The sequence below is a fragment of the Haliotis rubra genome, unplaced genomic scaffold, assembly GCF_003918875.1.
Source record: "Haliotis rubra isolate DU_JTF1 unplaced genomic scaffold, ASM391887v1 Scf232, whole genome shotgun sequence".
Classification (NCBI taxonomy): Eukaryota; Metazoa; Mollusca; class Gastropoda; order Lepetellida; family Haliotidae; genus Haliotis; species Haliotis rubra.
Window position 1 is genome coordinate 433,136 of NW_025766359.1, and position 144,179 is coordinate 577,314.

Consider the following 144,179-nt stretch of genomic DNA (forward strand, 5'->3'; position numbering starts at 1 on the left):
AAGCCACTAAATACTAAAGTCACTTGCCTCCGAGCCCATGAAATATATGTGTTAAATGGGCTGTAATACATGACCCTATCAATTAAAAAAATTCAGCAAAGTGTCAACTTTAACTTGGCAGGAAAATGTTACCAATAACATTAAAACACAACATCACACGTTCTTATATGTACAATGTATTTATTGTAGAATAGGACCATAGATCTATATGTACAATCATGTATTACTAAATTCAACCATTTAGATATTCTTTCATTAAAAACACAGTAAATGTGATTTCAACTGTTGCAAATAAACTCTAAACTGAATTTGAAATTAAAATTATGCAATAGTTGGTTGCCAATGCTCTTTCAAACAAGGTATATCTACTTAATCAAGATGGGAATATTGTACTTAATAGTAGGCTCTTTGAGTAGCCCTTCCGATGAAAACTTTCTTTTTCCTGGGCATCTACAAAACAAATGATAATTTTATGATATAAATATAATGTTGAATAATGAGTTCATTTTTCATTTTTGTTGTTGCATAAGACAGGCTGTTGGTACTGTCTAAGACCAGGTAAACTCATAATCAAACTTCATTAGGAAGAATAATGATAACAGAAAATATATTAATTGTAGTCATGATAAAATAAGGGAAGATAACTTATAAACTTCTTGCAACACAACCTGCATAGTTATGTTGTCCATTTAGGACTGATTGTGAATGTAAAACATAAAATCATACAAATCTGTACACAATCTTAATATAACTTCATTAACAGATATTTTAGATATCCATGAAGTGAACTGTACATTGGATTTTAATTTCCATAATTTCTACTCATGTACTTTATTACATGTTAAATTATTAGGCAGATATTGTTGAAATAGCTCCTTCACTTATGCCTGCACCAACTGGAATCAAGTCTGCAAATCTGTCTTCATAATTGCCGACGCAAACATGGTATGTAGTCAGTTTTGATAAAAGTTTCTTCATATCTCTTAGAGTGGAGAAAAATGCAGGTAAACCAATCCAGAATTCATGATTTGGGCCAAAGTCACGTCGATATGCATATATTGCTGATGTAAAGGATGGCTTGATGACTACTGAAAGCTGGACTGAGCCTACGTCAGTCATAAAACTGCACAATAGTAATGTTTTCACGCTTGTTTCTTGCAATTGTAAAATTGCCTAGCTCATCTACATGCTGAAACAGCTCCTTTTTTCGCAGGATGCCATCAACAAATTCATCTACATTGTTGTCCGGATGATACTGGTGAATTGTGTCAAATAAACCCAAAGAATTCATCAGCCGAACAACCATCAGAATCTGTCGCTTCTATCTGTGGGTTCATCGGTGAGGTCAATGAAGAATGACTTCCATGCTTTGTCCCACAGTGCATCTCTAGAACTGAAAATGGAGTTACACAATATTAATATTAAAAAAATAAATTTGAAGTGTTCTAAATAGTTGTTAAAATTATGCAATAGTTGGTTGCCAATGCTCTTTCAAACAAGGTCTAGTTATCCAAGATATTTTTTATGGATTAAACTTCTTTTTTAATTTCTCTCACAACGTTTCGAGACCATTCCAGGTCCCTTTATCAGGTGAAAGAATGAAGGTAAATGAGTTCACCTGATGAAGGGACCTGGAATGGTCTCGAAACGTTGTGAGAGAAATTAAAAAAGAAGTTTAATCCATAAAAAATATCTTGGTCTTCAATGTACAACTTCTAAATGCCACTGAAAGACATCAAGGTCTAGTTACTTACTCAAGATGGGAATATTGTATTTAATAATTTACACTATACCGTTGTTTTTACATAAGAAAAGAAACAATATTAATATTTGATTATACAATTGCTTTGATATTTTAAACTTATTTCTGCAGGTACCAGATATACAAGTACCAATAAAATAAATAAATACCAATAACTACAAAATATCAACACAAAATTACTCATTTTTTTTCAAAGACATCATTTGTGAATTTCTTACTTCCATTATTACTTACCTGCAATCGTCGAGAACAGATGATTGAACTGATGAATAAGAATGTCAGAGAGAGAGGAAGAACTGACACCTTGTTGTCTCGGACCCCACTTTGAGTAGCCCTTCCGGCGACTGCTGATGAAAACTTTCTTTTTCCTGGGCATCTGCCAAACAAATGATAATTTATTATATAAATAGTGTAATGATATAAATAAAATGTTGATTCATTGTTGCATAAAGTCAGGCTGCTAGTACTGTATAATAATATAATAATATATAGCAATAAAACTCTAACTTCAGTAGGAAGAATAATGATAACAGAAAAATATATGAATTGTTACATGATAAATAAGGACCTTTTCCACAAATATAATCATCCAAATGAACAATAATGGAAATATGTACTTTTTTTCAAACGATTAGGTGAATGAGACTTTTGTAGAATGATTTAAATATATATTCACGTTATATTAATGAACAAAATTAATGTTATGTCGTCTGCTACATGATAATTGAAATGTTCAGTATACGACGCAAATAAGGGTTTACGCCAAAAATCATAAAAAATAAAATACCGATCGTAGCCATATAAAAAGTGTACGACGCAAAAGAGGAAATCGCCGTGAATGTTCACATGTTTATTTTAAACATGCTAGTAATAAGCTGTTCTTGTGAAAGCGTGCGAAAATCAAGTGTTGTGGAGTAAAATATTTCGCAAAACATCATATTTCATCGCATTGCACGAGCCAAAATAAGGAATGACGCGAACGCCACAGACTTATAAATGCCCCTATACAAATCTTTATCTTATTTTCTTTCATTACACCCCGGTAACTAAGGATTTGCATTGAGAATTAGTATCCGTTATTGAAAATCAAAATCGGGACTTTTGCCGATTTTACACCTCCGCCATTGTTCTCACACAACGACGAGCACACATGACAGTATTCATCAAATACCAAGACAAATATATGCTTTAGCACCCCTAATACACCTCTAATGCACTGTTGCAAATGTAAGTATATGCATGAGAATACATGAAAAAAATCAAATCTTACCTTTGCAATGAAAATACGCAAAATCGATGACTGAAGTCAACACACGTTTTTGCCAGCTTCCGGATAGGCTGCGCAGTACAAGCCGTAGCGCTGATGGTTTTGCGCACTGGCTAGAGGGCCGTCCCTCTATTATATGGTCTCTGGTCTCTATCAGTCTCCATTTTTAAGGATTCAATTTTCTTTTGGGAGAATTGTGCGAAGTCCACTCTCACTTCAAAGTCAATATGTTTATTTTCGCAGCATGGTGAACGAGACAGTGCATCGGCCAGGAGCATGTCTTTACCTGGGCGATATTTGATAGACAAGTTGTATGGCTGAATTCTCAACAGCATTCGCTGCAGTCTCTGTGGTGCTACTGAGAGATGTTTCAGGTGGATCATCTCAAGGGGTTTTGTGATCCGATTCAACTACAAACTTCGTTTAATACAAGTAAGTATGGAACCTTTCGCATCCGAAGACAACGGCCAACATTTCTCGTTCAATGTTTGCGTATCTCATTTCGGTTTCGCTGAGCGACTTGGACGCAAATGCCACTGGCTGATCCCCCTGCAGGAGCACTGCACCCAAGCCTCTAGTGGATGCATCGACTCTCAAAACTGTGTCACGTTTTGGGTCGAAATAGTTCAGAGTCACCTTGTTGCATATGAGATTCTTGATTCTATCAAATGAATCTTTGTGAGATTCTGACCAAACATACTCACTGTCCTTCCTGATCAGATCTCGTAATGGAGCTGTCAGCTGTGACAGGTGTGGAATGAATGGACTCATATATGTTGCGATTCCAAGGAATTCTTGGAGCTTCTTTGCATCTTGGGGTGGCTGAATTTCTTGGATGGCCTTGACCTTCTCAGGGTCAGGATGCACTCCATTTTCATCAAACTCGAGACCAAAGAACTTGATCTTCTTTACCTTTATTTCACACTTTGTTGGGTTGAACACTTACCCGTTTTCACGTGCTACGGTCATCAGCCTGTGGAGATTTTCATCATGTTCTTTATCTGTCTTACCAAACACAGCAACATCGTCTGATATTCCTGTTGTTCCTGGGCATTTCTCCAATATTTGGTCCATCCTTTCTTGAAACACGTCTTGGCTAAGACTCAGACCGAAGGGGAGACGGCAAAATCTGTAACGTCCAAATGGACTGTTGAAAGTGGTTAAGAGACTTGACTCTTGGTCGAGCACAACAGACCAGTACCCATGGCGGGCATCCAACTTGGAGAATACAGTTGCACCAGCACATTCATGTGTTATCTCCTCAAGTGTGGGAGCTTTGTGGTGTGGCTTCTGTATGGCACGGTTGAGATCCTTGGGATCTAGACAGATGCGTAGTCTCCCATTGGACTTACGGCTGTACACAATGCTTGATACCCAACTTGTAGGTTCGGACACCTTGGCGATAACACCCATGCTCACCATTTCCTGCAGTTCATTTAGGATATCATCCTTTAGGTGTACTGGACATTTCCGCGGAGTGTGAATAACTGGTGCTACGGACGGGTCCAGAGTTATATGGAAATCCCCCTTGAACTTGCCAATGCCAGTGAAACGATCAGGGTATGTGTCAAGAAAGTCTTGTTTACTGCTGACTTTTGCAGGTGTGATAGGTTCTGTCACTTCACAGTGTATTATTAGAAGCCTTAAGTTTCTGGATGTTGGTAGGCCTACAATGATTGGTCCCTCTGCATCAGCTATGTGAAAGACTGCTTCTCTGGAGTGTCCGTTGTAACTGCAAGGAATTGTTATTTTGCCATGTTGGGGTATCTTACTGCCATTATATGCTCTCAGTAGTGTGTGTGACTGAGTGACACACGTTGCAAATGGCTTTCCATCCTTATCTATGTTCTCTGGGTACATCTTCTTGTACACTCTCAAGGGTATTAAATTACCTTGTGCTCCTGTATCAACCTTAGCCTTGAGCTTGGCAGGTTTTCCATTGACCTGAGTGTCAATGACTACGAATACTTCATCCCGATCATCAGTATCAGTGCTGTCAACTTGTATTGTCTCGAATGTCAGGGATTCGAAACTGCTTGTTGTGTTTAAGTTGTCAACTAACTCCTCATTTGTGGAATTGATAGACTGTTGCCGAGGTGCTTGCCTCATGTCATTCTGACGGAAACGTGATTTACTTCTGTGGTGACGATTTCTCGATTGTGATCGAGGTGTATAGTTGCGCCCTCTCTCTCTATTCTGGCGAGACGGTCTCTGGGATCTACATACAGACCTCCAATGGTTATATTTACCACAGTTGTCACACTTGGATCCCACCGCTGGACACTTTTGTCTTTTGCCGTGAGAGCCACCACATTTCTGACATGTGCCCTGATGTCTTATAGCATGAACATCTGCTTGTGGCAACTGTACATCCTTCAATTGGCTCATATGATGTATTGAAGCTTCTTCAGCACGTGCACAAGTCATGGCTTGTTCAACAGTTAAATTATCATCTTTACTCAGCAATTCCTTCTGCAGACTGGGAATATTTGTGCCAATAATTAATTGTTCTATTAGTCTTTCATTCAGTTCATTTGCACTGAATTTGCATTTAGCTGCCTGATTTTTACATCTACTCATGAAGTTGTCAATACTTTCACCTGAATTTTGTCTGAATTTCTGAAGATGAAATCTGTGTAATCTGTAGTTGACTGCTGGCTCTATTTGTGATTCGAATTTGTCAAAAATGACTTTTGGATCTTTTTGTCTCTTCTCCAGTCAATGTCCATGAATTAAACATTTTGATTCCTTCATCGCCAGAAAACAGCAAGATATGATCAACTTGTTTATCTTTCTTAGTGTCTTTCACAGAGAAATACAACTGACAACGTTGTTTGAATGAACGAAAAGCTTCCGCTAGATCGTCACTCTCCCAGTTTAATCTCGGACTGATATTTGCCTCTGACATCATGAATATCATATGCGAGTTGTTTTATCATGAATTATGTCAATATGTTTGATGAAATTTCCTTATCTTTACCAGATTTGAGGTTCTTCAGTGGTTCGAGAAACTTGTTTTGGAAACATGGGAGCCGCCATTTTGTTGATCACGTGATATCTCGTTCCCGCTGACAGACAGAGTTTATCACAGGAAAAAGTTGACATACATATTCATGTGATTTACACTTCAGAGAGTTATTTGGTGCACAGTATTATGATACCGTCAGTTTAGACCCAAGCTGACGCACAGGTTGACGAAATCCACTGGTACTTAACTGTCAGTGTGTTATACACATGTCGCCATCTCGATAACTAGCAGACGATCTGGCTGGCCCTCCGGTTTCTGATTTGGCATAGTCCTAAATACTGGTAAACCTGGTCGCTTATGACCAATGTCGCGTGGCGTTCGTCATCCGCCCGCTGCCACCATGTCATGTTTTATGTGTAGTTGTTGTATCGGGAGATAGACAACATCTTCCAAGGATCAGTTGACACTTTTATTCACCTCTGCATTCGGGCGCACATGTCTAGTGCGAAACATATACCTACGCCGTTGCATGCTATGCGGCTACAGAAAATAGTCCCTGCTTACAGCTTTACATAACTAGTCTAATTTGTCATAATGTTACAACATGTAGCTACCAGAATCAAATGAGGTGACTGAGCGAATGGTGTTTAAGCCGCATACTAGTATATATCACTACTGCAAGTAAATAGACAGGTTCTTGGTCAGTGGTTTGATAGCATGCTCCATATCTTATCCCGTGCAGTTACACATACACAGCCACAGTTACGACAGTCATGGGGTGCGGGGGCACTGTCTGCCCAAACATTCGAAACATGTCCTGACATATAACGGTATATCACACCACACCCTCCCAGTAGGGGGAGAAAGGATGCATGTGAAGGGTTTAGCCTCGTACGGGGAAGTTCTCATGTTTCAAAATCCTGGGAATAATCTTTTCAACCAATCTAGAAGAAATGATTACATTAAATTTCGAACCGCAGTTTTCAATAATTAGAAAAATATTATTCTCGTGGTTAAGCAGATCCCTAAAAGATAGGTAGAATAACGATAATTAAAACTCAAATTGTTCCCCTTTTCACACACACTGATCGTCCTCCCCAATCCATCTAAACACTTTTTCAAACGTTTGAATACTATACTATTTACGTTTATTTTGGGTGGGAAGCACGATAAAATCAAAAGAAAAATGTTGACAAAAGACTACTCTAAGGGTGGCTTAAAAATGATCGTTGTGATATCTTGTTGTTATATCCATTTGATATGAAGATTAAATGGATAAGGAGATTATTGACCTCCAAACAGCACCTACTATTATCACCTTTTGGTGACATTCAACTATTCAGCTTTCATATCCTGCTGGGAGACCCGGAGGCATCTGTTCTGATTATTTATTATCATTAAAAATATATTTACAAAACAAGATATGACTCTACTGAATTAAACATCAACCAACATATATATTCCATAAAATATCATTTCAAACTAGAAAAACATATTGTCGGCGAAAATGATGTAAAATTCCAAACAAACTGGTCCTCTCTCTTCCACTGAAGTGAAATTATTAAAACGAACATTATGTTGTTTGTGAGTAAATTCTTTCTGCACCCTGTGTCTATCCCGCTATCGTTCTCTTTTCAATCTATCTGTCTTTCTGCACGTTAATTTTTAATCCCATGTGAATGAAACCATGTTTGTAATCTGTCTGAAGAAAAAAAACATCTCATGTTTCTCAACCGAATTTGGTACAGGTCATTATGAAAAGTTCATCCCGTGCAGTTACACATACACAGACACTCATTGGGTCGGGGGCATTATCTGCCCAAACATTGGTTTGAAATCGATCGACGAACCTCATTGTAGTTTTAACTGCTAGACACAAGACAGGCCAACTATTACTGAGGGTTTGTTGGCTAAAAGATTCCAACTGACCTGACCGGGATTCAGGTGATTTCAGTTGCAAGTATATGTGTCAGATCCGGGCCACTCCATACCCTCTCAGATAACCGAGATAGTTGGGTGCTGCCTTGTGGACCAGAAAGGTAGGTTTTTATATTGACATCAACACTGAAGTGGAACTGTACTTCAAAGGTGCTGAATTTTAGACCGTGTATAGTTTATGGAGAGAGCGAGGTCGATTTGTATTCTCCAAAAACACTTAAAAGAAAGTAATTTTGTTAAATCAATATGGTGTTTCGAATGTCAACAGACATTTCGAACTGTACATTTAATCGGGTTCACATAAAGTCTCATGTTGCAGAACATATTTAGGAGAAGTGATTTACGGGCACACAAAAAAGCACATGACAGCAGGGCAATGTTGATATATATGTATGTTACTTCACATGGCAGCAGGGCAATGTTAATATATATGTATGTTACTGCACATGGCAGCAGGGCAATGTTAATATATATGTATGTTACTGCACATGGCAGCAGGGCAATGTTGATATATATGTATGTTACTGCACATGGCAGCAGGGCAATGTTAATATATATGTATATTACTGCACATGGCAGCAGGGCAATGTTAATATATATGTATATTACTGCACATGGCAGCAGGGCAATGTTAATATATATGTATGTTACTGCGCATGGCAGCAGGGCAATGTTAATATATATGTATGTTACTGCACATGGCAGCAGGGCAATGTTGATATATATGTATGTTACTGCACATGGCAGCAGGGCAATGTTGATATATATGTATGTTACTGCACAAGGGCAGCGGGGCAATGTTGATATATACGTATGTTACTGCACATGACAGCAGGGCAATGTTGATATACATGTATGTTACTGCACATGGCAGCAGGGCAATGTTAATATATACGTATGTTACTGCACAAGGGCAGCAGGGCAATGTTAATATATATGTATGTTACTGCACAAGGGCAGCAGGGCAATGTTAATATATATGTATGTTACTGCACATGGCAGCAGGGCAATGTTGCACAAGGGCAGCAGGGGCAATGTTGATATATATGTATGTTACTGCACATGGCAGCAGGGCAATGTTGATATATATGTATGTTACTGCACATGGCAGCAGGGCAATGTTGATATATATGTATGTTACTGCACATGGCAGCAGGGCAATGTTGAGATATATATGTATGTTACTGCACATGGCAGCAGGGCAATGTTGATATATATGTATGTTACTGTACATGGCAGCAGGGCAATGTTAATATATATGTATGTTACTGCACATGGCAGCAGGGCAATGTTAATATATGCGTATGTTACTGCACATGGCAGCAGGGCAATGTTGAGATATATATGTATGTTACTGCACATGGCAGCAGGGCAATGTTGATATATATGCACATGGCAGCAGGGTATGTTTATGTATGCTGCACATGGCAGCAGGGCAATGTTGATATATATGTATGTTACTGCACATGGCAGCAGGGCAATGTTGATATATACGTATGTTACTGCACAAGGGCAGCAGGGCAATGTTGATATATACGTATGTTACTGCACATGGCAGCAGGGCAATGTTGATATATATGTATGTTACTGCACATGGCAGCAGGGCAATGTTGATATATACGTATGTTACTGCACATGGCAGCAGGGCAATGTTGATATATACGTATGTTACTGCACATGGCAGCAGGGCAATGTTGATATATATGTATGTTACTGCACATGGCAGCAGGGCAATGTTGATATATATGTATGTTACTGCACATGGCAGCAGGGCAATGTTGATATATATGTATGTTACTGCACAAGGGCAGCAGGGCAATGTTGATATATATGTATGTTACTGCACAAGGGGCAGCAGGGCAATGGCAGCAGGGCAATGTTGATATATGTATGTTACTGCACAAGGGCAGCAGGGCAATGTTGATATATATGTATGTTACTGCACATGGCAGCAGGGCAATGTTGATATATACGTATGTTACTTCACATGGCAGCAGGGCAATGTTGATATATATGTATGTTACTGCACAAGGGCAGCAGGGCAATGTTGATATATATGTATGTTACTGCACAAGGGCAGCAGGGCAATGTTGATATATATTTGTACGTTACTGCACATGGCAGCAGGGCAATGTTGATATATACGTATGTTACTGCACAAGGGCAGCAGGGCAATGTTGATATATACGTATGTTACTGCACAACATGGCAGCAGGGACAATGTTAATATATACGTATGTTACTGCACATGGCAGCAGGGCAATGTTGATATATGTATGTTACTACATGTACTAATGTTGCATTGTATTTGCAGATGCTTGTTTTACAACTCTGCATCTATTCGATAATTCTCCACATGTCGTCTGCTGAACGATGCGCATGCGCCACCGGAAATGTTCATGTCCGTAGTGGTGCTGGTGTCAGCCACAGCGTTGTGGGCACGATGACGCCGGGTGAGTGTGCCAGCTACAAAGGTGACGAAATCCCTGTGGGCAGCATGCAGTGGGCTCACGTCGAATACAAAGGAAACGTACGTTTCACTAAACTTTTAAGGTGAATGGCATTGGGTACAGGTTCCCTACTTTAAGTTAGGACATCTTCTCCCCGATATTTACACAACTGAACTACAGTTTGTACAGTACATTAAGTAAACAGTTGAAAAGTAAAGAGTTGGAAAGCACGAGAACAGAGAGAGAGCAAAGTAGTTTGCTAAAGGTAATCTTGAATTATTAGAATCTATCCATTCTTTCATTGTACTGTCAGGCAGATTTGTGTTGTAATAGTAAAAACGAAATTGCACTTACTATTAAGTATTTTCCGACACTAATGGTTCTAACGTTAAAAGCGGCTATATTACAGTTTATGATTGTTACATTTCCAGAAAGCTATGTTTATCGTTTGTTAATATCATGCTTTTCTCCGCACGATTATTATATCTCTAATTTATCTGTATTCCGGAGCGGTATTCAGATAAGCACCATACTGCTTGTTTACCAATCCGGTTCCTCTTTTGGGAATAAATATGTTTAGTTATGAAAGTGATTATACATCATTAATTCTATTAAATGGTTTACGAACACAACAGATATGTGATGTTGGTCTATAGTTAGATACAACATTATGGTCACCTTTGTTGAACAATGTCATTATATTTGCCTTATTCCACTAACCAGAAAACACATTTTGCTCCAATTATAAAGACTTAGTGTTCAAGTGTTACCCATGAGTAAGCATTTAATTATATCCCAAATGGCATATTTAGCTATAACCAACTTGTAAAATGTACATTTTGTACGAAATATAAAAATCTTTAGAAATCATATCATTGTTCTTAACGCGTGTTATGGGCTCAAAATACACATCAAATGTTTCAGCTTTGTTGATAAGAGAAAATATAGTAGAAATTTTATTAGTGTCGTTTTCTTTCAAAGCTGTAATGCAATTTGATGTACCGGTGTAAGTTATTACTACGTGATATTTCCAATTTGGAAGGTTTGTTACCCGAGCGTAACTCCAATACTAATGCATCTATCTAAGAAATAACATTTGCTCTACCCCCATATATAGTGTAATAAAATACAGTTTTAAACTATTGTAGTTGAACACACCCCGGTCTGTTTCACCTTATTACCTGCGCCCCTATGTTAAGTGAAACAAAGTACCATATAAACGTAATATGACACCACTTAAATGGTTAGTTCTTGGTTACCTATCCATACTCAGACTAAGCAATAAAAAGGATTTAAATTTTATGTTTTCGTTTAAGTTTGCTTCAGTTGTTTCCCTGGACTGGGAAGCTGTAAATATAGCCGACATTCTCAGTCTGTTGTTATTGTGGTTCTACCAGACTGAAACAGCTGCAGGCCATTAAATGTATTGTATAGAGAGTATTATTGTACTACATGATATGGTAACTGACGTGAATCCTATGTCGCCGCTACACCAACACCGTCTGTCCTGGTTTGACTGCAGTATATTGCTAAGTGACATGTACGGGACAGTTCTAACGCCTGGACCAAATATCCAGGAACGCTTTGTGGCTATTGTGGTAGGACAGATGACTTGCCACATTCCTCCTCGGTTATAACATTCAATTCTCCATCATATAGTCACCGACAAATGAGCCCGCGCACTGGTTCTTTTAGCGAAGCATCTCAGTAAACACACCTTATATTCGCGTAATCTTTCAGATTGTTTAATTTATATATAAAAAGGTCATTTATGAGAGCATGAAGTCAACAATTCTCACCAATCTGTATGTTCCATAAGTAACATAAGTGTATCATGGGCGCCCTTGTCGTAACAGCGGGTGTCTCCCTTGTAAGATAATGTGGGGCATAGATGAGTGTCTATTACTACAGTTTGTGTTTCTTTATGATTACTTGTTTGTCAGCCTGGGTAATCTGGCCACTAACTATCACTGGGTCCAATAACGTACTTGATTTCTCAGTTACCCTGGTTCATTAGTAAAGACATCGTGCACACTGTTTGTGCATTTAACACATCTGGTATGTGCAGTTTTTCATCCGACATAAAGTTTTCATGTATATCCACCCAAAACGGTAAGTTCCCTCAAAATATCTTGTACTAATTCAATACTATTTAAGCTTGTTCAAACATTAGTTGGTTGGTTGACTGGTTAGTTGTTTACTTTAAACATATTTTATTCGAAAATGAAATGGATTGGGCAAAAGTTATCCAACTTAGGAACGCCCTTTCCCAGAAGTTACATATGTCATATTTACAATTTAAAAAACATTGACAACAGGGATTTGTGGAAGGAATTTACAAGGTATTTAAAGAGGATGTGTATAGTATATACAAGAATAAACCTACAAAAATCTTTCAGTGAGCTTAATATATCTATGTACATGTTCAAATAATAATTCATTTTCATATAGTGATAGTGTAACATGACCAAATAACAATACATCTAGATTAATGGGTATGCGATGTTTAACGAGTATTTATTTGCAAACAAATCTTTACGCTGCGTTGTGTACAAAGAACATTCTAACAGATAATGCCATGAATTTTCACATGAACACCACAAGTACAAGAAGCATCTGATCTAAAATTAATTCTGAATAAATCGTAATTAAGCGGACTTGTTTTGTACCTTAGTTTTGTGTGAATAATGTTCAGTTTCCTTGTACCAGACCAAAAGAAAGGTGGGGCTGCATTTATTTTATTTTGAATTTTCAATTTAAACCATGCTAAAGAATCTATATTTCTTATTTCTATGGGAACTTTGTTCCACATTCGTATAGTAGATGGAAAAAAAGATGATAAGGAAAGTTTCAATCTCGTAAATGGAAGGGAGAAGTTTAAAGAGTTGCGAAGGTTATAAGATGATTTTTGGCCAACATATGTAGGTAGTAATTCCTGAAGGTATGATGGTGCAATATTGTGAAGAATCTTATAAAATAAGCAAAGTTTTCTTTTTCTTCTACGTTCACTAAGGGTTTCCCAACCAGTTTCAAAAACAAATGATCATGAGAAGTATATTTTGGAAGTCCTGTCAATATACGAGCTACTTCCAACTGTAACTGTTCTAAGGAGTTACATGTAGTTTGATCAGCTGTACACCCATCCTATAATTCACACGCATATTCAAAATGAGGACGAATGAAAACAGTGTAGATCTTAATTAGCGTTGTTCTTTTTAACAAAAACTTAAATTTCTCATTGAATTTATCATTTTGGAGGTTTTCTTGTGATGGGACCAGCCTCCATTTCAAGATAATGTTACACCAAGATGTTTATGAAAAAGGTACAGATATAAATTGTCTATTTGTCACTATCTCTGGTAGAGAACAATACAGCCTCTGTCTTGTCTGGGTTGTATTTGAGTAACGAGTTCTTAGCCCAATCACTTAACGAGCTTAAATTTTCATTCATAGTTACTTGTAATGATTGCATGTTATTGGAAGGTGCACCGAGTGATGTGTCATCAGCAAACAATCTTGTTGAGCACTTTAATACATAGGCTATTTCGTTCACATACACAATGAAAAGAAAGGGACCCAAAACTGAACCCTGTGGGACTCCGGCTTGTAGTGTTCTCGAATGAGATAATGTGCCATTCACAAAAACTGATTGAGTACGTTTGCTTATGTAACTAGCAAGCCAAGTTAGTAAGTTACCTTTAACACCATACATATCCAATTTCAATAAAAGCCCTCTATGCCAGCCAAGATCAAAAGCTTTAGAAAGATCACAAAATACCATACAATAGTTTTCTTTGTTATCAAGCGATGTACATACATTGTGGTAGATTTCTATAAGTTGATGTACAGTAGAGTGGCCTCGCTGAAAACCAGCCTGATATTTGTACAACAATTTGTTATCAAGAAAGTAGTTATTAAGATGTTTAAAAACAACCCTTTTAAATATTTTACCGACACAACTGATTAGTGATATGAGTCTATAATTAGATACAGTTGAATTGTCACCTTTCTTAAATAGCGGCATAACATGGGCCTTTTTCCAAACATTTGGGAAAGTACTCGATCGAAGAGAAAGATTAAATAATAAACAAAGAACACTGCTTATAGAGTTAACAGTTTTCTTCAACAATTGATGACTAATTTTATCTGGTCCGGTTGCTTTCTTGGAAGGAATTGAATTAATGATATCAGAATTTTCTCTCACTGTTATAGTTATCATATCAATTGATGCATCAGTTCTTTGACAAAACTTAGGAAGTTGTATGTATTCATCATTAAGGTTTGAAATTGATTGAAAAAATTCATTTAGCTTGTCAGCTTTACCCAAATCAGAGAAAATAGATGGGCGCTCATCGTTACTGTTCTCTTTTAAACCTGGAATAGTTGAGCTGGAACCGGAAGATTTTACAATGTAACGTAAAGCTTTCCAATAAGAAGATTTGTTGTCTGCATACACTTCAAATAATAGTTCATTCAAGTTTGAGTAAAAATTGTCTTTAGCATACGCTTTCATGTTATTTACTTTGTTACGTTGCTTTCTATATTTTGTAAAGTCAACATCTTTCCGTGTTGGGATGCACTGCTTTGTGATAAAACTAAAATGTTCATAAAATAACTGACAAGCTTCATTGATATCATTACAATTATTAAACATGGAAAACCAGTCTTGTGAATCTATCAGTTGATTTAATTTTTTCAAAATCACCTTTCTTATAACACCATACGTCTCTAGTATAAGCCACTTGTGTAGATATATGAGCATTGATATTAACGTAGGTACCTTTATGATCACTGATGTTTTTACCGTAAGCTATCACTCCACAGTCTATGACTTCAACGTCATCGCTGACAATAACTGGATCTAATAAAGTACTGACATGTTCTGTAACTCTAGTCGGTTCACTAATAATGTTTCGCATATTTTTTCTATTCAGAATGTTATGGACAGCATGTGTATTGGAAGACAACATATTTACATTTATGTCACCAGTAACAATAACTGTACTAGATATGTCTAAAGCGGTTCCAAAACTGTTCTTTATTATATTCTGGTCTGTAGATTGCGCAGATAATTAATGGCTTTTTAGGAAGAAATACTTCAATCCAGACGGATTCGTCGTTTATATTTTCTAGTTCAACAAGTCTTTTAAAATTAACATTGTTTCTAACAAAAATCATAGCACCACCACAAAAAAGCATTTCTATCTTTCCTAATGGGGTCATGAAACTCATTCCATTTTAGATTTTCATCAGAAATAGATTCATCAAGGTGAGTTTCAGTCAAACATACAACATCATAATCTGACAACATTTCAGACAAATACCTTTGCTTGTGACGAAAACTTCTTACATTTAAGTGACATATAGAGAGTGATTGATCTGGGCTTACTTTGGGAGGCCCGGGATTTGACTCTATATCTCCGGCAAGCTGGAATAACAATAGGATAATCAACGCAGCGTTTACATTGTTGAAACTTGATTGAAGTAAGCACAGAACAAAAATGACATAACATGTTTTCCATTCAATAAGTAACAATTCGAAAGCTAGGTGAATTTCTTGTGAAAATATATATGTCAAGTTGTGACAAATCGTAAAAACTAGGTCAGGTCTGATTTGAAAGTGTTTCTGTTTGTAGTAACAACGCACACCTTGGTATACCCCGATCACCGCACGGTACTGTGTTATGTCATTACCCATATGGCTGATTGAGTTTACAGAGGAAAAGCAAGACAATGCGGATACGTGATAGGGTTTGGCTGATGTTACTCAAAATAGTTTTATAATTTCGTTTATCGAACAATTTGGATACTATGTGTGTTCTAAACTTGTGCTTTGGTATACTGTTGAACATGGACAAGTTTACAGTACAACAGTTTGATAGAACATTTATGTACAAGGTTTGGAGAATGGTGAGGGTATATACATGTACAGTGATTAGATACAACCAAAAACATGAATTAGCAGGTATTTTGTATACTATGAAAGCGTAGTGTATGTAATAAGATACGTATAACAATATCAGGCATATATACTCACTGAGTCGTGTAAATAAATCCAAACGATTAATAAGGACACATATTATATCTCAAGTCACAACACATTTTAGCGACTGTATTTGGCCAGATCCGACTCGGTATGAACAACTCGGATTCTGCCTTCACATTGTTCACATATATACACACGTCCATCACGAGTCCAGGTCGAGTAGATTCGTCCTTGACGTCTCAGATCTCTCGCCATCTTGAACAATCGGTTACGGTGTTGAGTTAGATCCCCGTTAATGAAAACTGATGTCCTCTTGTGTTGTAACTTTCTCCTGTTAGTAATCACTTTGTTACGATCCCAGTAACTGATAAACTTAACAATAATCGCCCTGTTTCTGCCTGAAGACGGTGAACCCACTCGATGACACCTATCGATATCTGTAGCTGATATGTCCGGGTGCACATCCTTCAGAACATCAATGACGATTTCTTCAACACCTTCTTTCTCTTCTCCCTGTTGTTCCTTGATTCCTGTGATCCTGACTGAATTTCGACGGCTATATTGTTCCAGTTCATCAGTCTTGAGCTCCAACTGGTTAGTTGTTGTTGACACATGTCATCGTATCCCAATTGCGTAGATCGATGCTCATGCTGTTCACACTGGATTGTCTGGTCCAGACTCTAATACTTACAGACCGTCGCCATATAGCTGGAATATTGCTGAGTGCGGCGTAAAACTAAACTCACTCACGCACTCACTCATTCCTGAGAGCTTCAACTTCGTCGGACGCGAGTGCGTTTATTGTCTTAGGCTAACGTTTGCTTGAATCAACGTATTGCTCAGCTTGTCAGCACGTCGTTTATAAAGTTAACTGACGGTTTGTAGGATTACGAGTTGGTGGACTGAGTTGTCTGTATCATTGGTCTGGGTGGGTTTTTTTTCCTATTTTAGCGGATGGGGGTCTTTAGGTGATCCCGAATGTTCCCCAGGTAGCTTAAACATCTGGCTCTGTGATTCGTTCTATCAGACAACAAAGTGGGAGACAACCTGAGTCACAGGCTTGTCTTCCTACTGGCACTCCATAAAGTCCTCACTCTCTACACTCGACTTCAAACGTTCAGGTAATCGTTGTGATACCAATGTCGCCATGTTGAGAACGAGAGCCTGTAGCTTCAGCAAGTGTATAACATTGTACATGACTTTATATCACACAAAGCAAAACTCTACAAGTCTAAATGGCCTCTGGTTAAAGGACATCGTACCTGATCCAATATAAATTTATTAGAAATACCTGATGTTCGTGACAATATCAAGTAACTTGTATTTCAGGATGGTTTTGTAGCTGCGAGCTGGCTCAAATTTCAAGATTGCACAAGTACGTTCATCGTTTACTCAGTCATATGTCCGTGTATGGCACTGCAAGTGTTAGCAGCAGGACGGCTGATGTCACCAATACTCCACACACTGTACTCGTGTGATGAATTAATCCTGTGCAGACTTTCCCACTTGGCTACCATTACTGCTCCTTCCCGTCTATCGTGGTTCAACGTTGGCCCGGTAAAAGATGATGTACATTTAATCAATTATTGTAGATACCAAATGTCTATGCGCAACACAGTTAAACCGTCAGTTGCTTGTGTTTGCATGTACATGTTCATAGTGTCCAGCACTGTTCTTTTCAGTTCAACATGTTTCAAGTCAGTGCGCATGCGCCACCGGAACTGTGCATGTGCGAAGTGGAGCCGGGGCAAGTCATGGTGTCATCGGGACCTTGACCCCGAACGCATGCCATACCTACAAAGGCACAACAGCGCATGCAGGTGGATTAGACTGGGCCAATATTGACTACAACGGGAAGGTTGGTGTTTTGGTCATCATGCTTGTTTATATATTTGCTATGATTCATAATTTGATTGGCATCTATTTAGTGTCAACGTGACACAAGGAGTTGTAAGTTTTACAACAGGTTATAGAACTTTGGCAACAAATCGTAAGAATCTCGACATGAATCAGTGTCTCGCTTTGACGTCCTCAATTCATTTTCTAAAATAAATGTTCACAAAGCAACTGGTCCGGATAATCTTTGTGGTAAAGTTTTTAAAAAATGTCGTGAACAATTATCCCACATTTTTGAAACAATTTTTCAAATTTCTATCAACAGTCATTCTATCCCAAGCATTTGGAAAACTTCAAATATTATCCCAGTACCTAAAATCCCCACACCCACCATTGATAATGACTTCCGCCAAGTTGTTTTGACGTCTATACCTATGAAGTGTTTGAAAAGAATTGTAAAGCGTTTGTCCTGAAAGAAACAGAGCACTTTCTCAACCCTCTTCAGTTTGCCTACAGGGCTGGGCGAGGTGTCGAGGACGCTACCATCACTTTATTAAACAATATTTACAAACATTTAGAACTTTCCCATTCCTATGTCGAATTCTGTTTGCTGACTTTTCTTCAGCTTTTAATATCACCCAGCCTAACATTAATTTCAATGCAAAAGCTCTGTGATATGTCAGTCAACCCATGAGTTATAAAATGGATAGAATCTTTTCTTGTAATTTTTATAGACCCCAGTTTGTAACTGTTAATAGCACCCAATCAGCAACAACATTCGTATCCACTGGTGCCCCGCAAGGTTGTGTTCTTTCCCCGCTTTTATTTATTTTATATAAAAATGACTGTATCAGTAGGTTTTCACAATGTTTAACTGTAAAGTTTGCCGATGACGCCGGACTCGCTGGATTTACAAGGCACTCGGGGAATGACTATTGCTCTGAAATCACAAAATTTCTTGATTGGTGTAAAATCAACTTCCTCAAATTACATGTACATGTTAAGAAAACAAAAGAGATGGTAATTGATTTCTGGAAAAGTAAAAGTGAGCCGTTGCCAATTGTCATTGATAACGAAACTATAGACAGAGTTGAGGAATATAAGTATCCAAAATTGTTAACACCGCAAGTACAAGTTCTGCACTTAAAATGCAAAATATCGGTACTACTAACAAGCAGCAACTTGAAAAAAGCACGTACAATTTTAAATGACAGCACTCGTGTCCTATTTCCTGAATTTCAACTTCTTCCTTCTGGCCGACGAGTGCGCACGCCGATATTCAGAACAAACAGGGCTCGAAATTCTTTCATTCCAGCAAGCATCAGTGTTTTCAAATGAATTATTATAATGTTTGTTTATCATTTCATAATACTCTATCAATTGTTTCAAACTGTTATATTGATATGTTTTTAGTGCTAATGTTCCTCAGCCAAATTTTAATGTTGCCACTACAGCTGTAAATCTTAAATATATTATAATTTATTCATCATTTATCTTTACCTCATATATTGGGCGTTGTTGCCAGCTATTTTAGTACATGTAATATATGACATATGTATGGGTGTTTTTGTTGTCTTATGTATATGTATCTATTGTTGTATTGTATGTGTTTTCAACGTTAACCGTGTAAAGCAAATCTCCTTCGGGATAATAAAGTCTTGTCTTGTCTTATCTTATCTTATCTTATCTTATCTTATCTTATCTTATCTTATCTTATCTTATCTTATCTTATCTTATCTTATCTTATCTTATCTTATCTTATCTTATCTTATCTTATCTTATCTTCCTCACAATATTTGACAATTCCAAGTTATTTTTTTTATTTTCCAGGATGGATGGGTGGCGGACAGCTGGCTGACAATAGGAACATGTGCAGGTACAGGCGCTCCTCATGTTGCAGTCTTGTTATTACCGACAATTGATACATACTGTTAATAGAACTGACGTCTTGAATGGAGGGTTTGTATTACACATGTATACACATGGACGATAAACACAGAGATTCATCATTAGTTCTACCTCCAATAATTCCAGTGGTCACCAATTATAGTCCAGGTATCACCTGCGATGATAATGTCGGTCATTACTTCGAGTTGATCATTGTTGTCTGATAGCTCTCACGGCTACAGTTACTCCCAGCATGTATAACGAGGTTTGTTATCTGTGTGAATTCAATATATTTGGAACCGTTTTGCGTAAAGTGTCATTAACAATATCTCTCCTTATTGAGGAAACCAAGGGACCACTTCGACCTCCACCCAGCAACTACCCGGATGTCCCCACATCGTATCACGTGCTGCGTGGGGCGCTAGAGCACCAAAGGTGCATATTAGCAATCTACCAGCCACGCCCCAGAACGTGTATATTCATCACGGGGCCTCTGCCAGTTGCCACGATGAGACGACCTGCAAGTCCATTATGAGGTCTTATCAAAACTATCACATGGATGGACACGGTGAGGTCACGTCTCCTGGTATATTGTGTTTGATAGTTTACAAGGTACAGTGATCCAGTCAAACCACTAAGGCCTCACTAAGGCGTGCCTATATCCTATGTTCGTGGATCGAAATCCGATATTCTACCTGATTATGATCTGTCACTAGCCCGCATCATACGTGTTTGTGGGTATCACCGAAGTGGTGGTCGTTGTCTGGGGCCTCTAATGCCCTCCATCATGTCAGGATGGCCTCTCACATTAATCCGCCTGCTGTGATAAGCAGCGTAAAACTCAACTCAGTCATTCACTCAGTCGTTGAAACACACTCTCTTGCTGAAATACCGTTCCCAGTGAGACCGGAAACGGAAACGGTAATATGTTGGATGGGTATGAATACAGACATCGACATGTCCCGACCCTGGCAATATTCCGCTTACAACCGGAGGTAGGCAGGTGTGTCTCAGTGTGGAATGGTGGGGTATTAAGTGAATAATATACGAAAAAACATTTGAAAACATAATCTAAGACTTCAACTATGAACAACGACAATATCTGTCTAAACAGGCTGGGACGATATTGGTTACACCTTCGTCATCGGGGAAGACGGAAACGTGTATGAATCTCGAGGCTGGGACAAGGTTGGAACCCACACCCTCAACCATAACTACGACGGGCTTGGTAAGGCCTTCTGAATTAAACATAGCTTGTCTTAGAATTACAACGGATTTTGTAAGGCCTTCTCCATTAAACATAGCTTGACTTAGAATTTCAACGGATTTGGTATGGCCTTCTCCATTAAACATAGCTTGACTTAGAATTTCAACGGATTTGGTAAGGCCTTCTCCATTGGCCCTTTGAGGCCCATGATGTACGGAATACGATATTAAAAAGGGTATGTGTTTTATTTTTAGAATTACGGTGGAACAAGAAAGGTTTTTCTCCATTAAGCATAACTTGCCTTTGAATCTGAACTTTTCCAATAATGGTCATGTAGATTGTACACGTGTCATAGTTGTGTTGTGACCTGAAGTTTGCAGTTTTTCGGAGACTGTCTGACCTGTGGTTACGTTCTGGACAAATCCAGTTTCCATGAGTATACTTTCCTCTGCCCGGTAGTTAATGCATTTCACACGATGTCGCATGAAACCACAATTTGCGGATCGTGTGCAGTGTTACATTGCTTTGAATTTCTGGAGCGGAAAAGAAATACAGAATGTAATACTTACAGAGCGTATACCTTACACAACGTTTAGTAAACTCGACGTCTCGCTTACGTTAACAAGATACAGTGGACGATAGCAGTCTATCTTATTATATGTAACGTTATTATGCTATTTTGCCCATCATTATCATCATCAGCAGCTGTTTTTCAGGGTTCTGTGTGATTGGGGATTTCACTGATCACGTTCCTAACATGGATGCGCTCAACGCTGTGAAGCAGCTGATCAAGTGTGGCGTAGACAATGGCAAAATCCGCACGGACTACGTCATCTACGGCCACCGTGACGTCAGACAAACAGCCTGTCCTGGTCAGAAGTTTTATGACCTTATTCAAACGTGGCCTCATTACAAGTCTCCCCACTGATGTATGTGCTAATAAACCTAGTGGTAAAACCTCAAAACGTGAAGCTTTTCCAGTGTTATTTTACTCACAATATAGGGAAACATTCTGAAAGTTTTCGAATTGTATTGAAGAGTTTAGGTACTATGTACTCCCCAAAAAATGACATTTATCAATATATGTGTTGTGGAGTAAAACTCTAGGTCTTGGTTGTGGATTGTGGACCAACGGGTTATACTGATCAACCTCCTTTGGAGGACTAGTCTGTCTCACAGTCCCTGAGACACATGAAGATCCGGGGTAGAATAGGTCTTCAGCAACCCATGCTTGCCACAAAAGGCGACTATTCTTGTCGTAAGAGACGACTAACGGGATCGGGTGGTCAGGCTCGCTGACTTGGTTGACACATGTCATCGGTTCCCAATTGCGCAGATCGATGCTCATGCTGTTGATCAATGGATTGTCTGGTCCAGACTCGATTATTTATAGACCACCGCCATATAGCTGGAATATTGCTGAGTGCGGCGTAAAACTAAACTCACTCACTCACAGTCCCTGAATCGACTAACTCACTGGGTCTCTTTATCAATTTAAATGGGTTTATTTGTAACTATGAAAATTATACATATTCAGAGACTAAGCTTTAGTCTGTTGGACGACATGTCTGGCTTCTGAACATAACCGGTGCGTACAGACGCGCCACATGTTTTCAATGAACCTGCTGCGCAATGGCAGATTGTGAAACTAAAACGAAACCTTGAAATTTTGCTTGATCGAAAGAATCATTATAATTTGTAGAATTTATACTTTCCTAATGAGTTCATTAGGGAAGACCCTCAGTGGAGCATAGATTCAGTCGATTCGTGGTGTCTTGGTCTCCTGTTATACTTGTAGAAACTTGGTAATACATTATGAAAGGATACATCAAGTAGGAAAGCATACGACTAATTTCTAATGTAATTAAATCGGAGAGTATTTCTGGAAGTGTTGGACAGGAAGTGGATGCTTTCTACTTCACACAGTTGAGAACTGAGGTTTTCACAAGTGTCAGTTAGTCAAAACACCGGCCAAAGGGAGAGTAAACATCTCTGCCAGACAGCTGGTAGTTAGGGGCGAAAGGCGAACCATTCTTTAAGAGCCACATCCGCGACACGCCTGTTTCAAGCCGGTGTGAGTGAACAGTTGATTTGTGAACAAACAGGCAAGTACTTAAACTATAATCGTCATACCTGTTTCCATGCAAGTAAACTACCGGCAAAAGAAGTTATCCCTTTTAAATTTATTTTGTGGAAAAAAATAAGGTTTGAACCCCAGCAAAAAACATTCGCCAAAACGCAACATGGTCCCGATAACAACGTGAATAACTTATTGTAGGACTTTGATCCAAATATACGTGCATGATTGTGTCATAAATACCGATGTTGGACAGAGCAAGCATGCATACAGTAACCAAAAAATCATCACGGATATGCCAAGACTTACGCACGCGCACAACGAGACAGGGCGATCGCTATGGCCAATGTGGGAGTTCACAACGTCGGCTGGCAGGAACCTTCAACTGCAGCCCGGCCACAATCAGCAAACTGATAAACTGCTACCAGCAAACAGGCCAGACCCAAGACTGCCCACGATCGGGAAGGCCAAGAGTCACGACACCGGCCAAAGACCGCTACATCTGGGGGAAGATCCACCTCTGGAAGAGATTCGTGACGGCGACGTCAACAGCGGCGACAGCATCTGGACACTCCATCAGCAGACGAACAGTCCTTGGACGACTTGGTATGGCTGGTATACGAGCCTACCGCCCCTTCCGTGGAATGGCATTGACCCGTCTACACCGTCAACGCAGACTGCAATGGGCACGAACTGTACGTCGGTGACAGCGACGTAACTGCTCTTTACAGATGAAAATAGGTTCAGTCGGTTCAGAAGCGATGGCAGAGTTCGAGTTTTCCGACGTAGAGGAGAGCGACTGGTCCCAGACTGCGTTCAAGAAGTTCATCCGTACGAGGGAGTAGGCGTCATGGTATGGGGCGACAATTGTGGCCAGAGAACAAGATTGGTTATCATCTAAGGAAATCTGAATGCCCAGCGAAACAGGGATGAAGTGTTAAGAGCTGGGACAGCGTGTGCCACCTGGCCGACACAATTCTGGGCAAAACGTTCATTTCAAAGTCGATAGACACGTACTCTTCCATCACGGCACTGAAGCAGAAAGCGTGATTCGTCACCGAACCAATACACGTCACCAGTTTTGTAGATTCCAGATTTGAGCCCCGTTCCTCAAAGCGATCGTAGCGCTGAGGGGATCATAACTCCCATACTTTAACATAGACTTACGACTGTCGTAGCGCTGGAAATGACTACGTGGATATAGTCGCAGTCCAGGGCCTAGATTTTCCAAGCTCTCTTATCGCTAAGATAGTCGTAAGTGCTATACATTAACATTACAGCTTGTTCAGCTTGACCTTATCAAGTGAATACTAATGCATTGCGCGACCGTGTCACAACTGGTTGGGTCTATTATTGTGAAGGGGTGCACCTTTGTCAGTTGATTGTCAACATGTCCGAACAGCCGAGACAAGGTGGCCGTTTGACATCTCAGTGACGAGAAATCGTCAGCAATGTCCTTACTTTCTTTAAATATAGCTGCGAGCAGCGATAGCGAGAGTATCGGGGCTGACGTCTTGGCTTTACTTCTTTGGAGCCTTTTGCATCTCTCACATATCTCATGAATGTAGTAATGGTATTAGTTAATATGCAATCATATCATGAATGTAGTAATGGTATTAGTTAATATGAATCATATCACTGCTAGTCGAATGCTCTTCGACTGGAAGTACTGGGAGGTCATTAAGTTTCGATAAACTCATCACAAAACCTATTTTCGTACATTAAATAATATCACTTAGGTATCATGAATATCAAAACAGAAGAACCCTTTGTTCAAACAGTCAGAGAAACAAAAAAAAATTTTGTGGCCTCAACTATATAATTTGAAAGGTTCACTGTGACTGACATTATGTGAATCTAAATGTACGTCACATGTAGCTGACAAGTCGTGATGACTCGATTATTTACAGACCGCGGACATACAGCTTGAATATTGCTGAGTGTGGCGTAAAACTAAACTCACTCACACTCACGCTCACGCAAGTGAACTTGTGATTACACAGCAGTTAAGGTACTTCAGTAGTTTTGCATCAGTATCCATTACACTGTTACACTCGATCTGTTGCAACTGAATTCGTGAATCGAGAGCAGGTATATATACTGGAAATACACCTAAACTCGATACAGGTCACCTATGAAGTTTTAAAATCCATGCAAACAGCACCGAATTGTTAGCAAAAGCGTATTACTCTTCGGGCATTGCAAAGTCGGCGCCTGGTCGTTGTTGAACGATTTTACTAGCGCTTACTTCAGCTAGACCAGAGTTTCCCCCCTTAGACCACAGCTACAACTTTTACCCTGACCCGGAACGCTCAATCATTGACAATCTTTAAATACTGCCTAAAGACATAACCCTTACAAAAGATTGAATTACAATGAAGGAATAGCACCTGTACTGCAGTGTATTTTAATTTTGTGTAGCGCTAGCTCTCGTCATTGTCAATTGAAATTTACATCGTCTCCCATATCTGCACGTGGACCACGCTTTGCAGTGGTAGTCTCTTTATAGGAGATATCGTCCTTGCGCCTTCCTTCAGACTGTCGCATGTTTTGCACGGGTAATCTGCCGTGCCGTAAATGTCGATGAAACTTATGACACATTCGGCAATGTATCCCTGGGCCGTCGGTGATATAAAGAAGTCCCTATTTCGTTAAATCTGCCCAAACTTTGGGTTTTGAATGTAAGCATTATTTATGATGACTGGTACGTTGTTGGAAGACTTTTTGCGTGACGTTTCGCGTGTTCTGCCTGGAGTTGAGGGTCAGTTTGTTTGGCACTCTTTTTTCTTTCATTTGGGGCACGTCTCAAACAGTTTTTTCCCTTTTAGCTCCCATACGTTTTATCCACATGGATAATGTTGAACAGATGTTTTGATCAGTAAATTTTATGGCGCTCTTCAAAGTTTGAAAGCCGTAGCGCTTGCAGGGTCTTTTGACATAGGACCAAGAACAGAAAATGTTCAACAACCAAAGGCAACTTCAGAACAAGCGTTTAAAGTGTTGTATGTGGTAAGTTTCGTTTGGCACAAAATAGCAAAGTAGCCCGTGAAAGTTTTTGAAGACAACTTTTGCCCAAAAGTAGCGTCCAATATGGCGGCCATCATATAAACATAGGCACATTTGACGATGCTACTGTGTAGAAACATGCATAGACACAAAGTATGCAACGTTTGAAAGCCGTAGCCCTTGTAGTTTTAGTGCAGCACATTTTGGGAGGTATGCAGTCAGGATTTTGCTGAAAAACATCAACAAAAACTTCAATCCCAAATAGCGTCCAAACGGTGCATTTTAGCGACTTGAGCCGTCCAGGCGAAATTGTAGGCATTTTGATTGCGCATCTGCTCAAGAACTTTGGCACACATTGGAGCATTAGTTTTGGAGATATTTGAATTTGAAATTGAAATTTTTGAATTAATTTTGAATTATCTGCCCTTTGCTATTGGGCCTACAGCCTAGAGATTTTAAAGCGCGATATCTACACCTCGGTGGGCATCTGGGTGATTTTTGTCAAGGCATTCTGTCCAGCGGTGCTCTCTGTAGCTCTGTTACAAAATACGGCGGAAGAATAAATAATAATAATAATAATAATAATAAAAACACGAACGATTACAATAGGTCTCCTGCCTAAAGGCAAAGGAGCCCTAAGATGTTCGTGGCCCATCCTCGATGATCTCCAGGGTATACTATATATATATGTATAGTGGAGAGTGATCGTAACGTATACCTTGGAGATTACGGAGGATGTTCGTGGCCCATCCTCGATGATCTCCAGGGTATACTATATATATATGTATAGTGGAGAGTGATCGTAACGTATACCTTGGAGATTACGGAGGATGTTCGTAGCCGATCTTGCGTAGAATTGGTTTGTTGATATCAGTCCCATAAACAACTGATGCTACTCTGGTGAACATTGAGGAGATTGAGACTCCCCAGCCTCCAGACGTCCAATGGCAATGTTTCGATTTATAGCAGTGAGTCGCGGCATAACGATATTCTTTCATTTAGCTAAAAAAACACAGACCGGCGTTATAATGGCGCAATTATAACAATAAAACACTAATTTTGATACATATAATGGGGGGCCGGGAGGGAGGGGGGTATAGAAACTTAGTCTGATTATTTCCATAGTCTTTCTGATGATAATGCAAAGGTAGTGCAAACAATAATCTTTTGTTTCCATGTTTAATAACATCACAGCTTAGCGTTGAGGGTGTATAAAAGGTGGTGAGGTGAAAATTTATGGGGTTAACGTCGCACTTAAGAATATTTCGTATGCGTGTGTATGTATACCTACTTGTACTAGCCCAGACTTCAGCTGTTTTTATATTGCTAGCTCACTGAGATACCATGCCGCAGTTAAGCATGAATACCCCACTCAGACACATTATAATGACTCCGAGCCGACCAGGGCCCCGTTCCGCAAAGCGATCGTAGCGCTAAGATTACCGTAACTCCCATACTTTTAACATAGACTTATGACTGTCGTAGCGCTGCGATGGCTTTGAGGAACGGGGCCAAGCTGCCCTTGTTGTACCCATTAATACCGAGCAGGGACAAACAAGTACCATATTTTAACGTCTTTTGGTATGACACGGCCGAGGATCGAACCCGCGACCTTCCACTCCCCGGGCGGACGCTCTAACCACCACACCACGGAGGCGGTAGTGTATAAAAGAGCTTCCGGAGATCAAAAGTGTGAAGAGAACCAAACAGATCGATGATCCCAACCTAACACCTTACCATCAGCTGAAAACATGGTGTGTGTTTCCTGTGATTGTCTTTCTCAATTTGGAATTATATTACTTTTCAAAACCGTAAGTGTTGGTATTCAAGGGGTTAATTGATTGCACATATACCATATATGTGCATAAGAAAGCAAAGCGGCTAATTACAATTGTATTTACAAGAACAGAATAACATGGGGTGGCCACAGAGTCTGTACAACCCTCTGGGCTAGGGCTACCTGTGTAGAGGAGTCCAAACCCTACTATTGCCAAGAATTTTCATCTTCTGACTATTTGTTAAAATTGAAATAATATAACAATAAAGGTTGGTTGATGATACAAAATTGGGGGTGCATTACAATACCTTACAATAATCGAACACACAGAGGAGAGCGCTTTATACTGCTAATCCTAATTAAACTGCCGATAGTCTTCTTGACACGTTTACTGGATGCTTCAATGATCTATGGTATTCCAACAGACGCGCTGAGCTAAATCCCAATGAGCCTAAAGTAATTGTTTAATGTCATTCTAATAAGGGTGGCGACATGTTTACTTTTCAAAACATATCCAGGCAATTTATTACGCAATGAGACATAACAGTTGCCTCGCTGAAAGGTGTGTCTAGGAGATGAGTGCGTGTTGCCTCGGGCTTGGATTTACCTGGAACATCTTTTAAACTATATCTGTTGTGTAACTTGTACCTTTCTGAATAGTATGTCTGTGAGGTGAGTTTTATTACCTTAGACTGTTGTGTTTCTCTAAGCTATTTCTGACCTTGGTGTAACTAATATTTTTTAAATATCTGAATAATAATGTATCACTTGTTGTTGTCATAAATAATAATGATTTTTTTTATAAAGTATTACTCCATGATAACTGTTCACGCTATGTATTTCACAGCAAGATAAGGAGCTTATAGTGAAATTTGTGGAACTGACAACATGTGCAAGCTTAATGCAAGAATTGGTAACACCGCTCATGTATTCTGATAATGTCTGTATCAGATGGTGGCGATCAATAGACCATTTCTATTTTGTATTGTCACAAAAAAGTTTTCTACTTTTAAAGATATATGCTAGCTAGTTTTAACTCATTTTATTATAATCTAGAACTTTTACTGTCCTTCCTTGACATGATTTTATATATGTGCATGTATTATGAATTTAGAACTAGTTTTAGTCACGATGTGGCTGAAATATTGCCGATGTGACTTTAAATCTTAACTCACTCACTGTATCAGATGGTATGTATGTCCACATGAACACGCCAGATTAGACAAAAGCAAGAAAGTGATTATGAAAGTTAAACCAAACAATTATGATTACAGGGCTTCACTTTGAGCAGGGGGCGGTGGGGTAGCCTAGTGGTTAAAGCGTTCGCTCGTCACGCTGAAGATCCGGGTTCGATTCCCCACATTTGTACAATGTGTGAAGCCCATTTCTGGCGTCCCCCGCCGTGATATTGCTGGAATATTGCTAAAAGCGGCGTAAAACCCAACTCACTCACTGACTCACTTTGAGTAACGTGTCTGTTTTAAATGCAACGTTTTAAAACGCTATAAATTGTATTATGAAAATGTTCTATAGATCTGAAAATATGGAATGATACATTTGTGGCTTTTAACAGCCATGACCAAGTCGGACCGAACATATGCCAAACGCAGATTGAGACTATTGTGGAAGTCCAGAAGGAAAGCAGGCCACTGTGAACAACGGACCACTTATATTTGCATGTGGTGTATTGTGTCGTAACAATATTGGAATGCACAACACTACAGATATAAAAACATTTGGGGATACACAGTTCAGTTGCTTTGGACAACTAAGACTGATCAACACTTTTGATTGAGGCTATGTTGGGAATGTAGAATGAGAAGGGTTTTAATGGGCCAACTATCTTAATTGTTATGCATTTGCCGTTACAGAAAGGTATTGTTTACTTTGTAGGTACATTTAGCACTATCTTATGGATTTAGACACACTTGGGAATCTATGTGTGACGTTTAGCTAGCCTTTTGACAGCAGGCGCAAATTAAGTCGGACCGAACATTGTGAAGTGGAGTCTATGTTGAGAATATACACTACACAAATTATGAACGGTCCCTTATCTCCACATGTGATGTATGTGACGTTACAGAATGGTAGATATAATATACTACATATCACAGAATACAGTGGTCCAATGGTCAAAAACCTGTGTCCACACTTTTTGTGCGTATCAATTGTAAACCTGAACTGGTGTGAAGTCTCTCTCGTGGAACGAAAATTAGAGGCATGTAGGTGCGCCAATTTGGAGTTATGTCCCTTGAGTGGGCACGGAAGTAAGGAACCTGAAAGGAGGCAAGGGAAAGAAACGGTGTTGGGAGCTATGTTGTGTACTGGCTACGGAATCTGAAAGTAACCAGTTGCACCAATAGGCGGCGATGATCAGTGTTTCAAAAGTGTTTTTATCGTGACAATTCTGCTTCTCGCTCACAGCTTCTCGCGTCTCGCTCGTCGGATATGTCCTCTGCCTGGACGATAGCCCTTGTGTTGGTATGCAGCTTTTTAAGCGTCAGTGGAGATGAACAAAGCGACGAAGCAAATACAACACTGTCTTTAGTGCAGCTTGTAAGTAGTAATATTATAGATAAATCGCCATTATTACACATATGATCTGTCCTCAAACAGAATCACCGAATACTAGACGTCCCATGAAGTTCATAATGAACAAATTTTACAGAAAAAAACCCTGTAATGGTGGGTATGGGGTCAGTAGCCATCATTTGTGTCAGATATCTCAGTTGGTATGGACTGTCCGGTTTCCGTATCACCTAGCCTACAATAACTGGACCACATATGGGTTAATGTAAGATATTTCGGTATTGGTGTCCCGATCACTCTAAAGACAAATTCCTTGATGTCTCGTACCACTTAGCATATTCCCATGTTTACTATTTATTTGTGATGTATTCAGAAATTAAGTTTGGCCATTCTGCAAACTTTGAGTGACTCATATGAGTTGCTGCATAGAGTTTTAGTCATTTTCTGTTACGAGAAAATGGTTCAGAAAATCAAAACAGTGGAAACAGAATTTTCCACCTGACTATCACGGTCGACTATCCCAACCAGTTAGCCTTCATACAAACATATCATGATCTACATCGATCACTACTGCTACCCTCAATTAAACAAATTAAGTTTGGGAAAGATTTCCTTCCATTCCCCCATTTCTTTCTTCCGCAGATTAACAACGGTAAAGCAAAGTGTATATATTGTACTTAGTTTGGGGTTTTTAGTTATTTTTATGAGTTTTCTGGTAATTGTTGTGTTAGTTTTTGTTAATAATTTTAGTATATATTAATTTACAAATATTATTTGGGATGGGGGAACGGGAGGAACTCTAACCCAAAAGTTTCAAATATTCTCTTGTAATACATTTTTTAATGTTCCCTAGTATCACTTTCAATTTATTTGCACATTTATTTGACATAACAATGAATGTTTATAACATATGTTATATTTACACTTGACCACTTTCTAAAATGGCATTGTGTATTTCACAATGAAAGTTCGCATCAATATATTGTCTGACAGTGGATGCAGGTAAATATGGAAGTAGATGATGTGATGATAGTAACATGACTTACAAAATATAAAACAGTTTAATGTACAACATGTTTACACTGTAATATGTACATCATGATATCTAAATTAGGCTTTTGTCTCAGGACACCTGGTAATGATTGCATACATCATGCTCCTTCAACAAGTCTACATATACAGATTTCTGCTTTCCTTGACAGTTGTTTCGCCATGGTGATAGAGCCCCCCAGAGCACCTACCCAACGGACCAGTACCAGCAAGACGCCTGGCTGATGGGGTGGGGAATGCTGACTGATGTAAGTATCAGGATATCAGGATAGTGCTAGGGGGTCACTATACACATGTGTTAATCAGGATGTATGTCATCAACAGATGCAAGGCAATACTGTGTTTCTGTGTTACTCATACTACATACAGTAGTCATTGTGAAATTGGCAGTTCTGTGTACAGGGAGCAAGTTTTCAAACTTCCCATTTCCTGCCTACTTTTCATGTCGCAATCATAACACCCCATAACGAACATGAGGGTGATAACCACATAAAACACTGTATGCACCCTGATGATAACCACGTAAAACACTGTATGCACCCTGATGATAACCACGTAAAACACTGTATGCACCCTGATGATAACCACATAAAACACTGTATGCACCCTGGTGATAACCACGTAAAACACTGTATGCACCCTGATGATAACCACCTTAAACACTGTATGCATCCTGGTGATAACCACATAAAACACCGTATCCACCCTGGTGATAACCACATAAAACACTGTATGCACCCTGGTGATAACCCTGTAAAACACTGTATGCACCCTGCTGATAACCACGTAAAACACTGTATGCACCCTGATGATAACCACATAAAACACTGTATGCACCCTGGTGATAACCATGTAAAACACTGTATGCACCCTGGTGATAACCACATAAAACACTGTATGCACCCTGGTGATAACCATGTAAAACACTGTATGCACCTTCTCTTTTCAGGTAGGAGCAGAGCAGTCTTTTGATTTGGGACGCTTCTTGAAGGACAACTATAAACAGCTGAATTTTGGATCTCTGACAGATTCTCAGGTGAAGCAGCTCACCTTGCTATTACCATACTCTTGAAGTCTTCAAAAACTGACTGTACAAATATCTGGTCTGACATTGTGGTAACTTTTGTTAACATTGTATTTTGTTCAAATCGATTTTTTGTTGTAAGTATTTTGAAGAAAATCAATGGTGCACAGCAACTTTAGTGGAGTATCTGTCATTCTGACACTTTACACTACACTACATGTCCAGGTGAGTTTCAGTGCTGTGGCACTAGTATATTTCATGACCAATGGTTTCAGGTGTATGTGCGTAGCACGTCCATTACGCGAGCGCGGATGACTGCGGAGTGTGTGATGGCAGGGATGCTGCTGACCAACGTCAGCCAGTGTGACATGAAGACAGTGTTGCAGCCAGTCAGAGTCCACTATCAAGACCAAAGCCAGGATCAGGTAATGTTTACTCTCATGCTTACTAAAAACGAGGGTTGTGGTCGTTTCTGGAGCTCTACAGCAATTCCTTGATGAAACTTGCTAGTCAAGCGGTAAACTTATGCCGTTTTGGTGTACTAGCTGAAACACAATTAATATTGTTTGTCCGTCTCAGATGTTGAAGAGAACAGTGATTAACACAGCAGGACAAGGTATAACTGAACTGTTAATTGTATGAGCAACCTTGATCATGGTCTTCAGGGCTGATTTATCTGATGATGGTCCAGTGAGTTGCTATCAAGGTCAGCTTCTCCATTAGGGTTGTCATCACCCTCAGTCTTAAACTGCTGAGTATGGAAAAATGGAAGCTGAAAGTTTGCAAGCATATTTCTACAGCGGCCAAAGATGAGATCAGCACAAGCTGTTTCCTGTCATTTTTTCATTCAAAGTGTGTAATTAAGTATTGATGAAATCAACTTCTTTGTTGCCTTCAAAGTTTGGAATAAAAAATATGTTGCTTTACATGTTCATAAACATATTTTCACTGATTCACTCCATATGGTTTACACTTGATCCGGTTCCTATTTTCACAGCTGTTGTCCATGGCTCCCTGCCCTCTTAAGGAGAGCCTAAAACAAGAATGGAGGAGCACATCCTCCGCATGGGGAGGTTTTCTCAACCACTGTAAGGTAACATAGCAGTGAAATGTTCCCTGGGGTAGTGCTGGAGGTTTTTAGCAATTAGCCAAAGTTGTACTTAAAAGTATTTTACTGAGTGAAACCATTTGCAATCTTTACTTCTAACTTTTCAGTGAAGTGCTGTAAATACTCCAACTGAAAGTGGAGTTTCTCCTTACCTGAAGTTTATCATTAAGTTATTGATGCCATTGAATTTGGAAAGTCATTTAATAACTTCTCATATCAAGCTATAACAACAGGGTAATGCCATTTCATTGTTAAGTGATAGAAGTAATAATATAAAGTTAGTTACAGATGGAATAGTGTAAAGTAAAGATGGAATAATGTAGAGTGATGGAGAGAATTATATAAAGTAATGTGAAGTAATAGATGGAATGATGTTAAGTAATAGATGGAATAATGTAAAGTGATTGATGGAATAATGTAAAGGGATAGATGGAATAATGTAAAGTGATAGATGGAATAATGTAAAGTAATAGATGGAATAATGTAAAGTGATTGATGGAATAATGTAAAGTGATAGATGGAATAATGTAAAGTAATAGATGGAATAATGTAAAGTAATAGATGGAATACTGTAAAGTGATTGATGTAAATGTAAAAATAATACGTCTAATAATGTAAAGTGACCATATACGTGTTTGGAGATACGTGACACATGAAGTTATGTATGTAAATGTTTAGTGTCTGTTTTGCTTCGTATGTACATGTAACTTGTAAATCTTACATTGCCCGATCCACATGTTAGCTAGAACTCTGTTGTTTTTCAAGAAAATGTTCAAGTACCTGAGCAGGTTCACTGGGTGGAAGGTTGACGAGACCAACATACTGAGGATAGCTGATGCATTGTACTGTGAGGTTAGTGTCAGCTGTCAGTAACACTGTAGTGTCAGTGACGCTGTGTAGTGTCAGTAACACTGTGTAGCGTCAGTAACACTGTGTAGTGTCAGTAACACTGTGTAGAGTCAGTAATACTGTGTAGTGTCAGTAACACTGTAGTGTCAGTAACATTGTGTAGTGTCAGTAACACTGTGTAGTGTCAGTAACATTGTGTAGTCTCAGTAACATTGTAGTGTTAGTAACACTGTAGTGTCAGTAACACTGTGTAGTGTCAGTAACACTGTGTAGTGTCAGTAACATTGTGTAGTGTCAGTAACACTGTGTAGTGTGCAGTATCAGTAACACTGTGTAGTGTCATTAACATTGTGTAGTGTCAGTAACACTGTGTAGTGTCAGTAACATTGTGTAGTGTCAGTAACACTGTAGTGTCAGTAGCATTGTGTAGTGTCAGTATCTTTGTGTAGTGTCAGTAACACTGTAGTGTCAGTATCATTGTGTAGTGTCAGTAACACTGTGTAATGTAAGTAACACAGTGTAGTGTCAGTAACACTGTGTAGTGTCAGTATCTTTGTGTAGTGTCAGTAACACTGTGTAGTGTCAGTAACTCTGTGTAGTGTCAGTAACACTGTGTAGTGTCAGTATCATTGTGTAGTGTCAGTAACATTGTAGTGTCAGTAACACTGTAGTGTCAGTAACACTGTGTAGTGTCAGTAACACTGTGTAGTGTCAGTAACATTGTGTAATGTCAGTAACACTGTCTAGTGACAGTAACACTGTGTAGTGTCAGTAACACTGTGTAGTGTCAGTAACATTGTGTATTGTCAGTAACACAGTGTAGTGTCAGTAACATTGTGTAGTGTCAGTAACACTGTGTAGTGTCAGTAACATTATGTAGTCTCAGTAACACTGTGTAGTGTCAGTAACATTATGTAGTCTTAGTTACACACTGTGGTGTAAGGCTTTAGTTACACAGTGTAGTGTAAGGCTTTAGTTACACACTGTGGTGTAAGGCTTTAGTTACACAGTGTGGTGTAAGGCTTTAGTTACACAGTGTAGTGTAAGGCTTTAGTTTACACACTGGTGTAAGGCTTTAGTTACACACTGGTGTAAGGCTTTAGTTACACAGTGTAGTGAAAGGCTTTAGTTACACACTGTGGTGTAAGGCTTTAGTTACACAGTGTAGTGAAGGCTGTAGTTACACACTGTGGTGTAAGGCTTTAGTTACACAGTGTAGTGTAAGGCTTTAGTTACACAGTGTAGTGAAAGGCTTTAGCTTACACACTGGTGTAAGGCTTTAGTTACACAGTGTAGTGAAGGCTGTAGTTACACAGTGTGGTGTAAGGCTTTAGTTACACAGTGTAGTGAAAGGCTGTGGTTACACAGTGTAGTGAAAGGCTTAAGTTACACAGTGTAGTGAAGGGCTTTAGTTACAAAGTGTGGTGTAAGGCTTTAGTTACACAGTGTAGTGAAAGGCTTAAGTTGCACACTGTGGTGTAAGGCTTTAGTTACACAGTGTAGTGAAAGGCTTTAGTTACACAGTGTGGTGTAAGGTTGTAGTTACACAGTGTGGTGTGATTCTTTAGTTACACAGTGTAGTGTGAGGCTTTAGCTACACAGTGTGGTGTGAGGCTTTAGTTACACAGTATTATCATGGAAGTTTATTATGTGTTTTACTGCACAGTTATGACAGGTGCGGAACAGCTTTTTCAAACAAACCTTAAAAATGTGTTTTGGGTCATTAGATGTACTTTGCTTGAGGAATAACGTAAACTTATTCATCTTATGTCAACTGTGCATAGGAATGTATTGAGATATTTTTATCACACTGTAAATTTGGAAACACAAATTTTAAGTTACTTTTCATTAGTGTTTTGTAAATGTACCTTTATTTGCATGTTGTAGTGTCTGTAGACTTACAGTATTCTGGATAAAGAAGATTGATGATGATAAAGATCATGTATTTGTGCATAGTGTAGAGTGTTTGATTAGAAACAAATGCTCTTCCACAATATGCTTGAGATGAGGTGGTTTCACTATTGGTAGTTGTTATGGTTACTGGTGAGTGGTGTTGCTGATGTCATTAATGGTGTTGTTTATTCAGATGCGCCATGATCTCAAACAGCCTTCTTGGATGAACCCGGAAATTCTACTTCTGATGAATGTTTACAATCTGTCATCAGCCTTTGCTTACCCAACGTCAGAAATACAGAAGTTGGGTGCAGGTGAGTGACATTGTAGGTTGGTAAGGGGTTGAAACATATTGTTGCCTATACCCAGGACAAGTGTAAGCTGACTTTAACTTCCCACTGGTAAGACCAATTTCCAAGTGTATTCGGTTTGAACCCTTAAGTTCAGTTAAACCACCAGGTAATATATGTGTGCTGCATCGGGATCCCAAAACTTACACCCCATCTCTTCATTAGTTCGTCACCATATGTGTGATTATCAGTAGCACGAAACTAGTGACCTTATATGACTTTCATTTGCCTTGCAACCACATGAAAATGAAATGAGATGTTAATGCATAAAATATGTATTCAGTTACTTTAAACATTAGGTAACTCACACAGAAATATTTGTTGTGGCAGGTGTTAAACACCTTCTGGTCAATGTCCTGCTGGAACACATATGACACATGTGGCATGAGCTGTCTATAGAACTGATGGCAAGTGTTTAGTGTGTAGCTTGTTTCAAGGACAGTTGTTTACAGTAGTGGGTGACCAAGCCTAGGTGAACACTACCAAGCCATTTCCCAATGAATGTCAGTATGTCATGTGTGGTATTGTTCCAGATACATGTGAGAAATTCTTCAGTTTCTAAACATAACACCCTACTTGGAAGGTATCATCAGTTTCCATTCCTTGATAGTTTGTTTACATGTTCCTTTCTAGGTCCCCTTCTTGAGAAGATGATGTCTAACATCAAACTCAAGTTGATTGACCCTGACAGTCAGATGAAGTTGTATGTGTACTCAGCAGTAAGTACTCACTCAGTTAACCAATGGATGATGATTTATGTGTACATAGCAGTAAGTACTCACTCAGTTAACCAATAGGGCAATGATTTATGTGTACTCAGCAGTAAGTACTCACTCAGTTAACCAATTGCCCAACGATTTATGTGTAGTCAGCAGTAAGTACTCACTCAGTGAACCAATGGGCCAATGATTTATGTGTAGACAGCAGTAAGTACTCACTCAGTTAACCAATGGGCCAATGATTTATGTGTAGTCAGCAGTAAGTACTCACTCAGTTAACCAATGGGCCAATGATTTATGTGTTCTCAGCAGTAAGTACTCACTCAGTTAACCAATGGGCCAATGCTTTATGTGTTCTCAGCAGTGAGTACTCACTCAGTTAAACAATGGGCCAATGCTTTATGTGTTCTCAGCAGTAAGTACTCACTCAGTTAACCAATGGGCCAATGATTTATGTGTACTCAGCAGTAAGTACTCACTCAGTTAACCAATGGGCCAATGATTTATGTGTACTCAGCAGTAAGTACTCACTCAGTTAACCAATTGGCCAATGCTTTATGTGTACTCAGCAGTAAGTATTCACTCAGTTAACCAATGGGCCAATGCTTTATGTGTTCTCAGCAGTAAGTACTCACTCAGTTAACGGATGGGCCAATGCTTTATGTGTTCTCAGCAGTAAGTACTCACTCAGTTAACCAATAGGCCAATGATTTATGTGTAGTCAGCAGTAAGTACTCACTCAGTTAACCAATGGGCCAATGATTTATGTGTTCTCAGCAGTAAGTACTCACTCAGTTAACCAATGGGCCAATGATTTATGTGTTCTCAGCAGTAAGTACTCACTCAGTTAGCCAGTGGGCCAATGATTTATGTGTAGTCAGCAGTAAGTACTCACTCAGTTAACCAATGGATGCTGATTTATGTGTACTCAGCAGTAAGTACTCACTCAGTTAACCAATAGGCCAATGATTTATGTGTACTCAGCAGTAAGTACTCACTCAGTTAACCAATGGGGCAATGATTTATGTGTTCTCAGCAGTAAGTACTCACTCAGTTAACCAATGGGCCAATGATTTATGTGTTCTCAGCAGTAAGTACTCACTCAGTTAACCAATGGGCCAATGCTTTATGTGTTATCAGCAGTAAGTACTCACTCAGTTAACCAATGGGCCAATGCTTTATGTGTTCTCAGCAGTAAGTACTCACTCAGTTTACCAATGGGCCAATGATTTAAGTGTTCTCAGCAGTGAGTACTCACTCAGTTAACCGATGGGCCAATGCTTTATGTGTGGTCAGCAGTAAGTACTCACTCAGTTAACCAATGGGCCAATGATTTATGTGTAGTCAGCAGTAAGTACTCACTCAGTTAACCAATGGGCCAATGATTTATGTGTTCTCAGCAGTAAGTACTCACTCAGTTAACCAATGGGCCAATGATTTATGTGTTCTCAGCAGTAAGTACTCACTCAGTTAGCCAATGGGCCAATGATTTATGTGTAGTCAGCAGTAAGTACTCACTCAGTTAACCAATGGATGCTGATTTATGTGTACTCAGCAGTAAGTACTCACTCAGTTAACCAATAGGCCAATGATTTATGTGTACTCAGCAGTAAGTACTCACTCAGTTAACCAATGGGCCAATGATTTATGTGTTCTCAGCAGTAAGTACTCACTCAGTTAACAAATGGATGATGATTTATGTGTACTCAGCAGTAAGTACTCACTCAGTTAACCGATGGGCCAATGATTTATGTGTTCTCAGCAGTAAGTACTTACTCAGTCAACCAATGGGCCAATGCTTTATGTGTCCTCAGCAGTAAGTACTATCTCAGTTAACCAATGGGCCAATGATTTATGTGTTCTCAGCAGTAAGTACTCACTCAGTTAACCAAAAGGCCAATGCTTTATGTGTTGTCAGCAGTAAATACTCACTCAGTTAACCAATGGGCCAATGATTTATGTGTTCTCAGCAGTAAGTACTCAGTCAGTTAACCAAATCAAACACTCACTCAGTTAACCAATAGGCCAATGATTTATGTGTACTCAGCAGTAAGTACTCACTCAGTTAACTGATGGGCCAATGCTTTATGTGTTCTCATTAGTAAGTATTCACTCAGTTAACCAATGGGCCAATGATTTATGTGTTCTCAGTAGTAGGTACTCACTCAGTTAACCAATTGGCCAATGATTTATGTGTAGTCAGCAGTAAGTACTCACTCAGTTAACCAATGGGCCAATGATTTATGTGTACTCAGCAGTAAGTACTCACTCAGTTAACCAATAGGCCAATGATTTATGTGTAGTCAGCAGTAAGTACTCACTCAGTTAACCAATAGGGCAATGATTTATGTGTACTCAGCAGTAAGTACTCACTCAGTGAACCAATTGGCCAACGATTTATGTGTAGTCAGCAGTAAGTACTCACTCAGTGAACCAATGGGCCAATGATTTATGTGTAGTCAGCAGTAAGTACTCACTCAGTTAATCAATGGGCCAATGATATATGTGTACTCAGCAGTAAGTACTCACTCAGTTAAACAATGGGCCAATGATTTATGTGTAGTCAGCAGTAAGTACTCACTCAGTTAACCAATGGGCCAATGCTTTATGTGTTCTCAGCAGTAAGTACTCACTCAGTTAGCCAATGGGCCAATGATTTATGTGTTCTCAGCAGTAAGTACTCAGTCAGTTAACCAATAAGAGTACTCACTCAGTTAACCATAGGCCAATGATTTATGTGTACTCAGCAGTAAGTACTCAGTCAGTTAACCAATGGGCCAACGCTTTATGTGTTCTCAGCAGTAAGTACTCACTCAGTTAAACAATGGCCCAATGATTTATGTGTAGTCAGCAGTAAGTACTCACTCAGTTAACCAATAGGCCAATGATTTATGTGTTCTCAGCAGTAAGTACTCACTCAGTTAACCAATGGGCCAATGATTTATGTGTACTCAGCAGTAAGTAGTCACTCAGTTAACCAATGGGCCAATGATTTATGTGTAGTCAGCAGTAAGTACTCACTCAGTTAACCAATGGGCCAATGCTTTAGTACTCAGTCAGTTAACCAATAGGCCAATGATTTATGTGTACTCAGCAGTAAGTACTCACTCAGTTAACCGATGGGCCAATGCTTTATGTGTTCTCAGCAGTAAGTACTCACTCAGTTAACCAATAGGCCAATGATTTATGTGTACTCAGCAGTAAGTACTCACTCAGTTAACCAATAGGCCAATGATTTATGTGTACTCAGCAGTAAGTACTCACTCAGTTAACCAATGGGCCAATATTATGTGTAGTCAGCAGTAAGTTCTCACTCAGTTAACCAATGGGCCAATGATTTATGTGTAGTCAGCAGTAAGTACTCACTCAGTTAACCAATGGGCCAATGATTTATGTGTTCTCAGCAGTAAGTACTCACTCAGTTAACCAATGGGCCAATGATTTATGTGTTCTCAGCAGTAAGTACTCACTCAGTTAACCAATGGGCCAATGCTTTATGTGTTCTCAGCAGTAAGTACTCACTCAGTTAACCAATAGGCCAATGATTTATGTGTAGTCAGCAGTAAGTACTCAGTCAGTTAACTGATGGGCCAATGATTTATGTGTTCTCAGCAGTAAGTACTCACTCAGTTAACCAATGGGCCAATGATTTATGTGATCTCAGCAGTAAGTACTCACTCAGTTAACCAATGGGCCAATGCTTTATGTGTTCTCAGCAGTAAGTACTCACTCAGTTAACCAATGGGCCAATGATTTATGTGTAGTCAGCAGTAAGTACTCACTCAGTTAACCAATAAGAGTACTCACTCAGTTAACCAATAGGCCAATGATTTATGTGTAGTCAGCAGTAAGTAGTCACTCAGTTAACCAATGGGCCAATGATTTATGTGTAGTCAGCAGTAAGTACTCACTCAGTTAACCAATAAGAGTACTCAGTCAGTTAACCAATAGGCCAATGATTTATGTGTACTCAGCAGTAAGTACTCACTCAGTTAACCGATGGGCCAATGCTTTATGTGTTCTCAGCAGTAAGTACTCACTCAGTTAACCAATAGGCCAATGATTTATGTGTACTCAGCAGTAAGTACTCACTCAGTTAACCAATAGGCCAATGATTTATGTGTACTCAGCAGTAAGTACTCACTCAGTTAACCAATTGGCCAACAATATATGTGTAGTCAGCAGTAAGTTCTCACTCAGTTAACCAATGGGCCAATGATTTATGTGTAGTCAACAGTAAGTACTCACTCAGTTAACCAATGGGCCAATGATTTATGTGTTCTCAGCAGTAAGTACTCACTCAGTTAACCAATGGGCCAATGATTTAAGTGTTCTCAGGCGTGAGTACTCACTCAGTTAACCAATGGGCCAATGCTTTATGTGTTCTCAGCAGTAAGTACTCACTCAGTTAACCAATAGGCCAATGATTTATGTGTAGTCAGCAGTGAGTACTCAGTCAGTTAACTGATGGGCCAATGCATTATGTGTTCTCAGCTGTAAGTACTCATCAGTTAACCAATGGGCCAATGATTTATGTGATCTCAGCAGTAAGTACTCACTCAGTTAACAAATGGGCCAATGCTTTATGTGTTCTCAGCAGTAAGTACTCACTCAGTTAACCAATGGGCCAATGATTTATGTGTAGTCAGCAGTAAGTACTCACTCAGTTAACCAATAAGAGTACTCACTCAGTTAACCAATAGGCCAATGATTTATGTGTAGTCAGCAGTAAGTACTCAGTCAGTTAACCAATGGGCCAATGCTTTATGTGTTCTCAGCAGTAAGTACTCACTCAGTTAACCAATGGGCCAATGATTTAAGTGTTCTCAGCTGTGAGTACTCAATCAGTTAACCAATGGGCCAATGCTTTATGTGTTCTCAGCAGTAAGTACTCACTCAGTTAACCAATGGGCCAATGCTTTATGTGTTCTCAGCAGTAAGTACTCACTCAGTTTGCCAATGGGCCAATGATTTAAGTGTTCTCAGCAGTGAGTACTCACTCAGTTAACCGATGGGCCAATGCTTTATGTGTGGTCAGCAGTAAGTACTCACTCAGTTAACCAATGGGCCAATGATTTATGTGTAGTCAGCAGTAAGTACTCACTCAGTTAACCAATGGGCCAATGATTTATGTGTTCTCAGCAGTAAGTACTCACTCAGTTAACCAATGGGCCAATGCTTTATCTGTTCTCAGCAGTAAGTACTCACTCAGTTAGCCAATGGGCCAATGATTTATGTGAACTCAGCAGTAAGTACTCAGTCAGTTAACCGATGGGCCAATGCTTTATGTGTTCTCAGCAGTAAATACTCACTCAGTTAACCAATGGGCCAATGATTTATGTGTTCTCAGCAGTAAGTATTCACTCAGTTAACCGATAAGAGTACTCACTCAGTTAACCAATGGGCCAATGATTTATGTGTACTCAGCAGTAAGTACTCACTCAGTTAACCAATGGGCCAATGATTTATGTGTAGTCAGCAGTAAGTACTCACACAGTTAACCAATAAGAGTACTCACTCAGTTAACCAATACGCCAATGATTTATGTGTACTCAGCAGTAAGTACTCAGTCAGTTAACCGATGGGCCAAGGCTTTATGTGTTCTCAGCAGTAAGTACTCACTCAGTTAACCAATGGGCCAATGATTTATGTGTACTCAGCAGTAAGTACTCACTCAGTTAACCAATGGGCCAAGGCTTTATGTGTTCTCAGCAGTAAGTACTCACTCAGTTAACCAATGGGCCAATGATTTATGTGTACTCAGCAGTAAGTACTCACTCAGTTAACCAATGGGCCAATGATTTATCTGTTCTCAGCAGTAAGTACTCACTCAGTTAACCAATAAGAGTACTCACTCAGTTAACCAATAGGCCAATGATTTATGTGTACTCAGCAGTAAGTACTCACTCAGTTAACCAATGGACCAATGCTTTATGTGATCTCAGCAGTAAGTACTCACTCAATTAACCAATGGGCCAATGATTTAAGTGTTCTCAGCAGTGAGTACTCACTCAGTTAACCAATAAGAGTACTCACTCAGTTAACCAATAGGCCAATGATTTATGTGTACTCAGCAGTAAGTACTCACTCAGTTAACCAATGGGCCAATGCTTTATGTGTTCTCAACAGGAAGTACTCACTCAGTTAACCAATAGGCCAATGATTTAAGTGTTCTCAGCAGTGAGTACTCACTCAGTTAAACAATGGACCAATGCTTTTTGTGTTCTCAGCAGTAAGTACTCACTCAGTTAACCAATGGGCCAATGCTTTATGTGTAGTCAGCAGTAAGTACTCAGTCAGTTAACCGATGGGCCAATGCTTGATGTGTTCTCAGCAGTAAATACTCAGTCAGTTAACCAATAAGAGTACTCACTCAGTTAACCAATAGGCCAATGATTTATGTGTACTCAGCAGTAAGTTCTCAGTCAGTTAACGAATGGGCCAACGCTTTATGTGTTCTCAGCAGTAAGTACTCACTCAGTTAACCAATGGGCCAATGATTTATGTGTTCTCAGTAGTAAGTACTCACTCAGTTAACCAATGGGCCAATGATTTATGTGTAGTCAGCAGTAAGTACTCACTCAGTTAACCAATGGGCCAATGATTTATGTGTAGTCAGCAGTAAGTACTCACTCAGTTAACCAATAAGAGTACTCACTCAGTTAACCAATGGGCCAATGATTTATGTGTACTCAGCAGTAAGTACTCATTCAGTTAACCGATGGGCCAATGATTTATGTGTTCTCAGCAGTAAGTACTCACTCAGTTAACCAATGGGCCAATGATTTATGTGTTCTCAGCAGTGAGTACTCACTCAGTTAAGCAATAGGCCAATGATTTATGTGAAGTCAGCAGTAAGTACTCACTCAGTTAACCAATGGGCCAATGATTTATGTGTTCTCAGCAGTAAATACTCACTCAGTTAACCAATGGGCCAATGATTTATGTGTAGTCAGCAGTAAGTACTCACTCAGTTAACCAATGGGCCAATGATTTATGTGTACTCAGCAGAAATTTACTTAAATTAATGCTTGGAAATAAATCAGACATTATTTCATCATTAGTTCGTATTTCTCTGTGATCAGTTGAGATAACAAATGCACTGTTTTTTTCTAAAACATTCATTCATGCATCTCAGCCCCTGTAGCAATAGATTAATGAAAACAAATAAAATAAAATTAAGGATGAAAGCAATTCCCTCGGAGAGAGAAATATTTTGAAACATCTGTATGTAACTTATTCATTGCTATTTTCATGTCTTTTAGAAACTAGAATGTCCATTTTTATTTCCTATATTTTTACTTACCTTACCATAGGTCTTATGCATATTACCTTAAGCTCCGCTTAGAAGAGATCAGACAGTCGTTGATTCACCATTCTCTAGAATGGCTGCCTCAGGTATCTACGAGTGTATAGGCACGGAAGTGATGTGATCTCCCCTCTCGCGTTAGCGTGGTCTATCCAAAAATCATCAGGGATCTTACTGAAGACAATACGTCGAGGATTGAACCAACACGACTGGGACCTCCTGCCCCCAGCCGTGCCAGTTCGGTCTACACCAGTAGGCGGGAGGGAGACTAGGGATCTTTTGGCCCAATTGGACAATCCTGGAAGATCCGTTTGTGACCAACATTCTCAAGACCGGCTACAAGCTGCCAATCACTGTGTCGCCGCCTCGGACTACAACGCCCCAGTCACGCGTGTATGCTCCAGACCAACAGCTACTGCTTGCAGACAACATCCAGACTTTGCCAGACAAGCAAGCTATAGAGACAGTGCTAGACCCCCAACAGTCCCCGGGGTTCTACTCACCCATCCTTCAGGTTCCAGAGAAAGACTCAGGGAAAATGCGCATGATTCACAACATGGTAGTTTTCAACCACCTTTACCTGTCGGAGCCGCCTCATTTCCGGATGATATCCCTGGAACAGCTTCGTGCCAAGCTTGCGCCCAGGACCTAGCTGGCCAGCCTCGACCTCCAGGATGCGTACTTACATGTGCCCATTTACTGTCGTCACAGGAAGTACCTTAGGTTCTTTTTCAACGGTTCCCATTACCAGTGGAAAGTGCTTCTGTTTGGAATTTCAACTGCCCCGTGGCTTTTTACTCGGATTACCTCGCTGATCACCCGGTTTCTCCATCTCAGGGGCATCGATTTGGACCCTTATATAGACGACTGCCTCATGAACCACCGCGATCCTCAGTTGCTTCGCAGACAGATGACTTTCGCCATGCATCTTCTGGAGCAACTGGGGTGGATTATCAACACAGACAAATCGCACCTGGAGCCGTCCCAGGAACTGACGTTCATAGGGGGGTTATTCCTGACTCACTGCGACCTAGTCAGGGTTCCGCAGGATCGCTGGAGGAAGATTGTCAATTTCGCCAGCCGAGGTCTGTCCCAGCCACTCATGCTCAGGGAGTGACAGTCCCTCTAAGGCCTCCTCACCTCAGCCCAGGACTTGACGCTCAGAGGTCGTCTGATGCTCCGGCTGTTACAGCGCTTCCTCTTGCCTTACATCCAGGCAGACGATCTTCAGTCAAGATTCCTCCTGCCTCTACATCTCCTCGCTTACCTCCGCTGGTGGATCACGAACTTTTCGTAACGCGTCTCTTCAGGGTTGGGGTGCACACTTCAGGGACCAGACCACCTCGGCGCTGTGGTCCGCCGACGAACTAGGCTGGCATATCAACAACTTGGGGTTCCAAGCAGTCATTCTAGTGGTTCGACATTGGATTCCTCTGCTGTGGAACACCAGGCTCCTGATAGGGTCGGAGAATTCTACGGTGGTGTGGTTGATTCGCAACCAGGGAACAACCAGGTCCAAACGGTTGTTGGAGCAGACCAATAATGGCATCAGAGCCAGAGCCCGGCACATCCCAGTTTGCAAGAACGTTCTAGCAGACGCTCTCTCAAGGCCAGGCAAGCCATCGCCAACAGAGTGGATGCTACATCCAGAAGCGTTCAACCTTCTATGCCACAGTTATGGTCGCCCTCTGAGCGACCTGTTTGTGACCCAGTTCAACAAACAGCTGCCGTTGTACATGTCTCCAATTCCAGATCCAGCGGCATAGGCAGTCGACGCCATGTCCTTGTCGTGGGAGGTCTGGACGCATACGCCTTTCCACCACCAGTTCTGCTGCCAGCAGTGTTAGCAAAGGTCAAGCAGAGAGTGGCGATTCGTCTGCTTTTGGTCGCGCCTTTGTGGCCAACCAGAACTTGGTTTCCGGATCTGCGCCCTCTCGCCGGAAGAAATCCGCTACAGTTGCCAGAGTGGCCTCATCTGCTCAGACATCCGCACACTCGACAGCTGCATCCCGATCCGACCCGATTTCATCTGTTTGGTTGGATCATCTGCAAAGGGCGCTAAAGGCTAAGGGCTTCTCCACAGGCATTGCTAAGGTTATTGCTTGTGCTCATCGAGTTTCCACTAGGTCACTCTATGTCACTCTATAAGTGGATTTCTTTTGAGAAGTTTTGTGCACAGAAATCCAAGGACCCGTTAAAAGCCTCTCCTCAGTTTATAGCAGATTTCCTTCTTTTCCTTCGGAAGTCCTGGCCTCTCAAGGGTAACACTATAGGAACGTATTTGTCGGCTCTTAACTCTGTGTTGGCAGTCAAGTGTGACAAGAAGATTTCCAAGGTGCCGGAACTCATCGCTTAACTTAAAGCGTTCAAGCTGGAGGACCAGAAGGCAAAGTGTCGTCCTCCTGCTTGGGACCTTAAAATCGTTCTTCGGCATCTGAGAGGTCCGCCTTACGAGCCCTTGGACTCTGCTTCTTTCGAGAATCTCTCCAGGAAAACAGCTTTTCTCTTGGCCCTGGCTACGGCGGCTAGGGGCAGTGAGATCCACGCTTTAGATGTCACCAGGGTGCGTTTTGAGGAGTCGCGACATGGTCCTGTTCATCTGGGACTGCTTTGGGATTTTGTGGTTTAGAATCAGCTACCAGGACAGCCGGACAGAATGTCTTCCATTCCTCCTTTGCCTTCCATTCTAGGACCACATGACGCTGAGGAAGAGCTGCTTTGTCCTGTGAGGGCTCTTAAGATGTATCTTGCCAAGTCATCATCCAAGAGGCAGTCTTGCAAGAAACTGTTTATTCCCTTTTCCTCGGCGGCTAAAGGGAAGTTAATAGGAATACTATTTCCCTCTTGGTACGTACGACCATCCTTGCCGCCTTCGATGCACAGCCTCATCCTACAGCCAATAACCCGCACGAGATAAGAGCCCTGGCGTCCACTATGGCTCTCCATAGGAACTGCACCGTTCCAGCCATCAAGGAGGGATGCTTCTGGAAATCCTCTACTGTCTTCGCTAGCCACTACCTGCGGGATTTGGCCGTCGAGGATGTGGAAGTGCTGCAATCCTTTGGTGCTCTGGTGGTTGCCCAGCAGCTCACCCGACCTACCGCCCATTAGGTAACTTCTTCTTCTTACCTTTTTGGTCTTAAGGTTAAGTTACGCCCTGGATGTGTTTGTTTTCCTTAGGGTTTGCTTGGATTACTATCTGTTTCCTGTTACAGGCGCCTCCTGTTTCAGCCTGTCGACTCAGTTAGTTCTCTTTGGTTGCTCTTGGCATGTGGTCTTAGGACGGTTCTCTGGAGCCCGACACCGCCGCCCTAGTGTCGAATCCATATGCATAAGACCTATGGTAAGGTAAGTTAAAAATTTATTAAAATCTAAATATTTTAGATATTTAAATACCTTACCATAGGGCGGTAACTTCCTCCCAACGCTGGATGCTCCTCCCCTCTCTGGACTCTTCGGACCTGGTCAGTAAAAGTGATTTTTTGATAGACCGCGCTTGTGCGAGAGGGGAGACCACGTCACTTCCGTGCCTATACACTCGTAGATACCTGAGGCAGCCATTCTAGAGAATGGCGAATCAATGAATCTTCTAAGCGGAGCTTAAGGTAATATGCATAAGACCTATGGTAAGGTAAGTATTTAAATATCCAAAATATTTAGATTTTAATAATTTTCTCCCTCACATACAAACCAGGATTATTCCTAAAGGAAATTCAGAAAGAAAGAGCTTAAGAATACTTACCTCTCTTTTCAGCATGATAGCAACATCATTGCTTTTCTGTCAGCACTTGGAGTATTCAATTCCATCCAGCCTCCATACACTGCCTGCGTGATGCTGGAGCTGTATCACAGGAACAACCTATTCTTTGTCAAAGTCTTGTACAGAAATGACACAGCAGCTCCTCCCTACACTCTGACAATACCAGGTGAGTAACAGATACATGGTCCAAAGTGTTAAAGCTCCTTTATAATAGTTGGAGCTTACATAGGTGGAACCCTGCAGTGTGATGAGAGAAGGGACATGGGAAGGAACGTGTTCAACATGGGCAGTAGCACTGGAATCACTGGATATAGACACTGCGTTAGGTCAGTAGGTGAACAATCAGGCTTCCAGTTTCATAATGACTACATCACATTACTGTGAGAGTAAATCATACTAAATGCAGACTTCTTGCGAAACATGCCCGATACCTGCAATGTCTCAGTGAATCGTATCCAATATCTGCCATGTGTCAGTGAAACGTATCCAATATCTGCTATGTGTCAGTGAATCGTATCCAATATCTGCCATGTGTCAGTGAAACGTATCCAATATCTGCTATGTGTCAGTGAAACGTATCCAATATCTGCTGTGTCAGTGAAACGTATCCAATATCTGCTGTGTCAGTGAAACGTATCCAATATCTGCTGTGTCAGTGAAACGTATCCAATACCTGCAATGTGTCAGTGAACCATATCCAATATCTGCCAAGTGTCAGTGAACCGTATCCAATATCTGCTGTGTCAGTGAAACGTATCCAATATCTGCCATGTGTCAGTGAAATGGATCCAATATCTGCTGTGTCAGTGAAACGTATCCAATATCTGCTATGTGTCAGTGAAACGTATCCAATATCTGCCATGTGTCAGTGAATCGTATCCAATATCTGCCATGTGTCAGTGAAACGTATCCAATATCTGCTATGTGTCAGTGAATCATATCCAATAGCTGCTATGTGTCAGTGAAACGTATCCAATATCTGCCATGTGTCAATCATATCCAATATCTGCCATGTGTCAGTGAATCATATCCAATATCTGTTATGTGTCAGTGAATCATATCCAATATCTGCTATGTGTCAGTGAAACATATCCAATATCTGCCATGTGTCAGTGAACCGTATCCAATATCTGCCATGTGTCAGTGAACCGTATCCGATATCTGCCATGTGTCAGTAAAACGTGGCTTGTGTTTTCACCACTGGGGGTATCTGAAAGGTATTTGTTGTACATACACACTCAGGTTCGGTGGATGTTCATGTGGTACTGGTACCATCAGGTTTTGTCCTTATTTTGTCTCTGTCTGCAGGTTGTGCCACACTGTGCCCTATTGCCACCTTCCACAGACTGTTGAGTAATGTGACACTGGAGGCGGAGTCTCGGGCTTCCTTGTGTGGGTCCACCCAAGCTGCAACAGGAGCCACCTCCACCCCTAACAGTTGTAAGTGACTTGTCCGACTTTGATTGTGGAATGTAGCAGCAACTGATTATCTGAGGCACAGACATTTGCCTGGCAGAGTTATCTCCCTGGTACCTACCATAATGCCCTGATTGTTGGAATGCTAGATTTGCTCATTTTTGCGACCACAGATCATGTAACCTTGAATCAGTGTTTACTGTGTGTTTCACATAAAATCTGAAACACTTTTCAACCTGCTTGATAAGCTGTTGTTCTGTTATCAAACATATCATTCTAATGGGTTATCAGAGGCCATTGTTATATTCAGTGATGCGTAGGCTCATTAATCAGTGTTTTATGCACAACATTTTTGTGTGAAGAGGCATGTTGATTTTCAAGTAATGAATGGAATTAGATATCTAATTTTAACAAATCATTATCAAGGAATCTTTGTTGTCATGATAGGTAGTTGACCCTATTAGTAGTTTGCTTATGTTATGTATATTCATGAGCTATTTGTTGAGCTGACATTGCTGACTCTTGTATCATACCATTCACCAACACTTCTTCAGATGTGGTACCACTGGCAACAGCTGGTGCCTTCGTCCTCCTTGCTGTTGTTGTTGTTGCCATGTACTTCCTCCACCGACACCGCCACAAGCTCAGCAAGCGTGTCATCAACTATTGCCAGCTACTTCACAGTCCTGAAAACAACACAGATGAAGATGAGCTTGTGGCCTGATGCTGAAAGTCACAGCAGGTAGTTTACTGTTTTGTTATGGAGACGCAATCTTGTCTTGTTGCATAATATTGGTGAGGGAAAATATCATTGATATTTTCTGTTCATATGACTATATTTTTTTTCACATTCCAGATTTTGTTGATTGTTTCAGAAGAGTTCCATTTAGTTTATCACATATGCATAAGAATTTGTTTTTCTGTTTTGGAAAGGTTTGTTATCATCAAATGTTTATAGAAGCAAAGATGTGGATAAGAATTTGTTTGAAGAGTTATCTGACCCTTCTGTAATGATTTCTGATTTGAGTAATGATAACTGATTTGAGTAATGATAACTGATTTCAGTAATGAAATGCTTCAGAAATGCTTCATCTGCTGTGTAAAGTGCATTTTTTAAAAGTTGAATTGAATTTTATGTCAGCATAGTTAAATACTAACTATGGTGATTTGTCCAGCTTAACATCTATTTCACATTTAAGTTCGGAACATATTAAGACTTTATGACATCTGGCCCAAATGATAATCATCTTTTTGACATTTGTTGTTTATATTATTCCCCCAAATAGTTTATACATTATATAGTTTTATTATGAACAAAAAATTTAAAGGAGAAAAACTTTAATAAACAGAGTTATTGAAAACTCCAGCCCTGCTCACATCATGTAAGTTGTTTTGGCACAGTGGAAACATTGAAACTAATGAATACAAGAATCCATTTGAAGAAACTGTTCCAAAATGTACAGTACATTCAGTGTGTTCACCACTGAGCAGAGCAAATCAAGTGTTGCATACAGGTTCTACTGCATGCGGGTAGACACAGAAACAATATCCTGGCCTGACATCTCTGCATTGATGTATTCCAGACTCCGTTGTTTACAGACTGCTGTCCTGTGGAATATTGCTGAGTGTGGCTTTAAACAACAGCGTAATCTTGACTAAGTTTGTTGCCTGTTTGTCAGCAGCCTGTCCCTGTGCCATGTTGTCATCAGTGCATGGTTTTGTACATGGGTATGTTTGGTTGTTGCTGGAAGTTGCCAGAAAAACATTGTTACCGTTATTTGTCGTTTCATGCTGTGTGTTTCCTGTTGTATTTTAGCCATTTCTGACGTGAAGTTGCTGTGCTTATTCATTTGGTTTATATACTGTACAACAACAAACACATACTTGTACATTACCTTGTCAAAATGATTGGTACAGTCCTAGAACAACAGGACACAAGACATCGAGTGCATACACAGAGTTAAAATACTACTGAGGCCATTGTGTACCAACAGCTCACACAAAGTCACATGCATCTCAACTTTCTTGAAGGTTTCTTGTTCCCTATTGTGCCAGGAGGCTTGTCTTATTGTACTGCCTCTGATGGTTTGGTTTTACTTATGTTATACTTCAGCTAATTTGAAAGCATCATATTTTACTCCAAAATATATGTTTGTTTTTTAACCATCACAGACTGAGAGGCCTTTCTCCTGTGTTGGATTCCCTGTGTTATGGGAGCGTGACCAGTGGCCGTTACTTAAACAAAATCTATTTTGCAATGACATTGAATAAACATAAAATATCATTTTTAGAATTAGGTCTTAGGTTTGTTACTAGGTTGATCCATGTCACAGTTTATAGCGGGTGTTATCATGATGACAAGTTGGACTTCCCCTGAAATTTAGGAACGTTTCCACTAGAACTCCAAAACTTTTCACTCTTACTGGATGAGCCTTACTGGATGAGTCGTCAAATGGGGAAATTTGATTGGCTGGGATTTTTGGATTTATGGATTTGTTTTATTTTTTTATGTTTTCATTATGACAAATTGTACTTGATTAAAAGTAAGAGCACTGTTCTTTTGAACTCTCAAACTGTTGATTATTGCTGTATGTCACTTGCTGTACAAGTCAGTTATTTGGTGAAGTATTGCCTTTTGTTGATTCCAGATCTTGAAAAGTACCAAACACCATTTTAAAAACAAATTGAACCAAAAGTTACATGTATCTCGTGGTATTGTGGATTATAATTGACCGAAGACCATTTCCGAATTGCCCTACGACCAGGATGACACGTCATAGTAGCCACCCTTGTAATGAAAGAAACTGAATGTGAATGTTTTCTACATGATCTATTTTACCTTTGTCCATGTAACTCACTCATTCAGAGAAGATGGGCAGGTGTCTGTTCTATACTGACACTGTGAACTGTACATTATACTGAAGCACCTGTGTTATAGTCTGACTGTAGCGACATGGCCAATAACATCCATGGGTTCCCAGTTGGAGAGGCGGCGGGGTAGCCTAGTGGTTAAAGTGTTCGCTCGTCACACCGAAGACCCAGGTTCGATTCCCCACATGGGTATTATGTGTGAAGCCAAATTTCTGGTGTCCCCGGACGTGATATTGCTGGAATATTGTTAAAAGCGGCGTAAAACCATACTCACTCACTCACTTTCCCAGTTGGAAGGTGCTTCCTCTCTACACATGGTTTAGCAGGTAGATCTGTGAGAAGTATGGTATACCTTGAAGTATACTAGATGTAAAACATGTCAACAGTCACTTTGCTGGCATTTATCTAAACTGACCGACCTCACATGGTACCTCACATCTCGTTGCCTTTCGTAGACCAAAGTGGAATTGTTGGCAGTGTGGTCCACTGTCACAGGATCAGTATTAGGGACCAACACTTATATAGTCTGGAAAACCAGATTTATTAGTCAAAACTATTTGCCTAAAAGGTCACTGTTCAACAATGTATTATTAATGGTGGACAATTTCAATTTTGTTCAGCAGTCTGAAACATAATTATCTATTTCAAGCATTTTCAAATCTCTTGCTCATTTTCATCACCAGTTGTTTCTATTTCTTGTCTAAACTAATGTTTGGTATTTCTTGTGTTATCTTTGCCCCGTACAGGCAGACATATTTTCAACCAGAAGCATGCAATTCCTAATGGTGAGATGTACATCTTTTTAACACGTTTTACTATATATGTGGGCATAAATATACATCTATTTCTTGTTCTTATGTCTTGAGTGTTTTATGCAGATTTTATATTTAATATTTTTATAGAATGTTTGTACACTAATAAACTATTTTGATAAGCCATGTGTTATTGTTGATAAAATACATGTAGTTGAAAGTGCAGTTGTTGAGATGGGTTGAGGATAGTCAACTGTTCTTGTCGAATAACATGCATGTGTATTAGAGTTGCCTACATTTTGTAATGTTTTCATGAGCTGCTCAGCAGATGATGAAGGAAAGTCAAATATCAAATTGTGTATTCTTAATCTCACGTTTCACATCTTGACTTCTTTGATTGGCATTCTAGAAGTTGGGTAGATGAAGAATGAGGGCTATTTTTATGGATATACAACTTCTTTATTCTATATAGGCGACGTTTCGACATAGATTCTAATGTCGTTGTCAAGCAAGTGGTGTAACTTCTTTATGACTTGCTTGACAACGATATTAGAATCTATGTCGAAACATCACCTATATAGAATAAAGAAGTTGTATGTCCATAAAAATAGTCCTAATTTTTCACATCTTGGTCTGAACACCGTCAGTGAGGCAACCTGAAGATTATTTTGTCAACATAGGAAGGTGTCTGTAAAATATCAAGCATATGTTTTCAGATATAGTCATCATATTGTAAATAATTACCACAAACATAGTTGAACAGGGATATATTATACCTTGGATAACCTTCTTTGTCTTTAGATACACTACTTATATACATGGATTTGGAATCCTGATCTGTGTTAAGAAGTGCATCTTTTGACCAAGAATCACAATTATGTAAATAACAGACTGGAACAAACGTGGGAGAGAAGTATACCTGGACACTGACACTTGCCTTTAGGTATCAACATAACGTTCCCTAGGCTTCAGTCATATTGATCAGACTACATATGGCCGCTGCTCAGTCATTTTGACTTCAATGTTCTGTGAAGTTAGTAAGTTCTCTCAATGTAAACATATCTGGACTTGCTGGATTGAAGAAGGTGAATCTTGGCATGTACATGTATGTTGCTAATGATAACATCATATTCTGGCCAGATCATTAGTGTATGTCCATTGATGCCAGATGCCATTTCTCTTTTAGCACCGAGTTGTATCCCATTGACCTCCACCTCAGTAACATGGGTACAATGTGTGAAGCCCATTTCTGGTGTCTCTCACACAGGCCCTCGTGTCTTTGCGAGGATTAATGATTTTATAAGTTCTATACAAAAAATTGAGATGACCTCCGACTCGAAATGCTTCACAGTATAATACATCATAACGTATTGTACTGTGAAGCATTTCGAGTCAGGGGTCATCTCAAAAACAAAAACAGACACGAGGGCCTGTGATCCAAACTAGACCCGTGAAGGTCTGGGTTAGAATATTGATCTTCAGTAACCCATGCTTGTCGTAATAGACAACTAACGGGATCGGGTGGACAGGCTCGCTGACTTGGTTGACACATGTCATCGGTTCCCAATTGCGCAGGTCGATGCTCATGCTGTTGATCACTGGATTGTCTGGTCCAGGCTCGATTATTTACAGACTGCCGCCATATAGCTGGAATATTGCTGAGTTCGGCGTAAAACTAAACTCACTCACTCACTCATTGTCCAAACAAAGGAGTTTGTCAACAGTAATATATCCACAATGTCCGTGGCTCAACATCACCATTTTACCTTCAGTGAGATGAAAACACTGAGAAATCCACCTCCTACAAGTTATCAGTTTGTATAATAATTGTAGAATTCCAACATGACTCCTTTATGCAGACATGTGTAGTTCTGTGGTCATGCACGGTTGTTAAAGTGACAGTGAATTAAGACGGAAGTTGACACACACGATCTAACATAGGTTACATACGCCAACATACCTGTCAGGTTGACGGTTGAAGAATTATGTTAATAATTCCAGAGTGAAAAACGTGTCACCTTGTCACAAGGAACTGTCACGTGGATTTCACTTTCATCTATTTATATCTCTTGGTTAAGAAAGTGTCTGACCTTTCCCCGACAGAGACGCAGCCATGCGAAACAGATACATGTGACTGTCACTTTTAAACTTTTAAGATAAATATATTCGGCGGTTTGCTCGTAGGTAAGACTAAAATATGCAGACTACCTTTCAACACACGGCGGTGAACAACGCGCTACGTTAATGGTGATCTCTATGTTTTGGGTGTCTCTAAACGCTGTGCTCAAATAGCCAGCCAATCCCAAGATGGCATCAGCATAGATCTACGTCATTGGGACGATGTGCGGTCAAGTCGGTGAGCCTGACGGTACTTTCCAGTTTCTCGTCTCAAGAGTAGGTTGATGAGAATCAATCCTGGATCTTCAAACGGGATCTATACAGACGGAGAGATATTTGGATTGGATTCACACAAAGTTGGTTTCAGTGAGCTTTGTAAATTAGGACGTGCAGAGGTGAAATAGTGGCTGATTAGATTAGATTAGATGGTGATTAATTGATATAAAGGACTAGTCGTCGGGTCTATCGAAACTCTCTGGGCTTATATGTACTTTATCAGTTAAGAAAGTGTTTAGAAATAAAGTTTGTTGTACCTCCAGTGTAGTGTAATAAAGTATAGATTAATTTCCTCTGAAACTAATATTGTAACTGACCTGGGCAGAGCTATATTTAATACACAAGACAAGGGGGAAACTTGATTACTTTCCCGCGGTGCTGAATGAAGGCTAACCTTTTTTTTTTAGTGTGGAGATAAAATTCAAATCTTTGTTATAACCGGCTTCGTATTTTGAAAAGTAACGAGCTGTTCCACCTTATTGCTTGCATTACTAAGTTAAAAGCAGGAATATAGTTTAAATATGTTCAAAAACAAGTAGAATGGGAAGTTTGTGTATGACAATTCACATTATATTAGGAGTTCAGTGTGTGGTTTTCCAGTATACAGTTTAGCAATAAGAAGCATTCAGATGTAAGTTTTGTATAAACAAGCTTGTTTCCACCACAGCTACAAGCCATTTAAAGGAGAGTTCTTTCTGACTTGGGTGCACCGCACACAACGGTAACGTCACCACCGTAAAAGGACTGTTCGGGCATGCAGTAGCGTTGTCGCGGGACAAACATGGCGGGAGAGCTAGAGATGCAAGGGTGGTCGTTTTGTGTGACTGCAGGCGGAGTATAACTGAGCTGACCCTGAAGATCCGGGCTTGAAATTGGTTTTTAGCAACCCAGCTTGTTGTAAGAGGCGACTAACGGGAACGGCAGGTCAGGCTTGCTAACTTGGTTTACACATGCGTCATCGTATCCCAGTTCCTTAGATCCTTGCTCATGGTGTTAATCACTCGATTGTCTGGTCCAGAGTCGATGTTTTGTAGATCGCTATCGCATAGCTGGGAGAGAAATTCAGTCGCACGTTTTCATCAGCAAACAAACAGAAACGCAATGGCTATGTTTAGGATTGTACCGTACTTATATAATGTTTATTTATTCATTAAGTATAACGAATCTGTTGGATTCATCGATACTTGATGGGTATGCGAGGTCTTGACTGACAGAATTGACGAAGGATATAACAGAGCATACATTAGATCAAATTAGAAATTATTGGGACACCGTCAACAGCACGTCTCATCATTACGATAGCAATCAAAATTAGTACTTTGTCTCAGGCTAATTACATCATATCATGAATTACCGTCGACCTCCTTTATCCTTTATCAGAGCCTAGATAACATTACCTTCCCTCGATTTATGTTCTTCATACCAGTTGAATGGTATTGGAGTGGTATGGTATACACGTTTTCCAGCACAGGCCTGTGTGTACCAGATGTTTACACCATTACCTCATCAGAACACCACGTCGTACAGGGGAATTTGATTTTTGTCTTCAGATTATTTCTAATAGTGATATTGGATGGTGCATGGAATAACATACTGAAAAGATATGGCATTATGGATTACCTGTCCGTAGGGATGCCTGGTCGCCAAAAGCTCGGGATGTTTCGTTTTGTAATCATTCTTCCACTGTGAGTTAAGAATACGAACGGCAAGGTGACGGTTGTCACACGTATGGATACCCGCTTCCACTGGTAACATACAGGCGAACCACGTCATCTGTGGTCAGAGGTGTGTAGTGCTAGGACGACGTACATGCTGCGGCTCGACCACTGTGTACATGACATACAATAGTGTCCTGAGTACATCCTTCCCTCCTTGGTTTCTATGGTGGTTTAGGTCTTATGTTTAAGATGAGCATTAAATATATCTATGAGCTCAGTTATGTCTTTCCCACTCCGAACACCTACACAATTGTTATACATCAAACTAACCGCATCCTGGGACACTTTAAAGGGATATTGTCTTCTGTACGGGACTATTGCGGCCAAAATATATAAAAAAAGTGTTGTGAATTTCAATTTGACTTCATGTCTCAAAACAGGCATTATGAAACAAAAAGATAGCATACAGGTTTTCCGACAATATGAGGCATAAACTTAATGTACACACTCTAAAACTGTCGGCAGTGTATGGCCGACTGGGACCACATGTTGGTAAAGTATTGGTATATTTCAGTTCGATGTTCAGGTCACAACTTGTTTTACACAACCCAGCATATGGTTTTCGCATTATAATCTGTGTAGGAACTATGAATGATGTGAAATATTCTTTAAATTCACTTTAGGGTTCAGAACGCCATCGTCAGCAGGAGACGCCGTGTAGAGGACGCCATGGGGTCAGAAAGGGGGACCAAGAAGACCCCCGGAGGCAAAGGCTGCTAAGAATACATTCAGAGCACATCCTGGAGGCAGAAGAGGACCGCGAAGTTCTCCAGAGGGAGGACAACTGCCGAGCAGACGACAGTGGCAAGTCTTTCATGCAACCCTTTGAAGAAAATATTGGCAGTTGGTTTGGTTGCAATGCCGACCCGTGTACAGTGCACACCCTCTCCCCAAAGTATGCAGCTGTGTAGAGAGAGCTGGTGTCGGGGATTATTATACGCCCAGATGATTACTTCTGTTAATTTTTCACAACGCTTAAGACTTATTGTCGTGAGCACAGAAGAAGAAAAACGTTCACAGTCGTCCTGTTATTACACTAGCTGCTTACCAGAGGTATCAATTGTATGGTTTGACTGAAGGTTTTTATATTTTCCACTGAAATTATTCGAAATTAACTTACATTATTTCCGTCGAAACTTTTAGGCAGATTGCACCAACTCACCAGTATTTACTGCAGCCACGATTTGCTTACAGCTATCATGCTTTACAACGAACATCAGTTGTCGCAGAATGTACACACAATCAAGGCCGCATACTTCCTTCTTTAAAAGTCATAATCGTTTAATGCGTGAAGTGTAATATTGTTCCTTGTTCTATAATAGTGATCACGCTAATATTCACTTGAGTTATTACATTTATTTGTAGTGAATGACAAGTAGAAAAAGAGTGAACAGATAATTCCTATTTCCGGAATATTTTACGAAACATGTAAATGTTTATTGTCATTTTAAGGAAGCACATAATAGGAAATACAGAAATTGTAAATCATTATGTCCCTTTCCCACCAATTCATGAGCTCTTTTACCTGAAACTACGAATAATGCACCAAATAATGTTCTGCTCATGTGGGTGCACATTGTACAAATAATTGTTTGTGAGCACTGTCCTGAGCTGTACATTTGCCCCGCTCGAACTGTGTACACGGAGGTAGAGGTATATACGCAGTATACGGCCTAATATATCAATAGATGCCACAGGGGTAAACATTATTCTTGTTTAATGTCGCGCTCTCAATATATCACGGCACTGCTCACCTGTATATTAACGGGGCGGTTGTGTAGCATATTCGTCAAAACACTCTCTCGTCATGCTGAGGGCCCGGGTTCGAATCCCTCAGTGGGTACTATGTGTGAAGCTTCAGAGCTAATTCTTGCTCCTTCATCAGGTGAATGCTGAGTCAGTGCACATTGTGAATATATATAGATAAAACATGTTTACACAAGGTAAGGTGGGAGAATGTACAGTATACCTATGAATAAGAAGTATGTACAAAGATAACAATATAGTGTAATGACAAAACCAAGAGTGGGGATTTTGGGGGAGTGTATGAAAATGTACAAGGATAACAGCCCTATGCTGGCACAGCAAGGTATATAACCCCTTTCAACAAAGACGAGGACCTCGAAGCCATACTTGACCACCTCCGCCTACAAGACCACAGAATGAAATTCACAATGGAAACAGAAAACCGCCACCAATTACCCTTCCTCGATGAACAACTCGACAACAGTCAAGACAACATCCACACTGCCGTCTACCGCAAACCAACCCACACGGACCAGTACATCCGCTTGCCTGTCAAACCACCACCATCAGATCAAACAAGCGGGGTGTCCCCAGTTTGCTAGCAGGTATTGTTTAAAGGTTCCAGGCTACTGGACCGTGCTAATCTCTTAAAACAACAGGTGGTGCACTTTTTAGTTACCCCTGAGCTGGTAAACACAGTTCACTTTACCACTGAGCTGAGCTGGTGAACACAATTCACAGGGTGGTGGTTGTGCGAGACCTAAGAGGAAGAAGTATCGCCAGCTTGAAGAACAGCTAGACCGCGAGAAGAGACTGTTGCAAGATGGCGTCAAGACTCCACTTGCTTACGTTGTATCTCACCTTGTAGGGCTATGAATAATGATGTATGCATGTGATAGTGTGTATAATGTGATATTTTCGTCGCCCTCAACGGCTACCCTAAACATCTCGCGGACAAAACCATAGGAAACCCCTTGCCACCCAGCACAGATCCCGTTCCCAAGTCCAAACCAGTTCTATCATCCATCCTCGTCAGCATCCCATACCAAGGTCCTACTAGTCACCAGATCAACAGCTCACCAGAACAGCCAAAATAGACCTCACTTTGACTTCAAACACTAAAATATATGTGACATGCCAACGGAAGAGGTCCCACCCAGTCCGCCCCAAACCCTAGACGGTGTGTATGACATACCATGCAACGGTGGACACAAATACACATCACGACCCAGAGCCACCAGCCTCCTGTGTAGAAAAGTCTCACACGAAATCTGCCCTTTCGGAACTGCTCATCTAAAATCCCGACCACCATACTTCCTGGCAGCAAACCAAGATTCTACATACCAACATCAACCACTGGAAAAAGAGGAAACTCAAGAAAAGCATCGAAATCCAAAGAAAGATGTCAGCCATTAACCGAGACTCTACTTTCCCAGTGTGAACTCCATTGTGCTATAAACATCAACGTCGTCTTACATTGTTATACCGTTACTCTCGTTGTCTTCACCTTCCCAGTGTGAACACTATTGTGCTGTAACGTCGTCTTACATTGTTATACCGTTACTCTCGTTGGCTTCACCTTCCCAGTGTGAACACCATTGTGCTGTAACGTCGTCTTTCATTGTTATACCGTTACTCTCGTTGTCTTCACCTTCCCAGTGTGAACACCATTGTGCTGTAACGTCGTCTTTCATTGTTATACCGTTACTCTCGTTGTCTTCACCTTCCCAGTGTGAACACCATTGTGCTGTAACGTCGTCTTACATTGTTATACCGTTACTCTCGTTGTATTCACCTTCCCAGTGTGAACACCATTGTGCTGTAACGTCGTCTTACATTGTTATACCGTTACTCGCGTTGTCTTCACCTTCCCAGTGTGAACTCCATTGTGCTGTAACGTCGTCTTACATTGTTATACCGTTACTCTCGTTGTCTTCACCTTCCCAGTGTGAACACCATTGTGCTGTAACGTCGTCTTACATTGTTATACCGTTACTCTCGTTGTCTTCACCTTCCCAGTGTGAACACCATTGTGCTGTAACGTCGTCTTACATTGTTATACCGTTACTCTCGTTGTCTTCACCTTCCCAGTGTGAACACCATTGTGCTGTAACGTCGTCTTACATTGTTATACCGTTACTCTCGTTGTCTTCACCTTCCCAGTGTGAACACCATTGTGCTGTAACGTCGTCTTACATTGTTATACCGTTACTCTCGTTGTCTTCACCTTCCCAGTGTGAACACCATTGTGCTGTAACGTCGTCTTACATTGTTATACCGTTACTCTCGTTGTCTTCACCTTCCCAGTGTGAACACCATTGTGCTGTAACGCCGTCTTACATTGTTATACCGTTACTCTCGTTGTCTTCACCTTCCCAGTGTGAACTCCATTATGCTATAATCATCAACGTCGTCTTACATTGTTATACCGTTACTCTCGTTGTCTTCACCTTCCCAGTGTGAACACCATTGTGCTGTAAGGTCGTCTTTCATTGTTATACCGTTACTCTCGTTGTCTTCACCTTCCCAGTGTGAACACCATTGTGCTGTAACGTCGTCTTACATTGTTATACCGTTACTCTCGTTGGCTTCACCTTCCCAGTGTGAACACCATTGTGCTGTAAGGTCGTCTTTCATTGTTATACCGTTACTCTCGTTGTCTTCACCTTCCCAGTGTGAACACCATTGTGCTGTAACGTCGTCTTACATTGTTATACCGTTACTCTCGTTGTCTTCACCTTCCCAGTGTGAACACCATTGTGCTGAAACGTCGTCTTACATTGTTATACCGTTACTCTCGTTGGCTTCATCCTAACATTGTTATCTTTGTACATTAATCCTATCTAACTGGCTTCGTGATTATATGGTCAATGTACATTCTCCAGCCTTGCCTTGTTTAAACATCTTATATACATAACATGTTCATACAAGGCAAGGTGGCAGAATTACATTGTCAATATAATCACGGTTTTTATATATCCCCGTGTATCCTCTAAAATAATTGTACAGTACAAAATAAATTTATATACGCCACAAATATATCATCAAAACTATATACATGTACATAATAGTAAATACTACTTTACAGTGTCACAAATCGTATTATTAAAACAAATCTGTGTTTTAAGCATTTGGGTTTCGTACAATATGAAATATGCCAGAAGTGCTTGGCAGACAACGACCCTGGCTTCACTTTGAGTCGTTAATTCCATGATCTTTGACACTGGAAACACGTCTGACAATACAATTTTTAATACCACGATCTTTGACACTGGAAACACATCTGACAATACAGTTGCGATGTTATAGTTGATTATGACAGCCCCGGTCAAGTCGGACCAAACACGTGACAGATTTTACAGGATTTGTGACTTACGATGAACAATCACAATGTGCGATATGGGATATTAAATGGTGAGTTAGCACTTACAACTCAATTTTTTTCAATCAAATACATGTACATTCTGTAACACAACATTACATATGGACGGCCTCACAGGTGTGCTTCAGGGAAGTAACTCGTATCAAGGATGAATGTCAATTCATTTTGAGAAGGTAATATATATATTTCTACGTTCATCGACTACATAATAGGCCAACCATAGTGTGAAATGAACAATGCTAACATTATAAACGAATTGAGTAATATCGAAATATGCTGAAAATTACGTGCAGTGCCATTCTTGCTTATCGAAGACCTTCCAAAACGGCCATTTTGTTGCTGACATATATATGAGCAGGGTAACGTTGACATACCATATACTTGAATAGACACACACCTCGTTAACAGAAACCTATCGTGGCTTACATTTTCAACTGAGACACTGCAGGCAGCTATAATAGATTGAGGTGTCGGGGCCTTGGGATTTTATTATTACACGTTATAAATATGGACTTTTTATACGTTTGTCAATCAATTTCTTGAATTGGCATTTAATTAAGAGATAGTTAGTGAGTTTGATGTAACTTTCAACTTTTGATATCACATTCAACAGTATTTGAGTTATATTACAGGAAGAGGTGTGGCTGTTAGAGATGGATAATACGATGGCCGATCTGGCGAAATAAGATTGTTGGATTCCTGGATGAAAACACACCTATGATGATCACCGTCTACAGCAGGACAGAAACCTTTTGACGAACACCCCACGGAACTTTCGTCCGAAGAAACAGAAGAGTATAAAATTGACGGACGAATTGATGACAACTGCTATCTGACTGACCCCGCTGACATAGCCACAGATCTCTGAACACTCTTCCAGAGTAATGGCCGAGTTCACTTCATACATGATGAGCTCCAGACAGGCGGCCGCCAGTGACACCAGGAACACAACCACCACGGCAAGAACCATTGCTGTGAAACGCTCCTTCTCACTTCCTTTCCGCTCCTGCTTCTGAAGGTTGGGCTTTGTACGGTAGAGCTTGCGGACCATGATCGTGTTTAGGACGACCAGTAGGGCACCAGGGATGACAAATTTGACGATGACGTTGATGTAGACCAGGTAGACTGTCAGGTACCAATAGGCGTAGGCCATGTCAGAATTGTCCACTACTAACATGGTTTGGTTGAACTCGGGTACCCAGTCCCATTTGAGATATGTTTCAAAATAGCGGGGAATATTGTATAAGATGCATATCACCACGACAACCATGCACGTTTTCTTGGCTCGGGAGATGGTGCAGAACAATGCTGCCTTGAGAGGATGACAAACGGCGATGTAGCGTTCGACGTTGACTGCAACGACGATGTAGATGGAACCTGTATGGGCGATGCTGGATATGGCGTACATTACAGGGAGTGCAGGCATCATGAAGTAGTTGAGGTATGAAGAATAATATACTGTGTAAAACAGAAGCCATTTTAAACCAGTGAAGATGAGATTTGACACCAGCAAGCAACTGTCAAACATGGCCAGAAGTATCAGGAAGATACTTGTAGAGCTTTTCATATCTGGACTTGATAGAACTATCACTGTTACGATATTTCCCCCAAATCCTACAAAGGAGATTGCAGTACAGATCACTCCTCCTAGGTAATGCCAGTAAATATATACACGATCGATGTAATTATCTGGGATCACGGCTGTAGTGGTGGGAGGTTCATGGTCGGAGTTATTTCCCTTTGAGTGGTTATGATGAGGTTCCTCAGAAGAAAACATAGTGTCTGCTTCAGTTGTGCCATTTGCTGAGATGACCAATGTATTTGATGTTTTATTTTGCGAGATCAGCTCGCCCCCTTGAATCTGAAGTACATTCAACAACATGTTGTATGGTAATGTATGACACACAGTCTTTAGTTGACAATATTAACTATTATTCTATACGAACATTCATGTTGGGTTTCAGAAGTGACAAAATGAGTGTGCAGACGTAAAAGATGAATTTGAAAACTGATGTTTGAGTAAAGTTGCATACTGTAGAAATTAAATCTATATGCCAAAAGTGATCGGCATGTGATATCGTAGATTGAGGACAATGGAGAGAATTAGTTGAATATCTTTGGAATTCGTATTATTTTGAGAAAGAGGTGAGGTGAGGTGAAATTGGGTTTAACGTCGTGCTTGAGAATATTTCGCTCATATGACGACGTGCATGCATGTGTATGTGTATGTGCGGCTGCTTGTACTAGCCCAGACTGAAGCTGGTTTAATAGTGCTAGCCAACTGAGATACCATGCCGCGGTGAAGCAGGAATACCCCACTCAGACACATTATAGTGATTCCGAGCCGACCAGTCCTTGTTGTACCCATTAATGCCGAGCGCCAGGCAGGGACCAACAAGTACCATATTTTAACGTCTTTTGGTATGACGCGGCCGAGGATCGAACCCGCGACCTTCCGCTCTCCGGGCGGACGATCTAACCACTACACCACGGAGGCAGTCTATTTTGAGAAAGACACACCATTGGATGTTTCCGTTTTTAGGCGAACATACTTCGTTCGTTATATTGCTCCTATTTACTGTCCCCGATACGGAAACACGACAGTATGCCATTCCGAAGACAACACGCAGGGCCTGTTTATCCAAACTTAACATCTTTTTGTGGTGCCAGTGTGATAACATAATTTACAGAAACCTCCAATCATCGGAAAATCCCTAGCTGAACTTACACAGATCGACATTGTATGGAGAATTACGGGGTTTACTAAATGTAGTTCCTGCTAGTTGACCTAAGTAGCATACTCATCGGCTGGTTGATAAGATTGGTATTGTATTCACTATGCGATAAGTGTTGTCATATGCGTGTGTAACTTGATTCTTCTCGTTTGTGGGATATGTTAGTGTTTTCCTGGCAGATAATCATGTTACCTGTTCTGTAGCGTAAATACTCACCTTGAGGAGCGAGAGTAAGCTCCAAATGACGACACACTTCATCTCTGTATCTGAAACACATATAGTCAGTTTGTTAACGTGATGTAATACAATGGTGTTGTAATGACCGCTCAAAGACTCTTGTCAGGGACTGGCGGTGCTCAGATCATAAGGTCAAACGTGACCGCTGCTAATTATACTATAGATTGTATTAAACTGAGCACATCTGTGACATCAGCACATCATCTACTTTGTGTTTATCCCATGTATGTATTTGTCCACTTGAGTTGACTGCCATATTAGCGAGGTATAAACACATAGGAAGACAGAAAATTATTCACGAAGCGATGTCTCATGTTGTCATATAATAGGGCAGGTTGTCACAGAGCGCCACGGCATCACTCAAATGACGACAGGGCGTTATTAATATATCCTTCACCACCATAAACGGGGTCAGCACAGGGAAACTACTTCCTGTTCTATTTCACCTCCACGATCGGCAAAGCGTACGTTAATGCCAGGTGACAAGCTGTGGTGCCCTCCGCAGGTAACACTGGTATTACGCTGTGAGCTGGGAACACTATTTACTTCTTCCCACGTGGGCTGATGTGTATAGTGGGATATACTGCACTTAAACACGCGCCATGTTGACAGTACATACATGTCTAACCATTATACTCTTCCCAAATATAGGAACCGGGAAACTGTATTAGAACAAGTACCAAGAATTATAACGTTGACGGTAAGATAAACGTTGACGGTAAGATAAACGGTGACGGTAAGATAAACGGTGACGACAAACATTTTGTGCATGAACCAACAAAACACATTTCATAGTTTGGTGGTACCACACACACATTAACATTCAGGGTGCCATTAATGATTTTGACACTTTCGAAACAGGTCGATTATTCTCCATGGAGTATTAATTCTTGAACTCTGATTGTGCCGTTTATCATCGTTACAGTTTTGATTAACATGGTTTCTGTTTGTATATGAACACACGACGCTTCACAGTCTATGAAATTTTCACCCGCATGACCAGGTTAGGCAACAGTGGACTTAACGGATGATGTAACATACGTTATATTTGGGATTACACTTTCTTAATAAAGTACAGATTCTAGTACTTTTTGGGTTGAGTCCTATCCGGGATTCGAACCCACACCCTCAGAGTCAGGCACCTAATCGCCAGCACACAAAGTCAGACGCCTAGACCGCTCAGCCACCGCGGCTTCCACAAAAAATGGAAGTCGGACAACTTGTAGTCTAGACTGCGGACTTTGTGTACTGGAGTACGATGTCACAGCATTAAACACGTCTACATACAGCTCTTTAGAGGACGTCTATATTGTGTGTGCTTACAACCCGTCATATTGCCTCAACACAACATCTATACTGTGACATGTTTCAGATGAGTCCCGTTTCTGTTTGTACCTCCTTGATAAGGAGGGTCATGACTTGTACGTCGTAATGAACACAAATCAAATGTCAACCTGAGACCTTGTAACAGATTGTGTGGGATGGCATTATATAACCCAACTTTATATTGTTTAAAGACAGTACTATCTATCGAAGCAGTATACTGACACCATTTCTGGCCCCGTTTGCAAGGCATGTACGTAGGGCGACGATTTGTCTTTAAGGACAACGCCTGTACTCACCGCCCGCAGGACACGTCAATGTTGAGTGTTCACCTCCAGCATCACAACCCATAGAAGGCCGAAGCCAGTGATGACCCGACACTTTCTCTCAAATGAACACATCTGGGACATGATACGGAGATGTGTGTGTCAAAGTCATAGACCAGTGACCACGTTGGCTGAACTTGGCTGTCGAGACTCGTATGCAATATGCCACGTGGAGTAATTGAATGATTGACATGGTAGCCTTACTTTGAAATGTCCTATCCTACCCTTATTATCCATATACCGGTATATGGTTTCTGACATCAGGCAATCAATTTGCAGCTCACACGTCAGTATTGGGTGAAACAATCTTGACAAAGGTGCCTCTCCGACTACACAATAGGAGGGCTTGTTTGGTGTCATTCCAGATTTCGGCCCACATGGGGATCTTAGCACTGTGATGATCGCATATCCAATACCAGATGGTCATAGCGCTAAGATCCCTTAGTGCAATATGTGGGCCCACATGGGGATCTTAGCACTGTGATGATCGCATATCCAATACCAGATGGTCATAGCGCTAAGATCCCTTAGTGCAAGATGTGGGCCCACATGGCGATCTTAGCACTGATGACCGCATATCCAATACCAGATGGTCATAGCGCTAAGATCCCTTAGTGCAAGGTGTGGGCCCACATGGCGATCTTAGCACTGTGATGACCGCATATCCAATACCAGATGGTCATAGCGCTAAGATCCCTTAGTGCAAGGTGTGGGCCCACATGGCGATCTTAGCACTGTGATGATCGCATATCCAATACCAGATGGTCATAGCGCTAAGATCCCTTAGTGCAAGATGTGGGCCCACATGGGGATCTTAGCACTGTGATGATCGCATATCCAATACCAGATGGTCATATCGCTAAGATCCCTAAGTGCAAGATGTGGGCCCACATGGCGATCTTAGCACTGTGATGATCGCATATCCAATACCAGATGGTCATAGCGCTAAGATCCCTAAGTGCAAGATGTGGGCCCACATGGCGATCTTAGCACTGTGATGATCGCATATCCAATACCAGATGGTCATAGCGCTAAGATCCCTTAGTGCAAGATGTGGGCCCACATGGCGATCTTAGCACTGTGATGATCGCATATCCAATACCAGATGGCCATAGCGCTAAGATCCCTTAGTGCAAGTGGGCCCAGGACCAAGCCCTGTCTCATCTGTTCTATTTCACCACACATATTTTCGATTGGCGACAGATCAAGCAAAAGAACAGATCAAGAGGGGGTGTTGTCCAATCAAGTCTGCAGCCTTATGGATAATATAAGAGATTGTCCTGCTGAAAGGTAATGCGGCATCCATGCATCTGAAGGAATGACCGGATGTGAGGACAGGTATCTTCAACCACTGTCTAATTGAAGTCAGTGACCACTGGATGTGCAATGATGGCTCCCCGCACTATTAGGCATCCACCATCGAATTGAAATAGTCTTGATGGTGGGGACTGTTTTCTGCCTAAAACTAGCTGTGAATGGGTACCTCGTAAAGATGGGAAAAGCCACATTAACTTCGTGCGCCTAGTGGCTACACGAGTTGTATGATCCCCAGGGAGTTGAGGTCGAAAAATATGTGCCGTTGAAATTGACATCTAATGATCGAGGGAAAAACACAGCGCTTTGAGCATGCATGTAGATGGGGTGGACTATAGCACTATATAAATAGTATTGAATATTGAATACCCATTATAATAATAGCTAGTTTAGGGGAATGAGCTTCGGGATCGCCACGCGTTCAAAAACAAAGGCAAAGCAGGAGTTTATTAAATATACATGAAGGAAAAGAACACACATTCAATTAACTGGTAATTCAGATTAATAATTCCAGACAAAAAATTATAATATTAATGCAAACTATTCGATTGAAATTACAAACAATATGACAAGACCGAGGCATAGATAAAAATAATATAAACATGTTGAATTCATAACGTAAACGTCATACACGCTGTACAAGTACTGATTGTAACCTTTACTAAAAGGACTTCTAATTTTAACAGATATATTTTACTGGTTCTCTAATGAAGGCCTATGAAACTGATGACGTGTTTTACTTGGATTCTCGGTTATTCGTAACCTTATTTAACATACATTTTTAGCCATACAAAATTAACATTAAGCGACCGAATGGTAAATTCGAACAGTATTTTAGATTAAAGTAAGATGATTTAATTGAAGTATAGCAGCACAGTTAGAAGGCTGTAAAGCAAATTTAACCAAATGACAAGGCAACCTTGTGTCTTACCTTCAAAAACAAATATACCCGTATAACAGACAGACAGACAGACAGATTATTTATTCAAGTCTCACCCCTGTTATACATATATACAAACTAATTAAACATATATTTACATAAGGGCCATTCCATACGGAATTATGAGAGACTAAAATTCTTTAAAAATTGCATGTATATGTATTATGAATAACAATAATTAAAAGTTATTTCTAAGATGCCTAGCGGTTAGAACCATCGAAAAAAAATACATTATCAGACAATAAAGGTATAGTTTTTTGATGACGTAACAATTGAATGACGTTATCCCGTCACTGCGCCATTCTAGTGTGCCCCCTCGTAATCGAACCATTTTACATTACGTCACAATGTAAGCGACGTCACGATGCATGTCAGTTGTCATCGCCTCGTACGGCCTCCTACAGTAAACTACACCGTTGCATCCAGTTTCTTGGTTTGCTGTTGCTTCACGCAGCTAACATCACTGGTGGAAACATTACGTTTATGTTTTACGACGGTTAAAATGTGTCATTTCGACTCACAAGTTTTCAGCGACACGGTAACGTTCGTAATGTTTACATTCCCACAATGCAATTGTGGAATGTCGCTTGACTACTTAACTTCCTCTGGATGTACTGATTTAAACTTACGCTGGTAGTAGAAATGCAACGTTCATATTGCCCCATATGGTTTACGTTAATGACAGATGTAATTAAAATAATTCAGAGAAGATATTTAATCCGAAAGTAAACCGTCATCAAACTGTTATCATTTGTTTTTTTCTGGTAACGTTCGTCTTAACTAAGGGGCAGACACATCAATAGAACAGCGCGCCAGTTAGCCCTGTGCGAGGATTCTTAATTTAGGTCACCGACACCGTCGTTTGTTTTCTGCCTAAATTAATCGTAATTATCTTTAGAAAGTATTAAATTTGGCTTCTTAGAAAAGAAATACACTTCGCTCTACCACCATGTATAGTGTAATAAAACACACTTTTGCCCTGAGCTATTATAGTTAAAGCACGAGGACGGATTTTTCTCCTTCTTAAAATAACATGGCAGGTTTTGGCAGCTTTAAAACAGATATTGCTATTGGACAGGATAAAAGCAGTTTTTTGTATATCAGTAAGACTACTAAAATTCTGACATAGGCTATCACAAGTATTTAAAAGACTAAAACGTTCATCACTATAAACCGGACAATTAATTAAAACATGAACTTCGTCTTCAACACAGTGTTTACAATAAAAACATTTTCTGTCGTTAAGTGGAATATTGTTATATCTACCCAGCTCAATATTATTTGGTGCAGTGCCGCATCTGAACTTAGCATATGCACTTCTGTATGGGCGGGGCATGGGATGAGTTACGTAAAATTCCGGCGTATAAACATCCTTAAAAGTACCATAAAAACGTAGCTTATTTGCCCCCTGTTCAGATGGACCACAGGTATTCCCTACCGATTCCTTCCACTCCTGTCTATAAGTATCAAATAATTTCTGTATAACGCTTTGTACAATAAACCTGGAGTTAAAACTATTAGTGGGGGAAATAAAGTGCTCAAGATCAACATTGGCTAACTTTTTATGAATTTTAAAATTACGGTTTCTTTTTCTTCTAAAAGCCGAGTGGTTACCCCAAAGAAAGATTTTGCTCGTTAGTCGATATTGATCCAGGTTACAAAGACGTTTATAAAATCTGACAACACTGCCCCACTGGCGCACGATAGGGGGAGTCCAACCCATGTCACCGCTCACAGCTGCGTTGGGTGCAAACTTTTTCACACCCAAATAGAACCGCATTGCACGGTTTTGCACAGCGTTCACACATGACATGTTTTGTGTTCCCCATATACATGCGCCATAATCTAAAACAGACCACACCATGGAATCATAAAGTTTGGTAAAAATTCGGTACTCCATACCACCAATGAGCTTAAACTTGGAGATTAACAAACCTAGGGCTCTGCTGGCTGAACTTGCCGCGGACTTTGCCATTCTAGAATAATCTAGATGTTCATTAAGTAACAGGCCCAAATAACAATAAGAATCAACAACTTCAAGATTTAGATTTCCACAAGTAAATGTACAGCTGGTTCTGTCAACGGACTGATTCCTAAAATGTATAACTTTGGATTTACTATCATTGACAGACATTTTGTTCGTATCACACCATGTGTTAAAACAATCCAATAAAATATTAAGATCTGTTTCACTCTCCGCTAATAAAACAAGATCATCAGCATATGCTAAAACACCTACCCTTAAACCATCAACATTCACACCTATATTCATATTATCTAAAACTAACAACAGATCATTAATATACATATTGAATAACAATGGTGAAAGTAAACATTCTTGTTTAAGACCGCAATTAACATCAAACCATGGGGTATTAAAACCATTCAAACGGATACAACATTTGACGTTATCATAGATTGACATAATTGCATTAAAAATCCTACCCCTAACATTTTGTGAGAGTTTTCCCCATAAAATATTCCGATCAATACAATCATATGCTTTTCTAAAATCTATAAAAGCAGCAAACGTGGATTTTTCATACTTTTTTCTTGTTTCTATAATAGATGTAACACTATATATATGATCTATGGTAGATCTGCCCTTTCTAAACCCGTTTTGATTATCATGTAAAAGGCCATTGCTTTCCATGTATTCACTAAGTCTGTTGTTCAGTACCCCACAGTAAAGCTTATAACTGGCACTGGCTAACGTTATACCCCTGTATGCGAGCGGGTCCCTGGGGTCATCTGTGGAGGTCTTTGGGATTGGCGTGATAACGCCTTTACCCCACATGGAAGGGACAACACCCTCGATAAAGCATACATTAAAAAGGCTATGTAGAAATAACAAACAATTAGAGTTTTTCAGCACTTCGACTGGAATAGCATCGATACCCGGCGATTTACCTCCCTTTGCTGTCAATAAAGCCCGCTGGACCTCCCCCAACGATATAGGTATATTGAGCTCTCTGTTACTGTTACTGTTTGTGTCACGTGGCACACGTGTACAGTCAGAACTAAAATTAGTGTTGAGTAGATTCTCATACGCATCTCTCCATGTCCCTAAAACAGTGTCTATATTTGAACTTACGGAGCCACCAGACAGCTTAACTTCCATGGGGATAGTCTTTTTCCTCTCAAAACCCACGCCCACTTTACCTATCTTCCTCCAAAACTCTGAAGTATCCCTTTCACACAAACTCTCTAACTCACGTAAGGTGCCTGTCTGGAAGTCACGCTTCGCTTTCTGAACTTTTTTATCAAACAGATCCCGTTTTAGAACATACTCATGTTTTAGATTCGCTCTACCCATCCCCTTACACTCACACCATCGCCTTTCTGCAACACACATGTCGTTCCATAAAAGTTCCAGTTGTGGAGTCCACCATTCCTTAGCACGGCGACGCTTTTTGTTTCTAGCATGGGAATCAAGGAGTATGGTTTTTGTCGGCAGTATACTGTGCATTTCATTTTTCACACTATTCACAAACGAGTTAAAAGCAATGTCGGTCGCATTACGCAAGTTTGATAAAACAAACCAAGATAAAGTTAATTAACAGACGATCATAAATGCGGTAGAAATGTTACAGTTCGGGTTGATTTCCTTTGTTAATCGTTCTGGTGTGGTCAGCCGTGGCTAGAGCGTCAAAGGCGCTGCATCGGGGTCTCCTCACTGTGCAGGCACCTATTGTTCATAATTAATGAAGCACTCAGGCGTATTAAACGACCAAGCAAAGGGATTACTGGGGGACCGTATCAGTATTTTCTGTCTGGCAGAAGAAGAACATACAGGCAATAGTGATACAAAGTTAAATAAAACTTTAATTCTTCAACACAGTAACACACTCAACAGTGGCACAGAATTGAGTCAAACTTTTACTTTTAACACAGTAAACACTTTAAACAGAGTAACAGGTCAACAATGGAAGAAATAAGCACTGGATTGGGAATAGCACTGCATGGACAACCTTTCATGATAGCACTGAATTACATTAAAGTCCAACTAAATGTGACATGCAATCGGCAAATTCCATTGGAGTTTTCGTACCATTTCCGAGTAGAATTTTTCTGCCGCACCGGGGGCCTGCTTAGCACCGTGTAGGATCTGAAGCATTGTTGTCTCAGTGTGCCTCGCTCTCTTCGCATAAGGTCAATGAATCACTAATCCTAATCCTCTGCAGGCTGCCTGCACAGTGAGGATAAACCCCTGCAGCAATTAGCGCCGTGTGTTGGGACACAAAGAGCAGTGACTTAAAGATCACATACTAGTATACTCTAGGGGGGTACAAATACATAAATCACTAACTGGCATCGCTATAAATGAAACCCCGTTATTAAAACTCCTTACTTCGGTCTTTAATTAACTTAAATCGACCTTTTTGACAACAGTGCACAATTCTCACCCGCGAACGAAATTTCAACCAATCAGAGCGGGGCGTCTCTGTGACGTCATATCAGGAATAGACATGAGGGCCGATGCAGAATTCATCTACATTTCAGGGGGTAAATTATCTTGTTTACAGGTTTGTATAAACCTGAAATCGTGACAACTGTTGTGGAAAATGAAAGCTATATGTTCTCACAATCTACTGTCATTTAATTTTGTCTCCTGCTTTGCCTAGTTTCCGAGTTACAACTTGTTTTCATAGACGATTCTGTCAAAATCGCTTGGTGTCGTTGGGCCTTATTTGTATAATGACTGATCCAAACTGATCCCATTTCTGTGTTTTTTTACCTCGATATTTAATCATGTCATGTAAAAATCTGTTTGTATTCTCAAAACAGTGTCGGCCCATAAGTTTTCACATGCAATACAGCAATTAATACTCCCTTGTTGTAACCCGTGTTAGGTGGTATAAACCTACACATCATTCACTTGATGGTCAGTTATTGAATTTATAACAGGTATAATTAGTGGTAACACCACTTAGATTACCCGACAAAGGTTCCCATTTGGCATTTCTTGTGTCTGGAGTAAATATTCAACATTATAAACATCGATTAAAGGATTAACCGATAACACGCTGATTGATTAATTACTTTTATCTTACACAGCGGATTTGTCAAAAGGTAGTGTTTATGTATGTAGATTTACTAATCTATACTGAATACACTCTGTCGTGTCGGTAAAAACAACGTCCTTCTTTCAAAGGATTAACCGGCAATACATTGATTGATTGCCCATTATTGGCTAACTAAATTACTGTTTTTAAAGAAAGGCGGACATTATGCAATTAGTTGTCAGGTGTGCTATCTTGGGTGACCAATGAGACTATACACCAATGTGAAATACCTGAAAAGATTTATAACTTTTTCTTATATTAAACTGTTAAAAGACACATCACTTGGAACAGCTGCAGATGAATGGCATATCACTCGTTTTTGTGGATATTGATGGATACATTCCTCGAACAAGGTAATAGCCTGACATTGTTCCTATAACTTTAATCTGTTTTAATTTTAATATTTGCATTTTGTTTTTATTCATTTGTCGTAGCATTCAACAGAATCATTGTTTTAGCCTTGAAGTGTAATGAGACAGACAACATACACTAGAGTGTGTGTGGGAATTATGATTCACATTGGCAAACTATAAAATGTCTAGATATTACAGTTCTGTTATAAATTCACTATAAGTATCAACAGATCGTCTGCTTTTTTATTTAGTTTCAAAATGCATACAAGTATGATAATAAACTAATTAGGATTATAAGACCCAAATGTAAAGACTTACATTGACAAGTATCTACATACTGGTGAGTGGACATTAACCATGTGAATGTAGCAAGAAATGTATCGCGCAGTATTGTGACTTCGACCCCCACCTCGCTTCCGTGGAAGAAATCGTTATGTTATAAGTTGTGTCATGCAAAATCCTTTATGATTCAATCAATCGAGTAGAAAGTAGTTTTGATATGCATATTTTACTATTTTCAAAACTAGTGAGTTGAGGATGCTATTTGATTGCCGAGTTTTAGAAGATGATATTTGATGAACATAACAGAGATTTTTCTGGCAGGTTGTCATCTTCAATATTTTATTACTCGAGTACAACGTTTCGAGGAAGAAATCGGTTACAAGTTGTTCTGGAAAATCTTTATGGTCATCCATCATCTAGTGAGTAAACTAGAAGAACAGTAACTGTTAATTCTGTACAACGTTTGACGTCCCATCATCAGGTTACTGACGTCACAATGCTGATGCTTACGACGCAATACATGTGGTTGTCAATAGATACAGATGACATGGCTAATAGAATACATGTTATTATGAATATATAAGATGTCATTTACTGCAAAATTAATGGATCAATTTAGAACTGTGCAGATACTTATACAAAATAGTTGATTGAATTAGAAATGTACAGAGACGTATTTATAAATGTATAGAATGTAAAGTAATAGCAGTGTATACATAGAAATTATGCTTTATACATGGGAACAGTGACGAGGTAGGGTATTGTCTTATTGTTTTATGTACCATGCATTTGGGAGGTAGACACCCTGGTCCCTGTTTATTGCTGGTTTTCTGCGTTTGATGAAGATAGCCTCAATCAACTTGCGTTTACGCCAGTCACTGATGTTTTTTGAGAGGACTTCAGTTTCCCAGTCAATTTCATGATCGGGATTAATCATAATGTGTTCAGAAACTGCAGATTTCAGATCTGATTTGTCCACTGAAGTTTTGTGTTCTTTCACACGTGTAGCTACTGGTCTGCCTGTCTCACCAATGTAGATGTCACCACAGTATAACATATCTGCACAGTTCTAAATTGATCCATTAATTTTGCAGTAAATGACATCTTATATATTCATAATAACATGTATTCTATTAGCCATGTCATCTGTATCTATTGACCACCACATGTATTGCGTCGTCATAGCATTGTGACGTCATAAGCATTGTGACGTCACGGCCAGAGTTAACAGTTACTGTTCAGTTTACCTGATGATGGGGCCAGAACAAGCCCTGAAACGTTGTACTCGAGAATAAAAAGAAGATGTAACCCAGAAAAATCTCTATGTTCAACTAGTGAGTTGTTTTGATTCTTTAACTTCCGTGAAGCGATCTGAACACAACTAAGATTTTTCAGGCTTCCACAACGATCGCTTCGCTCTCACAAGCATAACCCATTTAGCACGAACTGCGGGGTCCTGTGGAAATCTGTGCATGGCGACACCATCGCCCGACCCCCTAGGAGCAATTGACGACAAAGCAACGATTCGGCATGTCGTCGTTGATGTCGAGAAATCATCAAAATGATGAGCGTGCTACACACTTTCTATACAACTAACTGAAAATCGTTCCTCATATGACGTCACTGCAGTGCTCTGGCGACAGAGTTATGTAACCGGTCTGTGGTTTCGTTGGCGGGCGAGAGTGAAGCAGGCGACTTTTTGGCAACTTTTAATCGCTCGGTATTAATTAACCACAAGTGTTTTAAGAATGAATTTGGTGTTCCGCATAAGACTATCCACAAATCTTTCATATGTAATAGTTAAAAGAGTACAAAAAACCAAAGTTTATTTGTTCTTTGACATTTTATAATCTCCCAGAGTCGCTCGCCAGGTTGCCCGGTTGGGAACTTTATACTGTTGAGAATAATTCTGCAGCTTCTATCAACGATTTAAGTTAACTGGATTCAGGATGTAAAAGTATAAGGTCATAGAATATAATTTGAAATTGATAAAACCTTCGGAAAATTGTAATAATTCTAGCAGTGTTGTAGAATGACGAACGATGAACAATTCCCACGTTGATAAGAATCCCGACGGCCATCGTCGCTGTCAACATGGAACCTGAGCTCCCGTGCAGTCGGATGTAAGTTTGATATGCTGCAGGCTGTCAAAGTTGTTATCGGAAACGGGTTTCATGAAGTACTACTGGAATATAGTAACTGTGCATTATTTGATGTTAGGCCATGTTTTAATGAGAAACGACAACAGCAGTTATGAGCCTAGTGATACGAAACTAAAAATATGAAACGAAACTAAAAATACGAAACTATAAATAATCACTCCTGCTTTGTCTGTTACTTCTGTCACTTGAGGTTCATACATTTCATTATAAGGTTTATAGCTATACAGGTTCATATAACAATACTTTGTGTTGATCTGTAGCGCGAGCTTATGGCTGGATGCTGTCAGAATAATTAGCAGGCGTTCTACAGTGGACATAGTGTTTCAAGTATATGGACTCTGTCTTCCACCTGCCAATCGAACAGCTCATCTCTGACGGAAAACCACAACTGGCCGCTATAGTATCCCCTGTCGGTCGGAAATCTTTGGCACTGAAAGAATCTGGTAAGCCAGCTGTAGAAATAACCTCTTTGAGAAGTTTTGCAACTCCGCCCCCATTGAGTGCAGCATAGGGCCTTGTTAGTGACAGAAAAACTGGATTTCCATCTGTCTGGCTTCTCATCATTGCTGTCCTGGTAATATAAGCCTTTAGAGTTCTGACTGGACAGATCTTCTCCACCGAAGCAGGTTGTACTGTCACCGTAAATCCTGATCGAGTTGTATGGTTCTTAATACCAAAGAATGAGATTTTTACTGACTGGTTGTCCTCAAATATCAGTTGATCACATGAAAAAAAAGCTTCCTTGCTTCTCCGGTTATCTGGTCATGGGACACCGCATTTGGTGCCATATCTGTGGGCCTCAACATGCATACAAGGGCCAGGAGAGTGATACACTTCAAACGAGGGTCTTTCAGTGATAGCATGTCATTACCTGCCCATGTCATAAATAAAGATCTAAATGCCTCTACTGGCATAACCTTGGATTTTCTCATTGGTTTCAGAGTTCCAGTTTTCACTATCTACTAGTCTCCTAATGGTTGGAGTTATTGGGGACTCAGTGTAGCCAACCTCATAGACTGCAGATAAAGCTGCAAGTGCTGTCTTTAACTCAGATTGAGGTCTAGAAGAGCCCTCAGCTTTGAAGCATAAAACGTCTGCTATAACACTACTCTCCATAGGCGGAAATCTAACTTTTCTCTCTTCACAAACGTTCTGACAGTCTCTCAACATACTATTATACATATGCCTTGTAGATACAGCGAGACTTCCAAACAGTCTACAAAATGCAACATTTGACCAATCAGTTAAATTCTTCCTCCAAATATCCTCCAACAAAGGAGTTTCCACTTTTTGTTCCTTAATGGTTCTGCCTCTCTTGATCCCACTACTGATAATCTGGTCTTTGGAAGTGTTAGTGGTGGACTCACTGCCATGCAACTTAGCTTTGTAAACCATGCTGCCCCTGGCCAGTCTGGTGAGATCATGGTAGCCCAAGCTTTCTGTTCTACCAACACATTTAGAACTTGAGGAATCAGAGCAAAAGGGGTGTTTACATAGTTGTTGTGCTTCTATTATATGGTCTCTGCTAGTAGTGAGGCACCGTACCCACTGTGGGAGGCGTCCGTAAATAGTTCGCCGTCGACTGTAGTAGGAATCCAACTGATACCGTTCCATCCCACTGAGCTATCTAACCACCACTGAAGATCTTCAGTTGTATCATAAGTCCACTCTAATGTACTGTCCCAAGATAAACGAGTAGATGAAAGTCTGTAAACTCCCCTAAGCCGTAGCTTACCTGGAAACACTACCCTAGTGAGAAATACACATTTTCCTGCTATCCTGGCACTTGTCTGTGGTCTTGCCAAAGCCCGCTGTTTGTCCCTTTGAACATCGCGAATTCTAGCTCGTGTTACTCTGAGAGAAGGGTCATTTCTAGAATCTACCACAAAACCTAAATACTCTTTTTGGTTTTCCCATGTAAGACTAGACTTCTCATAATTGATATGAGAGAAGAGAGTATCCTGGGAAAACCCGGAAAGTAGTTCCGGCAAAAGTTCATGTGGCCTAGATCGGCTCAAAAACGTTCTCACGCGTATGAACGATGTTTACAAACATATGAACGATTTGAAGGGTTCAAGAGAAATGAACCTTGAAATGTAGATCACATGACCGCTCTCTCAACCAAACAACGTTCGGGAATCTGTGTAAGCTTCAAAGTACGAAATTATATCATTATCACCCATGGTTCTGAGAAATCAGTGGCTATATATGTTGTGTAATATTTTTATGTCATTGTACACATTCGTTGGTTATTTTATGTCATTGTACACATTCGTTGAATTCTCAATTGCCATTGAATCTGTAACTCATCTGGAATCGATTATTTATGTGGCGTAAAACATTCATCTGTGACTCCTAAACTCTGTTTGAATAACGCTCATACGATTTGTAGCAATAAGTTCATATTCCACACACTTTGAGCACTAATACAGATCAGTTGATTTAGTTGTAAACACTTACATAAGAAGATGTGGCTTTGAATTTATAAATACTGGTTTCTCGGTTTAATTACAGAAATGGTAATGAATAGAATAACCAACGAGGTACGAGTGATTACAGGAAATATGTCCCTCGGGATAATATTGTTTAAGTCCCTCAAGGCTTGGCACAGTGAACATTAATTTCACTCGGGACATATTTCCCGTAATCACTCGTACCTCGGGGATTATTCTATAAATATTTCACACATGTTAGTAATTTCATTTCTTAGTTTCATCAAAGGTGATTCGTCTGTACTTAGTGAATAAATGGGTTTGATACAAAGTCGCTTTGTAGGAATCCAATTTAGGAACATTTTAACAACAATGACCGTAGTTACCGCCGCTTCCATAACGACTGAAACAACGTCACAACGGTTTCACCAAAACTTGACTCCGAAATATAAGTGTATGCCTGGTTTGGAATCAGGAAAGCTACACTGAATTTCATTCTTGCTGTAAGTAATATGGGTAGTGTATATGGTACACTCTTCCTTACCTGTTTCCGTTGAGCAGTCAGCAGCCGATCTGGTGGGTAGTGAGCAGATAATGGCAGGGCGCCACGGGGTATCTCTTACACTTACATCAGGGTAATTAGTATAATGTTTGACATCAAGGTTTAATGTGTTGTGGATTGCAATTCCCTTGGAACGTTATGTCATTGTATCAGACCATATGTTGCGATACATTGAACCACTTGTCCTTCTCCCTCGAGTGCAATAGGATTAACAATGATAACGGCTACTCGTTGTGCTCTGGAACCATTATCAAATCATTAATGGTTTCTGCTTGTACAAAATGGCCAATTCCGACTGTAGTAAACAGTATACGTTCACCATTGGCCATGACACGAGAGATAACAAAATGTCATCAATATTAATAATCTACCTCCATATAAAGACACTACAACGTACTGTGCTACCCCGAGTCCATCAACCATTGTTTGATCGTACCCTATAGTCACCATGCATGTTCCAGGTTACATTACAAACTGCACATTCACCGATATACTGATGGAATACATGAGAGATTCCACATCCATTGATATACTACTAAATACAGTACAAAATACACATACACCGATATACTGATGGAATACATGAGAGAATCCACATCCATTGATATACTACTAAATACAGTACAAAATACACATACGCCGATAGACATCTGGATTACATCACAGTATACACAACCATCGATATACTGCTAGGTTACATCCACATTCCACCCGTATACTGCTAAATACATCATCACAGTATACACAACCACCGATATACTGCTAGGTTACATCCACATTCCACCGGTACACTGCTAAATACATCATCACAGTATACACAACCACCGATATACTGCTAGGTTACATCCACATTCCACCGGTACACTGCTAAATACATCATCACAGTATACACAACCACCGATATACTGCTAGGTTACATCCACATTCCACCCGTATACTGCTAAATACATCGTCACAGTATACACAACCACCGATATACTGCTAGAATACATTACAAAATGCACATCCATTGATCTACTGCGAGAATAATTACATAATAGAATCCACATCTATCGGTCTACTGCTAGAATACATGAGAGAATCCACATCTATCGGTCTACTGCTAGAACACATGAGAGAATCCACATCAATCGGTCAACTGCTAGAATAAATGAGAGAATCCACACCCATCGATCTACTGCTAGAATACATGAGAAAATCCACATCCATCGATCTACTGCGAGAATACATGAGAGAATCGACATCTATCGGTCTACTGCTAGAATACATGAGAGAATCCACATCTATCGATATACCTCGACTACATTACAGACTATATATCCACCGACATACTTCTAGATAACAATACAGAATCCACAACCACCGATATACTGCTAGATTACATTACAGAATCCACAACCACCGATATACTGCTAGATTACATTAGAGAATCCACAACCACCGAAATATTGCTAGATTACATTACAGAATCCACAACCACCGATATACTGCTAGATTACATTATAGAATCCACAACCACCGATATACTGCTAGATTACATTACAGAATGCACAACCATCGATATACTGCTACATTACATTACAGAATACACAACCACCGACATATTGCTAGATTACATTACAGAATGCACAACCATCGATATACTGCTAGATTACATTAGAGAATCCACAACCACCGATATACTGCTAGAATACATTACAGAATACACAACCATCGATATGCTGCTAGATTACATTACAGAATACAAAACCACCTATATACTGCTAGATTACATTACAGAATCCACAACCACCGATATACTGCTAGATTACATTACAGAATACACAACCGCCGACATATTGCTAGATTACATTACAGAATGCACAACCATCGATATACTGCCAGATTACATTACAGAATACACAACCACCGACATATTGCTAGATTACATTACAGAATACACAACCACCGACATATTGCTAGATTACAATACAGAATGCACAACCATCGATATACTGCTAGATTACATTACAGAATCCACAACCACCAATATACTGCTAGATTACATTACAGAATACACCACCACCGAAATATTGCTAGATTACATTACAGAATCCACAACCACCGATATACTGCTAGATTACATTACAGAATCCACAACCACCGATATACTGCTAGATTACATTACAGAATACACAACCACCGACATATTGCTAGATTACATTACAGAATACACAACCACCGACATATTGCTAGAATACATTACAGAATACACAACCACCGACATATTGCTAGATTACATTACAGAATCCACAAGCACCGATATACTGCTAGATTACATTAGAGAATACACAACCACCGACATATTGCTAGATTACATTACAGAATGCACAACCATCGATATACTGCTAGATTACATTATAGAATACACAACCACCAATATACTGCTAGATTACATGACAGAATCCACAACCACCGATATACTGCTACATTACATTATAGAATACAAAACTACCGATATACTGCTAGTTTACATTACAGAATCCACAACCACCGATATACTGCTAGATTACATTACAGAATACACAACCACCAACATACTACTAGATTACATTACAGAATACACACCCACCGATATATTGCTAGATTACATTACAGAATGCACATCCACCGACATATTGCTAGAATACATTACAGAATACACAACCACCGATACACTCCTAGATTACATTACAGAATCCACTACCACCGATATACTGCTAGATTACATTACAGAAACCACATTCATTGATATACCGCTGGATTACATTACAACTGAATGACATTATGACAAAAACAAGCTGAATGACATCGTTACAAGAACTACCTGAATGACACCGTAACAAGAACTAGCTGAGTGAGATCGTAACAAGAACTATCTGAGTGAGATCGTAACAAGCTCTCGCGGTGTGTCTTCGTAAGAATCACCAACTGTGCGTTATCCTACCAAAGTCTACCTCGGCGTCATCATAACAAGCACCAATAAGCATAAAACAAACATTATTGTAACAAAGCCCACATTAATGTCATTGTTACCAGGAGTACTGGGTGTTATGGTAACAAAACCCACATGGATGACATAGTAACCAGGAGTACTGGATGTTATGGTAACAAAACCCACATGAATGACATATTAATATTGTAACCAGGAGAACTGGATGTTAACGTAACAAAACCCACATGAATGACATATTAATATTGTAACCAGGAGTACTGGATGTTATGGTAACAAAACCCACATGAATGACATAGTAACCAGGAGTACTGGATGTTATGGCAAGAAAACCCAAATGAATGACATATTGTAACCAGGAGTACTGGATGTTATGGCAAGAAAACCCACATGAATGACATATTGTAACCAGGAGTACTGGATGGTATGGCAACAAAACCCACATGAATGACATATTAATATTGTAACCAGGAGTACTGAATGTTATGGTAAGAAGAAACACGTGAATCTCATTGAAATCAGGAGTACTGGATGTCATTGTGACAAAACCACATTAAAGTCATTGTAACGAGGACTAGTTGGATGTAGCTGTAACGAGGCCTAGCTAGATGTTGTTGAAGCAAGGGCTACTGGAAGTTGTTGTGAGAAGTCCAAGCTGGGTGTTATTGGAATACAGGTCCATATGTATGTTGAAAAGTTTAAACACATTTCACAGTGTGCTTGAATTGCATGCCATGTCCAGGTTTTGAATAACATTCACACCCAGCTCGACCTTTGTACAATACCTTCCTGGAGTCTTCTGTACAGCATCACAAATAAAGTGCAAGGTGCACTATCTATAGTATGACCAGAAATTATTGAGAATTTTAGGAATATGTTTAATTGGATTTCTAGAAAAACAACCTTGACCAGCTATCAAGTGCTTGGTTTCATTCAAGAGAGACAACTCCGTTATTCCTTTTTCATTAGTTTGTAAAGAGTTACCCCCCTTCGTTTACTTGCTAGCAGACGACATTTTCAGTGATCCTCAGTATGGATGATTTAGAGAAGAGGAAATTGATTTTAGAGTATTATAACAAGGACATCAGATCAGCTAAAGTGATTTCAAGTAGAACAGGCATCCCTTTGTCCACTGTTTATCGTGTTTTGAAAAATATTGCAAATGGATATGGCATTGAGCACCAGGGAGGCGCAGGTAGGCCCAGAAAATTGACTGTCGGTGGCAGGAGGCGGCTTGGTATTCTTGTTTCTAAAAACAAACGAAGGAGTTTAGAAAACTTAAGGCTGGATATGATTGATAGAGAAACTGTAGCTGTCTGTAAGGAGACAATTAGAACTGAGCTGCATGCAAGGGGTTGGCAGAAAAGTCGAGGAATTCCATCACCGATCATGAAACCTGAACAAAAGGAGCGAAGGTTGAACTGGTGTTTACAGCATAGACATTTTAACTGGGACAATGTAATTTTCTCAGATGAAAGTTCTGCTCACGTGTTCTATGGAAATTTTTGGATTTTCCAGCAGGACAACGACCCGAAACATCGTTCAAAGCATTCACAGGCCTGGTTTCGGACCCAAAATATGACATTATTAGATTGGCCAAGCTATAGCCCTGACCTAAATCCAATAGAAAATGTTTGGGGACTTATGGAGGAAAGTGTCAATAAGAAAAATCTGACAAATATTGCTGAAATGAAAGAAGAGGTGGTCCGATATTGGGACAGCATGGACCACGACTTTCTAATTTCTTTGATCAGTAGTATCCCCCGCCGCATTGAAGCCAGCATTGCTGCCCATGGTGACTTGACAAAATTACTAATTATATAACTGTTCGCCTGTCTTTGAATCTGGAGTTATATTCTGCTAATATTCACATTTAATACGTGAGTAATGTGTGAAAATTTAAAAAAACAATTACAATCTTAAATTCTCAATAATTTCTGGTTGTACTGTAAATGAAAGCATCATTTATTTCTTGCCATTTGTCGGAGAGCTTCAAATATGTGAATGACATGAGAAATACTCGACAGGACGATCTACGTAAATGAACACCAGGGCTGTAACTATTCACTGAAAGCAATAGAGCACATATCATGGTACGAATACGCTATATTTCTATTAAAAGTGATACTGTTGATTCAGTGGATATGGTTTGATGCTGGTATTCATACGACGACAGAGAATACTGACTAATCTTCAAATGATGTACTCATGTGGCGAAATATACCAATGATGTACAGAATATGGATACCTTATCGTATCAAAATGAGTTATTCCTTACAGTGATGGTTTGTAGTTCATTACAGAATTCTGTCTGTATGCATGTAGTATTACGACCCTGCCAATGGAATATGAGATAAATGAAACACCGTTATTCCGGAGACTAATTGTTCAAATGAACAACACTCTTCCGTGTTTAACGATTTATGGGTACTGGATATAGTCTTTCATTTTTCATTACATATTCATGGATGTTTCAATCTGTCATCGTCTAGAAGACAGAAGGGGCATTAATAATTTGATTTCACTTAATCTATATTGACAGTTTATCGTTACAGCCCAAGTCTGGATCACCTCGCTTTGTCAATTGCATTTATCGTCTGCAGCAGGACAGAAACTTTTTGGTTAACACCCCTCGAAACTTCTGTCCGAAAAAACAGAAGAGAAGAAAGTTGATTGAAGAGTTGATGACAACTGCTAGTTGCCCGATCCCACTTATGTAACCACAGATCTCCGAACACTCTTCCAAGACCATTGCCGAGTTGACTTCATACATGATGAGCTCCAGACAGGCGGCCGCCAGTGACACCAGGAACACAACCACCACGGCAAGAACCATTGCTGTGAAACGCTCCTTCTCACTTCCTTTCCGCTCCTGCTTCTGAAGGTTGGGCTTTGTACGGTAGAGCTTGCGGACCATGATCGTGTTTAGGACGACCAGTAGGACACCAGGGATGACAAATTTGACGATGACGTTGATGTAGACCAGGTAGACTGTCAGGTACCAATAGGTGTACGCCATGTCAGAATAGTCCACTACTAACATGGTTTGGTTGTACTCGGGTACCCAGTCCCATTTGAGATACATTTCAAAATAACGTGGAAAAGTGTATATGAGACAGATAATGAAGATGGCAACGCATGTCTTTGTAGCTCGGGATATAGTGCAAAATGATGCTGCTTTGAGGGGGTGGCACACGGCGATGTAACGTTCAACGGTGACAGCAACAACGATATAAGTAGATCCCGTATGGGAGATGTTTGTTACGCCGTACATTATAGGGAGTGCAGGCTGCATGAAGTAATGGAAATATATAGAGCTGTATGGTGAATAAAACAGCAGCCACCTAGTGTTAGCAATAAGCATATTGATTAACACACAACTGTCAAACATTGCTAGAACTATGAGGAAGATACTAGTGGAGCTTTTCATCTCTGGACTTGACAGAACCATCATTGTTACGGTATTTCCCCCAATTCCGACAAAAGAGAAAATGTTGCAGACTACCCCTCCAAGGTAATGCCAGTAGAGGTATACACGATCCATGTAATTATCTGCGAGATCAGCTACGGCAGTAGGAGGCGCTTCGTTGGAGTTATTTCCCTTTGAGTGGAGATGATGAGATCCTTGAGTGCTCATCACTCCAGTCGCCGAATCATTCCCAGAGATGATACTGGTTGAATTGGGCGACATTACGTCACCTTCTTGAGCCTGGAAAACGTAAACAAATCTATTTTACGCATACTTTAATCATATTGTAGAAGTGAACACATTTCCCCGTCATATACAGTTTTTAGACCTGGCTTTGTGTAATGTTGAATAGTGTCGTGTTCTCCTTTACCACCAATACATCGTCACGAATACTGCCTGACGGGTACAAACACAATTCTACCGGGATATTACAGTATGCTCGAATCTGATTAATCTCTTCATGAACATGTTGTGGAGCACAATGGGTTAATACTGTTACATCGAATTACTGCAATTCTTGGTAAGGCACTTATGGATAATCACATGCAATGAACACATTCTGGACACGTATATTTTCAATCAGTCAGTGATGCAAATGCTTAATATATGTTATTTAAAGTACTATTAATCACAATGATTCTTAAGCAGTACATCAAAATATGAATTTGATCTAAAGTCAATTTAAGCCGAAAACATATTTATGAAAGACATCTAAATACAATGTTTGAAACATTTACCTACTACGTTGGGTGGTATTTAGAAGTTGGTGTGATGAATGAGTGAGAAAGTTCTGTTTATGCTGTTAATGTAAGGTAATCTCAATCACGTTATTTTCATTGTCCGTTACATTACTGGCTTCCTGTTTTATATATCTCTTGTTAATTCTGCATTGGTAAACATCAATCCTTATTGTGTAAACATCCATCACACTTTGTACAAGGAACATTATCAGGTTAAACATTAACTGTGTAAACATAACTTTACTTGCTTGATTGATAGAGGTGTTAGCATCTACACCTAAACGTCACATGTATATTGCTTTACCAGTTTTCGATTACTGCGAGTACATCTGGAACAATGTACTACTAAGAATTTCTATCAGAATAAATACAATTAGATGCTTTAAGAACCGTATGTGAATCTGTTAGAGGAGTGTCATAGTAAAATTTATAATGAAACGGGCTATATTTCACTAAGGCAAAATCACAAAATGGGTGTATTTCACAAAATTATCTGTGAATAAACGCCCGAATACTTTAAGTTTAGTTAATCAAATTTAGTTTTTTAACATTTCTGCCACTTTCCATGTATGTAAAAACGTACCCCAACGTACTCCAAGTACCGTTATTGTGGCACAGAGACATAATCTATTATTGAAAATCATTTTTGTTATCATCAGTGCACGACTGGAATATGTTGGAAGACATTTCTTAGATACATTGAATCTTTAATACAGTTTCAAAAATATGCGAAAAATTTATCATTAGCAACGTGATGTTCTACTGCTGGAAAAAGAAATAGATCCTACACCATAGAATGAAACTCAATTGCAGTAACCCTGTCACCACAAATAAATGTTAGACCAATAGAATCTGTTCATGCTTATTTTACCCCGACAAAACGCTTTGATAGTCCTTAAAGTATGCTATCTAGACAGGTTTTGAACAAATTTAATATCTAACCTGTTATCACCCATTGTGATGTGTTGTGATTATATATGTATTCTTGTATCGGAGAGATATTCAAATGGGCATAATAGTCTGCTGACCAAGCCATTATGAAGGAAATATACTCTTATGTAAACCACACGGGTTAACAAATGATCAGGCTTCTTGTGAACATCTTTCAGTCAAACAAAGAATCTGGATGTACATGAATCCCATTGGAAAGGAAATGTAACATAGACAATGAAACAGTCCGTGTTGTTCTTGCTCCAAACAGTTACTGACACCTTGCCGCAGAACGGTCTGCTGCGTACATGCAGTGTGTTTCAGTGTGCTCATCGTTAATTACACACACGTGCGGCGAGATCCACTTGAGAACAGCCTGAGACTCCACAATCTTCCCATGGGAAGACATGAATGACGTACATGTACAATATGTATCATCTGTAATGACGTGTCAAAAACTTCCAACAAGAGAACATGCTGAACATGAAATCTCCTGAAAACATCATTTGCATAAAACAATATCACTCTGTGGTATTTTAATTGATTGTGAATAAGTTAGGTTTGAAAACGCCAAGAACTATTTGCCTCGATCAAATCTCCCTCTCTTGTAAAATGTCAACAGTAAAGTATCCTCCGTTCAGATAAATGATGTAAATATATTTGCTCGGTGAGATCTACTGAACCGCATAAAAAACGCAAGTTTTTCAAAATTAAGAAATATTCTACAGAACATTGTTAAATATTAAAGTGTAACTACACATTGGTTACCGTTGTTGTAAAAAAACAGTTTGTTAATGTTCAGGTTCTGTTTGGTGATTTCTCTTGGATATTGCACATCGCCAAAACACAGCAATTGAATTGGCCGTGGGATGTGGTTGCAGAAGTTTGTCATGAAAATCATGATGCGCATTATGTCACGGACACATCGGGGTATGAAAATGCCCTCAATTCAGTTTGAAATCACTCCCAACATACGCCCACCAAGAATGCCAAGGTTAACGACGCAACAGAGGGAACAAGCCATCGGCCGTCTTGAAGCTGGACAGAGTGTCGCAGCTGTTGCCAATGCATTCGATGTGCACATAACGACCATCTACCGTCTTCATAAACGTTTTGCTGCTACACAGACCACTGCTGACCGCCAACGTCCTGGACGTCCGAGAGTCACAACACCACGGCAAGATCGACACATTCAACGTTCGCACATCAAGGATCGATTCTTATCTGCCAACGAGACTGCCCGACAGACTATTGGACGTCACAACCGAGCAATAAGCGTCGTCCAGATCGACGTGCTATCCTCACACCGAGACATCGTCAGAATCGTCTGCAGTGGGCTACGTTGCATCGAAACTGGCGTCAACAACAGTGGAGATTGGTATTGTTCTCTGATGAAAGTCGGTTTTGCATTTCTCATGCTGACGGCCGAGTTCGAATATGGCGAAGACGAGGTGAACGCTTTGCTGACGAATGTGTAATGGAAGTTGATTTATGGGGAGGTCTGAACGTTCTGGTATGGGCAGCGACGGCCTGAGTCAGAGATTAGGGCCAGTATTCTTCCAGAATATTGGGCCAGGTCGGGGAAATGGAGTCACTGCCCAACGTTATATCGACCAGATCCTCCGACCACAGGTTGTGCCATTTTTCGTCCGACACCAGCAACACATTTTCCAGCAAGATAATGCCAGGCCCCACACTGCTAGAGTCACTCAGGCATTTTTCCAGCAGCACAACATTCGACTACTGCCATGGCCTGCTGTCAGTCCCGATTTAAACCCGATCGAACATTTTTGGGACGAGCTGCAGAGAAGTCCGACCACGTCCGGCAACTGCAGCAGAACTCCAGGCAGTCATCATCCGGACATGTGCGGCAATCACTAGGGCCTTTGTCAACCGTCTGATTCACTCCATGTTCAGGTGGTGCACAGCTGTAGTGAATGCACGAGGTGGACATACGCGCTACTGACTTGTTGGATCAATTTCGATTTTGTCTTCAATGCAAAGTAAACCAACAATGTTTCCACGCATTGACTGACATGTCCCAGTCATCATGCAATAAGTGTTGATTGTTATTATGTACCTGTGTTCATGCATTATCTGTCAAAAGTAAACTTTTTCTAAATCTGGATTTTGACTTGCGTTCTTTTGCGGTTCAGTATATTATATCATCCGTTTTGACACGAAAGGTTAACAACAAATAACAACCAAATACACAGAAGTATTTGAACAGAGGGATAGCTTAGTGGCCTGCCTGCACATTTAGGTTATAATTTGTTCCGTGTACTCACCTTAATGAGGGAAATAAGAAGCAGAAGGAGAAACCACACAGCCTTCATGTTCACTGTATCTGAAACAGTCACACACTGCATTAACGTTGTCATTTCTATGTCTTGCGCCAACTCATGTTTCAAGAATCAACCTGTTTGTTTTCATTCACCCGGAACTACATATGTTTCTTTGAATACCCACCTCGTGCTTATTTACAAGAAATTGTTGTATTCGTACAGGAGGAATGGGACACCTCAGAGTATTAAATACTCACGTGTGACTGGTGTTATCACAGTTGACAAGGTCGGTAAACCACACACCTGCAGAAAGTTGCTACCTAGTGAGATCACATAGTCCATAACAATATAAAGTGCATTATTCCCACCCACCTGATGATTATATACACCTTTGTATTTGATGAATTCTGTTAAATTTTAATCACACATGTTAATTATATGAAAACTTAAGAACATTAACAATGAATTTCTGTCCCGGCCGTATCCCCATTGCTATAGATACCACATAAACATTTAGCTTTCATTTATTGGCATTAATGTTCACATGAATTATTCAACGAGGTGTAATGCACTACCACATGAAGGTAAATTACATGCAATTATCGTATAGTATTTTAGAACCGATTACAAGAATCACGCCACTGTTCACTGCGTCAAAATACAGCATTGAGCACTTGGCCACCTTTGTCAACTGGTGTTCGTGTCGAGCTGTCAAGTCAGTCAAATAACACTGCCGGCGGATGATTGTGCTCACTCGGTTTTCTCACTCGGTCACTGATTGTCGTGTATTTCCTGTACATGCCTTCATGACGCTGATCCAGTGAACATACTATCATAATCTTAATTATGTTCTCGCTGTTTCGCTGTGAAAGTCCATTCTCTCCACCGACCACTCTCTATACCGACCACTCTCTCCACCGACCACTCTCTACCGACCTCTCTCTCCACCGACCTCTCTCTCCACCGACCACTCTCTCCACCTCTCTCTCTCTCTCCCCCGACCTCTCTCTCCACCGACCTCTCTCCACCGACCACTCTCTCCACCGACCACTCCCTCCACCGACCTCTCTCTCCACCGACCACTCTCTCCACCGACCTCTCTCCACCGACCACTCTCCTCCGACCTCTCCACCGACCTCTCCTCCACCGACCTCCTCTCCACCGACCACTCTCTCCAGAGACCACTCCTCCACCGACCCTCTCTCCACCAACCACTCTCTCCCCCGACCTCTCTCTCCCCGACCCTCTCTCCCCCCCGACCTCTCTCCCCGACTTCTCTCTCCACCTACCACTCTCTCCACCGACCTCTCTCCCCCCGACTTCTCTCTCCCCGACCACTCTCTCCACCGACCACTCTCTCCACCGACCACTCTCTCCACCGGCCTCTCTCCACCGACCACTCTCCACCGACCTCTCTCCACCGACCACTCTCTCCACCGACCACTCCCTCCACCGACCTCTCTCTCCACCGACCTCTCTCTCCACCGACCCTCTCCACCGACCACTCTCTCCACCGACCACCTCCCTCCACCGACCTCTCTCTCCACCGACCACTCTCTCCACCGACCTCTCTCCCCGACCTCTCTCTCCCCGACCTCTCTCTCTCTTTCCCCGACTTCTCTCTCCACCTACCACTCTCTCCACCGACCTCTCTCTCCCCGACTTCTCTCTCCCCGACCACTCTCCACCGACCGACCACTCTCCACCGACCACTCTCTCCACCGACCACTCTCTCCACCGACCACTCTCTCCACCGACCACTCTCTCCACCGACCACTCTCTCCACCGGCCACTCTCTCCACCGACCGCTCTCTCCACCGGCCACTCTCTCCACCGACCGCTCTCTCCACCGGCCACTCTCTCCACCGACCGCTCTCTCCACCGACCGCTCTCTCCACCGGCCGCTCTCTCCACCGTGTCATACAGTATGCAAACGTTTCAATGTGTCGGTCCAAACATTGCTGATCGAGCAAATATATATTTCAAGATTGTATGACACATCCAAACAAAGTTTACGATAACGATTTTCTTGGATAAGCCAATGAACGTTTCATTTCCTCCCAGGTTGTGTCTGGAGTAGTGGTACACTCGCTAGCTGTGTGCAGGCAGCCAGCCAAAAAATGAAAACGTGAGTGAATATTCTGACACGAATATTATATCCTAATACAGTTACAATTTCAGTTTGAAATCGAGAACAAAATCGTGTGTGTTTGTGTGCGTGCGCGCGCGCGCGTGTGTGTGCGTATGTGTGTTCATATACCAGGAGATTATACAATCACTTTTGTTTGAAAATGTTTTATCACCGAATTTACTTGACCCCAAAACACTGAGTGAGTGAATGAGTGAGTTTAGTTTTACGCCGCTCTCAGCAGTATTCCAGCTATATGGCGGCGGCCTGTAAATAATCGAGTCAGGACCATACAATCCAGGGATCAACAGCATGAACATCGATCGACGCAACTGGGATACGTTGACATGTGTCAACCCAGTCAGCGAGCCTGACCACCCGATCCCGTTAGTCGCCTCTTACGACAAACGTGCATGGGTTAGTGAATATCAGTTCTAACCCGGATCTTCACGGGTCCCCAAAAATAGAAACAAAGACGTATACATGTGAGATTTATGACAAATATTTTACAAACAAATATCATTTTACTGATATGTAATGCTGTAATGCTGGTCTTGGATTTGCCGCAATTCATTAAGATAGAGTCAGGGGGTGAAAATTATAAATGACACAACTCAGAGTTCAATAAGAAAAGTACATAAAGAGTGACATAGTGAGACAGGAGTACGGGGACACGTCATCAATAGCGGGTGCGACCACCCTCGGAATACCCTGTTCCATTAGTCCAAGAGAGTCTGTGCAAGTTGATGTGTAATTGGCTTCACGTCTGACGGATCCTGGGCGTGACGAGCGACCACTTTGACCACTAGGATACCCCATCGTCCCCATTGAATATGTATGCTGATACCAAGTATTACAATAAGGATAACTTTTAAAGACAAACATTATGAATGAACGTTTAACGTTGGTGAACATGTCAGATGACATGTGATTCTTTGCTTACGTCTTAGATAGGTGTGGTCGTGTTTGTCTACGTGGAAGTGAACGCCCATGCAATATCAGCCTGAAACCCTATGACAGATTTCACGATGGAACGGTTATATTGTGGGAAGTATTAACATGACTGAGTTAACCCCTCTCCATATTGTACAAGGAAGGGGAATTGGAAGTACTATCCAAGCTAACAATTTCACGTTGTCACAACGTTATTCTGTGGACTCCCATGTACGCTGTTACAACGCTGTGACCTGACGTCGTGATACGTCATTTTTACGTCGCCACAAGGTTAAGTTATTTGTTGCTAACGTATTACGTTGTCTTAACGTTTTATTTAACGTTAATAGTTGAATAGCTTTCCCAGTAGTGAACAGAACATGAGAAACAAAGCAGAAATTCAATTTTATGTTTATTCGTCAAATTGAATGTTGTTTTGGTCGTGTGTTTTCTGAAGCTGAATAGTAAAGAAAGAATCTCAAAGTGAAAGGTTTTACAGAAGACTCTGTTAAGGTTAAAAAACGACATTATACTAACGTTGTAACAACGTTTGTATAATGACGTTACCAATCTACAACCTTCCCAGAACGTTGCGAAAACGTTGTGTGTTAGCTGAGACAGAGACAACATACTGAGCCCCTTTGTTGTCCGTCTGCGGTCATCCAGGGTCGACGATGTCATTCCGTGCGACAAGGTCCGTGCACGAATCTGCATCGCTAACAGCCAGTTGTATAATTCAGTAGATTACCATGGGTATCAACGAGCAAAGACTGTCCCCATCCCACCACCCCCCTGCCACACTAAACGCCCTGGGACGGGATAAGGATACACGTGAGTCAACGTTATAGGCTGCTGATCACGACTGAACGTGGGTTATGTACAGTCAAGATACTGCACTTACAGATCGGCACACATAACAACAGTCGAAAATATTTAATTTTAAAATCTGTTTACCTCAGATCAGTGAACAACATAAACAGCAACAGAAACAGCCGAATAATAATAACTAATGTTTGATTCCCTGGTAGCTTGATAACTAAATATGCGTATTTTCCTTTACGCGAACACCACTATGTATTTCACACGTCTTACACGAACTGAATCTCACGAAACACTCATACAGATATAATGCTGATATAAGTAATGTACGATGACAGAAAAGATGTTAAGTTGTCAGTCTGAGAAGAGAGACTGTCACTCATGATAAATAAACACGACCGAAACTACAAAGTCATCAACTTGAAGGGAGCCAACCACACCCTGTTTTATTCCAACACATAATTATATTTTTAACTGACCTGCAAGTGGATATAAAAAGCACGGCTATTGAAAAGCTTTGGGTAGAAGGCATATCAAATATAACAAACCTGTACCCCTTGTACATAGTTCACACACAGTGAGGCAGTTAGATGTATTATGTATAATCATGTTACCTGTTGCTAAGGGTATTAATTATATATACAGCTGCTGATGTTATGTATCGAGAACGGTGTATTTCTTCTTTTTCAGGATTTGCCTTGTGTGTATTTATGTAGAGTTTGTATAATACATTTCCCGGGTTGACATCGGTATGAATTCTGTAGCTGGCATAATCATTTACCATTGTGGTTAACATTATCTGTTTTAATTTATCGACCTTTAAAAGGACGCACTGATCTGATCGCCATTGCGATTTATTCTTCTATCTCGCGATGCTGATCTTCGCACGCCCACACCTGTGATATGATACAATGCATGTATCTACACAATTCATATTTGCGCTTATCTTAATGTGTTCAAAATAGGCACATTAATATCAAAATTAAAATGAAATATAATAAAAATTCTCACTTGTCAATATGGGTGCGACGTCTTTTCATCCACCGACACAGAACATGAAATATCGGTCACAGTCGTAACGCGTAGAATGGTGAACAGCATCTAAACTATAGAAGGATGCACATGAAATTATTAATGTTCCAAATGATGAAATACGAGTACAAATGATCTTCGACTTTGATTTTACCATAGATAACAGCAGGTGTGTATCTCAAGGGTCTCAGTAGAGGAAGGATAATGCCCAACCTACATTAATACACAGCACGGACCTAAGTCGTCATGTTGGGCCATTGTTACGAGATAATTAACCCATTATGTTCAAAGATATGATGGGGCTTAGTAATTAACAGAACTCCTAATATGAATTGTTAATAAGCAATTCTATGGAATTGAGAACATCACTTCTTTTAACATTTCCGACGAATGATCTATTATTGATAAAGATCTATGTTCTATTATTATGGAAGACACATCACATACATACAAACTCACACAAAGGAATCATTGTTCAGGTTTTGCTTATTGTTCTATAAAGATGCTGAGATGCAGAAGAAAAAAAGATGTCAAGTGAATTTATTTCTATTATTATAAATATTAGAAGGAATTATTTGATAGTAAATTACAAGACTTAAACTACTGATGTTTAAGCAATATATAGTAAAATCCTCTAGGTAAACATACGAACACATAGGTGAATGTACTAATGACTCTACAAATTATGAACTAAATATATAATAGATTGGGTTCACATTGTTTCTTTCACATTATATTGGTCAGTGTGTCCACCATGTATTATACAGCGAACTACAAATGCCCATCTTCATCATTTGTGCAGTAATGCACATTTGACATGACCCCGAGGGAGGCTTGTGGGTGCTACTGGCTAACTGATTCTACCGGTCAAGTCACTACCGATGGGCTACTGTGAGTACAATGGTGGCCACTGCGGTTTGTGCCCTAGGCTTTGCTCATATTTATAATTTAAGGTCTTAACAAAATGTCGATCAAAATGTCATTTCACCTGGCGAGCACTAGCGTCAATTGCCGCATGCTGTACCTGTTTCGTCAGCAAGAATACACCCACCTCCATCATTATAAATTTGGTCGTCTGGCGACGGGCACATGCAAATTGCTATTTGCAGTATATTACGGAAAATGTAGGTGCAAAATGCGTTTGAGATTTAAAAATCAGGGATAAAAATAGGATTTGACTTGGAACATTTACCCTGAACTGTTTGCATTTGGAAGAATGAGCCTTTTACTTTGTATGAATTCATGGGAATAGAAACCTTGATGTGGTGAAAGCCAAACTGTATGGTCGTTGAAGATTGAAGTCAGTTCATACCATTATCCGAAACCAAAGTTAGTACATTTCAGAACCACTGTTCTCGTCAAATCGTGCTGTAACTATTCTAGCCTATGCTGCAAGCAAAACATCTGCATGTTCTAGTATATTTTGGACAAGTGAGCACGTCTATCGAAGGTGACAGCCTTCAGTTTCCACAGTAGTATTCGATTAAGAATGTGCTGGCTAACAAAGTATTTCGATGGCATTCTCACACAAACATTCCTGTATGCTGATGTTTTCAGACAGCTATCTGTTGGTTTTGGTTGTAACTGCTGTGCCTGGTAGCCACTGTTGCTGCTGTAAAATTGTACTATTGTCAAATGTTCGTCGTCCAGCGAGCCTTGTAAATGCTGCATCCCCCTCTCCCCCGATGTCTCGCGAGGCTTACTAGGCGTAGTCTGCCCTACAGTATGCTGACATGCAAGTTGACCCACGACATTGTTGCATTTGTCATCCCAATAATCTTACATCTACACGCAGTAGACAATCAATCTGTGCCATCATAATGCCTTGTAATGGGTAGCCGCCGGGGTTCACAAATGTGTTCCTACAATGGTTTCTCCCAATATGTGTCTCTAGACAGTGTATTGTGCTTTACGTGCTTCATGTTCAACATCCGTTCACAGTAGAAGTATTGACAATATACAATAGTATGGTGTAGGAAATGTGTTCCTACAATGGTTTCTCCCAATATGTGTCTCTAGACAGTGTATTGTGCTTTACGTGCTTCATGTACAACATCCGTTCACAGCAGAAGTATTGACAATATACAATAGTATGGTGTAGGAAATGTGTTCCTACAATGGTTTCTCCCAATATGTGTCTCTAGACAGTGTATTGTGCTTTACGTGCTTCATGTACAACATCCGTTCACAGCAGAAGTGTTGACAATATACAATAGTATGGTGTAGGAAATGGCCATAACATATCATACATGGATACCTTTCATCCATTATCAAAACATCATTCTGTGTCTTGATTTCATGATGATATCGAGGTCTATATTTTGAACAGATCTGACATTTTATTCATTGGGAATCACACAACTGACTGTAATGTTAACCGAGGTGTCTTGTGATCATGAAAATGGCGTACTATTCTACCATCCACACAATATTCACATATATTGAACACCCGTGAAGATCCGGCTTAGAATATTGTCTTCAGTAACCCATGCTTGTCGTAAGAGGCGACTAACGGGATCGGGTGGTCAGGCTCGCTGACTTGGTTGATACATGTCATCGGTTTCCAATTGCGCAGATCGATGCTCATGCTGTTGATCCCTGGATTGTATGGTCCAGACTCGATTATTTACAGACCGCCGCCATATAGCTGGAATATTGCTGAGTGCGGCGTAAAACTAAACCCATTCACTCACATATACTGAATGTGCCCAAGGCCATTGTCAAACATGAGACTGCTGTAGTGTGAGTTGGTAGGAATTCTGAACTGTTTCAAAATAGTTTCTGCATAGTTATAGTCTGTGTGTTAAAACGGGCGTCCTATCGGAATGAGTTCTTATCTGTTTCATTGTAATCGTAATGTTAGCCTAAGGCGAGGGTGTGTTCATATCCCATGATTAATTATGAAGTGATTCTCTTTACACTCGCTAAAACCTAAAATGACACCTTCTTGTTGATAGTATCAAACTGAAGTGGTTGTCCTAAAACAATCAATCGAGAATTGACATATGGTATGTGAATGTGTTCTCTTGTCATGTATTGTTTCACTAACTTGTTGGAACACATTGCTATTGCTTTGTACACTACCCTCATGGTCCTTCAAAAGCTGACCACATGGTGCTTTAAATACCGCCTATACCCAATTGTATTTAACATATATTTCATGTTAGTGAGTGAGTTTAGTTCTACGCCGCACTCAGCCATATGGCAAGTATATCGCGGCGGTCCCTAAATAATCGAGTCTTGTATTTCATGATATATCAGAAGCTAAGATTTGTGAAGGCTGGGCAGAGTCGTCTTGTAGGGATGGCAATACATACATTCTAAAGTTTTGTGATATGAATGTTGGGTTGAAGCGAACATCGAAGAGATATAATGTTTGTGTTTGGCATAGACCACTTCTGGATATTGTGGCATATATTCATTTAGCAATGCCATGCTGATAACTGACAGGTGTGCTTTCATACAAGCTAATAATGTACATGTATCTGATATATGGACTCTATTCGATATAGGATTGTCATATACTAGAGCATACACTGATGTGCATGAGAAATTTGTATTGTAAAGGACAAGGTAAATGTAGTAAATGCAATATACTTCGAATAACAACAGCAAGTGTGTGGAGTAGGCGTGGATTTCTTCAGATGAGATATTTAACAGAACAGATCGGCACTAATATATCTTATCTGTATAAATTACTTAAGATACACAGACAGCAGAAAAACAACGGTCATAGTGTCGACCTCTGTCTCACCTCTATGGCATATGATGCTGTAACTAAATTATGTAATGATTTCTTACCATCAAATTCACATGACAGATGTATCTTGTTCAAAGTCTTGTCCACTGTCACTCATGTTGGATTTGAATGTGATGGACAGTGGTCAGGTAATTGATGAATCGCCCTGTCAGGAACAATGGATTGTATTCAGCGTACTTACACCCCTGTTTGCTAAACCGCACATACCCTTGTCTTCCACACACTGACCACTCGGCCTCCGTTTACACACTCTGAGAACTACAACAGGTGGGTTTCTTCTAGTTTTGTTTTGTAGTATCCCATATAGGTTATATCATTCCACCTGGCTCCAGTAATTTTAGCAAATGCGATATGTGTTTATCATATCTGTCATCTTCTTATTTAAACAGTGTACGACCCAGTACAATGCAAACCTATTCGGAGTCATATTTTGTTTTGTAAACTTCAAAACGTTAACTGGGTTCGGTATGGGAACACCTAAAAAAGCTCTGCTTTGGTATTTCCATTAAGATACTTTATACTATCTGTTTCAGGAGACAGCAAAATGACAGCATTCAACTTTGCTGTTTTCGCTTTGGTTTTTATCACAACAAATGGTAAGAAGTTTGTAAACTTATCTATGACCTTTCCTTTATATAATCTAAGTATCTTTATATGATCTAAGTATCGTTATATAATCTAAGTATCGTTATATAATCTAAGTAACTATATATAATCTAAGTATCTTTATATGATCTAAGCATCTTTATATGATTAAAGTATCTTTATATGATCTAAGTATCTTTATATAATCTAAGTAACTATATATAATCTAAGTAACTATATATAATCTAAGTAACTATATATAATCTAAGTATCTTTATATGATCTAAGTACCTTATATAATATAAGTATCTGAAACAAATATTCAGTCGAACAAGATCAAAACACCGTCTGCTTTCCGAATAAAAATTCAGTTTACGTTGATTCTATGTTACGTCAGAATAGATCCAGCAATAGACTGCTACATAATTTCCGTGTTAAATTTATTATCAGCTTTCGTCAACGATATCGCCACTGATCTTGATCCGGTAACGGAGGATGTATTAACATCGAACGCCGAAGAAATTTTAATGCCTTCCGTCCACATAAATAAACAGTTGGGTTATCAATTCAAACAAAATGATATTTTGAAATTTGTACTGTTTCAAATTCAGCGGTAGTAAAACACAATTACTGAATCTGCAAACCGTTCTGTTTAGCCCAACATATATTTTTCTAACAGTGTAATATCGTTGAAAAAGTTATTTGGCTTAGTCATGATCCCTCTTATCCGTTACACTGCTTGATCTAAAGTAGTCTATTAAAGTACAATTAATTACCTTACCGTGTTTATGCCAGAGGTACACCCTCAATAAGTATCTTTATATAATCTGAGTATCTATTTTTAATCTAAGTATCATTATATGATCTAAGTATCTTTATATGATCTAAGTTTCTTAAATAATCTAAGTATGGATCCATTATTCATTTTGGACAGAAAGAAAAAGTACGTCTATGCATACACACCATGCAAAACACATTGTTCCAAAATGGTCGAAACAAACAACGATTAATGAGTTTGTATGCTACAGTTTATAACAAAAGATGTTCAGAAGTAAATTAATTCATATTCCTAAATATATTGCTATTTTTCTTCCAGCACAAACTCCAGACATGGGTACAGGAATGACAAATCCTACAGGCATGAGCAACACAGGCGGCATGACACAACCTACAGGTGGTGCAGGGAGTACAGGAATTGGAATGGGCGGAATGAATAATCCAATGGGTGGCATGACTAATCAGATGGGTGGCATGACTAATCAGATGGGTGGAATGACTAACCAGATGGGTGGCATGAATAATCAAATGGGAGGAATGAATAATCCAATGAGTGGCATGAATTATCCGATGTCTGGTATGGGCAACCCTATGGCTGGTATGAGTGGCCCCTTCGGTGGTATGAATAGCGGATTTGGCATGGGAAGTCAGTATGGCGGTATGGGAAGTCAGTTCGGGAACATGGGTATGGGACCAATGGGATCAGCATTAGCGAATATGGGTGGAATGATGGGAGGCATGAGTGGTCAGGGTTCTGGACAGTCTCAAAGCTCTTCTGGTAGCTCGATGATGCTTCCTCTGATGATGGGAGGTGACAAGGGAAGAAACATGTTTTTGATGTCTCAAATGATGGGAAGACAGGGCGGCAACAGCATGCTTCCTTACTTCGCTTTGAACGGTGGCCTGGGAGACAACATGATGAACATGCTCCTCTTCAGCGGTATGGGTGGAATGGGAGGCGGCCGAGGCGGTCAAGGATTTAACCCAATGATGGCCATGGCTCTCAGCGGCGGTGAGATGAACAACATGCTCCCGTGGATGTTCCTTAATCAAGGCAGAAACCAGGGACAACAAGGCGGTATGTAGGGCGGTATGCAGGATGGTATGCAGGGCGGTATGCAAGGTGGCATGCAAGGCGGTCAGCCATCAGCAATGGGCAGTGCTCTTCCTTTCTGGCTCCTTGGCGGACAATTCTAAATCGGACCTCTCCTGCCTTTACTGAACTCTTGTGACTGAATTGGATATTTGTTTGAAGCAATCCCAGATTCATCACTACAACACTACAAAATGCCAAAATGCTTCAAACCTTTATCAGTCAGTATGTAGAGTAAATATTGTTTGTACACTTTTGGTGCATAAAGCAAATTTATACATGTCAAAATATGTTTCCTGTGTACTTGGTACCTAAAGTTCTCTTGGAGACAGGACAGTATATAAATCGCACCCATGTTCTGCAATAAACCTACTTTTAAACTACATTCAAGCTTTGCTTGTTTCTTTGAACAACATACATCAGAAAAGTTTTAAGCTTATATGTTTCCATACTTTGCATCTTCAGTACTTAAAGCGAGATAGCAGTGGTGCGAATATGTCTGCTGCATGAGGCAGTGTTATGAAATTGCATCTGATCTCACCATATGTCTATTAGTATTAAGTACAATTTGTTAAAAGACATTGAAACCTTACTTGTCTTTTAATTATGTCTCCTATGGACTTTCTTGATTTTCGTGGACAGTGACAAATTACCAAATTCCAAATTCTTTCTCGTATGCATTCGGCTTGAAAGTTTACCTTGACTCCAAAACTGTCTGTCGACCGATTGAAAGCATATCCTGACAAAACACACACACTACAAATTGATTTAATGTCAGCACCGGCTCTGAAACAAACATGCTCCGATTGAATGTCTGCATCGACAACATAACGCACTCTTAACTGACTTAACGTTACTGCGCAGGTACAAAACAAAACATTACTGTGTGAACTACAAAGCAACATGAGAACGCCCCCCTGTACGCCCGTACGTGCGCATATATACGCAGTTGGCCACTGACTGAATGCTCGATCCAGCTATAAAACGCGATGATTGATCAGTATGGACATCGCTATAACGCAATACTGTCGGTTGGTACCTACAGTTCAACACTGATGATGTTGTAGTGTTTCCACAGGTCTAACGTACTGTTTGTTCTTGTTACATGTTATATGTCTCTCAGTATAATCTGTGGAGTTTGGTCATTATTATAGCTTTTAATAGTATCATACATGTGTCGTATTTATATCATGTTCGTTTCAACAGTTGACAACTGACAGAAACATTAAGAAGAATATATCTAACTGTTTCAATGTGTCATTTGTTAGAGACGAGCGGTTCTGGTGTAAGGCAAATTGGTTGGTATACATCAGCAAGTTTGTGTAGGCCTGATGCTTTTTTGTGGTACCCGAGGAGGCGACGGACCAAAGAAACCATTTGCGGGCATCCATGTACATGTACATGAAGTCCTTACAGAGCAGATGACTGGTTCCTATATGCATCGTTTTGTTATTACTGTATGGGTACAGTTGTTAAAGTGCCTATTTAAATATTTGCATGCATAAACAACCTATTTGACTAATTATCCTGTTTGGTATAATATCAACTATTTATTTAATGTCATTAATTAAAAACAAGAACCTGAATGTTTTGTAATAAATACTCAAGTATCTTTATCAAACTGACACATTTAATGACAAACCTCACACTTTGAGTCATGGGACGTTTGTTCCTAATTCTGGTGACCATAGAAATATTTTGATCTTCAAAAGTTGTAAATTATTTCCTCAAAGACAACATCAAAGTGAAATCGAGGACACGGACGTGTAAGCATTCCCATAAGTAGGTATCCCGAAGATGAACTTAAGCTTCAGGTATATATGATACCATTCAATATTGGTCAAATACTAATAAATTCCCTTGTATTGATTTATTATCATTATAGGATATTTATATAGCGCACATATCCAGGTAACTTGTGCATGCTCAAGGCGCAGGTATTTTTCCCCTCATCATTGGATGTCAATCTCAACAGCACATAGTATTATCAATCTCAACTCCCTGGGGATCATACAACTCTTGCTGCCACTGGGCGAACCGACTTACTGTGGCTTTCTCATCCTAACGAGGTACCCATTCACAGCTGGGTGGACTGGGACACAGTCACAGTACTTAGTCCAAGTTCACTGCACGTTGCTGTACCTGCAACTAGGTGTTTGCACGTATTCATGTGGCCACCATCCGGTCATATACCAACGAATTCGTGGGTTCTTTTAAGTGCACAGGTTTGTGTACTGTACACTAGGGGTTGTGACAACACTGCAAGAGTCTGCACACAAAGTTGACTCCAAGGTTTTTACACCCGGACACAGGTGGACTCGATACGCACCTCAACCTCGCTGGATCACTAGCCTGGCGTCTTAGCCAGCTCGCCCACCACGCCCCCTTACCCCCTTGAACTAGACATTAAAGAAACCAGCTAAGTCGTCTATCTATGAGATTGTAGGACAAGATTCATAGTTCCTTTAGGCGCCTTTACAAATCCATGTTGAACTGTGTACTGGCAGCTCTTAACTGGTATGTATACTCGACTATTGAGGTTTAGTCGAGTATGCTCTTTCTATAACAGGATCTTACAGCCTATACGACTTCAAGACATCCGTAAATTAAGCATTAGCGACAAATATGGTAACCTGTTTCGAATTGCACCAGGTGTTCTCGTGTCGTTGACATGAACGACCCATGACTTCTGCGCATGTGTTTGTGTCGAGTGGGACCGATGGACTAACCAAACATCATAGCTATTGGATAGAGATTCACGAAGGCCTGAACTAAGCACAACTTGAACAATGAACAATGGGACAAGCTTTGTTTGCACACATTCCATCAGTCAATAATGCGTTATGTAGTTCAATCATTCAATAATGAGGTGCAGGCATTCAGTCATTATATTGACCCTGCTTATTGCAGACATTTCTAATGATCGTAGAACATATTTTGTCGTATTTGTTTAAGAATAGCGCTAAGGGCATAGGTCATGTATGTGCTTGATATAATTCAAACAAAGAAAAATACTTGAACGTAGTGATATACATTTTATTGCAATACATACAGGATGAAATTCGAACTTTTAGGAAGGTACCGTAGGTACCAGACACACATGGAAAGAATATGTATGCACTTGCTTCATGCACAACTACTCTAAGTATTAACTGACAAGTGCATCGATGCAAGCTTGGTATCTTGAAGTGTTGGGGGTGATGAATCTGGCATGAGTCAGGCAAGGTCCACTGGATAAATGTTAGTTTAGAATTGTCCGCCAAGGAGCCAGAAAGGAAGAGCACTGCCCATTCCTGATGACTGACCGCCTTGCATGCCACCTTGCACACCGCCCTGCATTCCTCCTTGCATACCGCCCTGCATACCGCCTTGTTGTCCCTGGTTTCTGCCTTGATTAAGGAACATCCACGGGAGCATGTTGTTCATCTCACCGCCGCTGAGAGCCATGGCCATCATTGGGTTAAATCCTTGACCGCCTCGGCCTCCTCCCATTCCACCCATACCGCTGAAGAGGAGCATGTTCATCATGTTGTCTCCCAGGCCACCGTTCAAAGCGAAGTAAGGAAGCATGCTGTTGCCGCCCTGTCTTCCCATCATTTGAGACATCAAAAACATGTTTCTTCCCTTGTCACCTCCCATCATCAGAGGAAGCATCATCGAGCTACCAGAAGAGCTTTGAGACTGTCCAGAACCCTGACCACTCATGCCTCCCATCATTCCACCCATATTCGCTAATGCTGATCCCATTGGTCCCATACCCATGTTCCCGAACTGACTTCCCATACCGCCATACTGACTTCCCATGCCAAATCCGCTATTCATACCACCGAAGGGGCCACTCATACCAGCCATAGGGTTGCCCATACCAGACATCGGATAATTCATGCCACCCATTGGATTATTCATTCCTCCCATTTGATTATTCATGCCACCCATTGGGTTATTCATGCCACCCATTGGGTTTGTCATGCCACCCATTGGATTATTCATTCCGCCCATTGGATTTGTCATGCCACCCATCTGATTAGTCATGCCACCCATTGGATTATTCATTCCGCCCATTCCAACTCCTGTACTCCCTGCACCACCTGTAGGTTGTGCCATGCCGCCTGTGTTGCTCATGCCTGTAGGATTTGTCATTCCTGTACCCATGTCTGGAGTTTGTGCTGGAAGGAAAGATTTAAGAATGTATAAAATGTTGTTCAGTACAACATAAGATGCGCTTGTTGAAATCATACATCATTAAATCATCCTTTCAAACAGTACATTTATTCAAGGTAACTAGAAATTGTATTCCACATGTTGTTATAAGGGCAAGACTACGTTTATACCAACGTCATCATTGGTAATATTATAGAGGCTATTTCTTTTAGTTAGTTGTTCATGAAAGGTACTCCGTCGTTAAAATGCGATACTTTCCGAAAGTATTCAACCTGCCAGGATGAATTATATGTTCCGTTCAGTTTCATTCGTTAAATATGAAAAATGTAATACAGAATGTGCATTAACGGACTTTTCCTGCCACCATGTGATGAGTTATTAGAATTACAGTTAAGATAAGCGTTTGTTTACATATTGGTTAAATGTATATTGAAAATAACCTTCTTTCAGTTGATATTTTGTGAAACGAATGCCTCTATTTAAATGCGATACTGTATCGAACAGACTATGGATGTATCAAGAAAAGGTCAATAATTAAATATATAAAAGCTTACCATAGGTTGCGACGCAAACCATAGCGAAAACAGCAAACTTAAATGCTGTCATTTTGTTGTCTTCTGAAACAGATGCCATTAGGTATTGTAATGCTGTAAATGCTATAAGGAACGTCTTTAGTGGGTATCCCCACTATTCAAACAGAATCGTCATTAAGTATTAATAAATCGTCGTAATTTAAATAAATAACAATTCGTACGATACAAGACGAAATTCACCAGGCGAAAGGAGCCCGATGGAAATACAGAATGCATATATGATACTACTCGAGCAAACGATAGAAGCAACTCACCTGTTGTTGTGCTAACAATGTGGTAATGGAGGACGAGTGGTCAGTGTGTGGGAGACAAGGGTATGTGCGGTTTATATAGCAAACAGGGGTGTAAGTACGCTGAATACAATCCATTGTTCCTGACAGGGCGATTCATCAATTACCTGGCCACTGTCGGTCACATTCAAATCTAACATGAGTGACAGTGGACAAGACTTTGAACAAGATACATCTGTCATGTGAATGTGATGGTAAGAAATCATTACATAATTTAGTTACAGTATCATATGCCATAGCGGTGAGACAGAGGTCGACACTATGACCGTTGTTTTTCTGCTGACTGTGTATCCTATGTAATTAATACAGATAGGATACATTAGCGGCGATCTGCTGTTGTTATTTGAGGTATATTGCATTGACCACATTTACGTTTTCCTTCACAGTAATTATTTCTCATACACATTACATGTATATGCTCAAGTATATGGACAATAGGAGTTCACGTAAACATTATTATTAGCTTGTAAGAAAGCTGTCAGTAATCAGCACGACGTTGCTAAATGTATGTTCGCTACAATATCTGGAAGTTGCTTGTACCACTTTGTACTGTTTTCTGCTGTCCGTGTACTTTGCATTTTCAGTCCCTGTAAATACTTCACATAAACATACTTAATATACCTTAATGTATTAGGTTGTATGTCGAATAAAAGTTGCATCATGGATGACTTAGACCCGCGTTGTTATACTCAGCACACTGGCTTTTATCATTTGTCGCAGTGCATTAGACTATATGCCCTTTATATACTGTATTAACTGTTACAAACATATTGCTATTCGTTCTGTTGCCACAGGAGGAGCAGATAACATGCAGTCCTACTATTCTTAATATGCTACCACTGATTTATGACTGAACACTGGCATTGATTTATTGTCGTACTTATGAAGGAGTAAATCTTTGAAGTAAATCCAGAATCATGCTCAACTTATACTACGGGGTTTTCTGTGAGTGTAAAGATTCATTTATCTATCTCGGGTTGTTATCTGGCATCAATTTCATCAACATTCGTTGTGAAAATATTCTCGTTCACTCTACTTAAAAACCTTTGAAGAACCCTAGAAATAGTAATTTCCCTCAACTGAAGAATGTATATAGTCTAGTATTCACGTGTTCTGTTGCATTTTATGTGTCACTTTGACCGTTTTGAAGTCTATTTTATGACATTGCATGTTCACTATACATACATCTTCCAAGTAACCATTCGTCATACTTGTCTGAGCATTAGTTAGCTTTAAGCCTGTATTACTTTGATAATTATTACAGTACATTAATGTAATAGACGAACAAATTCACTCCGACTTGAAGTTTGAATAAGCCATCTTTGTACGCATAGACTTACAGAGCGTGGTGATTTCTATTGGACAGATTGTTGACGGTGCCTTGCATAGTCCAAGTCGGTGAACATGACCGTCGATCCATGTATTTCTTCCAGCATAGGCGTGTGTTGTTCGAAATCTAAGTCACTTGAATCTATAGTCTGTCAACCTAACAATTGGGAATGCATTTGTTGCAAATATCCTTTTGTTATTCGTTTCAATGTAAAAGTGTAAACATGTACCTTTATGTTTATCCATGACTTAACAGGAACCTATTGTTAATGTCAGCGGTATGGGTGGAATGGGAGGCGGCCGAGGCGGTCAAGGATTTAACCCAATGATGGCCATGGCTCTCAGCGGCGGTGAGATGAACAACATGCTCCCGTGGATGTTCCTTAATCAAGGCAGAAACCAGGGACAACAAGGCGGTATGCAGGACGGTATGCAGGACGGTATGCAAGGTGGCATGCAAGGCGGTCAGTCATCAGGAATGGGCAGTGCTCTTCCTTTCTGGCTCCTTGGCGGACAATTCTAAATCGGACCTCTCCTGCCTTTACTGAACTCTTGTGACTGAATTGGATGTTTGTTTGAAGCAATCCCAGATTCATCACTACAACACTACAAAATGCCAAAATGCTTCAAACCTTTATCAGTCAGTATGTAGAGTAGATATTGTTTGTACACTTTTGGTGCATAAAGCAAATTTATACATGTCAAAATATGTTTCCTGTGTACTTGGTACCTAAAGTTCTCTTGGAGACAGGACAGTACATAAATCGCACCCATGTTCTGCAATAAACCTACTTTTAAACTACATTCAAGCTTTGCTTGTTTCTTTGAACAACATACATCAGAAAAGTTTTAAGCTTATATGTTTCCATACTTTGCATCTTCAGTACTTAAAGCGAGATAGCAGTGGTGCGAATATGTCTGCTGCATGAGGCAGTGTTATGAAATTGCATCTGATCTCACCATATGTCTATTAGTATTAAGTACAATTTGTTAAAAGACATTGAAACCTTACTTGTCTTTTAATTATGTCTCCTATGGACTTTCTTGATTTTCGTGGACAGTGACAAATTACCAAATTCCAAATTCTTTCTCGTATGCATTCGGCTTGAAAGTTTACCTTGACTCCAAAACTGTCTGTCGACCGATTGAAAGCATATCCTGACAAAACACACACACTACAAATTGATTTAATGTCAGCACCGGCTCTGAAACAAACATGCTCCGATTGAATGTCTGCATCGACAACATAACGCACTCTTAACTGACTTAACGTTACTGCGCAGGTACAAAACAAAACATTACTGTGTGAACTACAAAGCAACATGAGAACGCCCCCCTGTACGCCCGTACGTGCGCATATATACGCAGTTGTATACGCAGTTGGCCACTGACTGAATGCTCGATCCAGCTATAAAACGCGATGATTGATCAGTATGGACATCGCTATAACGCAATACTGTCGGTTGGTACCTACAGTTCAACACTGATGATGTTGTAGTGTTTCCACAGGTCCAGCGTACTGTTTGTTCTTGTTACATGTTATATGTACGTGAACTGGCAGCTCTTAACTTCTATGTATACTCGACTATTGAGGTTTAGTCGAGTATGCTCTTTCTTTAACAGGATCTTACAGCCTATACGACTTCAAGACATCCGTAAATTAAGCATTAGCGACAAATATGGTTAACTGTTTCGATTTTCACCAGGTGTTCTCGTGTCGTTGACATGAACGACCCAAGACTTCTGCGCATGTGTTTGTGTCGAGTGGGACCGATGGACTAACCAAACATCATAGCTATTGGATAGAGATTCACGAAGGCCTGAACTAAGCACAACTTGAACAATGAACAATGGGACAAGCTTTGTTTGCACACATTCCATCAGTCAATAATGCGTTATGTAGTTCAATAATGAGGTCAATATACTAATCATTCAATAATGAGGTGCAGGCATTCAGTCATTATATTGACCCTGCTTATTGCAGACATTTCTTAAGATTGTAGAACATATTTTGTCGTATTTGTTTAAGAATAGCGCTAAAGACATAGGCAATGTATGTGCTTGATATAATTCAAACAAAGAAAAATACTTGAACGTAGTGATATACATTTTATTGCAATACATACAGGATGAAATTCGAACTTTTAGGAAGGTACCGTAGGTACCAGACACACATGGAAAGAATATGTATGCACTTGCTTCATGCACAACTACTCTAAGTATTAACTGACAAGTGCATCGATGCAAGCTTGGTATCTTGAAGTGTTGGGGGTGATGAATCTGGCATGAGTCAGGCAAGGTCCACTGGATAAATGTTAGTTTAGAATTGTCCGCCAAGGAGCCAGAAAGGAAGAGCACTGCCCATTCCTGATGACTGACCGCCTTGCATGCCACCTTGCATACCGCCCTGCATTCCTCCTTGCATACCGCCTTGTTGTCCCTGGTTTCTGCCTTGATTAAGGAACATCCACGGGAGCATGTTGTTCATCTCACCGCCGCTGAGAGCCATGGCCATCATTGGGTTAAATCCTTGACCGCCTCGGCCGCCTCCCATTCCACCCATACCGCTGAAGAGGAGCATGTTCATCATGTTGTCTCCCAGGCCACCGTTCAAAGCGAAGTAAGGAAGCATGCTGTTGCCGCCCTGTCTTCCCATCATTTGAGACATCAAAAACATGTTTCTCCCCTTGTCACCTCCCATCATCAGAGGAAGCATCATCGAGCTACTAGAAGAGCTTTGAGACTGTCCAGAACCCTGACCACTCATGCCTCCCATCATTCCACCCATATTCGCTAATGCTGATCCCATTGGTCCCATACCCATGTTCCCGAACTGACTTCCCATACCGCCATATTGACTTCCCATGCCAAATCCGCTATTCATACCACCGAAGGGGCCACTCATACCAGCCATAGGGTTGCCCATACCAGACATCGGGTAATTCATGCCACCCATTGGATTATTCATTCCTCCCATTTGATTATTCATGCCACCCATTGGGTTATTCATGCCACCCATTGGGTTTGTCATGCCACCCATTGGATTATTCATTCCGCCCATTGGATTTGTCATGCCACCCATCTGATTAGTCATTCCGCCCATTCCAACTCCTGTACTCCCTGCACCACCTGTAGGTTGTGCCATGCCGCCTGTGTTGCTCATGCCTGTAGGATTTGTCATTCCTGTACCCATGTCTGGAGTTTGTGCTGGAAGGAAAGATTTAAGAATGTATAAAATGTTGTTCAGAACAACATAAGATGCGTTTGTTGAAATCATACATCATTAAATCATCCTTTCAAACCGAGACCTACATTTATTCAAGGTAACTAGAAATTGTATTCCACATGTTGTTATAAGGGCAAGACTACGTTTATACCAACGTCATCATTGGTAATATTATAGAGGCTATTTCTTTTAGTTAGTTGTTCATGAAAGGTACTCCGTCGTTAAAATGCGATACTTTCCGAAAGTATTCAACCTGCCAGGATGAATTATATGTTCCGTTATTAGAATTACAGTTAAGATAAGCGTTTGTTTACATATTGGTTAAATGTATATTGAAAATAACCTTCTTTCAGTTGATATTTTGTGAAACGAATGCCTCTATTTAAATGCGATACTGTATCGAACAGACTATGGATGTATCAAGAAAAGGTCAATAATTAAATATATAAAAGCTTACCATAGGTTGCGACGCAAACCATAGCGAAAACAGCAAACTTAAATGCTGTCATTTTGTTGTCTTCTGAAACAGATGCCATTAGGTATTGTAATGCTGTAAATGCTATAAGGAACGTCTTTAGTGGGTATCCCCACTATTCAAACAGAATCGTCATTAAGTATTAATAAATCGTCGTAATTTAAATAAATAACGATTCGTACGATACAAGACGAAATTCACCAGGCGAAAGGAGCCCGATGGAAATACAGAATGCATATATGATACTACTCGAGCAAACGATAGAAGCAACTCACCTGTTGTTGTGCTAACAATGTGGTAATGGAGGACGAGTGGTCAGTGTTTGGAAGACAAGGGTATGTGCGGTTTATATAGCAAACAGGGGTGTAAGTACGCTGAATACAATCCATTGTTCCTGACAGGGCGATTCATCAATTACCTGGCCACTGTCGGTCACATTCAAATCTAACATGAGTGACAGTGGACAAGACTTTGAACAAGATACATCTGTCATGTGAATGTGATGGTAAGAAATCATTACATAATTTAGTTACAGTATCATATGCCATAGCGGTGAGACAGAGGTCGACACTATGACCGTTGTTTTTCTGCTGTCTGTGTATCCTATGTAATTAATACAGATAGGATACATTAGCGGCGATCTGCTGTTGTTATTTGAGGTATATTGCATTGACCACATTTACGTTTTCCTTCACAGTAATTATTTCTCATACACATTACATGTATATGCTCAAGTATATGGACAATAGGAGTTCACGTAAACATGTATTATTAGCTTGTAAGAAAGCTGTCAGTAATCAGCACGACGTTGCTAAATGTATGTTCGCTACAATATCTGGAAGTTGCTTGTACCACTTTGTACTGTTTTCTGCTGTCCGTGTATTTTGCATTTTCAGTCCCTGTAAATACTTCACATAAACATACTTAATATACCTTAATGTATTAGGTTGTATGTCGAATAAAAGTTGCATCATGGATGACTTAGACCCGCGTTGTTATACTCAGCACACTGGCTTTTATCATTTGTCGCAGTGCATTAGACTATATGCCCTTTATATACTGTATTAACTGTTACAAACATATTGCTATTCGTTCTGTTGCCACAGGAGGAGCAGATAACATGCAGTCCTACTATTCTTAATATGCTACCACTGATTTATGACTGAACACTGGCATTGATTTATTGTCGTACTTATGAAGGAGTAAATCTTTGAAGTAAATCCAGAATCATGCTCAACTTATACTACGGGGTTTTCTGTGAGTGTAAAGATTCATTTATCTATCTCGGGTTGTTATCTGGCATCAATTTCATCAACATTCGTTGTGAAAATATTCTCGTTCACTCTACTTAAAAACCTTTGAAGAACCCTAGAAATAGTAATTTCCCTCAACTGAAGAATGTATATAGTCTAGTATTCACGTGTTCTGTTGCATTTTATGTGTCACTTTGACCGTTTTGAAGTCTATTTTATGACATTGCATGTTCACTATACATACATCTTCCAAGTAACCATTCGTCATACTTGTCTGAGCATTAGTTAGCTTTAAGCCTGTATTACTTTGATAATTATTACAGTACATTAATGTAATAGACGAACAAATTCACTCCGACTTGAAGTTTGAATAAGCCATCTTTGTACGCATAGACTTACAGAGCGTGGTGATTTCTATTGGACAGATTGTTGACGGTGCCTTGCATAGTCCAAGTCGGTGAACATGACCGTCGATCCATGTATTTCTTCCAGCATAGGCGTGTGTTGTTCGAAATCTAAGTCACTTGAATCTATAGTCTGTCAACCTAACAATTGGGAATGCATTTGTTGCAAATATCCTTTTGTTATTCGTTTCAATGTAAAAGTGTACCTTCATGTTTCTCCATGACTTAACAGGAATCTATTTTTAAAGTCACGGTGATCGCCTATTAAAATGTATCTATATAACTATCTTTATTTGTTCGTGATTGCTTTGATCAACTCATTCCCGGCGTGGGTTCAATTGATGTAAACTTAGGTTGACAGACTATAAGTGTCAATCTAATAAATGCTTTAAATTCCTGGGCAGTTAATTCATATTCAATATTATATCAAGTTAATTTCATTTGTCACATGGAATGCTATGCAGCTGACTGACAACGAGGACACAACGGGAAAAATCTTCAGTATTGGTATATCTGTCGACGAAGTAAGGAGAATTTTTCATCAATTAAAAGCAGAAAGGTCCCCTGGGTTTGATAATATTCCAGTTGATGTGCTGAAGAATGAGATAAGCGTTTTATACCTACATAATCTGTTTGCTACCTGCTTTGAATGTGGATGTGTGCCGTCAAATTGGGCTAAGGGAGTGACTACACCTATCCCGAAGTCGGGTGCAAGGACCCCCGTGACCCCGACTCCTACCGGGGTATCACCCTGGCTAGTGCCTGCTATAAACTGTATTGTGGTGTTCTAAACAACAGACTCAGTGAATATGCTGAACAAAATGGACTTATACATGACCATCAGAATGGTTTTAGAAAGAGTCGGTTAACCTGACGTCTTCTATAACAGAAACAAGAAAATCACAAAAAGTCAACTTTTACAACTTTTATAGAGAGTAATTACTTTGGGAGAAACTAAGATCTCTTTGTGTGAAAGGTAACATGTATAAAGCTATGTATACAAATGTGCTGTGCGTATTAATGGGCAATATACACCCCGGTTCGATGTTCAGTCTCACTTATCATGTTTAATTTGTATGTTAATGATCTTTTTGTTTCAATTGAGAATATATCTATAAAGTTGACGGCACCTGTAGCCTGTGCAGATGATATTGTTTTTATTGCTGAAAATAAGAACGATTTTAGTGATTTGTTGGACTGTTTACATAATTAGTGTATATCCAATAAGATGAATGTTAGTAATGTTAAATCCCAAGTTGTTCATTGTAGACGCCCGTCAATTCCAAGAAGTAATGTATTATTTGTATGTGGTGATACGGAATCGGAAACAACCGATTGTTATAATTATTTAGGTTTACTTGTAACAGAGCATTTAGATTATTTACGTATGGTAAAATCTGTTGCTAATTCCGCTAGTCGGGCACATGGGCTATTAATTACTAAGCATAAATTGTTAGGTGGTATTGCATATCAACCATATTCCAAGTTGCTTTATTCTATGGTTTGGTCTACCATTAATTACGGTGTATCGATTTGGGGCACTAACAAATGTTCATGTATAGATGCTGCACAAAACCGTGCAATGAGGTTAGCTTCTGGGTTGACGTAAATATGCACCAAACAATGCTTTTAGTCGTGACATGGGTTGGTGTCCACCCTTGGTTAATCAGTGGCGAGGTGTCTAGATTATTTAGACTTTTATGTAATTTAGATCCATTCCGTATAACAAGTAACGTTTTTGTTTGGAGTAATGCATCTGCTGTTTTAACAAAACGGAATTGGAATTTTAGAGTGCCCATTGAATTTTCTGATCCCTATCTGGCCCCTATTCTCGAAAGGATCCTAGCCCTAGGATATCCAAAATTTGATCCTAGGGTCTAGGATAGGTGTCCTACCTTATTCTCGAAAAGTATCCTAGCGCTAGGATATCCTAACTTAGGACAAATACCAGGATAGGTTGTCCTAAGTCTATCTTAGCGGAAATCAACATGGTGTTGTACTTGTTTGTTCACCAATTTTGACGTTGTCAAACAAAATAACTCGCCTAAATTACATTTGAATTTACAACAGCACACAGTTTTGATGAGCTAAGAAGCCTGTTTTTTACTTTATATACTGAACATCATTAAAAAAGCACCAGTCTAAAATTTTCCATATTTTCATCAAGATGGATTTCAGCATGACAATGATCAATGAATTTAACTAACATGAAGTCGAAGGGCATATCCAGTAGTTGACAAAATGCTTTAGAAACAAATTCCTGTCCACAGTATGACTCTTAATTCCAAAAATTCCATTTTGAAATCATACTGACTGTGATATTAAAAGCAGGTGTATGAGAACCGATTCTCATTGCTTCACTAACGATTGTGAAACGAGGACAGAGAGGCCGAGGTTAACACCTCACGAAAGAGAACGTGCACTAAGCATGATTCAGGTTGGCACCAGCAGCAGGGATATTGCTCGACAACTTGGACTTGGCCACTCAACCATCGTTAGGCTTCATAGACGACATCAGTAGACAGGCAGCACCCGTGACCTTCAATGACCTTGGCAACAACGTGTTACGACGCTCCATCAGGGTCGCCATATTGACCTTGTCCATATCAGTGATTGAACACTGCCGACTACCAGGACTGCCGCACTAGTTCAAGGTTGACGTGGGGGTCATCAGCGCTGACTCCATGCGACGCCGTCTACACGCTACAGGGCTCCATGCTCGACGTCCTTACGTTGGACCAATTCTGACTGACAGACACCGTAATGAGTGTATACAATGGGCTAGCATGCATTTTCAGTAAAGGTTACAACAATGGTATGGTATGGTAGTCACTGACGAGTCACGTCTTCATCTACGTAATGCTGACGGCCGATTACGTGTTTGGCGTAGACGTGGTGAACGTTATGCTGATGAGTGTGTGGTTCAGACAGACCTTTGGGTGGTGGGAGTCTCATGGTCTGGGGTGGAATAAATTACAATCACAGGACTGCCTTCATGTCTGTCAAGGGAGAGTTAATGCCCTTTATTCCCGTGAGCAGATTCTTCAGAATTTCATCGTATCTGTCTTCAATCACAACCAAGATGTCCATACTTTTCAACAGGACAACGCACGGGCACACACAACAAGACTTTCCATGCAGTATCTGGCCCAGCAACACATCCAGGTTTTTCATTGGCCAGCACAGTCGCCAGATGTATCCCCCATGGAGCACTTGTGGGACGAAATTGGTCAAAGTCTTTCGCGGCGACAACAGATGCGAAACATCCGGGAACTTGAGGCTGCACTCCTGCAGGAGTGGAATGCCATCCTCAAGAACTCTATTCGGACGCTTATTGACTCAATGAGGAGACGTTGAACTGCATGTGTCAATGCAAATGGCGGTCACACGCGATATTGACTTTCGATTTGACCCCACGTGTGTTTGATCCTTTCTGACTGTGGAACATTTCAATGAATGAGTGTCTTTTCTGTGTTGTTGTTTTTGTAAGCCGTCCATCTGTTATTATCCACTCAAAAAATATCAATTCCTTACACGTGCTTTTAATAATCTGAACTTTTATAAGTGGTGCGTTTTCAATTATGTTCAGTATATTATCAATTTATCGGTAATGAATAGACATACTTGTTTCAACACACACATTCATTAGATCTACAAAAGAGGTTTGTTCAATTCTTACCTATTCTATCCCTTTTTATTCACAACATTGCTCTTTTTTGTCACATTGCTGTGAAATGTCAATGTCAAGGCCAACTTGATAAGGGAAGTAACTCCTGTTTATTTGATAGGTGAATTTTCACTTTGTGAGATGACGCACAATGGGAGTCATGATTTTCATTAAAAAAACAAATAAATAAAATGAAAATATTTTTTGCACATAATTTATTGCTTTTTTGGCAGACTTTCAAACTCTGAAGAACAATGTTTTCTCCTTGTTGAATAAACGAATTTTCAAAAACTTCATAACCATTATAAAATGATGAAAATTTCGAATATATTAACATGTAACAATATATCTTTCTGGAAGTATGGTAACTCGAACAAATAGATATTAAAAAATACCATTAAATGCTTTAAATCTAATAGTACTAATTCACTCTATTGTTCCGGGTTAGTTATAATTACAATTGATTATAATTTCTTCTAGATCTACTTAGTCCATCAAATGCTGAATTTCAACGCTTTCAAGTTCTTTACTTTGATTTCTAGTCTTTCCATTTATCTTGTAAACGAGGTTGTAGTTACCCTTATATATGTGTTTCTCATGCAATGAATCATGGGTAATATTTGGGGGAATCCCCAACTTAATGAAGGTTTTTCTATCTCACCTACTGAAGAGCTCGCTATCCTAGCTAGAATCGGTAGCTCAAGTTAGGACAGAGATAGGATTGTTTCGAGAATGGGTCTTATCCTAACGGTAGGATGCCCTAACTCCTGTCCTAGCTATTTAGGATCTGTCTTAGCTGGGACACTTTCGAGAATAGGCACCCAGCATTTTAATAACATACATGTTAATTATCATATTCCCTTTGTTGTTTCGGAAGTGGAACGTAAATTATTTGATCGTTTTAATTCTTCTTGGAAACATTCTATTTCAAATGTAAATGGTACAACGAGTAATGGAGGTAATGCGTTAAGAACTTATGCTACCTTCAAAGATGAACATCATCCTGAATTTGATTTATTTAGCCACATGCCTCACTCTTACAGGTGTGCTTTAGCACTTTCTAGATGTGGTGTTGCTCCTCTAAGAGTTGAAACTGGACAATATAACTGTACTCCTCTACGTCACCTGTCACACATTACATTAATCCAACCCACGCCCGGAATGAGTTGATCAAAGCAATCAATAATGACAGTTATATAGGTAAATATTTAATAGGCGATCACCGTGACATTAAAAATAGGTTCCTGTTAAGTCATGGAGAAACATGAAGGTATATTTTTACACTTTTACACTTAAACGAATAAACAAAAAAGATATTAAAAATATGCATTACCAAAAGTTTAGTGTCAATCTGCATAATACACCATGCTTTAAATTCCTGGACAGTTAATCCATATCCAATATCATATCAAGTTGATTTCATGCCGCTATTCTTGCCATTCGCATTATATAAGATTTATTGTCATATATCAACGACAAACAAACCTCATATCTCGTTTTGTATTGCTCCATGTATAAACATGATTATTAACCTGAGTATCGTTTGATTATCAAAAATTGTGGTTCTGTATTGTGATTATCAATGTGTAAAATTATTGATATCTTCTTGTTTCTTTTCACGTGGGCAAAGAGAAATTTAAAATCACAGGTACAATATTTGAATTTCAAACGTGTATATTTCCCAAACCGTTCTAGTACACACTAGTGTTTGCAACTGGACGATTAAGAGGCCACCGTAATAATAACCAGTTGTAAGGTACTATCAAAGGCTTACGTGAGTGAAAGATATGCCCATATGTCTGGAAACGCAAGTTTCACAGGATTGGACATACCCGCATGTCGACAGTGTGATAGAATCGGCGGAAGCTGACAGCAATATTCCTACTGTGAGTTATCACGGTGACAGGTGATATGGCCATCACTGACCACTAGTTATCTTTCGATACACCGGTTTCTAGGATTGTCAGCTCCATGTGTTTCGACATCACTTCGAAATTTCCTTCAAAGTTAGGCTGGCAGGCCGCGATAAAACTTAAATTAGTTTGGATGTGGGAAGTAAGCATTGTATACCTCAGACGTCTTGATGAGTGATGACACATTGCAACACTGATCTAGGACAACAATGGACACATGCTCAATTTGCAGACATGACGCTGATACTGGCAATGACAAGATCATGAGAACCCAATGCCTGTCACATCCTGTAAGTGGACGAATTGATAGTACCTAGAGCCTATGCCAAACTATAGCCTACGACCTGAACATGGCTGTTCCATATGTGTGCGGTCAAGCATGGGGGGTGTGGTGTGTGTGTGTGTGTGTGTGTGTGTGTGTGTGTGTGTGTGTGTGTGTGTGTGTTTTGAAAGGGTTACATACCATTCTGCCTACAATCCCAATTTGCCTACATCCCAGTTTGCCTACAAAATTAATGTAGGCAGTAAGGGAAATGATTTTCCCCATAAACTAACTGAACAACCCATTTACCAGTTACTGAAGGGTTTGTTGTTGGGTTTGGAGAAAGGGTAATTAATGCAGTTTCACTTACCTTTAACGACATGATGATATTAGTGTTACTGAAAGGCAAGTTAAAGTTACACAGCTGTGGTTGGTCTTTGTATCGGCAATGTTGGGTTCAGGACGTACAGCCATCTTGATGGGTGGCATCATAAGTTGAAGAACCTGATCGTCAAAGCCTATCCGAACATCTTCCTGTTTGTCACAAACACCAAGAACATTGAATCAACAGACAAGGCAAAACGTGCCCAGATGGATTTTGTGTGCCCAGCCCAAGGTACGAAGGCGTGTGTACAGGGAACTAGATGCCAGACTTCTCAGGCTGAAAGAGCACCTCCAGCCTGGCAGAATCTGAAGTTGTGTCTTATCTGAAGAGCACAAAGAATGCATGTTTTGATTTGTGGTGTCATCATTGGGGTTGTTCTCTATTCGCCTACATCCCAATACGCCTACAGTCTTAAAACAACAGTTGATGGTCTGTTGACTGTTGATTACGTTTTGATAAACCAGTGTAACCCCTATGATATAAAATTGGACTCTTCTAGCTGAAGTAGGTGAAGGACAAAATACAAAAGCAAGTATATTCACCATCTCTGTGGTTATGAAGATTAGCATCCTGTTCTCATCTCCTTCGTCTACCATCAGGCACTGACTGCCGGCCGTCTCAAGTCTCAGTCCAGGAACCTAAATATAAACAATAAAAACCTTAAAAATTGTCTGTTTGTTTGTATTGAGGTTATTCTGTATCCTTCACTTGTGACAAGATATCTTATAATCTGATCTAAGAACGATTGATTGAACATGTAGTTTAGATTGAACACCCGTGGGACAGGTAGTAGAACTTTTGCACGTTGACGGTTGAGCCCTGATCGAACACTGTTAAAGGAAGCAACAGTGGCAGCAGCATCTTCATCATCTATATAGGTTCTGGATCTCTTCATTGTAGATCAGTTGGATGGGCTGTATCTCATCACGAACACGTTGTCTCAGTCTGGTGAGGAGTCTGTTCTCTTCTTCATTCACCAGAGGAGGTTGGTTGTGTTCTGTGACGGAAGATATGTGGTCGCCAATGGTACTGCATTTACCCTTACATTGATCTATGACGCACTTCCAGTGTGTGGCTACTTGTCTCACTACATTCATTCGATACTTGTGGCCACCATGTAGTACCTGTCTTCCTCCTCTCTGAGACTTAAATGAACTCTGCCCTCTGCAGATTAGCCATTGTGACTATCAGTACTTGGCGAACACCCAGTTTTATAGGGTTAAGTTGGTTTAAAGCCTATTAGTGGCAGAGAACTGAGTATTTTACAGAGAGAAATAAACTATATCTCATCATTGCTTTTACAGTTTAGCTTATGCATTAATCCCTTTCATTTTATTATAACCCAGTGGTAACTTCTTAGTGGAGGCTCTAATCATCTCTACTCAAGTACATATCCTTATAACAACAGTCGATCAAGATTAGTATGGCCCTGACCAGTGAGTCACGCTCATTATTTGAGTATGGGGGTGCATTTTCTAAACCCAATTAGCTAACATTGTTTTTGTATGCGATATGGGTTGAAGGCGAATTGAAATGTAGGCGAATAGAGACCGTACACCGCTTGTCACACGAATGCAATGATGCGAAAATAGTACCGTCCAGGTCTCGTGGCTCAAAGCGAAAGACGATCGTAATTTCAATAGATTTATGACAGTCGTAGCTCTGTGATCGTTTGGGGAACGGGTCCATCATTCTTGGACATGGCTAAAAGTGTGCCAGGTCAATATTCTTGGCAGTTCTTCCAAAAGCAGTCTTACCCGACGTAAAGACAAAGTGATCGTCATGCAGGCCTACATGAGTGATGTCACAAACAGTGTCACAAATCATATACTTTGACTTCTGTATTTCATTCATTATACGGGATTCGATCCTGACAAAATCTCCAAAAAGAGTAGAAGGCTTACACAACAACGTGTGGTATGGATTTACAACTTGTCTAGGAAAGGGAGTTGATGATGTCTAGGAAAGGGAGTTGATGAAGTTTCTCAGTCTCCATGGTGAACTGGATACGCTGGTGTTGTTTGTTCAGATGGTTGAGCAGGATGGAGGCCAAGAACATATGCAGTCCCTCCAATCTACAACAAGAATTAACCCACCTCAAATCTACCTTCATCTTCCTCAATGGCTACCCGAGACACATAGTAGAAACCACCACCAAAAAGACGTTAGAACATCAAGATCAACCTCCTACTAAGCCTGAACCATCCCCTATTTGCATAAATATTCCTATGTTGGATCCATCAGTCGTCACATCAGTAGACTTCTAAAGAAAACTGCCAGCTTTAACACTACCTTCTCATCTGGCAAAATCCTCAAATCTTTATTAAAAGCCAGTCGTAAAGGAAGCTGTGTAACTACCCCTAACCCAAGAGGATGTGTGTACAAATTGAAATGAACATGTGGCAGCACCTACATAGGTGAAACAGGCAGGCCTGTATGTATTCGTATGAAAGAGCACAAAGCATCGGTGAAAAGCTCGGACATGCAATCAGCGTTATCAGAACATGTGATCAGAAATCCCAGCCATACCATCAATTGGGATGACACTGACATTTTGGCCGTCAACATCAGCAATTGGCGGAAAAGGAAATTGATGGAGGCCATCTGGATCCACCGCACCAAACCTGAAATCAACAGGGATCAGGGCGTTTTTCTACCGAATGCATGGTGCATAGAATAATGCTTTCAATGTACATGTTTTCCCTTGTTCCCCTGATCACTGTACATGCTGTGATTTTCATATAAGTGTTTTCCTATTGTTGTTTTCATAAGTGGCTTCCAATCAATCCTATCATGTATGTCCAATCCTTTACAGTGTATAAACATTCTGTACGTCCTTTGTATAAACATCTCTTTGAACTCATATTCTGTCATTCACCTGATGAAGGGGCAAGACGTAGCCCAGAAACGTCGTGTTGTAAATATTAACGAAGTTGTAAATCCATACCATACGTTGTTGTGTTACCTCCCAACTTCTAAATGCCCATCAAGCATCTGAGTATAAGGCTTGTTGAAATCTCTGGTCACCTGACCTTCCACGACTACTGTAAAGCTGTCAGATGTCCCTGTTACGCTGCCAATCTATTCATCTCATTAAAGATATATATCAATAGTTTTGGCACCATCTAATTGAATATCTCCTACGTCTATTAAATAATGTATGAACAACTTCATTACCGAATGTGCAAGATGTGGCTTGAACCCTCGGGAGACTATGTATTACCCCCACGGGAAGGGAGATGTAGGTTGTATATTGGCGCTATCGGGAATGCTTTCATTTTTCTTAGTTTATTTTCAGATAACAATATTCCTTTCAATTTAGAATTCTCGCCACTCGTAAATTATTGTCTTTAAATTTACACCTTAATCATAGAGAGGATTTCGTGAATGCAACGTTTAATGGGAATATCACACAAGTCCGTCATCCTATACATTTGTCTGTCAGAGGAATTAAACTCCACCTGATATTGCTGACTAAAGTATACTCCACAGCTCAAAGTATAACATTTTTGCTTACCTTCTAGTATGAAGTGTCTTCCTGGTCTTTCTATTTTAGGCGTTTGGAAAGAACAATGCATTCGCTTGCCATCGTGCGAATAAACTAAGAGATCTGGCTAGCTATTCTCGAAACGTTCGTAGCCGTAAGAACTTCTTAAGCCCATTCTTAACCCATTGGCTACGATAAGTTAAGAATTCTTAGGGCTAAGAACGTTTCGAGAATAAGGGCCCTGTACGTGAGAGTGAGGGTGTGTGGACTTGAAATGATGCGTACATGGTGTATATTTGTCATGAAAGCACTCTCCCAACACTAACGTATCCACATGTCTCTGAGAGCTTTTCTAGTGCTTTGGTGCCTTGAGGTTTAGTAACTCTTAAGCCGTTCATAAAACGTTTAACCTAAGCATCAATTGAGAAAATGGCAAATAGTAATTATATAAGCTATCACGTAAGACAGGCATTCTAATCTGACTTCACACAGAACGATTAAGTAACTCAATTACAGATGGGTTCGAACCCCAAATCAACCTATCGGTGATGGTGACTGATGACCAGCAAAGCAATTCTGGACACCCACAGACTGCAGGACCATCTGTGTTCTCCAGTAATTCAACAGAATAATAAAGTTCTGTTAAGCTGACTTAGCCAATTTTATTAAAGGTGTTTCATGTTGACACCTGACACTGAGAGACATTTCTATAAGTTACGGTAAAGAGTGACTGGAATCAATACGTTGTATATTCTGAAACGCACACTTCTACAGCAGAAATGAATCACATTTCATTGTCAGCATGTCATAAGTGTTTAAAACCTTTGTGAGCAGAAATCAGGCAACAATAAAGCAATCGTATGTAACATATTCGAGTTGTTTATTACACAGCCAACATGAGGTACACAGCCGCGGGTTATACCAGGGAACCTGTACAATTGTCTGTAAGTTTTATGGGCCCGCCGTCATTTCAGTAATACTAACAAGTACCTTGATTATGCACGGAACAAAATACTTGAATGAAATACAAAATATTTTGACTCCATTCGCAACAATAAATGTCTCTTCTGGATCTCCTCAGTTAAAGTGAATGGGCAGAGTGACCTATTTTATTATTGAACCTTCTTATTTCTTTAGAAGGCTTTTAAATATAGACCGTATGTTCGTACCAAAACTTGAGCTATGAGCCAATGTGTGACCAGGTTAACTTCTAACCGTATAGGTTAACTGATAGTCAAAGTCTGGAATGTCTCTGTCCCAATTGATTTAACCCCCCAGGAACACAACTGTGGACTACTTAGAGGTTTCCACCAAGCAGCCAGAACGGCAGAGCACTGTTCATTCCCTGTTGTCGTTGGCCACCTTGCATACCGCCCTGCATACCCCTCCCTTGGCCTCCTTGTCCTTGGTTCATGAAGAAGTAGGGAAGTGCATTGCTGAGTTCACCGCCGCCGAGAGCCAGTGCCGTAAGTGGATTCATACCATTCATCATTCCTTGACCGCCTCGGCCGCCTCCCATTCCACCCATACCGCTGAAGAGGAGCATGTTCATCATGTTGTCTCCTAGTCCACCGTTCAAAAAGAGGTATGGAAGCATGCTGTTGCCGCCCTGTCTTCCCATCATTTGAGACATGAAATACATGTTTCTTCCCGCGTCACTGCCCATGAATGGAAGGAATGACATTGGGTTTCCAAATCCTTGTTGCTGGCGCTGGTTTCTTCTCTTGCCAAAGGGACCCATGCCAAAGCCTCCTCTTGGACCACCAAATCCTCCGTAAGTATTCATGTTTCCGTAATTGCCGCTCATTCCTCCGTATGGAGGAACCATGCCCCTCATCGGCCCACCCATACCCATTGGACCACTCATGGGACCACCCATACCTATTGGACCGCTCATGGAACCACCCATACCCATTGGACCGCTCATGGGACCGCCCATAGGGCCACGCACTGGACCTGTCGGTGAACCTGTTGGAGCCCCCATGGATCCTCCAAGAGCTCCTGTTGGCGCTCCACCGGTTGGAGCAGCTGTCGGACCTGTCGGACCTTGGGCTGGAACAAAGTGGAGAGCATTTATGTCTTGTGTCGGAGAATCACAGAACGTTACAGTAGTAAACCTCATGGGCTGACATCGGCCTTGTAAAAATGTCGTAATAATTAGTTTCAGATATGTGCTCTGTGTTAAGATAATTGGATTCGTCACATGAGAAGATAACGGTTCTTATATCTCTTAGAATTTAATAATCGAAGTTAAACGTTAAAATAGTGAAGAAACCACATTTTCGCGAAAAGGTCAGCAAGCCCTGCTCCACTAGCACGTGTAATGCGGAAAGAGCAAAATACATGTCTAAATTTCCTTCCTAATATCAACAATGTCGCTCATATTCAAAATGCATGTATTAGCCAATAATGGCATTCAAATAGCATTTTCACAACTATTTCGGTTTACGATTTGGAATTAATACTTCTATGCGGCTAAAAGATATGTAACTTTAGACTTTAGTTGTACTTCCGTGGTTCATCCCCAGTCTCGTGCATGTAATATGTAAATGTGTGCAATGACAAATGAGCGGATGATAACAACACAGACGTTATCCATCACATCCAAGGTCTAAAAGGACGCTTCAGTTTTTGTAGGAGTGCGCCTCTGTTGGGCATCACATACGTTATATATAACTGTAGTTTGGGGGAAATAAGATAACCTAGAAACATATTTGGTCGGATTATTAATGGAAATGCTTAAGCTACCCACCAGGTGCAAGGTTTCTATCATAACACTGATAACATATTAACTCACTCACTCGTGATAATAATTATGTACTGGATTGTACTGCACAGCTATATAACGGCGAAATACGGTTCCAAGTTTACATAAGAGATGTCTACGCAGTGGAATAACATCGTGTTTATAAAACACAGTAGGTTTGTCTACTGAATCACCCATGCCACAGACCCTGAGCCATGAACACTCGGTCCCATATTGTCACCTCTTGCAACAAGCAAAACGTGATTAAGTGGGAGCATTATTATATTTTTTCTGTACTCAACGAATCTTAAACGAAGTGCTCATTGTGATTACGTTATTTTCATAAGTGGTTGGTAAGGGTTCGCCTAAGGTGTTCAAGAGAACACGTGCGTGTTGGGAAGTCACATTTCGATTCTACATCAAGAATGGATTTGACAATTTTAGGTGTCTTTACCATTTGATATTTCCGCTAATCATTCACATCATGCATACAAGGAGCCTTCAACGTGTTGTCATGTACATAAAGTATTCGAGTTTATCAAGAAATAGCCTACATATTTTTAAAGGTATTCAGCATTCTGAGAACAATTCGACACTTACCGTTTATCGAGACGAAAGCCAAAGCCAAAACAGCACACCTGAATGCTGCCATCTTGTTCTTAACTGCACAAATCAGAAGAAATATGCGTATGTATCAGTATTATCCATGGATATCAGAAACAGTTTTACAAAGGGGAACCTAAGCTTGAAAATACAACGTTGTATATTTTAACAAACATCTATCAACATTACTTTTCAACTGATTTATGTAAGTTGTGAGATGATTCCAAACATATAGGTGTCCGAGTGATGGTGTAATGGTGTTTTTGGTGATTGATTTAAAACGTCTCAAAAGGAAATCAAAATGAAAAAAGACCACCCGAAACACATATAACAAATGGAAATAAATATAAACAAACACTTACCGCATCTTTAGGGAGACAAAGATACTTAAGTGAAGAGCTACATTTTGACGTATATAATCGACTTAGAAAACAGAATGCCTACCTTTGACGCACTTGGACCAACGGTGTGTGTAGTAGGGCAAACCAATGGGCTTGTGAGGGGGAAGCGATGCCCTCTTGTTTTATAGGCACGGGGACAGGTCGCTCACTGGCTCTACTATCCATTGCTTTTGACAGGCGCGTGTTGTCTCGGACGATGTCGTTAATTCCACGGACATCGTCAGTTATACGTAGAATGTGTTATCGTTATACTGTCCGCTTATATCGACATCATACGGCCGACATGTGACACAAATTGTTTACTAAATCAACTTGTTGGAGTAAGGATCTTCCTGGTGTTTTTGACGTATTTAGTTATGCGTTGTATACCATGTGACATGATGCATTATATTCAGATAACTTGCAGTGTGGGGCTTTCTGTGCATATTACAGAATGTGTATTTAGAATATTTCTCTTAAACTGTTAACTGAAGTTATATAGCATGTTTCTTTATATCCGTATCTAAAGGAAGTATTTGTCAATGTGTAGACACATGTATAAACAATATTTTAAGATCGTACTTTGCTTGTTATAACGTCTGCAGTTTACGTTGTGTAACTGTGGCAGGTATGAAGTCATGTAAGGTTTGGTTCATTTGAAGTTGTCATTGTTTATAGTTTTAACGCAAGCAGTATCATTTTTAAGCGTTAGTCTATGGTTATTTTTAGATCTTGCCTAGTCCATTACGGGTATAAGGGGTGTCAAGAGATTGTGTCATCGCTTGTGTTGTGCCCTTTGACTTGCTTGGCCCCTTGTGTTGATTGGTTCTTTTAAAACACAAAACATTACTTGCACGTCAGCCATTGCACTTCACTTCAATCCGATCGCAGTTCAGAGCATAAAACAACTAACACGTCCGATCTAAAGCAGCAGTATATTCCTCTTGGAGGCGTGGCTCTTCTACACCCCAGTGTCGCGCACAGGGGTGTCTGTCAATAAAGAATAGATCTCACAACCCGTAATCAGTGTCTGGTCCTCAGTATTCCCATTCACGTCCCGGTTACATAACATTACTTCCTTGTGTTCAGTTTTACTGTCAAGACCATTTCAACATCTGCAAGCATTTCTATCTATGTAAATCTATCACATCTCCGCTACCCTTCCATACACTAGGTATGCGATAATTGTTTACTCTGTTTTAGGTATGTTAAAATAATAAGAAGAAAACGTACCGCATACCTATGGTAGATTTGAACAATGAATGCTATTTAACATTATGATATTAATACCTCTACATATTTGCCCTAAACATTGTTCCTCCTTTTCTTTGCTACATAGTTTGTGAGATTAATCGTATGTTCCCTGACTATAGGACATATAACACATTATTTCCCTGACTATAGGACATATAACACATTATTTCCCTGACTATAGGACATATAACACATTATCTCTCTTCTAGTTTTAATGTCTAAACATTATTTTTCACAATTTACTGACATAACAGAGCCATTCTACTTAATCCCCCAGCTTACACTTGAACCCATCAACCATCAACATACATTACGACCGTCTAACGGACTTAAAATGCATCCTTGCCGTACACCTGAACTAGTGAAAAACATATCAGTTTTGCAATTTCCAATTTTTACACAGGATCTAACAGATGAATACATATTATGCAGAAGATTGTACATTTTTCCATGGCAACCTGATTTTAACAACATATATAAAAGTTTTGAACGATCTACATAATCGAAAGCCTTTCTAAAATCAACAAAGGCACAGAAAAATCGTCCCTTTGGTCTTGAGAGGTATTTAGAACAGAGAGTTTGCAGAGTAAATATATTGTCCACTGTGGAATAGCCGGGTCTGAAGCCAGCTTGAGCTTCCGTTAATATATCATTCAGATCAGTCCATGCACGAAGACGTTTATCTAGGATGGATGTGAATATTTTTCCTGATACATTTAAAAGAAAGGCTATAAAGATTGTTAAAACAGAACTGCATACTACTAGACGTGCCCCTGTTAACTCACGGAAAGGTAATGGAAAGAGAAGAGTGACGAAAACACTGGTGGAATGAAGAGTTGACTACTGCATGATGTGAGACGCGCTATGCTGAAAGAGAATGTTGTAAATGTGAGAGATATCGTGAAAGAGAACATACGTTTGTGTATGTGCTGACACCAGATCCAAATGTTTGACAAAATAGTTAAAATCCAACCGGCAGCATGTACGACATTCTCTCTATGACTTGAAGAAAGTGTGTGATCGGGGGAGTAGTGATTACTTCATGAAGATAGGGCCAGCTGGTATGGGCGGTCTGGGACATAAGAAAATTCCTGTAGAGGTCAAGCTGGAAAGTAGTTCAGTTTCTTGTGAGATATGTTAACAGTTTTGAATAATTGGAGGGTCGCGTTCTCCAATTTAAGGAACTGAAACGTTACTGATATCAGCGATGTATGCTATTGTGACGTCATCAGTGAACACGGTGGGTCAACTAGAAGGAGCTGAATGTGTGTATTACAGTTGTATAGCTGACCAGATACATCATGCCGTACGTGCAGGCCAAACAGGGAAAGGCTATATGATGTGATGTTCTTAAGGTTTCAAAGAATGACACATGTCTATTTTCCTACATAGGCTTTTTAATCTGTTTTGTGTTGGGAACCTATCACTGGAGTAAATGTATGAACTATCCCATACCTAATTCATCAACAGGTAACTCACGTGATCCACTGTCGTGCAGGGAAGTAACTCTGCCAAACTCTTCATACAACTTATACTGTAACAAATTGAACAGCAGATTAAGTAAGCAAGTGGATATGTGTGGTGTTCCAGCGGATGAACAGATCGTCTTTTGAAAGAAGTGTACAAAGAGTATGTTCCTACATTTACTCCTCTTATCGCAACAAGGGAGAATTTGGTTTCAAGAAGACATACGATTGCATAGACATGGGTCCTTTGTGGAGTAAACTGGAAGATATTGGTATCACTGAACACATTTACTGTGCCCTGTTTCATGACATAGTTGAGTAGGATGTTGTGTGAGATTGAATGGTTTGACGAGAATTGTGGACGTCAACAGGGTTGGAAATATTGCCACTACGTTTTAACATTTTCATCAGCGACTGCATCCAGTAAATAAATGAATTTGCCTTCTGCATCCACTTCGGGCCGAGCCAAACGAAAAATATTTGAATCTATACTCTTACTTTCTGAACATCTGGATAACCGCATGTTTCGTTGCAGTGTAGCGCCATTTTGAGTGGAAACAGGACGATATAGGAACACGCCTTTTGAGGAATAAATTTATTTGAAGACGAGTGCCATGTTTCAATTCACTGGCTACTTCGTTCAGATTTTTTTACCCTAGGTTAAAATGTGGTTTTATGAATATATTGATCTGTAAAAAGTGATATTTCTCCTCTACATTTACGTGTTGTAACATGATTTGGGTGCAATATTTTGTGATGCTTTCTTTCTGTTGATGGTCTGCATAATTTATTGTCTTCGCGATGTCTACTTTAGTTAAAGTAGGTAAGATCTTGAATACATGTTATTTTACGACCTTTAAGTGTGAGGTGAAATTGGGTTTAACGTCGTACTTGAGAATATTTCGCTCATATGACGACGTGCAAGCGTGTGTACGTGTATGTGCGGCTGCTTGTACTAGCCCAGACTTAAGCTGGTTTTATAGTGCTAGCCCACTGAGATACCATGCCGCAGTGAAGCATGAATACACCACTCAGACACATTATAGTGATTCCGAGCCGACCAGTCCTTGTTGTACCCATTAATGCGGAGCGCCAGGCAGGGACCAACAGGTACCATGTTTTAACGTCTTTTGGTATGACGCGGTCGGGGATCGAACCCGCGACCTTCCGCTCTCCAGGCGGACGCTCTAACCACTACACCACGGAGGCAGTCTTACGACCTTTAAAGGTTGCCCATAACGCTTAACGGGAAGCTTGTCAATGTAAGAAAGGTAAACACTCTATCGGTCTGTCTTCCTTTTAATACAAAACAAAGTCCTAATTGTCTCAAAGTAGAGCGTTGTAATTTCTTTTTTTTGAGTTTTCTGTATACATGCTTTGTAAACTTGTTCATTCAGCACAAGTTCAAAAGGCCCTATATGGTTTTAAAATAACTAACTATACAATAATAATATTATTGTGATATACCCTTTTTTACAATCACAAGAGTGAGTGAGTAGGGTTTTACGCCGCTTTTAGCAATATTCCAGCAATATCACGGCGGGGGACACCAGGAATGGGATTCACACATTGTACCCATGTTGGGAATCGAACCCGGGCCTTCAGCGTGCACAAGAAATCTCTCCAAAAAGCACAATAATGAATCAATATAACTTAGTGAGCACAACAAAACACGGACATTAAAGCACTGATCATAGCTTGAAGCAATCGATCAGTTAATGTAATGACGACAGCCTTAGGCTGGGTAGCTGACATTTTGAAAGGTAAAACAGTTGGCACTCGTGCACTGAATTGTTTGTTTATTGACCCACGTGTAATAATGCCCATTAAAGATGCTTGTCTTCAGTGCTTACATGTCCGTTGATCACAGTGTGTGAGTTGGAAGGGCGTAAGGACGATATGGAAATAGATGGGGAAAGTGAATCAGGTATAGATGTGTCTAAGGAAAGCTTCAACAAGGTATTGTGACTGAATGAGTTGGTGTTGACAAACGTTAATGAGTGTTTGATTGTTGGGGGGGAATTATATAGGTGTTAATCCATTATGGCGAAAACCTTTATCTTGCATGTTTTACTAACAAACTCAAACGGATACAGGATCCTGGCACACCAATTGCAATGGGACACAAACAGGCGACTTGGACGTCTGTGACGCACATAAGCCCGCCTCATATTATACTCTGTAATGAATTACACCATCTGTGAATCGACCTATTCCTGTGTGTATTATTTAAAACTCAACGAATGCTTGCACCATCTGTAAAGCAATCTGTTCTATTGGAGGAATTAAAGATAATATATTAGGAATTGATAAAAGCTAAATATCTCATTACTGACTACAACTGATAATACATGTACATTAAATAACTTCACATAAGTAAAATAAGATACGATTCCAAGACGATGTTATATTCACAAAAGCTGAATGCAAGTATGAAGGTTTTAATTAGAGACCTACTTAAGTAGGCACCAAGTTATATATTGGGGCGGTGGGGTAGCCCAGTGGTTAAAGCGTTCGCTCGTCGCGCCGAAGACCCGGGTTCGATTCCTCACATGGGTACAATGTGTGAAGCCCATTTCTAATGTCCCCCGCCGTGATATTGCTGGAATTTTGCTAAAAGCGGCGTAAAACTCACTTACTCACTCACTCACTCACCAAGACTTTCAACTGCAACCTATTACAGGAGTCAAGACAATTACGAATGTCTTTACAGTATTCCATACAAAAGATTACTTTGTGCAGTGCATTTTAGAAATAGTATATTAATTCTCGTGTTTATTAAATAACATGTCATCAGTCGAGTTGATTAATAGCTCACCATACATGTCTGAAAAATGCATACATAGTATTATCATTACGACAACTTGATGTAGATATTAAAGTTTTATGTCCTGACTGTAAGCTTGATGTACACGACAATGACAGTTGTATTGTATTACATGCCTCTCATGACTTTGAAACAAGGCGACGTTTAAGTTTTACAACCATGGAAACTTGTCTGTAAAACCGTGATGCATGATAATGCGTCAATATTTCATGTTTTATTGTTAAAGAATACATTTCAAGGAGTTGAAGTAGAAATTATGGTCCACCTCAAAAGATATTTAACCTCAGATCTCCCATTTATTTATAAAAACTGACTGAACTGGAGTTCTTCCTTTTAATGAATATTATGTTTTCTTAAAAAATCACTTTCCTCAGCTTTTAGTTTGACGAAGTATTCGCTTTCGATACTGTAACATGTTCCGTCTCGGTGATAAATATTTTTTCCGTGTTCAGTCCGATCGTCAAGACATTTTAAAAAGTATTTTGACAACTTGCTGATTCGGTTTGTTTTGGAATACCAGTATGATACAGGAAATATCAAATGTATTATGTACTGAGTAATTTACTTCACATGTCACTCAGTATCACACAAGTAAAAACTCAAACTTAAGCTCACGGTCGTTTGTAAGAGTGTTTCTGAACATAATTCTCTGGTCTGTTCCACAAACATCTTTTATCGTTTTCTTATGACCGACGTAGAGTCGCGAAATCACTTGACCAGAATCTCACCTTACCCCCTTGTCGTAGAGGATAACTTATACTTGAAGCTGGTGGTCACTGCCCATGGGTTCCATCTGTGTACCTGTGTTGTAAGACGTAGTTAACGTACCCCGACCACGTCATGTATTTCATGACCAATTAGTTACCGTTAAGTGCATTATGTAGAACTGATTACAACGATCATACCTTTGATGAGTTCAGTGTGTTTATATAAGGGACAAGTCGATTGGCCCCCAAGTCCTATAGAACTATTGTTCACGGTACACCATAGTTTTCTCGAACTAACATTTCAGTTAGGGTGTGCATACATCATTGTGTCTGTTTGAATAAAAACTGTATAGCCTGAGAACAAAAGGTAGCAGCTACGTATGCTAATTATTTGACACCTTGTTTACCATTACATAACCATTGTATGACTCAAGGGGGGAGCTCACCATGGACGCCGACCTGAACATGTGTCACTGTTGATTCTCAAGTATAGGAGACCCCTGTGCACAGACACCTTCTGGTAACCTACTGAAACACATACGAGACGTAACGGGATTAATCTTCTATTACACACAATATTTTTTCCATCCTTCATTTTATTTCTGAAAAGATTAACGTGAAATGATCACTCTGACATGTTTCACATTGCTCAAAAACTTGTTAGCACGTAAATCCTTGTTTACCATGCACATGTTACAATAACTAAACATACATTGTTTACACGCAATTGCTGTTGCTTGTGCCAAGTTAAAGTATACAATTAAGCTACGTACACATGTTCATTTACAACGTACAGGAGTTGTGGAATCGTACTGGTGATAATGTTGGTTTACTCGAAGCTGAAGATTCGGAAGATTATTCTAAAGATACTTTCATCACCTTATACCCTGTTTTACCTGTCACACGTTCACACTTTGGGTGAGCTCTTTCACGGACATGTGAAGTTTACTTCCAAGATTATGCAATTAGAATAACTGACTTTCTCTAAAGGAGAGGAGCTATTTATAATATTAAAAAACAATATGAAACGAAACTTATCTGTATCAATTACATTAAATAATTGGAGGTCGTTACTCAATTTCAGAACCTCAATTCATTAACGTCCAGTTGAAACAGGACGATGGAGTAACACACACCGAAATGAAAGATTATGCTCCCTCTGTAATTCAAACTATAATGTCTCATTCCACGCAACGCCCCCCCCCCCAAAGAAACAAATACCGTATGAGTGTGACATTGTTAATTTGATTGGTTAAATGCGTGTACACACATAGTTCATTCTTGCAACCAACCGATATTAATATATTAACCTTTTATCTTACATGTATGTAACACACACACACACACACACACACACACACACACACACACACACACACACACACACACACACACACACACACACACATTTGACAAGAAGAAATATCTGGACTCATATATATATATATAGATGCACATATATATATATAATATATGTTACACACACACACACACACACACACACACACACACACACACACACACACACACACATTACATAATGATGTACATCTATTGCCGCAGAACGCGGCCGGAGTGTAAATAAAGTTCAGTTCATGAACACTTGGTCTAAGGCCAGCTTACATGTACACAGAACCTGCCGTATATATCAGAGAAAACGTTTTTCCAAAGTATGCTTTTAATGATTTGTATGCACGAACACATGTTTTCTGTGCAAAATAACCAACAAAGTCATGATTATATACACGAATGATTACAGAAAATATTGCATTAATCTCTGATAATCTGTATATATACTTCACACACACGCATTGGTGTCAAAGCGATGATGATGAGACGTACATCTAGTAGATTACATCTTATCTGCGAAGATGATATTCAGAGTTACGTATATGCTATAGTTATGATCAACCCAGGAGAAGGTTCTCGAGATACTCGATGTACTAAATATGGAACTCCATGTCCATCTCCAATGTGTCGGCGTTTTGTTAAGTGAATTTATTTGATTGCTTCCTTTATTCTTTTTTTAACGCTGATATTTTGAAATGATTACAGTAAGTAGTGGAAAGTCAAGATGAACATAGACGATCAGCATACCTCCAAGTATTTAGATAAATCACACATATAGTTGAATGAACTATGTACGTTTGTTTAAACTGTATTAAGCTAAGGTCGTAACTGGATATCACGGTCTCAGTAACGACATACACTATACGTAACAACATCATATATGGGGATGACAGCATCTTTTACACAGAAGTAACTTCTACGTAGATGTAAGTTTGCATGTATTCCGTGTGATTCCCTGCATACGTCATGTCAGTTTTACTGGCTGTGGGCTCATGTCTTGTTCAAATCATGTGTCATGGCCTTAGAAATACCTGTGTACACACAATCTGACCAGGGCCAACCCCGTCACGATCTTCAGTAGGGACCTGTCGTAATTCTACATGAACTGACATAGCTGTACATTCCACAGATGTATGGTGGTGGTGTTTTAGGCCAACGTACATACGCATGTAGTGGAATGCATGTTAACCATATTCCGTTAGTGGAATGACAAATACCATTGCCTTTGTTATTTCGGTTAGTATTGTTGTATTCACAAAATATTACATCAGTTACATTGGGCGCATTGAGCTCTACTATAGCAAAGTTTGGATATATGTAGTCCACTTACATGAATTTACATGTAACTAGACGTTGTGATATGTGTAAAGGAAGTTTTGGAATTATGATTAAAATACACACAAAGTGAAAAAACATGGCCTTTATATTTATCATCATCCTTATAACATAGTCTTGTGGACGGCGAGAAAAAGATGGTGATGAAAGGGATGGTCCTCCAATGATTTATAGGTGGTTTTATGTCTGAGCAGAGAGACCGCTGGAAGACAACAACACACTTATTAATACTCCTGACAGAGAAACGTGTGTCCTAGTTTCAAATTTAGATTATAAGTAATGTCGCGAATCGGGTCAGGGGAAATGCTATAGAGGGGGGGGTGGGGGGTTGAGAAGAGGAAGCGAGAGACAGGTACAATAGTTTGTTAAAAAAGATATGCGGAATGAGTGTATTGAGAATTTCAAGAACGCGATTATCTACCAGCTACATCACTACGTGTCAGCATCATGTGAGTGAGTCAGTACTGTTTTACGCAACATTCCAGCAATATCACGGCGGGGGACACCAGAAGTGGACATCATCATGTAGGTAGATAGTTGGAACCATACAGGTCTTAGACCTTTACCATCCACCATAATGGGAAAGGGATATCGCGAAAACATAACAAATGTTCTATTGTCGCGATTATGCATAAAAACAAACGTGTCATAATATAAAGTGTTACTTGCCTCTATATAGAAACTATTTATAACTACTCCCATTTTGTATGATAACCATACTAAACAAGGTGACAACAGTCCCACCCTTGCCTGGTTCAAACCTGTAACGAATACCAAGTATTTCCAGGTTCCACACGTGTTCTATACACTCCAGGTTTCAATAGACAACGTTCAGTTGTTGCATTAAGTGAACAAAGCTGTGTTTTTCTCCTTATGACATACCATGTTGTGTTGCGTTGACAACCCTATTTATGTTTCATATATATACGAAAATGTCGATGGCTGAGTGGGCTAGATCGCACTGAGAACACTGAGAACAGTTTTCAAAATATACATCCAGCATTTATCACGTCGGGGGACACCAGAAATAGGCTTCTCTCATTGTACCGATGTGGAGAATCGAACACGAAATCGCGTGACAACTTGTCTTCTTTTAATCTGGTGACTATAATGTATACAACAAACTACGGACAAAATACAGATGGGTTAATTTCATAGCTAATTGAATGAAAGTAGATGTTGAAATTAAAACTGCTATGTTAATGAAGCAGATTGTCACATTTTCTGGTATATTTACGGTATGTTCACAGTCGTCTTATATAAACATCAAGGTGAACCTGATCAGTTAAAGACTCGTTTAACCTTAACGTTAGGTGGAAGTTGATATAACGGTAACTTTTATGAAATTATAGGGTGACCAGTCCCGGCCTAAATCTATGTATGCCATGTCTGGACCAGGGAAATATGTTGAGGCACGTCATATTATCATAAAAGTGAACTGATTTGTCTTTGGGTTTGTAATTTGTAAAGTATATAATTGACATAAAAGAAAATAAACATGGGTCATTAATATAACCAACTGTTTACGCATATTTCCTTGCTAAAATAAAGCTAATCTAAGTAGGATAGTTGCTGTTCCTATCTCCACGCGGAACAATATTCGTATTTCCACCAAATCCTTATACAACAAGGGTGTGTGTGTGCAGTATGTTCAAGCCCAATTTTGTTGTTCCCTTGACAGCGAGGAATATGACCGTTATCCATCATCCCGTCAGTTGACATATTCGGGAACAAGGAGACAACATCTCACGTCATGCATAAGACATACATGTGTCTGTACTGGTACAGATGTTGGGAGCACAGTGGCACATTGTCTAAAGTATGGGAGCAAGGGGAAAACTATGGTGATGTATGCACGAAATTAATACACTGTCGGTTCATGAAAAGGTATTAAAGAGCAGGATAAGAATTCAATTTGTTTTCTTTTTCTTGCTAGGTTCGCATTTATATTAAATTTGTAAACTCAAAATAAAAAGCAAACAAACTTTAATTTATTAAATCCGCGAAACTTCTACACACAGTCTGCCATTGTGAACACTGACCTGGAACCAACCACAGTTACACACAGTCTGTCACTGTGAACACTGACCTCAAACCAACAACAGTTACACACAGTCTGCCATTGTGAACACTGACCTCGAACCAACCACAGTTACACACAGTCTGCCACTGTGAACACTGACCTGGAACGAACCATGGTTACACACAGTCTGCCATTGTGAACACTGACCTGGAACCAACCACAGTTACACACAGTCTGTCATTGTGAACACTGACCTGGAACCAACCACAGTTACACACCGTCTGCCACTGTGAACACTGACCTGGAACCAACCACAGTTACACAGTCTGTCATTGTGAACACTGACCTGGAACCAACCACAGTTACACACAGTCTGCCATTGTGAACACTGACCTGGAACCAACCACAGTTTCACACAGTCCGCCACTGTGAACACTGACCTGGAACCAACCACAGTTACACACAGTCTGCCATTGTGAACACTGACCTGGAACCAACCACAGTTACACATAGTCTGCCACTGTGAACACTGACCTGGAACCAAACACAGTTACACACAGTCTGCCACTGTGAATACTGACCTGGAACCAACCACAGTTACAAACAGTCTGCAACTGTGAACACAGACCCCGAACCAACCACGGATACACCCAGTCTGCCATTGTGAACACTGACCTCAAACCAAACACAGTTACATACAGTCTGCAACTGTGAACACTGACCTGGAACCAACCACAGTTACACACAGTCTGCCATTGTGAACACTGACCTGGAACCAACCACAGTTACACACAGTCTGCCATTGTGAACACTGACCTGGAACCAACCACAGTTACACACAGTCTGCCATTGTGAACACTGACCTCAAACCAACCACAGTTACACACAGTCTGCCATTGTGAACACTGACCTGGAACCAACCACAGTTACACACAGTCTGCCACTGTGAACACTGACCTGGAACCAACCACAGTTACACACAGTCTGCCAGTCTGCCGTGTGAACACTGACCTGGAACCAACCACAGTTACACACAGTCTGCCATTGTGAACACTGACCTCAAACCAACCACAGTTACACACAGTCTGCCACTGTGAACACTGACCTGGAACCAACCACAGTTACACACAGTCTGCCACTGTGAACACTGACCTGGAACCAACCACAGTTACACACAGTCTGCCATTGTGAACACTGACCTGGAACCAACCACAGTTACACACAGTCTGCCATTGTGAACACTGACCTGGAACCAACCACAGTTACACACAGTCTGCCATTGTGAACACTGACCTGGAACCAACCACAGTTACACACAGTCTGCCACTGTGAACACTGACCTGAACCAACCACAGTTACACTCAGTCTGTCACTGTGAACACTGACCTGGAACCAACCACAGTTACACACAGTCTGCCATTGTGAACACTGACCTCAAACCAACCACAGTTACACACAGTCTGCCACTGTGAACACTGACCTGGAACCAACCACAGTTACACACAGTCTGCCACTGTGAACACTGACCTCAAACCAACCACAGTTACACACAGTCTGCCATTGTGAACACTGACCTGGAACCAACCACAGTTACACACAGTCTGCCATTGTGAACACTGACCTGGAACCAACCACAGTTACACACAGTCTGCCACTGTGAACACTGACCTGGAACCAACCACAGTTACACAGTCTGCCACTGTGAACACTGACCTGGAACCAACCACAGTTACACACAGTCTGCCACTGTGAACACTGACCTGGAACCAACCACAGTTACACACAGTCTGTCACTGTGAACACTGACCTGGAACCAAACCAACCAGTTACTGACTGGGAACACACACAGTCTGCCACTGTGAACACTGACCTGGAACCAACCACAGTTACAAACAGTCTGCCACTGTGAACACTGACCTGGAACCAACCACAGTTACACACAGTCTGCCATTGTGAACACTGACCTCAAACCAACCACAGTTACACACAGTCTGCCACTGTGAACACTGACCTGGAACCAACCACAGTTACACACAGTCTGCCACTGTGAACACTGACCTCAAACCAACCACAGTTACACACAGTCTGTCATTGTGAACACTGACCTGGAACCAACCACAGTTACACACAGTCTGCCATTGTGAACACTGACCTCAAACCAACCACAGTTACACACAGTCTGCCATTGTGAACACTGACCTGGAACCGAACCACAGTTACACACACTGACCTGGTCAGTTCAGTCTGCCATTGTGAACACTGACCTGGAACCAACCACAGTTACACACAGTCTGTCACTGTGAACACTGACCTGGAACCAACCACAGTTACACACAGTCTCACTGTCACTGTCACTGTCAACACTGAACAGTCTGCCGTCCGTGTGAACCTGACCTGGAACCACAGTTACACACAGTCTGCCACTGTGAACACTGACCTGGAACCAACCACAGTTACACACAGTCTGCCGTTGTGCAAACTGACCTGGAACGAACCACAGTTACACACAGTCTGCCATTGTGAACACTGACCTCAAACCAACCACAGTTACACACAGTCTGTCATTGTGAACACTGACCTGGAACCAACCACAGTTACACACAGTCTGCCACTGTGAACACTGACCTCGAACCAACCACAGTTACACACACAGTCTGCCACTGTGAACACTGACCTGAACCAACCACAGTTACACACAGTCTGCCACTGTGAACACTGACCTCAAACCAACCACAGTTACACACACAGTCTGCCACTGTGAACACTGACCTGGAACCAACCACAGTTACATTACAGTCTGCCGTTGTGAACACTGACCTGGAACCAACCACAGTTACACACAGTCTGCCATTGTGAACACTGACCTCAAACCAACCACAGTTACACACAGTCTGCCATTGTGAACACTGACCTGGAACCAACCACAGTTACACACAGTCTGCCATTGTGAACACTGACCTGGAACCAACCACAGTTACATTCAGTCTGTCATTGTCAACACTGACCTGGAACCAACCACAGTTACACACAGTCTGCCATTGTGAACACTGACCTGGAACCAACCACAGTTACACACAGTCTGCCATTGTGAACACTGACCTCAAACCAACCACAGTTACACACAGTCTGCCACTGTGAACACTGACCTCAAACCAAACCACACAGTTACACACAGTCTGCCACTGTGAACACTGACCTGGAACCAACCACAGTTACATACAGTCTGCCACTGTGAACACTGACCTCGAACCAACCACAGTTACACACAGTCTGCCATTGTGAACACTGACCTCAAACCAACCACAGTTACACACACAGTCTGCCATTGTGAACACTGACCTGGAACCAACCACAGTTACACACAGTCTGCCATTGTGAACACTGAAACCAAACCAACCACAGTTACACACAGTCTGCCATTGTGAACACTGACCTGGAACCAACCACAGTTACACACAGTCTGCCATTGTGAACACTGACCTCAAACCAAACACAGTTACACACAGTCTGCCACTGTGAACACTGACCTGGAACCAACCACAGTTACACACAGTCTGCCACTGTGAACACTGACCTGGAACCAACCACAGTTACACACAGTCTGCCATTGTGAACACTGACCTCAAACCAACCACAGTTACACACAGTCTGTCATTGTGAACACTGACCTGGAACGAACAACCACAGTTACACACAGTCTGCCATTGTGAACACTGACCTGGAACCAACCACGGTTACACATAGTCTGCCACTGTGAACAATGACCTAAAAACCAAACACAGGTCACATAGTCTGCCATTGTGAACACTGACCTGGAACCAACCACAGTTACATACAGTCTGCCACTGTGAACACTGACCTGGAACGAACCACAGTTACACACAGTCTGCCATTGTGAACACTGACTCTCAAACCTGAACCAACCACAGTTACACACAGTCTGCCATTGTGAACACTGACCTCTGGAAACCAACCACAGTTACATACAGTCTGCAACTGTGAATACTGACCTGGAACCAACCACAGTTTACATACAGTCTGCCACTGTGAACACTGACCTCGAACCAACCACGTTACACACAGTCTGCCATTGTGAACACTGACCTGGAACCAACCACAGTTACACACAGTCTGCCATTGTGAACACTGACCTCAAACCAACCACAGTTACACACAGTTCAGTCTGCCATTGTGAACACTGACCTCAAACCAACCACAGTTACACACAGTCTGCCACTGTGAACACTGACCTGGAACCAACCACAGTTACACACAGTCTGCCATTGTGAACACTGACCTGGAACCAACCACAGTTACACAGTCTGCCATTGTGAACACTGACCTCAAACCAACCACAGTTACACACAGTCTGCCATTGTGAACACTGACCTGGAACGCAACCACAGTTACACACAGTCTGCCATTGTGAACACTGACCTCAAACCAACCACAGTTACACACAGTCTGCCATTGTGAACAATGACCTAAAAACCAACCACAGTTACACACAGTCTGTCACTGTGAACACTGACCTGGAACCAACCACAGTTACATACAGTCTGCCACTGTGAACACTGACCTGGAACCAACCACAGTTACACACAGTCTGCCATTGTGAACACTGACCTCGAACCAACCACAGTTACACACAGTCTGCCATTGTGAACACTGACCTCAAACCAACCACAGTTACACACAGTCTGCAACTGTGAACACTGACCTGGAAACCAACCACAGTTACACACAGTCTGCCACTGTGAACACTGACCTCGAACCAACCACAGTTACACCCAGTCTGCCATTGTGAACACTGACCTGGAACCAACCACAGTTACACACAGTCTGCCATTGTGAACACTGACCTCAAACCAACCACAGTTACACACAGTCTGCCATTGTGAACACTGACCTGGAACCAACCACAGTTACACACAGTCTGCCACTGTGAACACTGACCTGGAACCAACCACAGTTACACACAGTCTGCCATTGTGAACACTGACCTCGAACCAACCACAGTTACACACAGTCTGCCATTGTGCAAACTGACCTGGAACCAACCACAGTTACACACAGTCTGCCATTGTGAACACTGACCTCAAACCAACCACAGTTACACACAGTCTGTCACTGTGAACACTGACCTGGAACCAACCACAGTTACACACAGTCTGCCATTGTGCAAACTGCCATTGTGACCTGGAACGAACCACAGTTTACACACAGTCTGCCATTGTGAACACTGACCTGGAACCAACCACAGTTACACACAGTCTGTCACTGTGAACACTGACCTCAAAAACCAACCACAGTTACACACAGTCTGCCACTGTGAACACTGACCTGGAACCAACCACAGTTACACAGTCTGCCATTGTGAACACTGACCTGGAACCAACCACAGTTACACACAGTCTGCCACTGTGAACACTGACCTGGAACCAACCACAGTTACACACAGTCTGCCATTGTGAACACTGACCTCAAACCAACCACAGTTACACACAGTCTGCCATTGTGAACACTGACCTCAAACCAACCACAGTTACACACAGTCTGCACATTGTGAACACTGACCTGGAACCAACCACAGTTACATACAGTCTGCCACTGTGAACACTGACCTCGAACCAACCACAGTTACACACAGTCTGCCATTGTGAACACTGACCTGGAACCAACCACAGTTACACACAGTCTGCCATTGTGAACACTGACCTCAAACCAACCACAGTTACACACAGTCTGCCATTGTGAA

At 40.4% G+C, this 144,179-nt stretch overlaps 7 protein-coding genes and 3 long non-coding RNA genes across 11 annotated transcripts; 4 read left to right on the forward strand and 6 right to left on the reverse strand.

The window, feature by feature from the left end:
* Window positions 1-400: 400 nt before the first annotated feature.
* LOC124278152 lies at window positions 401-3,068 on the reverse strand. Its single transcript, XR_006899002.1, has 3 exons — window positions 3,033-3,068; window positions 1,997-2,138; window positions 401-1,393 (listed from the first exon to the last, which is right to left on the reverse strand). It is a non-coding gene; the product is annotated as an uncharacterized LOC124278152 (long non-coding RNA).
* A 4,716-nt stretch (window positions 3,069-7,784) lies between these two features.
* Window positions 7,785-22,266, forward strand: LOC124278155 (peptidoglycan recognition protein 1-like). Its single transcript, XM_046713890.1, has 8 exons — window positions 7,785-8,036; window positions 10,250-10,465; window positions 17,701-17,746; window positions 18,054-18,229; window positions 20,038-20,083; window positions 20,438-20,662; window positions 21,209-21,322; window positions 22,018-22,266. The coding sequence occupies exons 2-8, from the start codon at window positions 10,250-10,252 to the stop codon at window positions 22,227-22,229; spliced, it is 1,035 nt and encodes a 344-aa protein (XP_046569846.1). The 5' UTR covers window positions 7,785-8,036; the 3' UTR covers window positions 22,230-22,266.
* Window positions 12,633-30,941, reverse strand: LOC124278156. Its single transcript, XR_006899003.1, has 3 exons — window positions 30,930-30,941; window positions 21,694-21,701; window positions 12,633-12,798 (listed from the first exon to the last, which is right to left on the reverse strand). It is a non-coding gene; the product is annotated as an uncharacterized LOC124278156 (long non-coding RNA).
* Window positions 30,417-51,789, forward strand: LOC124278154 (prostatic acid phosphatase-like). Of its 2 annotated transcripts, XM_046713888.1 has the most exons (11): window positions 30,417-30,717; window positions 31,893-31,988; window positions 32,690-32,776; window positions 33,040-33,189; window positions 33,762-33,857; window positions 34,638-34,724; window positions 36,808-36,928; window positions 37,598-37,683; window positions 48,747-48,918; window positions 50,061-50,192; window positions 50,723-51,789. In XM_046713888.1, exons 1-11 carry the CDS (start codon window positions 30,610-30,612, stop codon window positions 50,890-50,892), a joined length of 1,305 nt encoding a protein of 434 aa, XP_046569844.1. In that variant the 5' UTR covers window positions 30,417-30,609; the 3' UTR covers window positions 50,893-51,789. The 2 variants fall into 2 exon arrangements, with proteins under 2 accessions (XP_046569844.1, XP_046569845.1); XM_046713889.1 differs by lacking the exon at window positions 34,638-34,724.
* Window positions 51,790-51,823: 34 nt separating this feature from the next.
* LOC124278157 lies at window positions 51,824-76,414 on the forward strand. The gene is made up of 4 exons (XR_006899005.1): window positions 51,824-52,959; window positions 58,699-58,704; window positions 69,086-69,093; window positions 76,404-76,414. It is a non-coding gene; the product is annotated as an uncharacterized LOC124278157 (long non-coding RNA).
* A 15,584-nt stretch (window positions 76,415-91,998) lies between these two features.
* Window positions 91,999-94,881, reverse strand: LOC124278134 (eukaryotic translation initiation factor 3 subunit A-like). Its single transcript, XM_046713873.1, has 2 exons — window positions 94,852-94,881; window positions 91,999-93,066 (listed from the first exon to the last, which is right to left on the reverse strand). Exons 1-2 carry the CDS (start codon window positions 94,879-94,881, stop codon window positions 91,999-92,001), a joined length of 1,098 nt encoding a protein of 365 aa, XP_046569829.1.
* Window positions 94,882-94,968: 87 nt separating this feature from the next.
* On the forward strand, window positions 94,969-102,278 carry LOC124278135 (spidroin-1-like). The gene is made up of 3 exons (XM_046713874.1): window positions 94,969-95,050; window positions 100,364-100,426; window positions 101,512-102,278. The coding sequence occupies exons 1-3, from the start codon at window positions 94,969-94,971 to the stop codon at window positions 102,276-102,278; spliced, it is 912 nt and encodes a 303-aa protein (XP_046569830.1).
* Window positions 102,279-105,531: 3,253 nt separating this feature from the next.
* LOC124278136 (oleosin GRP-17-like) lies at window positions 105,532-106,437 on the reverse strand. Its single transcript, XM_046713875.1, has one exon. The coding sequence runs from the start codon at window positions 106,435-106,437 to the stop codon at window positions 105,532-105,534; it is 906 nt and encodes a 301-aa protein (XP_046569831.1).
* Window positions 106,438-110,978: 4,541 nt separating this feature from the next.
* Window positions 110,979-111,851, reverse strand: LOC124278137 (spidroin-1-like). The gene has a single exon (XM_046713876.1). The coding sequence runs from the start codon at window positions 111,849-111,851 to the stop codon at window positions 110,979-110,981; it is 873 nt and encodes a 290-aa protein (XP_046569832.1).
* A 12,817-nt stretch (window positions 111,852-124,668) lies between these two features.
* Window positions 124,669-127,553, reverse strand: LOC124278141 (uncharacterized PE-PGRS family protein PE_PGRS44-like). Its single transcript, XM_046713879.1, has 3 exons — window positions 127,524-127,553; window positions 127,077-127,139; window positions 124,669-125,782 (listed from the first exon to the last, which is right to left on the reverse strand). The coding sequence occupies exons 2-3, from the start codon at window positions 127,126-127,128 to the stop codon at window positions 125,028-125,030; spliced, it is 807 nt and encodes a 268-aa protein (XP_046569835.1). The 5' UTR covers window positions 127,129-127,139; window positions 127,524-127,553; the 3' UTR covers window positions 124,669-125,027.
* Window positions 127,554-144,179: the final 16,626 nt, after the last annotated feature.

Coding starts and splice junctions, on each gene's coding strand:
- LOC124278141 (XM_046713879.1), bottom strand. CDS start 127,128: ATGGCAGCATTCAGGTGTGCTGTTTTGGCTTTGGCTTTCGTCTCGATA. Junction 125,783..127,076: donor GGCTTTCGTCTCGATAAACG/GTAAGTGTCGAA, acceptor ACTTTGTTCCAG/CCCAAGGTCCGACAGGTCCG.
- LOC124278154 (XM_046713888.1), top strand. CDS start 30,610: ATGTCCTCTGCCTGGACGATAGCCCTTGTGTTGGTATGCAGCTTTTTA. Junction 33,858..34,637: donor GTTTTCTCAACCACTGTAAG/GTAACATAGCAG, acceptor TTGTTTTTCAAG/AAAATGTTCAAGTACCTGAG. Junction 37,684..48,746: donor AGTTGTATGTGTACTCAGCA/GTAAGTACTCAC, acceptor CTCTCTTTTCAG/CATGATAGCAACATCATTGC.
- LOC124278137 (XM_046713876.1), bottom strand. CDS start 111,851: ATGGGTACAGGAATGACAAATCCTACAGGCATGAGCAACACAGGCGGC.
- LOC124278136 (XM_046713875.1), bottom strand. CDS start 106,437: ATGGGTACAGGAATGACAAATCCTACAGGCATGAGCAACACAGGCGGC.
- LOC124278135 (XM_046713874.1), top strand. CDS start 94,969: ATGGGTATCAACGAGCAAAGACTGTCCCCATCCCACCACCCCCCTGCC. Junction 95,051..100,363: donor GGGACGGGATAAGGATACAC/GTGAGTCAACGT, acceptor TATCTGTTTCAG/GAGACAGCAAAATGACAGCA. Junction 100,427..101,511: donor GGTTTTTATCACAACAAATG/GTAAGAAGTTTG, acceptor TTTTTCTTCCAG/CACAAACTCCAGACATGGGT.
- LOC124278134 (XM_046713873.1), bottom strand. CDS start 94,881: ATGACCGCAGACGGACAACAAAGGGGCTCA. Junction 93,067..94,851: donor ACGGACAACAAAGGGGCTCA/GTATGTTGTCTC, acceptor GACACGGTGGAG/AGAGCGGCCGGTGGAGAGAG.
- LOC124278155 (XM_046713890.1), top strand. CDS start 10,250: ATGCTTGTTTTACAACTCTGCATCTATTCGATAATTCTCCACATGTCG. Junction 10,466..17,700: donor ACGTCGAATACAAAGGAAAC/GTACGTTTCACT, acceptor CTTGTATTTCAG/GATGGTTTTGTAGCTGCGAG. Junction 20,663..21,208: donor CTATCACATGGATGGACACG/GTGAGGTCACGT, acceptor CTGTCTAAACAG/GCTGGGACGATATTGGTTAC.